A 144,179-nucleotide genomic window follows, 5' to 3' on the forward strand; every position below is an offset into this window, starting at 1 on the left:
CTCATCGCTATTGTCTCTGACCTGCTAGATTTGATTCCACTCCTCAGATTTTTTCCTTAGTATGGGGTCTTATCCTGAAAGGATGAAACGGCTGTCAGTTTCAAGATTTCATAGGGGCTAGACTGCCCCAGGATTTTCAATTCTTCCTGTGACCTCACCCCTCTTCCAGTGAGCAAAATCCTATCAGAATGTCTGTTTTAGCGGCTATTCTCAAGTTACCCCTCTCTGCTTCTCAGTGAATACCTGTTGGCTATTTGGGCTTCTCTTCTCAGGTCCTTCAGTCTTCTTGCTTCCTTTGCTCCTCCAGCACAGATGTTGAGACAATGCAGAACTTACGGTTACTGGCATTTCTTCATCACCCACCATAGTTTTGGGTTGGAAGTTATATACGTTGTCACCCAGTTATTTTTGCAAATGTAGCCCATGGGTTTCGGCTCTTGTGTCTAGCAGGTTTGTGGATATTTGAGACTGTCACTGCCTTCGTATTAGAATTCCTTGCCTATTTATTCTTAAATAGCTACTGAATAATTCCCCGAGAAACTTGTCTTTATTGAACATGTTTGATTGTACGACAATGTTCTCTTTTTCAAACTAGTTCATGCTCCTGAGGGAGATTCATTCACTCATTAAACTTTTCCTGAGCACCTATCACCTTGCATGAGGCACTGGGGATGCAAAACTGAACATGATATATTGAGATCAAAGTTTAGGGGTGTCAAATAATGAGCTGCATGAAGGAAGGGCCAAAGAAAGGAAGCTCTGGGTTATCATCGACCTACAGGACTGGCTTTTCTGTGTAGTATGGAACAGGCTCTTTTGTTCCTCTTTTATAATGTACATGTGCAGAGGAGTAATCAGCGCAGAAAGTTCTTTCTTAGTCTCATTTGATCTTCACACTAACCGTAGGACATAGTATTGTTTATTATAAGTGAGGAAATAATAGGTTCAAGGAGAAAAAGTGACTTCTCCAGAGCCATCCCTCTCAGTAAGTGACTGAGCCAGGGCATAAAGTTTGGTGAGTCTGATTCCAAAGTTCTTCTTGTTTGCTTTGCAACCTGATACTTCTGTTGTTTTCAGGGTTCGTTTAGGGAGATTTGGCATAGGCCTCAGCTTACAAACACTTTTATGAAGTTCATGATCACAGACATTGGGGATTGGCTAACCCAACACTCATCTCTCTTTCTCTCATCTGCCTCTACAACAGGGGCTGAAATAGGTAAAACCTCACTTTCCCAATCTTCTTTGCCAATAGAGGTGGCCCTGTGACACCATGAGGTGTAAGTCTTTTCAGTGCTTCTGAAAATGTTTGTTTTTCTGGACATATGTGCATGTAACTGCTCTACTTTCTCACTCAATCTCTTCAATTGAATGTGGACTTGATGTCTGGCATCAAGGCAGCCATCTTACAACCATGAGGAAAACAAAAGAATAATAGAGATACTGGCCCTGAACCAAAGTTTCTGTTTGAAAAATTATGAAAACAATGACAAAATATCCCTCTATGTGGTCAATCACCATTAGTTAAGTGTTCTGATATTAACAACCAGAAGTGTTCCTGATATTTTTGCCATTGATATAAATAAGGAAATCTCAGACTAAAGTTTTTCCTCATTCTAAGCAGTAGGAAGTGACTAAATGCATTAACTATAAAAAGTGACTCTGATATAACTGGGGCTTGAGTTCTACTTTTGATGGAGGCACTTTTTAAAACTCCTGCAATGTTTAACTTTGTATTAAGCCTTTCTCAAGGCAGACTAGCAGCTACTGTATTTGAAGAATCAACATGCATGCGGTTTCTGTTTACTAAAGCATTAGCAGAAACATATACTGAAATATATACCACCATATAATAGGTCCCAGATGTGTTATTATATTTTTCTAAGGGACAAAAAAAAAAAAGATAGTTGGAGAATGAGTAACCAAAGAGCATTTTCTGTCAAGTTGATTGGGCTTGGTGGTAACTCAGCAGAGTGAAAACAAACCAAACTTGGAGTTAAAAGGCACTGGGCTTAAGATCTGGGTTACTCTATTTAAATTCAACAATCAATCACTGAGTCTTCCTCAGGCCAGATTACCTGTGTCATCACCTCTCAAGAAACCTTAGGCCTTTCTGGTTGTCATTCCGATTTTAATGACAAATAAAGGAAGCCTAATGGCCTGAAGGGTCTCTGGCCACAGAGAAGCAAACCTGGGATTCAGTTCCGGCCTGTCTTCCTCTAAAGTCCATATAATGATTCTTTCAAACATTTCAAAAGCAATTATGATATCTATAAACAGAAGGGGGGAACCATTATTTTTAAAAAGCAAAGCTCATCTGTGGAAGGGAGAAAGCTTTTTCTCCATGGCTCCAGTAAACGGATCAATGACATTTGGTTAAGTGGACATCAACAAAAGGCAGGTTTTGACTCCATCATCATTTTCCAGAAAAGTCTCTATCTTGTGCCAGCTGTGTATTGTCTGTAGATAATTTAAATAAAAATAAGGTTCTTACGTATCCTGTAAGGAAACAAAAATCTCACTGGGGAGATAGAATACACATAGACCAAGTGATTATGCATCTATCTTTGTTTGGGACCATGTTCTGAATGGCTGAAGTTGCTAGATAGACCTTTTCTACATAATGGAATGAGCAGAGAGAAAGACGAGTGTCCAGCTAGAGTTATCCCATCAACCATTTCTCAAACTCTGCCACAATAGATGGTGTGGATTTATGAGCCATAAGAACATGCCTACGGGGCAGCCACAATAGAAAATGACCTCCAAGCCTGCTGCGGTCTTCCACATTCCAGACAGAGGCATATAGACGCAAGCTTTATTCTTCAGACAACTTTCTCTTTACAGAGATTCTTGCAGGACTCTTTGGATTGGGAATGTAGTGTTACTCATCCTATGAACTTTGCTCTTGGGCCCTGTAAAAGGACGTGTGTCCAATAGGCAGAATAATAGATACTCAATGACTGCCATATATTTTAAGGCAAGGGAGTAGCTTGCTGGCAAACTCTCTAAGTGCTGGACTATGGTTTGTGCTTAAAATTTAATGCAACTCGATACCCTCCCTGCACTCCACACCTGGGATAGCTAGATCCTACCGAGAAGAAGCTCCAGGAGCTAGAATGTTACTCCTTTACTCTCCATGAAATATTTAAAGCATCCCATATAGCTCTCATAAGGTTTGAAGAGCCTTAAAGAAGGAGTCAATGGAAGGAGGCTCTAAATTACTTTCATCTGGATGCGCTTGGACCCAAGGCATCCTTAAATTCTCAACAACACAGGATGGAGGAGATTAGGGGAAAGTCCATCCCATAAATCCAGTGTGGAGTGGAGCTGCTAACCCGACTACAAAAGGCCAGCCTCTGGGCACACTCAGGACTTGCAGATGACTACATGATGTTCTCATCCAAATTCTGGGGCTGTCACCCAACAGAAAGGTGAGGAAGTTGAAGTAAATCCCTCTTCTTCCCTCAGGAGTCAGAGAGATGGGGCCTGAGACACCCTACCTGAAATTATACTGAAAGGCACCTACCAGAAGCAGGGCCATCAAAGCAGGAGCCAGACCGCAGGAAGGGGAGGGTTAGACAGCAGAAACAGGGCTCCTATTGAGGCCACTGGGGTAGCAGGTAACAAAGTAGCACAAACGCTCAGGATTTGGGAAGGTGTTTTGATAGATGACAGCCCCGTGGCCTGGGTCCACCTGGGGACCGGGAGAGCTGAGACTGGACATTGGAGCTTCCCCCCCAGCAGAGAAGTCCTTGTTTTACTCAGCAGCCAGGAGAAGCACAGAGTCCCCATGCGGGCTGAGTGGCCCCGTCACTCCCTCAGATCCCAGGATTGAGAGCCTGACTCAATTCCAAGCCCACAAGCAGTGATGGGGCGGCTCTTGAGGAAACAAACCTGGAGGGTTTGTTTCCAACAAGTAGAAATGGCCCTCAGACAGCTGCACACATTTCAGCGGCAGACACTGCACACTCCGCTCTGATCAGATGGCCTTGAGCTGCGTGAATTCTGTGCCTCCCTCCTTCCTCCCTGCTGATTCACCTCACTGTCAATGCCTTGTCTCTTCCTGCTGCCACTCTTCTTGCTCTGCAGGTCAGTATAATTCAGACTCTGCCTGGCTGAACCTCTTTGCTTTGCCCCAGGTGACCCTGCCTGTCTTAACCTCAGCGCAGAGCTCCTGGAGGCAGCTTCTCTGTTGGACAAGGCCAGGCCCACCTACAAGACCCAGACAGGGACAAGGTTGGCTGCAGCCTGCAGGTGGGTGACATCAGTGAGCCGGCAACATGCTGTTGGAGGAGAGAAAGGACAAGGTGCCAAGAAAGGATTGGACCTCTGCTCTCTCTTACAGACTAACAATGCTTTTCAATAAACTGCTCATTTTTTACTTTTATGGAGGTCTCTGTGCTTAGGAGATGGTGTTGGTATTAGAACCAGGAAGGGTTAAATAAAGGGAATTTTAATACAGTCAGGTAAAGGAAATCACAAAGAACAATGAATTCTTCCAGGGACTAGCAATGGGAAGGCTCAGCCATTACTTCTAGGCAAGAAGAAAGTGTGGTTTCTTGAGCATGGAAACCGAAAAGTTTGGGAGGAGATGTAGAGGGATGTAGCCAGTCCAAGATGATTTGATGGGAAGATGCTGGGAGAAATGCCCTTGCCTCTTTCCTGCTGGTGCCTCCTGTTGGCTGAACTCAACAGGAAGCTGAAGAGCAGGAAAGAAGGGCAAAGAAGCCCATGGTGTCAGCCACCCAGATTAGGGTGGAGAAAAGAGAGAGTGGGTATTCTAAAAGAAGGGGCTGGTGACCCAAGGGGCTAGAGAGGGGACAATGTCACCAATAGCCTGTACCACAGTCCCCTACTTGGAGAACTCCTAATTTAGATCAACAAGGAGAGGTATATGATTTTGAAACAGTCCAGTCACAAAAGGTGGGTCAAAAAAGATTCATTCCTGTTTTTGTTGTTGTTGTTCAGTCACTAAGTTGTGTCTGACTCTTTGTGACCCCGTGCACTACAGCACACCAGGTTTCCCTCTCCTTCACTATCTCCTAGAGTTCACTCAAGTCCATGTCCATTGAGTCGGTGATGCCATCCAACCATCTCATCCTCTATCACCCCCTTCTCCTCCTGCCTCCAATCTTTCCCAGCATCAGGGTCTTTTCCAGTGGCTCAGCTCTTCACATCAGGTGGCCAAAGGAACTTTGGAACTTCAGCTTCAGCATCAGTCCTTCCAATGAAATATTCAGGACTGATTTCCTTTAGGATGGACTGGTTGAATCTCCTTGCTGTCCAAGGGACTCTCAAGAGTTTGCTCCAATACCACAGTTCAAAAGCATCAATTCTTCAGTGCTCAGCTTTCTTTATGGTCCAGCTCTCACATCCATACATGACTACTGAGAAAACCATAGCCTTGACTAGATGGACCTTTGTTGGCAAAGTAATGTCTCTGCTTTTTAATATGCTGCCTAGGTTGGACATTGCTTTTCTTCCAAGGAATGAGCGTCTTTTAATTTCATGGCTGCAGTCACCATCTGCAGTGATTTTGGAGCCCCCAAAAATAAAGTCTGTCACTGTTTCCACTGTTTCCCCATCTATTTGCCATGAAGTGATGGGACCAGATGCCATGATCTTAGTTGTCTGAATGTTGAGTTTTAAGCCAACTTTTTCACTCTCCTCTTTCACTTTGATCAAGAGGCTCTTGAGTTCTTCTTTACTTTCTGCCATAAGGATGGTATCATCTGCATATCTGAGGTTATTGATATTTCTCCTGGAAATCTTGATTCCAGCTTGTGCTTCATCCAGCCTGGCATTTCGCATGATATACTATGCATGTAAGTTAAATAAGCAGGGTGACAATATACAGCCTTGATGTACCCTTTCCCAATTTGAAACCAGTCCATTGTTTCTTGTCTGGTTCTAACTGTTGCTTCTTGACCTACTTACATATTTCTCAGGATGCAGGTAAATGGTCTGGTATGCTCATCTCTTTCAGAATTTTCCACACAGTTGGTTCTGATCCACACAGTCAAAGGCTTTAGCATAGTCAGTGAAGCAGAAGTAGATGTTTTTTTTCTGGAATTCTCTTGCTTTTTAGATGATCCAACAGATGTTGGGAATTTGATCTCTGGTTCCTCTGCCTTTCTAAATCCAGCTTGAACATCTGGAAGTTCTCAGTTCACAAACTGTTGAAACCGAGCTTGGAGAGTTTTGAGCATTAATTTGCAAACATGTGAGATGAGTGCAGTTGTGAGGTAGTTTGAACATTCTTTGGCATTGCCTTTCTTTGGGATTGGAATAAAAACTGACCTTTTCCATCCCTGTGGCTACTGCTGAGTTTTCCAAGTTTGCTGGCATATTGAGTGCAGCACTTTCACAGTGTCATCTTTTAGGATTTGAAATAGCTTAGCTGAAATTTCATCATCTCCACTAACTTTGTTCATAGTGATGTTTCCTAAGGCCCACTTGACCTCACATTCCAGGATGTCTGGCTCCAAGTGAGTGATCACACCATCGTGGTTATCTGGGTCATGAAGATCTCTTTTGTATAGTTCTTCTATATATTCTTGCCACCTTTTCTTAATATCTTCTGCTTCTGTTAGGTCCCCTACTCTACAGGCTTGATTTTCTATGGCCCACTAGGAGTCCATCCGCTCTGACTTGGTGTATTTATTGTCCTAACTCACTGCCTCACCACCATATCCCACCTCCTCCTGCTTCTTTGGGTTCATCTCTTCCTTCCACCAGGGTTCTGAACGTGGGCTTCAGCCCTGCCTTACTTGCAGATCCTTGGCATCTCACTGAAGCCCTGTGACCCACTCTGTCTCCTGATCCCAGGCCCAGAGCTAGAGCTCAGGTCCTCCCATGAACAGGCTAATCTGCTTAATGGCACAGTCCCTCCTGGGGGTAAGGCCACTTATGGAATCTAGGGCAAAGTGTTACATAAGCATCACATCATGAGACCCCACAGCCATGCTGTCAATAAGCAGGGATCCTTTTTCTCATTTTCAGATGTGGAAAAATGGCTAAAGTAACCTGCCCAAGGCCATGCAACTGTGAAGTGGCAGAGCCAGGATTTAAGTTCATATCTGTGTCAGAAGCTGGTAGGACCCATGGATAAATCTTTGGGAACCAACTGCTCTAAACAAAGACAATTGGCTTCTGTCTAATAAAGACTGGCTTTTCACTCTCTGCTAATTATTGCAGCACAGACATAAAAGAGAAGGATGGTCTGTCTTGCTTCTGGCTGTCAGAAAGTTTGTCATAGATCTAGGGTATTTGTTCTCTCTCCTCTATATCCTAGATCAAAGGGAATGAAGGAATTGCCACTGTCTGATGCTTCAGGGTCCAAGACCATCCATCTTGGTGCAGGAACAAAGACAGGCCAAAGTTAGATCGGAATGTCCTTGGATGATGTAAGCTCTCTCTCTCATTACACACACAGACACACCTCTTGACGTATTTGCTGCTTACAGCTGCATGTGGGACATGAAAACTTGTCACCTGAGGAACATGGGAACATCCCCTGGACTTCCTTCCTCAGCTGCACGTGTGAGCTTGCTCAGGAGTTGGGGGTGGGGAGAGAGCAGTAGCATTTCACTCTTCGCTCTTCGCTCAGCCACAGGCTGGTCCACACAGAGGTGAGCCAAAGAATGTTCTCACCCCAGATGGCACTAACTTACGAGTTGACTTCCTGCTTCCTGGTGCCATTGGCAACCAGCCACAAGCTCTTCCCGTGACCCACCAACATCCGCATAAGATACTGCAGGGAAATGAAGCCAACTGCTCCTAATGAATCTCTGTGGTTCCCTTGCATCACCTCAAGTCATTTCTGAAAATTCTGGGGCAGCCCCAGAGTAGAAGCAATCCTAACCATGAAAACAGCTTAGGCCTGCAGCATATGTCTTGTGGCCTGGGAGTTGTACCAGGGGGTTATTTTTATAACCTTCAATTTTGCTTCAGGGACCGAGGTTTGAAACTAGTGTATGGACTTAATGATGAAATGAAATGAATCTGCAAGTCTCAGCTGAAATCCTGAGACAGGTGGTCTCGCATCTGGAGCACCGAACCGCTATGACAAACTAAGTGCTTTCTCATCCTCTTTAAAACCTTGCTGTCAGTCTGAAAGAGGAAGAGGAAGCCAATGGAGTTTTGATGATGCTTACAAGTCGATTTCCTGCCTTCGTTCTCAAAGAGTTCTGCTGACCTCTTAGGCTGCTAGTGTCAGAAGCTACACTATAAATACAAACAGTAATATTATACTACTGGTTGGTATTTGCATCAGTTTCTCCTCAACAGCAATCACCATGTGCTCTCTGAATTGCCTGATTCATCCTCTTGCTTGGTGCACTGCTTTGAATTCAGTGGTTTGAATTCACCTTCACTGCATCTCAAGGGAACCACTTGCTCTGCGCTTTCAGCTCCTCCTTTGCTTATTCTCACTCATCCTCTGCTCCTCCTGTCTCCACTCACCCAGGCTCCCAAGTTGTGGACAGAAGCAGTAGAGCAGATATAGGGGAAGTTTTGTAAGGAGGACACTGCGATAAGGGTAGTAAAGAAGAGAGGGTAAAGAAAAGTGCCTTTTCTCCCCCACCTAGGTCCTGATAAAAATTAGTCTTCATAGTAACCAGGCCCCAGTTCTCTGTCTGTAAAATAAAGGACTTGAACTCGAGGGTCTCTGAGGTTCCCACTAGCTCCAGTGAGATCATTCCATCAACTCTCTGTGATGCATTTTTGGATCATCAAGATGGAAATCTATTGTTCCCTCTCTGTCCCAAAAGCTTCCCCTACCAAACCTGCTTCCTCTTCCAAAATGCCATGCTGTTTTTCTACTATGAAAAATGGACAAAAAGACTCTTCTGCTATAATTCTACCCTGTTTCAGTCTGAAAATCTCTGGAGACGTTTTTATTTTCACAGTGATTGAGGGAGCCTACTGGCATGAAAGGGCTTCCCAGGTGGTGCTAGTGGTAAAGAACCTGCCTGCCAATGCAGGAGATGTAAGAGACACGGGTTCGATCCCTGGACTGGGAAGATTCCCCGCAGGAGGGCATGGCAACCCAGTCCAGTGTTCTTGCCTAGAAAATCCCATGGACAGAAGAGCCTGGTGGGCTATAGTCCATAGGGTCGCAAAAAGTTGGACACAACTGAAGCAACTTAGCTGCACCCATGGACTGGCATTAAGGGGGTGGAAGGTCAGAAACCCTCCAAATCCTCGGGCTCAGCATAGTGCCTGTGCTTAGCATGTTAATAGACACCTAACAAGTCCATTTAAGGATTAAGCAGAACAGGCCTGCAATTTCCCCTTTTAAAGTTTCCCTTCTTAAGGGAGTAATTTTCAGTGAGTCATGCACACATACAAGTAGAGCAATTTCCTCACTTAGGAATGAGAATTTGGGTGTAAATCCTCATTCTCCATTTCTAAACTGCACCTTCCTTGAGGGCAGGGATGACGGCCCATATGCAGTCATTAGGGCTGTTCACAAATATTTCCAGGTCTTTTTATTCTGGACATGGGATAGTATTACACTTTCTCACGCCTTTGATGTTAGCCATAATCAAATGATTTGCTTTGGCCAATGCAATATGATTGGAGGAGATGTGTGTCATTTCTGGGGGATGCTTAAGGGCCAGGGTGCAAACCATCAGGCTTGTTTCCTCACATTGCAGTGACCATGGATACCTGTAATGAGAGGGGGCCTCTGGTGACTGAGTGACAGATGAGTTGTCTTCCTGCTGAGCTGTGCTGAGTGCGGAGACTCCAGTTTCAAGGAGGCAGACTGATAACCGAATGTGAGCACAAAATAATTGATTGTTTTGTTAATTGTGCCACTGTGATTTGGAGGTTATTTGTTACTACAGTATAAATTGACTCTTGCTGACCACTATTGTCTCACCTGGATTATTTGAGGAAGATGAATAAAAAGTATCCCTACTTCTTTACCTCTGAACAAACTGAGAAATACGATGAAAAGAAAGGCGAATGGAGGCCAGACTCTTAGCTTTGTTATTTGTTTAATCCAGAGAACAATGGATGAAGTCATCCTCCCACGAAAGGTGTGATGGTGGGTGGGGAACGCCTGCTCGGCCGAGACTCACAGCTTTATCAGGACACATGTTCTAACCCACTAGAGTAGGTGTACGAGTTTGCTAGGCCTTTTGTAACAAGGACTACATAGTGTGTGACTTGGAAAAAAAAAGCAAAACATTCTTTTCTCATAGATCTGGAGGTCAGAAGTCCAAAATCAAAGATGCCAGGGAGGTTAGTTTCCTCCCAAACCTCTCTCTTTTGTTTGTAGATGGCAGCCTTCTACCTGTATATTTTTACATGGTCTTCCCTCTATGCATGTCTGTGTCCTGATCTCCTGTTCTTATAAGGACACCAGTCATATTGAATTAGGGCTCACCACAACGACCTCATTTAACCTTAATTACCACTCTAAAAGCCCCATCTCCAAATATAGTCACATTCCAAGATACTGGGAGGTAGGATTTCAACATATGAATTTGAGGGCGGGAGGGGTATGTGATTCAGCCCATTACAGCAGGCTTCTGAGCTGGCATGGATGGCATGCATGCTCCTACTCTTTGTGACCCCATGGACTGTAGCCCACCAGGCTCCTCTGTCCATTGGGTTCTCCAGGCAAGAATACTGGAATGGGTTGCCATGCCCTCCTCCAGGGAATCTTCCTAAGCCAGGGATCGATACTGCATCTCTTGCATCCCCTGCATTGGCAGGAGGATTCCTTACCACTGGCACCGCCTGGGAAGCCCCTGAACTGGCAATGCAGCTCCAAAGAGCCAAAAAGGAGGAGCTGAGACAAGCATGCCCCGTAAGAATCTCCATAAGTGTACTAGTCACAGGGCACTCTTTCCAAATGGACTGATCGCCAGCCCCCACAACCAGTCCAAGGGTGATATGGTCTGGGTTCATGGGGACATTCAGTAAGACAAATGATCTCTTTTGTGACATTTCTTACATTGTGTTGGTTTTATTTATTTAGTTAGTTTGGTTACTCCTATTGTGTAATGTTACTCTTTAGTCCATGTGTCTATTTTCTGCCTATTCTACCCTCGCTGTCCACTCAGCTAGGAGAAAGGCTCTGTCAGGCTTCTGACAACACCCTGCTTTGTCCCAGGCTCATTGAAGCTGCCTGACCAGGCAGTGGCAAATTGGGCCCTGGGTTTATTTTTGACTTTTGAGTTTCTCATACTGCACACGGGCCTGAGAAATAAGAACAGTGAAGGAAATGGCAACCCATTCCAGTGTTCTTGCCTGGAGAATCACAGGGATGGGGGAGCCTGGTGGACTGCCATCTACGGGGTGGCACAGAGTCGGACACGACGGACGTTACTTAGCAGCAGCAGCAGTAGCAGCAGCAGAGTAGAACCTGGGGAAGGAGACTCCAACAGGCACAGGGCTGACAATTATCTCCCCAGGTAAAACCGAACCACTGTGAAAACAGCCATTGACCCCTGGGGTCCACATGGGTATCAGTCGGGTCTGCCAAGTCGCATGCTTCCCAGATGGTTCCAGTCATAAGGAACCTGCCTGCCAAGGCAGGGAGATGGAAGAGCCTTGGGTTCAATCCCTGGGGCAAGAAGATCCCCTGGAGGAAGAAATGGCAACCCACTCCAGTATTCTTGCCTGGAGAATCCCATGGACAGAGTAGCCTGGTGGGGGTAGAGTCTATAGGGTTGCAAAGAGTTGGACATGACTGAAGTGACTTAGCACAAACGCATGCATGCCAAGTCCTGCTGCCTTTGGGAAGGAAAACTGACTTGGGGGAACCAAGCCAAATGTGCACAGCTCTGCCACTGGAAGCCAAAATGGCCTTTTGAAAGATTAATGGGGCATTTGGCTCTCTGTGTCTTAACAAGGGAGATGGAAAAAAGCTTTCTGAAAAATAGCACTGGCTTCTGGCGGGGATTCCAGAGGAGGGGGTTGCAGCTGCAGGATGGCCCTTGCATACATTTTTTCCTCAATCCTTGCTTTCTTTTTTCCCACAGTCTCTCATCATCCTGCTTCTCTCGCTTCCTCCTTTCATTTCTTCTTAGGTGTTTGGCCCCCCCCAAATGATTTCTGCCTCTCCTTTCATGTGCCCTGTCATCTGACCTTCTGCTTGTTCACACTTATCAGGAGCGGGGGGTGGGAGGGCACTTTGTATGGTGGAGAGACATGGGTTTTGGAATATAGCCTGGCTTTCAGCTCAACTCTGCTACTTTTTGAATTTATTTATTAACTTTGGGCTATGCTGGGTTTTCATTTTTGCTGTGTGAGCTTTTCTCTAGTTGTGGCAGCAGGGGCTGCTCTATAGTTGTGATGCACTGGTTTCTCGTTATGGTGGCTTCTCCTGTTGTGGGCATGGGCTTTAGAACACATGGGCTTCAGTAGCTGTGGCAAGCGGGCTCTGTAGCTGTGGCTCCCGGGCTCTGAGCCAGGGTCAATAGTTGTGACTCACGGGCTTAGTTGCTCTGCTTCATGTGGGATCTTCCTGGATCAGGGCTCAAAGTCATGTCTCCTGCATGGGCAGGCAGATTCTTCACCACTGAGCTAACAGAGAAGCCCCTGCTACTTTCTAAAATGTGTACAATGGACATGGATTGTAGTGGACTTCCTTTGTGGATGGCACTCATAAATGTCATTCCCTACTGAAGGCGATTCTGGTGGAGGTGTCATCATCTGCCCCACTGCATCGGTGGGCACGTGATTGGAGCATGCAATCCCACTTGACTCAGTGGCTGGTCCAAGGCAATCAAGAAGGGCCAGTCAGAATGCTTCTAGGGATCAATCTGTGTTATAAGCTCAAAAGACCGTGGAAACCTGGGACTTCAGGGAGGCATCTTCCCTCCTGGTAGAAGAGAGGTGTTCTGAGGGTGAAGCAACACAGAACAAAGCAGGGTCAAGGACAGGGCATGGATGGGGCACCTGAATCCAGGGGGAAAGCAGATCAAGCCCTGAACCTTTCCTCTACTTTTCCACATAAGCCAGTGTGTTATTGTTGTTGTTGTTTTCTTGAACTAGTTTGAATTTGGTTTCTGTCTCTTGTAAGTAATGGAGCCATAATGATCACACTGTGACTTCAGGTAACTTATTTAACCTCTTGGGATCTCAGTTTTCTCACCCACAAATGGACTCTCTGACCCTTGTGCCCCACCCCCTGTTTAAGTGGGGTCTATCCAAAACAAAATATGCTTGCCTATGAAACTCAGCACAGCTTCTCGTAATCATTTCTATGTAGGCTTTTCTCCCACCAGACTGAGAGCTCAGGGATTGTGTCCTATTCAACCTAATATTTTCAGCACTTGCCCTGGGATGTAAAAGGAGATCAAACGATGCTGATTCACTCCCATTTTTTCCTTTTCCTTCTTTTCTTCTTTCTAGTTTCCTTTCTAGTCTCCTCCTCTCTAGCTACAAGCATAGCTCTTACTTCTTTTCTTTTCTTTCTTTCCCGGGCCAAGTTTCCAGCCAGTTTCCCTTTATCCTTCTGCAGGTAAGTTTCATGCCTGGGTTCTTGGTGTCTGAGCAAAAATTATGGTCATTAGTTATTGTGTGCCCAGGTGGTGCTATGAAGAAGGTCTGTTTCATCTGTCCTTGCCAGGGAAGGGGCAACTGGCCAACTGTGCCCACAAGTGGCTAGTTGCTACAAGCATTGCAAAGCTTTAACAACTAGAAATAATTGCTAGCGCAAGGATTAAGTCCAGACAGAGGTCATTTGAGCATGGTGTTAAAGTGACAACTCATGAAATTAGTCACACACGGATTCCCTTTCTTCCTTCTTCCACTCAAGTCTTTCCCTTTTCTTAACAAGGGACATTTCTGATATTGCATTCCTGGAAAGTTCCCACAGAGACACGTGGTTATCCCAGGGTGAGCATGGTGTCCAGCAAATTTCTTTCTCCTTTTCTCCATACCAGTCCCTTCTTCTGGCTTTCTGGGTTGGGTAAATGGTACCGATGTTTTTTCAGGAAGCAGGATCCCCACCTAGTGATCATGTTATCCTCCTTTTACTTTGCTCCCTAGTCAAGAATATTTATCACAGATCCATCTCCTCTTTGATTGCCATCACCCTAATGCAGGACCACTTACCTCTCACCTGTGTTATTTTAGGAGCCCTCCAGTTGCTCCCTTCCTCTCTAGTACTTCACCAATCAGTCCAACCCTTTACTTCCTCACTCTAACACTTTCAGGGGCTCCCCACTGACAAGTGGTTCAAGCAAAATGGTTTCACCGTGGAATTCAAGATGCTCTGCAAAGTAACTCAAGCCAACTTCCCAGCCCCATTTCCTTTGTTCCAACCAAACTATTTCACATCCTATTCCCTGCCTGATCTGTTCCTGTGTTTGCTCTGCTGCTATTTCTGCCTTGAATACCTTGTTTTCCTGTTAGAAACCCAACTATTTTCCCAGGACGAATTCCTATGCTGTAGAATGGTCTTCCTTTCTTGACACCGTAGAAGGAACTGACCAGTGAGGAGAACACTCTTGTAGGTTTACATTGCCTCACATTTGGTGAGTTTGATGTCTGGTCCTATTTCACTGGCTTTGACTCCAAATGGCATCTTATTGTCTCCAAGTGTTAATATTATCTTCAGAAGATAAGCATTCCCATCCCAGAGAAAGTGAAAGTTGCTCAGTCATGTCCAACTCTTTGTGACCCCACGGACTGTAGTCCATGGAATTCTCCAGGCTAGAATACTGGAGTGGGTAGCCTATCTCTTCTCCAGCAGATCTTCCCAAGCTAGGAATCAACCCAGGGTCTCCTGCATTGCAGACCAATTCTTTACCAACTGAGCTATCAGGAAGCCCAGAGAATCTTCCAGAATAACAGCCAGTGTTTAGTGAGCACTTCCTCTGTGCCTCTGTGCCTCTGTGCTTCCTCTGTGCCAAGCTAAGAGCTTTCCACAAATTTATGAGATAGATGGTTGTTACTTTCACTTGACAGCTGAGAAATCAGGCTTAGAGAGGTTAACTTACTTACTGGAACCATTGCTAATAACAGGTAGTTCTTCAGATTCTAAAGCTCATACTTCTCACTCAACACGTGCTATAGTTATCACACAGAGCAAGGACTGAGAGCAGTTACCATAGATGCTAACTGTCTGGAGGAATATCTTTGGTCCAAGATTTTTGCCTCTGAGGATGACCGCTTTCCTGAGGAAAACTCATGCCCTTTATATGTTTGTGGTCTAAGTCAGTCTTCATTATTTAAGTGATGATCGCATTTCATACAATCTTTTTTCCAAAATAATTGTTTTTATTGCTATTGAAAAGTGAGATTGATGATCACGCTTAGGGATTTTCAGTTTTCCCTATACCATCTCTGACTAGAGAAAATAAGCTGAAACATTTGCAATTTCCCTGGAAACAAGTACTGAGACTAGTAAGACAGACAATCACCTGCTTATTATTTCAATGTTGAGCCACTTTTCCCTAAATTAATGTATTTTAGAAAGAACTAGAAATTATTGAAGCCTCTGACTCATGGATGTTTTCAGGCCCTTCAGCCTTTGGGTCATGCTTGTTTTTAATGTAAAATCAAACAACATGAGGCCTCAACATTTGAAAATAGCAGAAACTGGCCAGCTGTCAGAAAACAGAAAGCAGTTGAAGAGAAATTTTGAGTCTTTATACATATTAATTATAGACCCTAAGGGTCAAAAATGGGAAAGGGGAACAACGACAGAATGAGAGGCAAGCTGTACATTAATCAGGGTGATGCTAGTTTCTGCTGCACCAACAAACTCCCAGATCTCAGTGACTTTCACATGAAAACGTATCTTGCTCACATTGAGAACTCCTTTCCAAGCAGTGCTCCAGGGAGCCAATATGCTTTTATGTTAAGATTCCAATATCTCAATACATAGCTTCTGTGGTCACTGAGTTGGAGAAAGGGAGAACCAGAGTCATGAAGGAGCTTGTTGATACTTCAACCTGGAAATGATGCATGAGACTTAAGTTTATGGTTCACTGAAAGTGAAAGTGGAAGTCACTCAGTCATGTCCAACTTTCTGCGACCCCATAGACTATACTGTCCATGGAATTCTCCAGGCCAGAATACTGCAGTGGGAAGCCTTTCCCTTCTCCAGGGGATCTTCCCAACCCAGAGGTTGAACCCAGTATGGTCCACTGCTGCTGCTAAGTCACTTCAGTTTTGTCCGACTCTGTGCGACCCCATAGATAGCAGCCCACCAGGCTCCCCCATCCCTGGGATTCTCCAGGCAAGAACACTGGAGTGGGTTGCCATTTCCTTCTCCAATGCAGGAAAGTGAAAAGCGAAGGTGAAGTCGCTCAGTCGTGCCTGACTCTTAGTGACCTCATGGACTACAGCCTACCAGGCTCCTCCACCCATGGGATTTTCCAGGCAAGAGTACTAGAGTGGGGTGCCACTGCCTTCTCCTAGCTGCATACAATTATATGGCTTTGCCCCCAGCTTGCAAGGCTGTTTCAAAGTATGGAAGAGCTTATGCATATTAAGTAAGCAATCAGTGCTCTATCAAGAGGCCAGGGCTCAGGTTGTTTAACATACTCCTTCTTTAAAAAAAAAAAAAAAACATTATTGAAGTATAGTTGATTTATAATGTATCAATTTCTGTTGCACAGCAAAGTCATTCAGTTATACATATATATATATACATATTCTTTTCCATATTATTTTTCTTTATGGTTTATCACAAGATATTGATTATAGTTCCCTATGCTGTGTCATAGGACCTTATTGTTTATCTATCCATTCATTCTATATATCTGGCATCCAGTCCCATCACTTCATGGCAAATAGATGGGAAAACAATGAAAACAGTGACAGACTATTTTGGGGGGCTCCAAAATCAATGCAGATGGTGACTGCAGCCATGAAATTAAAAGACGCTCATTCCTTGGAAGAAAAGCTATGACCAACCTAAACAGCATATTAAAAAGCAGAAACATTACTTTGCCAACAAAGGTCTATCTACTCAAAGCTATGGTTTTTCCAGTAATTATGTATGAATGTGAGAGTTGAACTATAAAGAAAGCTGAGCACTGAAGAATTGATGCTTTTGAACTGTGGTGTTAGAGAACACTCTTGAGAATCCCTTGGACTGCAAGGAGATCCAACCAGTCAATCCTAAAGGAAATCAGTCCTGAATATTCATTGAAAGGACTGATGCTGAAGCTGAAACTCCAATACTTTGACCACCTGATGCGAAGAACTAACTCATTGGAAAAGACCCTGATGCTGGGGAAGATTGAAGGCAGGAGGAGAAGAGGACAACAGATGATGAGATGGTTGGATGGCATCACCGACTCGATGGACATGAGTTTGAGCAAGTTTCAGGAGCTGGTGATGGACAGGGAAGCCTGGCGTGCTGTAGTCCATGGGCTTGCAAAGAGTCAGACACGACTGAGCAACTGAACTGAACTGATTCTGTATATAATAGAATTTAGCATACTTTTAATTCATTGACTAGGTAAGTGCCTAAAATTTTCACCTTTAGACTCCTGTACTTTCTATAGTAGAAACTGAAGCTGAAGAAACTCAGAAAAGAGGTAGAAAAGAAGAATAGCACTTTCTTCTACGATTTGAATTTAATCTCTCTAGCAGACAAATTGAAATTTACCTTTGTATCTCATTTTAGAGACTTTAATACCACACAGTAGGCTGGCAACCAATATTCTAGTCCCAACGATTTCATTAACTAACGTTTAACCTTGAGCGTCTAACTTTATTTCTTTGATTCTCAGTGCTCATCGGTACATTGAGAATCACGAGGCATTATGCTTCACCAAGTTACTGTGAAGTTCACATCAGATGTCTGAAATGCTTAGCAGAGTGCTCAGCTCATATTAGGTGCTGAAATGTTTGTTGAATGAATGTTATTGTTCAGTCACCAAGCTGTATCCAACTGTCTTGTGACCCCATGGACTGTAGCCCATCAGGCTCCTCTGTCCATGGGATTTCCCAGGCAAGAATACTGGACTGGGTTAACATTATCTTCTCCAGGGGATCTTCCCGACCCAGGGATCAAACTCACATCTCCTGGATTGGCAGGCAGATTCTTTACCACTGAGCCACCTGGGAAGCCCCATTGAATGAGTATCCATGAAGAAATTAACTGCTGTCTGTTGAATCTAAAAGAAGCTGCTAAGACATGTCTGACTGTTGAGATCCCATGGACTGTAGCCTGCCAGGCTGCTCTGTCCATGGGAATTTCCAGGCAACTATATTGGAGTGGTTTGCCATTTCCTTCTCCAGGGGATCTTTCTGACCCAGAGATCAAACCCAGGTCTCCTGCCCTGCAGGAAGATTCTTTACCAACTGAGCTACCAGGGAAGCCCATTCAGAAGCTTCTACCATCATGAAATGAGACATAAATGGTGTGAATGGCACAGGATCATTTTAGTCATTCAGAATGTCATGATTGGTGAATTCACTCCTGTGGGGGACTGTTTCAAAATAAAAGTAATTCATTCTACTTCATTGAGCTATTATGAAACTCAAATTAGATATTTGTGAAAAGGCTATGTAAACTGTTAAATACCATGTAAATGTAAAGTATTGGTATTAATAATATTGGGATCAGGGCTGGCTTCACAGGGTTATGACCCGTGTTGTAGTCATACACATCCCCATACTTAGAAGGGTCTCACTCTTGGCTTAACAATCTGTGTGTCATCACTTTGAAATTCTTAATAATTTTTGAACAAGAGGCACCCCATCCTCACTTTACCCTGGGCCCACAAAATTATGTAGCTGATCCTGGTCATGACTTAAAACGCTACTTCTTTTTGTCAAAATAAGGGAGTTAGAGATGCTTTTTTTCCAATCCCTTGCAGTCCTAAAATTATATGGTTCTAAAAAATACTCCAAATGTACCATTTTTGTGTTTTTTTTTTTAAAAAACTCTGCAGCATTCTACTATTTCTAATCAAACATTTCGTCAAGTATCAGTTATTTCTCACAAGCTCTCAGTCTTTTTGTTTCCACTCCTGTGAAGTCCTAGGAAAAGATTTCATTTTTCCCACAAGATTCAGTCTACTTAGCAAAAATCCTTAGAGACAATTTCAACTTTGTGTTTTTCTGAGGCCTCTTTCAAAGTATGCTGTGTGCATACTTCATGGTCTGTACTCTAGACTGAAGACTAGTATTGAGTAATATATTTCATGCTTTTGCAAAAGAACAAGGTTTTAAAACATCTACTTTGGAAAGAGAACTTTGGAGTCATAGTGTTTTACTTCTAAAACAGGGAAGCTGTGATGTAGTGGGAAATGTAGAAGATGGCATTTGTAGATTTCTGTTCACATTCTCATTCATCAATTACTGTGTACACGAGCTGAACCAAGTTGCTTAAATCTCTCTGAGTCTTTGCTTCCTCATCCGTGAAGCGGGATGACAGAGGGTGGGGGCGGGTAGAATCAATTCCATAGGATTCGGAGGGCATGATATGAAAATAATATTCTTGAAACACCTTTTAAGTTGTGATATAGCCACAGAAGGGACTAACACATTACAGAGTTGTTTTCATTATAAAGAACTTCATCCCATGAATGAATTCATCAACCATGAAACCTAAAGAACTAAAATGACACCCTGCACTATTTCTCCGTAATATCATAGTGCTTAGCTCCACAAATTTTCCTGAATTAGGTAGCAAACAGGCTATTTTGTTGATGGATATTCATTTAACAAGTATCTTTTGAACATCCACTGTGAGCTTGGCACTCTGCTAAGCACACACCAAGAATTCTGGTATTAGCTCACAATCGGACAGTCTAAAACTACATAGCATTGATCTACATAGCAAAACTACGTAGCAGCTATGCTTAATCATAACTATTTCATCAGCAAGCACTTAGTGGATATCCACTATATGCCAGGCCTATACTATGTAGATTTTTTAAGAATAGGTAAGAGGTGCTATCAGAGAAGGCAATGGCAACCCACTCCAGTACTCTTGCCTGGAAAATCCCATGGATGGAGGAGCCTGGTGGGCTGCAGTCCATGGGGTCGCTAAGAGTTGGACACGACTGAGTGACTTCACTTTCCCTTTTCACTTTCATGCATTGGAGAAGGAAATGGCAACCCACTCCAGTATTCTTGCTTGGAGAATCCCAGGGATGGCGGAGCCTGGTGGGCTGCTGTCTATGGGGTCGCACAGAGTCGGACACGACTGAAGCGACTTAGCAGCAGCAGCAGCAAGAGGTGCTATAGGGATTATAACAGAGATCAAATAAGTCTTTTGTATTTTTTAATGTAGAAGTGAGGGGAAAGAAAGTTAATGTAAAAACTGGAAGCAGAAATTCTCAGGGAATTACTAGCAAAATACTATGATGGGCCATCCCAGTTAGGAAGGATAACCCCTGGGCCAGGGATAAGATGAGTAAGTGAGAGAAGTAAAATATTAAATATTAAAATAAAGTAAGAAATTATGTGCTGATTGTGTACAATAAAGATATATAAATTTCTCCAAAGAATCTCAAAAAGGAGAGAGTAAAAGGACCTAGAATGAGAGAAATCTGAGGGAGATTAAAGGAGGATACAGGGTTTGGGGAAAGGGAAGAAAGAGAATGAGGCAGGAAGATGCAGAAAGATAAGGCCCTGAGAAGAGTCCATTGAGAGGCTCCCAGTGGCAGGAATTACTGCTGCTCCCAGTTGTGACACCTGCACACTGCGGGACTCTAGGAAGAGGTTATCAGCCTCCAGTCACATAGTTATAAAACAAGTCCTCAGAAGATGGTAATGAAAATCTCAAGGAAAACAAGCTTGTTTTTCTAATTCACACATCATCTGGGCTAGCAGGAGTATGTTGGCTAGGGGAATTTTGAAAAGAGCTGCAATTTTATATTGCTTCCAGCAATATAGTCCTTACTCTTGGGCATCACCTCCAAATATGCCCCCAAAATTATACTATACAGAATTTTCTAGTATGGATGGGACTTTGAAAAACTCAAGGGAAAAGGTGAGTTGGTGGTGGTGGTTAGAAAGGAAGAGCTAGGCAGGGAGATATTGGTAAGAGCTCAGGAACTCAGCAGAGGCCCCAGATTACCAGGTTTGTTTTGCCCCATGGCAGGCACAGTGAGCAAAAAACACTGAGATGCCAGGTTTGCAGCAGAGAGGACCTGAACATTGAATGGTACAGAAAGGTTGCAGCAGCCATTCAGAATGCAATCCAGTGTGACCATGTCATCCATGACTCAAATTAAAAAATTTAAAAAAAACTACTACCCAGATGTCACTGGATCGTTTTTTCAAGAGAGTAGATAGAACTAAATCCAGCAAGAAACTAGAACCTGTGCCATCCACCTCAGGCATGATGAAATTGCAGCTTGCTGACAATCCTTCAGCTCTACCATCTCTCACCTCCTCTCCCAGCTCTAATCAGTAACTCTTCTCACCTGTTCACTGGATGCCAGTCCCTGCATGCCAGCTGTCATACTGTACCACTGCACTTTTCAAGGCACTGTACTGTAAGGTTAGAAATGTTTTCCTAAAAAAAAAAAGGTAGAGAGAAAGCGGTCTTATTTGAAAGGCAGCCGGGCAAGGAAATGGGAGGACTAAATCTCAGATCCACCTCTGAGAAGGCAAGGGATTTGGGTATTTCTTGGATAATGAATAAAGAAGCAGGGTGGCCTGAAACATGGGGAGCATGGGGAAAGGTGATTGGAAAGAGGTGTCCTGATCATAGTTCTGAGTAGGTGTAATTCAGCTACAGGTCTCTGCACCTTCTGAGGGTGAACTTCATGGTCTTCCTGTTTCCAGAGGTCATCCAAGGGACACTCACGCATGCTCAAGGGTTGGTTGTCCTATCCAGTCTTAACTATCCACTTTTAACTCAAACTGGCTCAGCTGACTCCAAGTCCCTAGAAGACAACTTGGGCAAATATATTATTGTTGAGGTGAAGTGCCGCTTGGAGGATGTGCAAGTCTTAAAACAACCTCGATTAGTGAAGGCAGGCGAATGGATTTAACCCACTGTTTCACTAACCATGTTAGGTGTGTTTTTCACATGAGATCCCCCGCTGCCCAACAGATACTCAAGCTATTCTGTTGGCCCTTCATCTTTAAAAGCACACACGAAATGGGGCTTATTGTTGTTCAATAGCATTCCACTCTTTGCGACCCCGTGAACTGCAGCACGCCAGGCTTTCCATCTCCTGGAGCTTGCTCAAACTCCTGTCCATTGTTTGGTGATGCCATTCAACCATCTCATCCCTTATCGTCCGCTCCTCCTTCTGCCTTCAATCTTTTCCAGCATCAGTCTTTTCCAATGAGTCTGTTCTTCTCATCAGTTGGCCAAAATATTGGCACTTCAGCTTCAGCATCAGTCCTTCTAATGAAATGGGGCTGCTGCTGCTGCTGCTGCTAAGTCGCTTCAGTCGTGTCTCACTCTCTGCGACCCGATAGATGGCAGCCCACCAGGCTCCTCTGTCCCTGGGATTCTTCAGGCAAGAACACTGGAGTGGGTTGCCATTTCTTTCTCCAATGCATGAAAGTGAAAAGTGAAAGTGAAGCCACTCAGTCGTGTCCGACTCTTCGAGACCCCATGGACCGCAGCCTACCACGCTCCTCCGTCCATGGGATTTTCCAGGCAAGAGTACTGGAGTGGGGTGCCATTGCCTTCTCTGGAATGGGGCTACTGGTTCTTAAACTCTACCTATCCACTGGGTATGGTCAGATACCCATACCCAGTACGGAAAAACCATAGCTTTGACTATATAGGCCTTTGTCAACAAGGTAATGTCTCTGCTTTTTAATACACTATCTAGGTTCATCATAGCTTTTCTCCCAAGGAGCAGGCGTCTTTTAATTTTGTGGCTGCAGTCACCATCTGCAGTGATTTTGGAGCCCAAGAAAATAATATCTCACTGTTTCCATTGTTTCCCCATCTTTGGCCATGAAGAGATGGGACCAGATGCCGTGATCTTCATTTTCTGAATGTTGAATTTTAAACCAGCTTTAAAAAGTTGAGTTTTAAACATTGAGCTTCTAAAGCTGGTTTAAAAATCCCTTAACTTTAGGTAAAAACACCTAAACACTGATGCTTCTCGCATCAGTGGTGATAAAAAGAAAACAAACCAACCCAACAACAGCAGCAAGAGTCTCCTTGAATGCAAGCAAGAGCCATAAAATGGAGGAAATTGCTCATGCAAAGGTCCCTTTTCTTGTCCCTGAACTCTGGGGGACCTTCAGAACTGTAGGGGACCCCAGTGTAGGCCATCGTTTTCTGCAGAGGGAAAATGCAGGCCAGTCTAAATGGTTTCAGCTGCCGGGGCCCAGGAGCTGTCCCAGCATTCCACAGCACAGGCTCTCATTTCACTTGAAAGCACAGACTTCCCCACCCCTCACCACCCTCAGAATTTGTAATCTAGATTCGAAACCACATGTCGTCATGCTGATCATTTTTTCCTGAGATTGTCAAACTTTTGCAGCTAATTATCAGTTGGAGTCAGTGTAACAAAACCTGCGTTTCTATGCTGGATTTTATTAAAATGCCTCTGATATCAGCAGGGGCTGCGGTGAACTTGCTGCTAGTACATGCAACGGGGTTTTTCCTTTCTCTGCAAGGAAAGCCCCAGCAGGTTTTATAAATCAGTGCTCTTAACTGGAATGGCAGAGACTTACTGTAAGTAAGTGCTATCACTTCCGCTTTTAAGAAACAACTATTTCCTGGCTTTTCAATTAGGAAGGCTTTGGGGGGCTATGAAGGAAAATGTAATATGTAATAAATATACTAAGGAACAAGCCTGATTAATGGCAGCTCAGAAGATTCCTTTAAGCTGATGCCTCATAGCCCAGGAATCTGCATTTACTGGCATCCTCTGAAAAACTAGTTTTCATGAATGTTATAAAGAATACTCAGAATCCCAGAAAGCCCCCGGAAAACTCACTTTGAACTCTTTGCGTTTGGCTCAAGATTAAAATCGTTCTTGAAAGGTGGAATAGGCTAAAAGACACTGCAGTGTAAAGCAACTATACTCCAATAAAAAACAGTACTGGAAGAAATAATCAAATATAATATTATATATATGTATGTAGAACATTATTGATAACTGCAAAATATTTAAAATAACTTAAATGTTAAAGCATAGAAGAGTGGCTGGATTATCTATGGTTCATCCACACACAAAATATGCAGCTTAAAAAAAGAATGAAGAACTAAGGGCAACATGGGACCCCGGACTGGGTTATGGAGTAAAAGGACATGAAGTGGAAAAACTGGTAAAATTCAAATAAAGTCTATAGTTTAGTGAGGAAAAAAAAAAAAGACTGCATGCTGTTAGTGTCCTGGTATCCTCTGCATTGAAAACTGCTGTGAGGACAAGGGGACAGGCTTGCCCAGGGTTCAACTTCCACTGCAGGTGATATGCTAAGGATGGAGAGAAAGGGGAAAGAGAGGGAGAGAAGGAACACAGCTTAAGTCCTAGTACTTTCTTAGGACTTCTGAGCCTATCAACATAGAACATCTAGAAGAGGTCATCAGACCTGAACACAACCCCCAGATCACTCTCATTTATACCCATGCCTCTCTTCTTCCATCCCTGATCATAGAAAACTAGGTTTTCCTTCTGTCTGACCCTGTGTTCTCCTCAGCTTTTCCAGTATGTTGCTTCACCACATTTTCAGCTATATCTGCATCTTAATCACTCTGGCTTCTTGTCTCTAGATGCGTTCAAGTCCCCTTCATTCTAAAGGTGATCCCTCCTCTTTTTTTTTTCATCATAGCTGAATTCCAAAAACATGCTGCCTGCACATTCTTAACCCGTCACCCATTGCAATCTGGCTATCTTCCAGCACCTTTCTCACTGAAACTTCTAAGAATCACCACACATCTTCCTAAAAATCTCTCTTTAATAATTACTGTAATTTACCTTTCTGCTGTCTGTGATTATTTTCATACTGACCTTCTTTCTTTCTACCAGTTTTAGGATGATGGCTTCTCCTTCTCCTGATGCTTCCAAATGCTTGTTTCCCAATGTCAGTTCTTCTTGGGTGGTCCTTTAAAAGCAGAATCATCACAGAATACCACTCTCACTTTCCTGTAATATGAGTTTCTTTATCGGTAAAAAGAGGATGATGTTGCTAGTGGGAATGTGAAGTGATGCAGCCACCTTGGAGTTATTATTTGACCCAACAGTCCATTCCTAGTACCTACTCATAGCCTCAAAGGAAATAAAAACATATGCAAACACAAAATCTTGTATACAATTGTTCATAGCAACATGATTCATAATTGCCAAAAAAGTAGAAACAATACAGATGCCATCAACTGAAAAATGAAGTGTGGTATATCCACACAATGGAATATTGTGTGTGTGCTCAGTCATGTCCAATTCTTTGCAATCCCAAGAACTGTAGCCCACCAGGCTCCTCCATCCATGGGTTTTCCCGGACAAGAATACTGGAGTGGGTTGTCATTTCCTACTCCAGGGGATCTTCCTGACTCACAGATCCAAACTGTGTCTCTTCAATCTCCTGCAATGGCAGGCAGATTTTTTACCATCCACGCCACTTGGAAAGCCCAATGGAATATTACTTAATCATAAAAAGGAATGTAGTACTGGTGCATGCTATAGCTGAATGAACTTAAAAACATGCTACAGTATGAATGAGCTTTGAAAACATGTCACAACATGAATGAAGCAAATCACAAAAGAATACGTATTATAATATATAATTATAATCATATTATAATACAGTTACAATACAATTATATGAAATATCTAGCATTGAAAAATTTAGTGTCTTAAAACAACAGCAATTCTACTTCTCACAATTCTATAGATCTGCCATGTGGTTCTTCTGCCTCATGTAGCAATGGCTGGGGTACTGGGGGTACGGGGGCCTGGGAGGTCTAGATGTCTCATTCACATAGCTATCAGTGGGTGATGGTCACTAGCTGGTTGCTCAGCTGAGGCCATCATCCAGGAGCTCTGGTTCTTCTCTACATGGGCCTATCCATATGGCTGCTTGAGCTTCCTCATAATATGATACCTAGTTACCAAGAGCACTTCCAGTCAGCAAACCCAACGTGCAAGTACTTACCAAGCAGCCACTTTTACATTGTGCTGCCGATTCTCTACAGACCAAAGCTAGTCCACATGGCCAAGCCCCAGAGTCATTGTTGGAAAGGCTGAAACAGACTTGAACGCTGAGAGTCATGGTTTATTGAGGATCACCATAATAACAGGCTTTATGAAGACAAAAGTGACACATATCGTGCAAGTTTTAGAAAACAATGAAAAATTTTCTTCCTCTCTGACCAGCTAGTTATTATGGTACTTTCTCTGTAGAACACTTGCAAGCCATAGAAAGTAAGCATTTATCACACATAAGACTAAACGCCTATCCCATTTCTGGGTTCTAGAAATCCTTTACAGAGATACGACTAAACCTGGATCTAAGGAGCTTATGGTCATGTCAGGGAGACAGGTATGCAAATACACAACTATAAAACAGTGTAATGATATAATAAACGTGCATATCTTCAAGACAAATTTGGAGTCCAGAGAAAGGGCTCACAAGTCTGCTTGACAGAGGAGAAGGAGGCATTTTCCAGCTAAACAAGGGCAGGGGAGAAGCACTGTAGACAGAATGAAACAGCATATACCATCATGACAGTCTTTGCTAGAATTACAGCTCAGTGCTCTGTAGTATTAAGTGTGTGTGTGTGTGTGTGTGTGTGAACTGTTATTTAGAAGACATAGCTGGACAGGTATGTGGAGACCAGATCAGGCATGATCTTGTATTCCATGCTAAAGTGTGCCAGGCCCTCATGACCACCCCATGGGGAATGCAGATCCATGGAAAACTTCATCAGAGGAGCAGAGAGACTGGCTTGTCTATTATGGAGATTGGCTGACTCCACATCCTTCCTTGGTTTGGGGTTTGTTTGCTTCTTGCCATTTTTGTAGCATAACTCAGTGCTTCTACAAACTCCCCACAAAGAATAATCCCCTCAACAAACACTAAGAGGAAATAGGGATTTTCGCTACGTTTTTACCATGTAGAGATTTCTACATCTCTTAAAAAACCAAAGATCTTATGTGTGAGACTGCAGGAGGAGTCACATTCAAGGATACACAATTCCTCCTAGTCCCTCACTGGCTGCCAGCAATATCCCCACCTCTCTCTGAAAACTTTTTCTTCAAGACCTTTCATTTCCTCTGACTATTGGAGCTCATGCTCCCCTCCTCCTCTGCTTCACTCTCTTCCTCTTTCTCATGCAGAACAACTGAGAGTGATCTCAACACTTCCATTCCCGTCACACCACTCATCAAAAGAAACCTGTCAACATCAGTATCTTCATATACCTTGAAAGGCATCAGAGAGTTTTAATTATATAATTAAAATGTCAGTGTCTATTTCCACTGTATCTTTAAAATCTCACTTTTGGAAGCAGGATAAAGAATAGATTGAGTTGGGAACAGATTGAAACTAAACACAGAGAGACCAACAAGGAAGGGCATGCATTAGCAAAGAAAAAGTAGCAGCGAGTCTGAAAGAGGTCTGTGAGATGGGGGTAGAAGGGGCAGATACCATGATAATGAAGAGGTAGAATCAAGTGGATCTTGCCACTCATCGGCTTGCATAACATTCACTAAAAATAGCAGCATTACTCCTTCCAAAAAAGAATAGGATTTGTTAGGATTTGGGACTATTTGTTGAGCCAGAGCTGGAATAGGAAATAACACTGTGATAGGAAATTAGCTGAGATGTGGATACGTTGAGGCTCTCAACTCCCCACACCAGCCATATTGAAAATATCAAGGATGACAATACAGTATGAGACTAATTTTTTAAAATATCAGATCTCACTCATTCAAATAGGTGCTGGCCTCTAAGTCACCATGGGCACCTGTCACTTATTCCAACAATGCTACCATTGTTGAAATCTTTTCTGGGTTCCCCTTTTCTATCTGCATCTGGAGCCAGGATATGAGACACCCAATAGTCTGGCTTCATTACCTAATGGTGACTTTTTATTTTTCCTCTGGATAGCTTTAGCCACCTCAAACGAACAACCAAATTGCTTTCCAGACACCAAGACTAAGCCATTAATTTAGGAAAATAACTTGGGACTGGAGAACAGAAGAGCTTCAGCTGAGGCTCATGGTTGGGAACACGGCCACAGCCAACAGATTTGTCACAAAGAGACGCCGGGCCTGTCCTGCCCGCCTCCTCACCCCCAACTTCCCGAGCCCCACACGCCATTAGAATGTAATCCAGGCAACTTCCTGGATTACATACGAGTGTGACGTGACTCTTCGTTCCTGCAATTAGAGAAGCAAAAGGGATTCAAACAGAATAAGAAAGGACACAGGAAGCTGGAAATGAACGTTCCTCCAAAAGGGCCACTGCTGGTTTGCAACAGGATGAGGCTGAAAATGGACTTTCCTTTGGTGGACTCATTGGTCATCACCAGGATCTGCCTTTCCCAGAGAAGCGTGGGCATTTTAAAGCCATTCAGGCTCAGGGGGAAGTCTGGGTATGTTCAGTATGCACTCAACAGAAATTCCTCACTGTCAAAAAAAAAAAGAGAGAGAGAGAGAGAAAAGAAAATATCAGTAAGTGTAAGCTATTAGTAAGTCAATGAGTTTAATACATGAGAAGTGAGAAACACAATGCTAAACTATAAAATTTGCTCAGTGTTAAATAAATGATCTGGAAAATCATGGGGACTGGTTGGTTTTTTGGTCATTTTTCAATGGAAAAACACATAGCACATAAACTACTGTACACTGGCCACCAATCTGGCTGTTTCCACAGAGCTGCTAATTTCGGATGATTGCCTTTATTTAGTTAACATAGATATATACGGCACATACCACATTCCAGACACTGTTGGAAGCATCTTATAAATACTAATTCTTTTAATTCTGATATCAGTCTCATGAATGAGGTGCTCCTATTATTTTTAAGTTATTTATGTATTTTAATGATTCATTGCTAAGATGTACTTTTTTAACTAACTGAACCATTGTGGGTCCCAATTGTATTTAATTATAAATCTTCCTATGTACTTTCTTTTTTGATTTTGAATCTACATTTTTATTGGAATATAATTGCTTTATCAAAAAAACTAGCACAGCAATGTATGGTACTCTTATTTTTACCTCTAGCTTACAGATGAAAAACCTAGAACCTAGAGAGGCTAAATAGCCCATCCAAGGTCACTCAGCTAGTAAATTGTAAGTGCTGTGCTCCTAACTGCCATAATTTTCCACCTTCTTAAATTTAACTTTGGCAGCCTTTTTGTCTCTGGTACCACTGCCTACATCCTGCAATTTTTTTTTCTCCCAAGGGTTTTCTGGAGTGGATCAAAGATAGCTGGTCCTTGGGTCCCCTAGATAGAACAGGAAAAACAAAACTAAACTCAACTAAGGACATAATCTGAGTTGAAGATACCTCAGTGGTCATTAACCCAGGCATTGCCAAACATTTTTGTCTTTAATAAAATATTATTATTATTTTGGCCACATATGGCTTGTGGGATCTTAGTTCCCTGGGCCATGAAAGTGAACATGCTGAGTCCTAACCACTGGACTGACAGGAAATTCCCTAAACCTTATTTTTAGAACAGGTTTAGGTTTATATAAAAATTGTGTAAATGGTAGAGAGTCCCCATATACCCCACAGCCAGTTTGCCCTATTTTGAACATCTTATTTTAGTATGGTACACTGTTCATAAATTATTAACCATAGTTCACTCTTTATTCAAGTTCCCTTGTGTGTGCGTGCATGCTCAGTTATGCCAGGCTCCTCTGTCCATGGGACTCTTCTGGCAAGAATACTGGAGTGGGTTGCCATTTTCTCTTCCAGGGATCTTCCCATCCCAGGGATCAAACCCACATCTCCTGGGTTTCCTGCATTGCAGGTGGACTCTTTACCCACAGAGCCATCAGGAAAGCCCCAAATTCCCTCAGTTTTTACCTTTTTTTGTCCCAGGATCCCAACCAGGATCCACATCACATGTAATAGGCAAGTCTCCTTAGTTTCTTCCTGTGAGAGTTTCCCAGATCTTTCCTCTTTTGGATGACCTTGACAGTCTTGAAGAGGATTTTGTAAGGTATTTTGTAGAATGTTCTTCACTGTGATTATATACAATATTTTTCTCAGGTTAGATTGCAGCAACAAGTTTTGGTTGGGGAGAGCAGAGAGACCACAGAATAAAGCACTATTTTCATCACTTTGTGTCAAGGGGACATACTATCAATATGATTTTACTGTTGTTGATGTTGACCTTGATCTGCCTGATAATCCCCCAATCTATGTTTTATTTTGGTCTGGTTTCAATGCTCACTTTGACCCTTCAGACTAGGTTTTTCCTTGCCTTTTAGCATGGTTTGTAATTTTTTTCTAGAGAGCTGGGTATGATGTACCAGGTATTAGGAACTGAGGCACACGGGCCTAAATCCTCACTAAAGTGTGAGGATTCACGTTAATCTGGCTACAGGTTGGTCTGTGCGTGGTGTATCCTGGGGATTTTGGTGCCATAAGCTTCAAATTCCTCTGTTGTCCTTTCTTTGAGTCCCCGTTGTAGCCTGGTTTGGGTTTCTCTCTGAACCTCCAGATCTTAGGGTGGTGGTTACCCCTGAAAACTCACCCGTTTGATAAGTCTAAGAAAAGTAATTGGTTTTCAATTAATTCACCTTTTTCTTTTCTTTTGTTATAATGATCATAGTGCTGATTTCTAAGCCCCTTACTTGTTGAAACTAAGCCAGAAGTCTTCCAAACGTTTTTAAGAGTAGAAACTTTTCCAAATGAACTTTCATGTAACTGGGCTGGGTCTCATCACTGTGCAGCCCAACTCAATCCTAGTGCTGGAGTATTTTCCATCTGCACTTCCATGGTCCTGTTGGGTGTCTAGGGCACCCACTTGTCTCCCATGCTGTGTTGCAGGAGATTTGCAAGTGCCCTAGGTCATTCAGTCGTGGGGTGTCCATGTGAGGAAGTAAGGATGGGACTCAGAAAGATCTTCAGGCATGGGCAGGAATCTTTTCAGCTGGAAAATCCAACAGAAATGGCCAGATAGATGGTAGAAGGACCCCAGCAAACAGTAGTGTGAAGAGGAGCCCATGGGGTTTCTTCCATGTGATGGTGGATCACGTTGCCCATGAGAGGGAGGTATTTTGGTCCTCAGGCTCTGATTGGCCCCCATGAGGCTCCTTGGTGCTGGCTGTTCTTTGGCTATTGATCTTTAGTCCTATATGTTCTCCACCCTCTCTGTCAAGACTTGGTTCTCTAGTCTAACACTTTGAAGTCATCCTTGAAAATCATGCTCCATCCTCTTCCCTTAGCTCTACTGTAACCCAGCTGACCCTCAGCCAGTCCCCCACGGATGGTGGGATGAGGGCTCTGGGGCTTCCTCCAGCCTCTACCACTTATGTCCTGGAATGAAGTCTCCATTCTGCTCCCAATGTCCTAATTATTAAGAACCTTTTTTTCTTTTAGTAAAATGTGGCTACACAAAGCAAAGGCTTTGACTTCCTGAATTAATATTTTGGACATGGGTGTTGACATTCTAAAGTCAAACTGAAAATTGATAGTTGTTCTAATTTTTAAATTTATTCTATAACCTCAGTGGGCTTCCTAGGTGACTCAGCTGTGAAAGAATTGCCTGGAATGCAGGAGATGAGCAGGAGACCCTGGTTCAGTCCCTGGATTGGGAAGATTCCCTGGAGAAGGAAATGGCAACTCACTCCAGTATTCTTGCCTGGAGAATTCCATGGACATAGAAGGCTGGCCGGCTACGGTTCATGGTGTTGCAAAAGAGTTGGACACAACGGAGCAACTAAACAACAACAATAACCTTCTCAATATTCCCTAAAGCAGTTTGAATGCTTTTGACTAATTAGGGAAAAAGTCATGGATTCATACAAAGAAATATTGAATCAAAGATTCAATATTATTGAATTATAATAATTATAATAATTATATCAATTATCAAAGATAATTACTTTAAAATATTTTTCTCTGTATTCCTTCAGATGGTGACTGTGTGTGTGTGTGTGTGTGTGTACAAACTCTGGTTGGAGGGGGATCTAGGGTTCCAGAGCCCGGCACAACTAGCCTTCTCCACCACTTTCCTAGTCCTCTGAAGCCATTCTTATGAAGGTCATCCACATTGTCACATCCAGTGGTCAGTCCTCAGTCCATCTTTCTCGCCCTGTCAGCAGCACGGGCGTGACACGTCCTCAATCCTTCCATCTTGCTGGTTGCTCCTTTGAACCTCCCTTGCTGGCTTCTTCCCTTCTCTCTTGTCACTAAATGCCAACCTGCCCAGAGCCCCAGTCTTGTCCTCGGCACACCTCTGTTCCCTACCTGAGCTCATCCAATGTCACGACTATAATACCACCTCTATGCTGATGACTCAGTTACATATACCTCCAGCCCAGACCGCTCCTCCTGACTCTAGACTCCTAAACCCCATGAAGTAAGCTGCTGAATACTGTTCAGAACCAAACTCCTCTCCTTCTCTCCCAAACCTGCCCCTCTCCCCAGGATTCCACGTCTCCATAAATGGCACTTAAATTTGCTAGCTTCTTAAGCCATGAGCCTTGGCCTGCATTTGGTCTCATCCTACACTTAATCTATCAGCAAATCCTGTCAGTGTCACCCCACATCTGACTGCTTCTCTTTCATTGCTCCCATCCTGGTTCAGGTCACCAAGCTATGACCTGACTTTTGATCTCCCTACTGCCTCCTTAATGTTCTATATTATGTTCCCCTTACTTTTACATGTAAGTAAGATCCTGTCCTCCCTTCTGTCCAGCCCTCTGGTGCCACCTAGGTTTGCAAGCCTCCTATGATCGTTGTGGTTGTTGTTCAGTCGCTAAGTCATGTCCCACTCTTGCGACTCCATGGACTACTACCAGCATGCCAGGCTTTCCTGTCCTTCACCATCTCCCAAAGTTTGCTCAAATTCATGTCCACTGAGTCAGTGATGCTATCTAACCATCTCATCCTCTGCTGCCCCCTTCTCCTCCTGCCCTCAGTCTTTCCCAGCATCAGGACTGTGTGCCCAGCTAACTCTCCAACTCCATTTCCTATCTCTCGACAACTGACTTCCCTACCCAGCCCTCACAGCCTCCATTCTTGCTACTTAAATATGCCAAACTCATTCCCACACCAGGGTCTTCACACTGCTCTTCCTTCTTCCTGAGAACTCTACCCCAAGTACCCAGCTGGCTCTCTTCCTCAGTTCCTTTGGGCTTCTTTTTATTTTTTACCCTATTGTGAGTCTTTCCCTGGCCACCTTATTCAATACAGAGCCACTGTCTCCCTGTGTCCTCATTCTATTTATTTTTTTTCTCAGCATTTACTGTAATCTGAAATACCACCTACTATTTATTTACTGGTATCTCCCTTATTAAAAAGAAACCTCAACATGGGAAGATGGATGCATGCGTATATATGTACAGCTGAGTCCCTTCAGTGTTCACCTGAAAATATCACAACATTGTTTGTTAATCTACTACACCCCAATTCAAAATTTAAAAAAAATTTTTAATTAAATTTTAAGAATAAATATTGATAAAAAGAAAGCTTAGTCAGAGCAAGATCTTTGTCTTTTTTTGAACGGGGGCACTTTCTCCCCAGTGCTTAGAATAAGAAGAATGCCTGGTACATAGCAGAAGCTCAATAAAGGATGAAGGAATAAATCCTGTGTGCATGAGTACTAAGTCACTTTAGTCGTGTCTGACTCTTTGCAGCCCCATGGACTGTAGCCTGCCAGGCTCCTCTTTCCTTGGGATTCTCCAGGCAAGAATACTGGAGTGGGTTGCTGTGCCCTCCTCCAGGGGATCTTCACAATCCACTGAAAGAATCCGTGTCTCCTGCATTGACAGGTAGATTCTTTACCACTGAGCCACCAGGGAGCCCATAAGGGGTCAAATAAAAACCTGGGCTAAGTCTCAGTTTTCATACTTAGTAGCCCAGTGATACTATTCGCTACAAACCTCAATTTCCTCAGGAGTACACTAGAACCAATATACAAAGGAGAGGGAGAGAGAGAAAGGAGGAGAGACGAAGTACAATTGTGTGTGTAATTGCTTACTTAGCTCAACACTTAGCCCACGTGATGCCCTCAATAAATGCTCACCTTTAATTACTGTCTCATTGGTTTCTATCTGCTTTTGGAATCTTGCCCTTTCCCTTCTGGATCTGTAAGTTTAAGTTCTTGGTAACTTTCTTCTCTTCTAAATGGAATCTAGAAAAGAGAGAAAGAGCTCATGTTATTGAACTTGAGATTGGTTCCTCACCTTTGTATATGAGATTGATTTAGTGCTGTCTGTCTGTTTAGCTGGCATTGTTCTTATAACATCCTGGGCACCCTTTTGAGTGCATGAATCACACCAGCTCTGAAGAATAGAGTCATGAGAATAACTTAGGAGCCCAGATGTGAATGACAGGTCTGCTATGAATGCTTGTGTGTGGTGACAACTTGCCCTCCATGTATACCTGCAACACTGTGTTAATATCTCACCTTTGACAATGGCATTGGTTCCAGAGAAATAATAGTTTAACTCTCATCTCTGGGTTCAGGAGAGGTGGGAGCTTGCGAACAAGAGGAAAACTGTGTTTCTATCCTGAGCTCACTTACAGGGGCGCCCCATGTTTGCCGTTCACAAAATCCTGTGCTGTTCTCATCTGAGGCCTGCCAGCTTCAGAGGTTAAGTTTCCAAGACCAAAGGAAAGTGGGGGCTGGAGGAATTTTGGAAAGAATCCAGGGCTGCCTGGGCAAGCCAACCCAAATAATCCCGGCAAGCAGAAGTTTGCTTGGACCTGAGCTGGCTGTCTAGACAGTCATGATTGCACACAGGTATGACCTTGTACTTCATTTGGCCTGTGTTTAACTCGTGTAAAGGAGTCTGTCAATGAATGTCTCAGTTTGGGTGCCCCCAGAAATGGCTCCAGCTTCCCAGATGGTGGAGTGGTAAAGAATCCCTTTGCCAATGCAGGAGACACAAGAGATGTGGGTTCGATCCCTGAGTCAGGACGATCCCCCTGGAGCAGGAAAGAGCAACCTGCTCCAGTATTCCTGCCTGGAAAATTCCACAGACAGAGGAGCCTGGTGGGGCCACCCTGCATAGAGTTGCAAAGAGTCAGGCATGACTGAGCACACATATGCACACCTGCACAGAAATGGCTTCAAAAGGAAGGATTTCAGAGCAATTAATCCACTGAGGGAGCACTCCTAGGATGTCCTGGCAGGGGAGGAGGAGGAGAAGGGAAAGAGGCTGAGAGAGGGTGTGTGTCCAGCTAGTTAACACCATGGGCTGCTAGGCCTCAACCCTGGGAGCAGATTGAGTTCATTGTAAAAATGCCCCAGAATCACAGCCCAACATGAGCACGTCCAGCCTGCTAGGAAGGTAAAATTCTCTCCATCCTCTTGGGCAGAGACTCACAGGTGAGCTTGGCTGCAGTGTGTGGAGAGCATCTTGGGTGTGTGGGCAGGGCTTCGCCAATGTTTTCAGCCAATGAGTCAAAACACAGAACTCCCTAAATCTAAAACATTAACATCCAGCCCTCACCCCACTCCTCTGAGAGACAGCTGAATCATGGTCGTCAAGATACAAAGTTAGGAAACTTGGCAGCTGAGTTCTCCTTCTGCCAGAAACCCTTTCTAAAGAACTACGTCTATTAAGTGCTTACGATGTGCCAGGCACTTAAATCATCTCATCTCATTTTTATAACAACACGAGGAGGTGAGAGCTATTAATATTTTCACTCACGTTGCATGATGAAGTCACTGAAGCTCACAGAATCCAGGAACCTGCCTGAGATCAGAGACTCGGTACAGAGTGAAGCAAAGATCTGGCCCCAGGCCATCTGAGCCTAGTGGGCTACAGTCTATGGGGTCGCAAGAGTCAGACACGACTTAGCGACTAAACCCCCCCCATCACCACAGCTGAATCTAGAGCTCAGCCCTCCCTCCTACCCATGGCCCCTGCGGCAAACCTCCCTCAGGCCCAGGGAAGCAACTTCTGCTCTTGGAACTGCTTGCTAACCAGCCTGTTGGTCCTTATGTTGAGGAGGGGTTTGTCTGTTTGCATCTCGATCCTTTCAAGCTGGAGGAAAGATGGGAGGAAGCTGGCATTTTGTAGATCTGCTCTCTCCTGGGGGCTCTCCTGCAACGTCCACAACAGCCTGAGAGATGGAGGGCAGGATCCCCGCACATCACAGATGGAGAACCCCAGTGAGGTTCAGAGAAATGAAGCTACCTGTCCACACCCAGCACTAGGGAGACCGAGGAGCGAGGCAGATGGAAAGGGTTGTGGAGTCAGCCCCCTGTCCAAATTCCAGTCAGGCCTCCCTCTTCCTGGGAGGGAAGGCACCTCGATTCTGATCCACACACACACATTCTACCAAAGCACTTACGGTATCTTATTGCACAATGGGCATGTCTGCTCAGTTACTCAGTCGTGTCCAACTATTTGTGACCCCATGGATTGTAGCCCACCAGGCTCTTCTGTCCATGGGATTCTTCTGGCAAGAATACTGGAGTGGGTTGCCACTGACTCCTCCAGGGGATTCTCCCAACCCAGGGATAGAACCCATGTCTCCCGCAGCTCCTGCATTGGCAAGTGGATTCATTACCACTGCACCACCTGTGAAGCCCTTATTGCATAACATTGATTTTCAAATGTTCTCCCATTGGGAGTCCTCTGAAGACATTTGAAATGCCAATTTAAATCAATGAATGCTGAAAAAGTGTGTCAAAGCAATAACCTAGGTTCAAATCTTGGTTCTGCCATTTCTCTCTTTAGGGCTTTGGGCTCAGAGGAGCCAGGATTCACCTGCCCAGGACTGTGTCACCCAGAGCCCCAGGCTTGTCCCTGCCTGCCCAAAGGCCCCGTGGGACTGTACCATGGTCACCCTCTCCTGCTGCCCCATCAATTGGCTCTCCCTCCCCACCCCATCCCCACCACCTTTAAAGCACTGTGCCTTTTGCCTCATTCCTTCAAGGTCTAGAAAAGTGATTAAAGTTTCTCTGACAAATCCCTTCTGAAGTGTGGATGGCACCTAATAGCCCAAGAGCACCACCTTTGCATGGGAATTTATATTTTAACATATAAATATATTTTAATGTATAACTTAAATATATAATAATTGAACAATATTTAACTGCTAAACACTTGGCGGCTCAGATGGTAAAGGATCCGCCTGCAATTTGAGAGACCTGGGTTTGATGCCTGGGTTGGGAAGATCCCCTGGAGGAGGGCATGGCAACCCTCTACAGTATTCTTACCTGGAGAATCCCCATGGATAGAGGAGCCAGGCAGGCTACAGTCCATACAGTCGCAAAGAGTCAGACACAACTGAATGACTAAGCACAGCACAAACACCCAATGACTCAGTTCAGCAGAATAACAAATATAATAACTACTAGTTACTTCACTGCTACTCTCTGACAATCACTATTTTAACTGGTTCACAAGTGTAAACCTCACGCTAATTTTATGAAGTTGTTAGAATAGATTGTCAACCTTCTATCAAACATCTCCCCACCAGCCTGTCACCGGTGTCTGGAATCTTATAATCTGGTGGTTATACAATCCATGAAGCCCTGCCACAGCGCCTGGAATATAATAGGTGTAAAGTGGACTCTGAGACAAGGATTCTAGTGGGGGTGGTTCATCTGGGAGGGAGGTGCAGAAAACGGTGAGAAAGGGTTGGGGAGGCACGCAGGGAAAGGAAGGCAGCCTACGAAAGGGTGTGTCATCAGATAAACTAAAGTCGTGGGCCGCTGGAATTCAATGTCATGGGAACACTGGGAAATGGTGTAGAAAAGGTGCCTGAGTATTATCCACCCCATGAGGGACAGTGCCAAGGTATTTATAGGTAAATTCAGTCATGGGGAGACTTCTCCTAAGGAGCCTTCGCACTTTATCTCTCCATCTGTCTGCAAGCGAAGGCAGAGTGACTTTGGAGAAATCCCACAGGTAGAAGCGATAGAGGCACCAGCAGATGAAGCTAGTTGAAGGGCACGCAAGTGGTGAGGCTCAAAAGATGTAGACAGACACCAGCAGCATCCGTGACAGTGTTGGCAGATATAAGTTGAATGAATAGATGAGTGAATGAATGGGATGATGGAGGTGACAGGATGCAAAGACGCCCCGGTTTTCATTGATCTGATGTAACTCTTAGGCCTTCCACCATCTCAGTGAGATGCCATCATTCAGGACAGTCTGGCACAGAGCATCCAGGGTGTCTGATCTTGTCAGTAGCAAGAGAAAAGGGAGGAAGGTGCTTTACAAGAGTCCTGGGAACAAGGACAGAGTTCTGGTTTCAAACTGTTCACCCCCACATGCCATCTCCCATCATACATCTGAAGCTTTCGTCACAGAATGCCAAGGCCTCTGCAGTAGCTACCAGGAAAACAAAAAGACCTCAGAGGGCAGATGTCATCAATTTTTCACTTTCTCACTGTGAACCCAACCATAATTCTAACCTTGGTAACACAAGGCCAGTGGAAACTATGTGCAGCACATGTTTGGATTAAATTCTCTGTTGATTTCTCTTGATTTATAGGTTAAAACCCGGCCAATGCAAGTCTTTCCCCCACGCTACCAATTTCTGTCTTGAACTAAGGGTTCAATATTTTGTCAAACTATACTTTTTGTTATTTTTAGCCTCATAAAAATGATTAAAACTTAAAAAGCCCGGCACAGGATTGGAAAGTAGTTTTTCTTTTTTGTTTCCAGAATTATTACATGTTTCTGAATTAGCACAGCTCCAGGTCCCAAGAATCACATGATCTCACTGCTCTTAAAGACAGATTTTTCACACTAATTTTTTAATGATATGTCAAACCAGAAAATAGACCTTCAGATCCATATGCAACACATATGGTCATGGCTTTAGGGTCAACGATGAGAAAAAACTTTGATAAAATCATCTCCAGAAAAATCTAGCTTCCTTGAAAAAGAGAAGATCTTTTTTTCCCCCTCTTTCTTCTTCCTCTCCTCTTCCTTCTTTTTCTTTCTGTACTTTCCAAGAGGAATCTTTTTTTTTTTTTTTTTGTCTTTTTAAAATGTTTTTATTTAATTGGAGGATATTTACCTTACAATATTGTGATGGCTTTTGCCAAAATCAACATGAATTGGTCATAGGCATATGTGTCCCCTCCATCCCAAACCCCCTGCCCACTTCCCCCCCAACTCCATCCCTCCATGTTGTCACAGAGCTTTATATATCCACACATACATATATATAAGCTCAGTTCAGTTCAGCCTCTCAGTCATGTCCAACTCTTTGCGACCCCATGGACTAAAGCACGTCAAGCTTCCCTGACCATCACCAACTCCCGGAGCTTGCCCAAACTCATGTCCATCAAGTTGGTAATTACATCCAACCATCTCATCCTCTGTTTTCCCCTTCTCCTCCTGCCTTCAATCTTTCCCAACATCAGGGTCTCTCTCTCTCTCTCTCTCTCTCTCTCTCTCTATATATATATATATATATATATATATATACATTTTATATATTCTTTGTCTCTCTCTCTCTCTATATATATATATATATACATTTTATATATTCTTTGTCTTTTTTCCTCCCTTATCCTATTCATTCACTCTGTAATAAAAGCTGTGGTGAAAGAGGTAAGCCTTTATATCTTGACATTTAAGTTACAGGATATTTAAGAGGGGAATGATTCAGCTAGTAGTGAAAATGAGTGTAACCCAGAGATGAATAAATGTACACTGATTTGGAGAAAGTTAGCCTGTTTTCATTTGTATGAAGGACTGTTGTATTGTTAATAGCATGATTTTGTATTGTCTTTATTTGAAAGTTAAATATAGAAAAAAAGAAAGATGTACTAAGTTGAGAAGGGTTACCCTGTTTGCAATCATTCCACTGTCAACTTACTTAACCTGGAAACTCTTTGAAAAATTTCCTTCTCTTTCTCTCCCTATTCTGCATAGTTCCAGGTTAGAGTAGGCTGAAAGAGGAGCCTGTTCAGTATTTGGAAGATGGAAGTAAATCAGTGGCCATTGCTCTTAGCAGACACACAGAGCATCCTCAGACATAGTACTGGAGGGATGAAGCATCCTTAGTGGGTCCCAGCTTTTCTTTGCTCTCATGCTCCCCCATGTCTAACCCCCATGGCCTTGCACCACTAACCTGGGAGTCTCACTATTCTCCTGTGTTGGGAGATGACTGTTTTCATGGAAATGATATTTGTAACTCCATCTAGATTTCAGGTTGTGTCAGGGTTCAATTAGGGATGCACAGTAACAATTAATATTAGAGGAATAAGGAGTTCATTATGGGAGTCAGACCTTTCACAAGTGTCAGAGAAGCTGGGAAACAGAAGGGATGAAAAGAAAAATAAAAGGATCAAAGAAGGAGCTATGGCCCAGACCTCCTGAAGCCCAGGTGAAGGAGAACAAGCTGGCATTTGCAGGGAGCCACGAGGAACCAGGTAGATCCAGCCTTGGGAGTAGCCAGCAAAGGGACTCTCATAGGAGTCTATGGCAAGTCGATGACCTTGAGCTACAAAATCTCTGTGCCCAGAGCTGAGCACTGGTCACCAGGTCAGCAATCAGAAGTATGAGCTGGATGCAAAGCAAAGAAGATAAGCTGGTTGACAAGGATAGCTAGAAATAGACTGATGCCTCCAGTCTAGCATTAAAAAAGTATCAGTTCTTGCAAACATTATTATTTTCACTAGAATTTTCTATTACTGTTCATCTCCCACTGGCATTTGCCTTCTCACTGCCATTTTTGGGAATATTAAAACATTCCATTCATGCCCCGCATATGCTGACAGAGCCGTGATATGGTAGGGAAGCTGAGCAATTCAAAGCCAGGGTGCTGGAACTGAACCCAAAGGGGACACAGAAATGAAAGGTGAACTCAGGGCCACCTGAATCTGAAGGCTTTCTCTGTAATACCCATTGCAGCCCTGCCCACACTTGTCCGTAGCACTCCGATTCCATCTTGCTCCAGACTGCATTGGAATTACAGTGGGTCTTCATACAATTCGAGAGCTTGTAAAACTCTCCTGCATCCCTGGCCACCTTTTAGTTCTGTGGTAAAGTATTATCAACCATTTTGTGGAATGTTTTACCAATCGCTGTCAGAGAACTTGGGTTCCCCACGATAGAAATAAAAAGCTAACATTCTTAGCAAAGACTTTATAGGTACTAAAGTCTATTTACCATTAAATATGGATATTTCCAGGCATTCCATTACAGTATTGATCATTTGTTATGTTTCCAGGATGTAAATGCTGTAATAGTGACATTGGGGATATATTTTACTGCTCTGGCTTTTAACATGAGGAAATAGAAATTCTTTGCATAGCTGGAAATGATCTTGAATGTATAAATTTACTGCTGAGACTTAACCTTGCAATTAGTGTCATACTTACAGAATGACCTGGAGATCTTAGTCATTTTTCTGAAACAGAAACCTGCATCATACTGTTACCCAACTTATTGCTTCAACCCCTTGGTGTCACACAGGCCACAGGACTCTGGCTCACATGAAGGAGTCCTATCCCCCAAGAAGTCTTCTTAGGCAGGTGGGCTGGAGGACAGGCAGAAGCAGACACATCCTGAGTACCTTAAAGAAAGCATATGACCTCACTTGGGGCAAATTCATTCCTTGGGTTCATTGAAGGTGGCAAACATCATCCAAAGTAAAAGAGGAATTCGGTGGGAGGCTAAGAAGCTGTTCAGAGAACAGAAGGGAAAGATGGAGAAGAGGCAGTGGGGGATCTGACAGACATGAATGGGTGGTCTCTGCAGAGAACCACTGTCTTCTTGACTGCCTGGCAGCTGCTCACGTCTCATGTGTCACTCTGCTCAAGACTTCGATCCAGGGAAACAAGAATTGGTCCTGCTGAAAGTTTCAGGCTTTTATACCTTGGGAGAAGGATTATTCCCCCAAAAGAAATCAGATATTCTCACCAGATAATGAGGTCACAGTGTCATGAAAAGATGGGGCCTGTGGTTTCCACCCACTGACACTTTCTGTGCAGGTAATTTGAGCATGGCCAGGCCAAGAGACAGGGCTGGCCCAAGGATGAACCCTTCATCTCAGGGTCAGACATCCATCTCCTCTTCTCCTACTCAGGATCTTTAAGTTTAGGGGATGGTCTAGACCAAGATGATATTTGTATTGCCAAGAGCGCCAACCATCCAAAGTCTGGCATATGCCACACCAAGAAAGGAAGCAATAATTAGAACTGGACATGGAACAACAGACTGGTTCTAAATAGGGAAAGGAGTACATCAAGGCTGTATATTGTCACCCTGCTTATTTAACTTCTATGCAGAGTACATCATGAGAAACGCTGGGCTGGAAGAAGCACAAGTTAGAATCAAGATTGCCAGGAGAAATATCAATAACCTCAGATATGCAGATGACACCACCCTTATGGCAGAAAGTGAAGAACTAAAGAGCCTCTTGATGAAAGTGAAAGAGGAGAGTGAAAAAGTTGGCTTAAAGCTCAACATTCAGAAAACTAAGATCATGGCATCTGGTCTCATCACTTCATGGCAAGTAGATGGAGAAACAGTGGGAACAGTGGCTGACTTTATTTTTTGGGGCTCCAAAATCACTGCAGATGGTGATGGCAGCCATGAAATTAAAAGACATTTACTCCTTGGAAGGAAAGTTATGACCAACCTAGATAGCATATTCAAAAGCAGAGACATTACTTTGCCAACAAAGGTCCATCTAATCAAGGCTATGGTTTTTCCAGTGGTCATGTATGGATGTGAGAGTTGGACTATAAAGAAAGCTTAGTACAGAAGAATTAATCCTTTTGAACTGTGGTGTGGGAGAAGACCCTTGAGAGTCCCTTGGACTGCAAAGAGATCCAACCAGTCTATCCTAAAGGAGATCAGTCCTGGGTGTTCATTGGAAGGACTGATGTTGAAGCTGAAACTCCAATACTTTGTCCACCTGATACAAAGAGCTGACTCATTGGAAAAGACCCTGATCCTGCAAAAGATTGAGGGCAGGACGAGAAGGGGACAACAGAGGATGAGATGGTTGGATGGCATCACCGATTCAGTGGACATGGGTTTGGATGGACTCTGGAAGTTGGTGATGGACAACGAGGCCTGGTGTGCTGCTCAGGAGACCTGAGGGGTTGCAAAGAGTCAGACACGACTGAGCAACTGAACTGAACTGAACTGAACACCAAGAAGTCTATGAAAGGGAAGGCAAATGACAATGGGTAAATTTTTCCAGGCATCTCTCTCTCTTTCTCTCCAGTTATGAGTTTGAAAAGTCCTACTATCTAGGCAGAGAAGTCACCACATTTGCTGAGGCTGTTTAATTTCTTTGCTGCCTGAGAACTGTTCAGATCTTAACCCCAAATCCCTTCCCTCCTGTCAAATGCATCTTTTGGCCCTAATTCTGAGCCCCCACTTACATAGCTGCCAATATCTGGAATAGTCTCACAGCCAAGCCAATGAGTCAGTGTTCTGAGTTTCTTCAGATCCCCAGAGATTCACTTCCAGAAGCTTCCAACGACACCCTTAGGATGCATGAATATGTCTGAACATCTAGTTAGACGTTCACTTGTGGGAGCATGTGTACATGGATTCATTTATCTGCCTTCATCCTGTCTTCTGCTTCAGATCAGGAGAGTCCCAAGGAGAAGAGTCACATCTGGTTTGTTTTTCGGCCTCTCCCCACAGCGTCTAGCAAAGTGCAGACACAGTCAGCATTGCTAACTAGCTCCCATAAATAACGCGGTGAAAAGGGAACACATTAGGAGTCAGAGAACCATGCTCTGCTCCCAGTTTCGTGATTCCCTTGCTCACGATTCTGTGGGCAAGCCATTCAGACCCCCAACCATCTGTCCTCTCATCTCAGCAAAGGTGGCCATGATTCATTTCATATGTAAACCTTAAGGTTGTTGTCAAGCTCAAATGAATCGGCCAACATGAAAGTGGCTGACAGTCCCAGTTATAGACATGCCACGTGGTTACTAGGTCATCCTGGCCTGCCAAAGACAATCTCATGAAAACTGGGCAAGTTCAGCCAGCCTGGGCAATGCTGGTGCCCCAGTTCTTCCAGGACTATGTTCCATGCTTATGCCTTTTAGGGAACACTTAAGCTGTGAGGCCAAAGGGCAAAGGCCCTGGCATTTTATTTTGAGCAGAGCAGTAAGCACGATAAAAACAGGGCACTCTGAGTGCTGGAGACAGTGAAGTACTTGGTCAAAGGACATCAAGGAGTCGGGCTCTTCCCCTCTCAGCAGTGTGTCTCTAACGCCTCCTTTTCCATCTGCCCCACCACGAAGACACTTGTTCACACTCAGCCTGTTTCCTGCCTGGATCTCTGCCACCTCCTACTGCTTGACTTTCTATCTCTTGCCTCCCACCCCCACTTTGGTGCCAGACAACTCAGGATGCCACTTCTCAGTTCAACCTGGAAGGGCCTTTCAGTTTCTGCAGCACCTGCCTTCTCTGTTTAGAGGACTAAAGATCTTCTTTCACTGCCTTGCATGTCACTCAACGTTTCCTATCTTCCATTCTTTCCAAACCTTGGATTTTGCTTGTTTTCTTCCTAAAATCTCATGTTAAATGTCAAAGCATAAAGGGACTGCTTTACCTCTGGTTTTGTTTTTCCTTTTTGTTGTGTTTAACATAAATCAATTTCTCTTTTCTTAGAATCTAAAATCAACAGAGAACCAAACTCCAAGCACTGCAGGATGATTTTGAATTGTTGGCAGAAAGTCCTAGGAGATTAACATGAAAGAGAACTCATGTCTCACAGACATTTGCAGCGACTCACCCCCAGTGCTGAGTATTCTGATCTCTTGGTCAAAAACTATGCAGGAGTTATGCTCTCAGCTTCTCTCCTCCTCAACCTTTACCAAAATTCCTTTCTTTCTGACCATCTGGTCTCCTCATTTAACTTGGCCAAGCACAGCTTGACAACTCTCCCCCACTGTGATGGCACAAAGGGGAGCAAAGGAGACCTGGAATCAGCCTGATACAGTCTCAGACTTCAATTCCATGCTACTTAAGGTGAAATAAACCATCAAAGTGATATATTAGGCAACTATGTGCAGCAAAGCCATATTCATTCAAAACTAAAGGCAGGGAAGAAATGGATTTAGAATAAATAGGTCTGGTGCTTTGGGAAGAAATGACTGGAAATCCTATCCCACTGTGCCTTACTTCAAAATAATAATTGCCAACAGCGTTTGCGTTAATCTTCACAGTCAACAGAGTGCTTTTACGAATGGGAGGACATCAAAGAGAAGCACAGTACTAATTTATATTTGCCTCTTTCTGTTTTCAAAGTCCTTTTAGATTGGATACCTCAATTCATCCTCTCCTAAATTTTGGAAGATGAATAAAGCAGGATTTATTCAATCAATCATTCATCTATTCAACTCAGGTTTATTGGATGTCTACAGTGGATGCCTGGCACTGTTCCAGGTCTGGAAGATACAAAGCATTGACTACCACAAATCAAGTTCCAGATCCCATTGAGCTTCTGAGAAAAGAGAAGAGAAATGTGAACAAATATAGAATATATCAGATGATGGGCTAGATGGGGGTAAAAGCGGAAAACAAAAGTAAGGCAAGGTAAGGGAGAAGTCACTCAGGAGGGGTATACTGTTTTCTAAAGGGTGGTCCCTGCTGAAGGGATATTTGAGCATGACCTCAGGAACTGAGGGCTGAGATGAGCACATGCCTGGGGGAAGAGGGGCCAAAGGCTCAGAAGGAATTTTTAGACAGGAATGTGCTTGGTTTGTTAGAAAATCAGCAAGGGGGCCAGTGTGGCTGTAGCAACGCAAGCAAGGCAGAGAGCCGTAGGAAATGAGGTCAGAGACATAACAGGGACAAGACATGTAAGGCCCTGTTGGACACTGCAAAAGCTTGAGCTTCTAGCCTGAGTGAGTGGGAAGTCTTTCCACCATTTTAAGCAGAATAACATGACTTAACTTACAATTCAAAAGGCTTACTCTGTCTGAGACTATGCACTGCCCCCAGTATCCATTCCCTCTTTTTTGCCTTATAGCGGAAAGCACAAATTTCTAGCAGGCTGTATGGCATCCCAGAATAAAGGCTGTATTTCTCAGCTTTCCTTGCAGGTAAGTATAGCCACATGATTAAGTCTATGCTGCTGCTGCTAAGTCACTTCAGTCGTGTCCAACTCTATGCGACCCCATAGACGGAGCCCACCAGGCTCCCCCGTCCCTGGGATTCTCCAGGCAAGAACACTGGAGTGGGTTGCCATTTCCTTCTCCAATGCATGAAAGTGAAAAGTGAAAGGGAAGTCGCTCAGTCGTGTCCGACTCTTGGCGACCCCATGGACTGCAGCGTACCAGGCTCCTCCATCCATGGGATTTTCCAGGCAAGAGTACTGGAGCGGGGTGCCATTGCTTTCTCCGGACTAAGTCTATAGGCGGTATGCAAATGTATCACATGGTATTTCAAAAACTCATGCCAAAAAGACAGGCAATTTATACCTTATGACTCTTTTCTTTTTTCTCTCTGCCTGGAGTGTGGATGTGATGGTTGGAGCTCTAGTTGCTGCATTGCACTGTGAGGACAAGGGCCACCCCTCTGGATGGGATAGTGGTGAGTGGGAAGAAGTTTAAGTCTTTAAGGACATAATGAAGCTGACTCATATTTGCCCAACTGACAACCTCCAGATACTTATTTTATATTTCTGTTTCTGGCAGATGAGCCTAGTCTTAAATGGTATAATGTTTTTCCAGTCACTGTGTAGAGAATAAACGATAAGGGGGACAAAGGCGAAAGCAAGGATAAGCTCTTCTCCTGAGAACCCAGAGGCTTGAAGAAGTTAAGTGAAGGACATTAGGACTGGTTACAGCGTTGGCTTTTTAAGGAAATTGTTGTTTATCTAGTTGGCTGTACCAGGTCTTAGTTGTGACACATGGAAATCTTCAGTTTTCCTGTGGCACGTGGCCTCTCTCAGCCTTGATTTCCTCGTCCGTAGTATGGGGATGATAAGGATACCTACCTCAGACGATGATTGCAAGGAACGTGCTGTCCCTTCAGTCGTGTCCAACTCTTTGTGACCCCATGGACTGTAGCTCACCAGGCTCCTTTGTCCACGGGATTCTCCAGGCAAGATTACTGGAGTGGGTTGCCACTGACTCCTCCAGGGGATCTTCCTGACCCAGGAATCGAACCTGTGTCTCCTACGCCTCCTGCATGGCAGGCAGGTTCTTTACCACTTGTGCCACCTGGGAAGACTGATTGTGAGGACATGAAATAAACTGTGTCAAAAGACTTAACAGGTCCAGGCACAGAGCTGACTCCTCACCTGCTGGTTTTTTGTCCCTCCTCCTCCCTTCTTCCACCTTCCCGTACCTCCCGTGCATGCCCAGAAAATTGCAGTCTTTCCCAGATGAGTGTACAAACCACACAATTAAAAGGAAATGCCTTAGCTGTGACATGAGGGATCTTTAGCTGGCGGCATGTGGGATTTAGTTCTCTGACCAAGGATTGAACCCTGGCCCCCTGCATTGGGTGTGCAGAGACTTAGCCACTGGACCACCATGCTGCCATGAAAGACCTTGCATACTGCAAAAAACATCTTGCAGACACCAACGAAGATCCCACGTGCTGCAACTAAGACCCAGTGCAGCCAAATAAATAAACAAATAAAATAAATATTTTTAAAAAGCTTATAACAAGGAAATGCGTTAGTAAGAGAGGAAGAGGAAGGCAGGGGGACGGGAAAGAAGCCTTAGCACGTGGAGATGATGGACTTCCAGGCCTTCAGAAGCTCTCAGTTCACGGGAAGAAATGTCAGTCATGACCCTGGAGGTGCTGAAAGATCTAAGGAGAGGAGGCCAGCAGTTCAGCCTCCAGCCTAGTGTCTGGTGACATTGTCAGGACTCCTTTCTGATCCCCTTCTTTTCTGTGGCCTTTTCTCTAGCCTCTTCTCCTTTCTCTTCCAATATACAGAGGAATAGTGAAAAGCTTGGTAGGTCATCTGGTTCTCTGGCTGTGTTTCCTTGGAGTGGCTGGAGTTTTCACTGGCCTGGCAGGGGCAGGATGTTTTGAAACCGTGCATAGAGCCATCTCTGGGTGTTTTTTCATCTGAGTACTGGGCTTTGGAATGCAAAACACCAATTACATGTTTCCTTTTTGGTAGCAGATTCTCTTCCTAATTATGTTTTGCTCAGGCTAATATTAAAATGAATTGGCTTCCTCTGACAACAGTACATGTAATAATAACAGGAAATGGCCCCGAATCACACAATAATAAAAATAGAGCTGGAGGGGAATGTTCTTGAGAACGTTTTGCAATTAGACTTTTCCATCCCATCCCATTTATCCATCTGTCCATCTATACATGCATTCAGAAAACTATAACTAGTGAACTTAATGGAGAGCTTGAAAAAAATTCCACTTTTATTCTTATATTAGAAATTTCTGAAACATCCAATACTAAAAATTAGAAAAAAGATAAGCATGTCAGTTTCTGTATAAAAACTTACCTGCACTGTGCCTTGCTGTTCTTCAGTCACTAAATCATGTCCTACGCTACACTCCCATGGACTGCATCACACCAGGCTTCCATGCCTTCACTATCTCCCTGAGTTTGCTCAAACTCATGTCCATTGAGTCAGTGATGCCATCCAACTATCTCATCCTCTGTCACCTCCTTTTCCTCTTGCCCTTGATCTTTCCCAGCATCAGGGTCTTTTCCAATAAGTCATCTCTTAGCATCAGGTGGCCAAAGTATTGGAGCTTCAGCTTCAGTAAGAGTCCTTCCAATGAATAGCCAAGGTTGATCTCCTTTAGGATTGATTGGTTTGATCTCCTTACAGTCCAAGGGTCTCAAGAGTCTTTTCCAGCACCACAATTAGGTTAATACAACTCTTTGTAAGAAAGGTTGAGTGAAAATAATACACTTCCATTAATTATAGTCTATATAGAAGGCTCTGATAAGTCCTATAAAAAAAAAAGGAACCTGTCTAAATTTGTCTAATCTAGTGAGGCTCAAATTTAGTTGACCATGGAGGACTTCCCTGGTGGTCCAGTGGTTAAGAATCCACCTGCCAACACAGGGGACATGGATTCAATCCCGGATGCAGGAAGATCCCAGATGCCTCGAGGCAACTGAGTCCGTAGGCCACAACCACTAAAGCCCACATGCTCTATCTAGAGCCTATGCCGCGCAACAAGAGAAGCCACTGCAATGAGAGGCCCACTCACCACAATTAGAGAAAGCCCGCTCACAGCAACAAAGACCCAGAGCAGCCCAAAATTAATTAATTAAAAAATTTATTTAACCATGTAAATTTCTTTCCTTTTTTATGACTACTTGTGAATCTTGGAGTTAGCACCACAGGATTCAAATTTTTCAGGATTTTAGTTTGTGTGTGTGCGTGTGATTTGGCTAGATTTTAATTGTATTCTTTGAAATATGGGAACATCTTCTAAAATAGTGGGAAAATCTTTTTTAAACCTATGTTTTGGAGGAAAACTTGGCAGTATCTTTTTTTTTTTTTCATTAATTTATTTTTTTAATTGAGGGAGAATTACTTTACAGAATTTTGTTGTTTTCTGTCAAACCTCAACATGAATCAGCCATAAGTATACATATATCCCCTCCTTTTTGAACCTCCGTCCCATCTTCCTCCCCATCCCACCCCTCTAGCTTGATACAGAGCCCCTGTTTGAGTTTCCTGAGCCATAAAGTAAATTCCCACTGGCTATTTATTTAACATATGGTAATGTAAGTTTCCATGTTACTCATTCCATACATTTCACTGTCTCTTCCCCTCTCCCCAAGTCCATAAGTCTATTCTCTATGTCTGTTTCTCCATTCAGTTCAGTTCAGTTCAGTTCAGTTGCTCAGTCATGTCCGACTCTTTGCAACCCCATGAATCGCAGCACACCAGACCTCCCTGTCCATCACCAACTCCCGGAGTTTACTCAAACTCATGTCCATCAAGTCGGTGATGCCATCCAGCCATCTCATCCTCTGTCGTCCCCTTCTCCTCCTGCCCCCAATCCCTCCCAGCATCAGAGTCTTTTCCAATGAGTGAACTCTTCACATGAGGTGGCCAAAGTATTGGAGTTTCAGCTTCAGCATCAGTCCTTCCAATGAACACCCAAGACTGATCTCCTTTAGAATGGACTGGTTGGATCTCCTTGCAGTCCAAGGGACTCTCAAGAATCTTCTCTTCAGTACCATTTTTCTAGATTCTGTATATATGCATCAGAATATGATATTTATCTTTCTGACTTACTTCACTCTGTATAATAGGTTCTAGGTTCATCCACTTCATTAGCACTGACCCAAAAGCATTCCTTTTTATGGCTAAGTAATTTGTGTATATGTTTTACCACAACTTCTATATCCATTCATCTGTCGATAGACATCTAGGTTGCTTCCATGTTCTGGCTATTGTAAATAGTGCTGTAATGAACAATGGGATACATGTGTCTTTTTAAACTTTGGTTTCCTCAGGGTATAAGCCTAGGAGTGGGATTGCTGGGTCATATGGTGGTTTTATTCCTAGTTTTTAAAGGACTCTCCATACCATATTCCATAGTGGCTATATCCATTTACATTCCCACCAACAGTGCAAGAATGTTCCGTTTTCTCTACACCCTCTCCAGCATTTATTGCTTGTAGACTTTTTGATGATGGCCATTCTGACTGGTGTGAGGTGATATCTGATTGTAGTTTTGATTTGCATTTCTCTAATAATGAGCAATGTTGAGCATCACATATTTATTAGCCATCTGTATGTCTTCTTTGGGGAAATGTCTGTTTAGGTCTTTTTCCCACTTTTGATTGGGTTGCTTTTTTTCTAGTATTGAGTTGTATGAGTTGCTTGTATATTTTGGAAATTAATCCTTTGTCAGTTGTTTCATTTGCTATTATTTTCTCCCATTCTGAGGGTTGTCTTTTCACCTTGCTTATAGGGTTGTCTTTTCACCTCTTTTACATGTAGCTGTCCAGTTTTCCCAGCACCATTTATTGAAGAGGCTGTCTTTGCCCCATTGTATATTCTTGCCTCCTTTGTCAAGAATAAGGTACCCATAGTTGCATGGATTTATTTCTGGGCTTTCTATCTTGTTCCATTGGTCTATATTTCTGCTTTTTTGCCAATACCATACTGTCTTGATGACTGTAGCTTCATAGGATAATCTGAAGTCAGGAAGGTTGATTCCTCCAGCTCCATTCTTCTTTCTCAAGACTGCCTTGGAATATTCAGGGTCATTTGTGTTTCCATATCAATTGTGAAATATTTTGTTCTAGTTCTGTGAAAAATGCCATTGGTAATTTGATAGGGATCACATTGAATCTATAGATTGCATTTGATAGTATAGTCATTTTCACAATATTGTTTCTTCCTACCCAGGAACATGGAATATCTCTCCATCTGTTTATGTTGTCTTTGATTTCTTTCATCAGCGTCTTGTAATTTCCTGTGTACAGTTCTTTTGTCTCCTTAGGTAAGTTTATTCCTATTTAATTCTTTTTGTTGCAATGGTGAATGGGATTGATTCCTTAATTTCTATTTCTGATTTTTCATTTTTAGTGTATAAGATGTTTCATTTTTAGTGTATAAGATTTTTCATTTTTAGTGTATAGGGTTTTCTATGTACAGTATCATGTCATCTGCAAACAGTGAGAGCTTTTCTTCTTTACTTCTTCTGGATTTATTTTTTTTTTCTTCTTTTATTGCAGTAGCTAGGACTTCCAAAACTATGTTGAATAAGAGTGGTGAAAGTGGACACCCTTGTCTTGTTCCTGATATTAGGGGGGATGCTTTCAGTTTTTCACCATTGAGAATAATGTTTGCTGTAGGCTTATCACATGGCCTTTACTCAGTTGAGGTAGGTTCCTTCTATGCCCATTATTTGAAGAGTTTTAATCATAAATGGGTGCTGAATTTTGTCAAAGTCTTTTTCTGCATCTATTGAGATTATCATATGGTTTTTATCTTTCAATTTGTTAATATGGTGTATCACATTGATTGATTTGCATATATTGAAGAATCCTTGCATCCCTGGAATAAACCCAACTTGATCATGGTGTATGAGGTTTTTGATGTGTTGCTGAATTCTGTTTGCTAAAATTCTGTTGAGGATTTTTACATCTATGTTCATCAGTGATATTGGCCTGTAGTTTTCTTTTTTGTGTGTTTTCTCTGTCTGGTTTTGCTATCAGGGTGATGGTGGTCTCATAGTATGAGTTTGGAAGTGTTCCTTTCTCTGCAATTTTTTGAAAGAGTTTTAGAAGGATTGGCATTCACTCTTCTCTAAATGTTTGATAGAATTCTCCTGTGAAGCCATCTGGTCCTGGGCTTTTGTCTTTGGGAGATTTTTGATCACAGCTTCAATTTCAGTGCTTGTAATTGGGTTGTTCATAATTTCTATTTCTTCCTGGGTCAGTCTTTTAAGATTGAACTTTTCTAAGGGTCTGTCCATTTCTTCCAGGTTATCCACTTTATTGCCATATCATTGTTCATAATAGTCTCTTATAATCCTTTGCATTTCTGCATTGTCTGTTGTAACCTCTCCTTTTTCATTTCTAATTTTGTTGATTTGATTCTTCTCTCTTTTGTTCTTGATGAGTCTGGCTAAGGGTTTGTCAATTTTGTTTATCTTCTCAAAGAACCAGCTTTGTTTTATTTATCTTTACTATTGTTTCTTTCTTTTCTTTTTCACTTACTTCTACTCTGATCTTTATAATTCCTTTCCTTCTACTAATTTGTGTGTGTGTGTGGGGGGGGTTGTTCTTTTTCCAGTTGCTTTAGGTGTAAAGTTAGGTTGTCTATTCTATGTTTTTCTTGTTTCTTGAGATAGGATTATATTGCTATAAACTTCCCTCTTAGAACTGCTTTTGCTGCATCCCATAGGGTTTCAGTTGTCGTGTTTTCATTGTCATTTGTTTCTAGAAAATTTTTTTATTTCCTTTTGATTTCTTCACCTGTTAGTTATTTAGAAATGTATTCTTTAATCTTCATGTGTTTGTGTTTTTTACAGTTTTTTTCTTGTAATTGATATCAAGTCTCATAGCATTGTGGTCAGAGAAGATATCTGATACAATTTCAATTTTCTTAAATTTACTGAGGTTTGATTTGTGACCCCAAGATGTGGTCTATCCTGGAGAATGTTCCATGTGCACTTGAGAAGAAGGTGTATTCTTCATTTGAATGGAATGTCCTGAAGATATCAATGAGATCCATCTCATCTAATGTATCATTTAAAACCTGTGTTTCCTTATTAATTTTATGTTTTGATGATCTGTCCACTGGTGTGAGTGGGATATTAAAGTCTCCTACTATTGTGTTACTGTCAATTTCTCCTTTTATGTCTGTTAGTGTTTGTCTTATGTGTTGAGGTGCTCCTACGTTGGGTGCATGGATATTTGCAATTGTTATGTCTTCCTCTTGGATTGATCCCTTGATCATCATGTAGTGTCCTTCCTTAACTCTTGTACTATTTTAATATTCTCTGTCTTATAATGAAGATTGCTACCCCAGCTTTCTTTTGCTTCCCATTTGCATGGAATATATTTTTCCATCCTCTCACTTTCAGTCTATATCTGTCTTTAGGTCTGAGGTGGGTTTCTTGTAGACAGTGTATATATGGGTCTTGTTTTTTTTAATCCATTCAGCCAGTCAGTGTCTTTTGGCTGGAGCATTTAAACCATTTACATTTAAAGTAATGATTGATATATATGTTCCTATTGTCATTTTCTTAGTTGTTTGGGGTTGATTTTGTAGATCTTGTTCTTCTCTTGTATTTCCTGACTATATAAGTCCCTTTAACATTTGTTGTAAAGCTGGTTTTGTGGTACTGAATTCTGTTAACTTTTACTTGTCTGAAATGCTTTTGATTTCTCCATCAATTTTGAATGAGATCCTTGCTGGGTACAGTAATCTTGGTTGCAGATTTTCCCCTTTCATTCCTGCCATTCCCTTCTGGCCTGCAGAGTTTCTGCTGAAAGATCAGCTGTTAAGCATATGGGGTTTCACTTGTATGTTACCTGTTGCTTTTCCCTTGCTGCTTTTAATATTCTTTCTTTGTGTGCAGTTTATGTTAGTTTGATTAGCATGTGTCTTGGCATGTTTCTCCTTGGATTTATCCCATATGGACTCTTTGCACCTCTTGAACTTGATTGACTATTTCCTTTTCCATGTTGGAGAAATTTTCAACTATAATCTCTTCAAAAATGTTCTCATCCCCCCCCCCCCTTTTTCTTTCTCTTCTTCTTCTTCTGGGACCCCTATAATTCAAATGCTGGTGCATTTGATAGTGTCCCAGAGGTCTCTGAGACTATCCTCAGTTCTTGTCATTCTTTACTTTATTCTGCTCTTCAGAAGTTATTTCCAACATTTTACCTTCCAGCTCACTGATTTGTTCTTCTGCTTCAGATATTCTGCTATTGAGTCCTTCTAGAGTATTTTTACTTTCAATAATTGTGTTGTTTGTCTTTGTATGTTTATTCTTTAATTCTACTAGGTCTTTGTTAATTGATTCTTGCATTTTCTCCATTCTGTTTTCAAGGTTTTTATCATTTTTACTATCATTATTCTGAATTCTTTTTCAGGTAGTTTGCCTATTTCCTCTTCATTTATTTGGATGTCTGTGTTTCTAGCTTGTTCCTTCATTTGTGTAGTATTTTCTCTGCCTTTTCATTATTTTTTTTTAACTTATTGTGTTTGAGGTCTCCTTTGCCCAGGCTTCAGGGTTGAATTCATTCTTCCTTTTGGTTTCTGCTCTCCTAAGAAAGATATTAGCATCTGAATGCAGAGTTCCAAAGAAGAGATAAGAAAGCCTTCCTTAGCGATCAATGCAAAGAAATAGAGGAAAACAACAGAATGGGAAAGACTAGAGATCTCTTCAAGAAAATTAGAGATACCAAGGGAACATTTCATGCAAAGATGGGCTCGATAAAGGACAGAAATTGTATGGACCTAACAGAAGCAGAAGATATTAAGACGAGGTGGCAGGAATACACAGAAGAACTGTAAAAAAAGATCTTCATGACCCAGATAATCACGATGGCATGATCACTCACCTAGAGCCAGACATCCTGGAATGTGAGGTCAAGTGGGCCTTAGAAAGCATCTCTATGAACAAAGCTAGTGGAGATGATGGAATTCCAGTTGCGCTATTCCAAATCCTAAAAGATGATGCTGTGAAAGTGCTGCACTCAATATGCCAGCAAATTTGGAAAACTCAGCAGTGGCCACAGGACTGGAAAAGGTCAGTTTTCATTCCAATCCCAAAGAAAGGTAATGTCAAAGAATGCTCAAACTACCGCACAATTGCACTCATCTCACAGGCTAGGAAAGTAATGCTCAAAATTCTCCAAGCCAGGCTTCAGCAGTACATGAACCGTGAAGTTCCAGATGTTCAAGTTGGTTTTAGAAAAGGCAGAGGAACCAGAGATCAAATTGCCAACATCCGCTGTATCATGGAAAAAGCAAGAGAGTTCCAGAAAAACATCTATTTCTGCTTTATTGACTATGCCAAAGCCTTTGACTGTGTGGATCACAATAAACTGTGGAAAATTCTGAAAGAGACGGGAATACCAGGCCACCTGACCTGCCTCTTGAGAAACCTATATGTAGGTCAGGAAGCAACAGTTAGAACTGGACATGGACAAACAGATTGGTTCCAAATAGGAAAAGGAGTACGTCAAGGCTGTATATTGTCACCCTGCTTATTTAACTTCTATGCAGAGTACATCATGAGAAATGCTGGGCTGGAAGAAGCACAAGCTGGAATCAAGATTGCCGGGAGAAATATCAATAACCTCAGATATGCAGATGACACCACCCTTATGGCAGAAAGTGAAGAGGAACTAAAGAGCCTCTTGATGAAAGTGAAAGTGGAGAGTGAAAAAGTTGGCTTAAAGCTCAACATTCAGAAAACAAAGATCATGGCATCTGGTCCCATCACTTCATGGCAAATAGATGGGGAAACAGTGGAAACGGTATCAGACTTTATTTTTTGGGGCTCCAAAATTACTGCAGATGGTGACTGCAGCCATGAAATTAAAAGACGCTTACTCCTTGGAAGGAAAGTTATGACCAACCTAGATAGCATATTATAAAAGCAGAGACATTACTTTGCCAACAAAGGTCCGTCTAGTCAAGGCTATGGTTTTTCCAGTAGTCATGAATGGATGTTAGAGTTGGACTGTGAAGAAAGCTGAGTGCCGAAGAATTGATGGTTTTGAACTGTGGTGTTGGAGAAGACTCTTGAGAGTCCCATGGACTGCGAGGAGATCCAACCAGTCCATTCTAAAGGAGATCAGTCCTGGGTGTTCTTTGGAAGGAATGATGCTAAAGCTGAAACTCCAGTACTTTGGCCACCTCATGCGAAGAGTTGACTCATTGGAAAAGACTCTGATGCTGGGAGGGATTGGGGGCAGGAGGAGAAGGGGACGACAGAGGATGAGATGGTTGGATGGCATGACCGACTCGATGGATGTGAGTTTGAGTGAACTCCGGGAGTTGGTGATGGACAGGGAGGCCTGGTGTGCTGCAATTCATGGGGTCGCAAAGAGTTGGACATGACTGAGTGACTGAACTGAACTGAACTCCTAAGATTGGCCCAGTGGTTTTTATAAACTTTGTATAGGGTGAGATTTGTGCTGAGTTTTTTTGTTTGTTTGTTTTTCCTATAATGGGCAAGGCTGAGTGAGGTAGTAATCCTGTTTGCTGATGATTGGGTTTGTATTTTTGTTTTGTTTTGTTTTTTGTTTAGATGAGGCCTCCTGCACAGGGTGCTACTGGTTGTTGGGTGATACTGGGTCTTGTATTCAAGTGGTTTCCTTTGTGTGAGTTCTCACTATTTGATACTCCCTAGTGTTAGTTCTCTGGTAGTCTAGGGTCTTGGTGTCAGTGCTCCCACTCCAAAGATTCAGGGCTTGATATCTCAAGGATGACAAGTAATGACTGGAATAGGTTGGCCTCTCTATGAATATGTTGAAAGGCACGTGGAGAAATTCACCATTGAGGAACTCACACATAGGCAAGTCTTCAGTCTTCATCAGGACTATCTCCCTGGAATGTTAAGAGCCTCACTTCTCTGGCTTCTCAACCCCTAACAATAATACAACACTCAAGGAAGGATGAGAGGCACCAGGAGGGTGATGGGGCTCTTAGAAGAATGTTCTACTACTGACTGCAAAATGGAAGTCAAGGTTTTAGTTTTCAAGGGAATGTTCTATTTATCTCCTGAATGTTGCCCCCTGTGCTCCTTAATTCTGTTAACCAGTTGTTTAGGCCTCCATAAAGAGGCTATTCTCTTAACAATAGTATATTTTGTTCATTTTTATGCTTAATTTCACCAGAAATTTGGCAGGTAAAATTTCTTTGCCTTTGCAAGCTGATAGCCATCATCTTGACCATACCTGTAAGGTAGACATTAAGAAGGGCATGTCTACACCCCAAAACATTTGCTTTCCTTCCCTCTGTGCACAGGAAGTCCATGGTCTCGATTCCACCACTGGATGGAAACTCAGGCCTGTTCACTTCACACCACACATAGCCCCTCTTTGTCAGAGAGAGATAAGAACCATCTTTTCACTGACCTACATCTGGAGAGTGGAAAATCCATTGTCAACCCACCAAGGACTCATGGGGTGAATGGATGGGTGACAAGTCTAACCTGTGTGTGCATTAAACGAGGCAACAGAAGACAAGGCCTAGATCAGAGTTCAGGGAAAACCAGGCTGAGCATGCTCAGGGGGCCCAGGTTTATCCAGGAGACTTGGTATTCACTAAGCAACCATCACTGAACGTGTTTGATTAATGACTATTGCCAAGAGAGATCATGCCTAGTACCAAAGCCCAGCTAAGCCCAAAAGGGGTCAGCCCATGGACACAAAGGCTTTTTATTAGGTGAGATATCTGTTCTGATCTCTGTTGTCAATTAGGTCGTCATTACACTCAGCCTACACTTACTGATAGTAGAAATGCCATTGAGAGGAGACATTAACACCTTTACCACTAGCAGTAAATCAACGGCCACTCCAGTTGTTTGAGAGCATCTGCAAAATCACCTCTGTCTGGCTTTTCCAACTCAGGGTTCTCTCTACCCCTCTGCTCCTGGAGTAACACACATCGAGAGTGGCTGTCTAAATGCCTAGGTGCCATGGGATCAGTGAGAGCCTCCAGGACAAAGGTAATAAGCTCCAGGAAAGTCTGATACCAAAATGTTTTTTTTTTTTCTTTCTAAAATATACACACATTGAGTGACAAATCAAGATAACTACAGATTATCAAAGGGAAGAGAATAAAGATTACCCAGAGCATCATAATCCTAATATATCTCCTGCTAATCTTTTTTCACTTCTACAGGGTTGAAATCATGCTGTTCTTGTTAAAAAAAAAAAAAAAAGGTGTAAAAGCTGTTGTTTTATTCCACTCAGGCCACACTGCCATTCCTTGAGATTCTCCAAATACTCCAGGCACATTTGTACCTCATGGCCTTTACACTTACTGTTCTTTCTCCATGGAATGTTCTTCCTCTGAAACTCCAATGACTCACTCCCTCACTTTTTTCAGTTCACTGCTCAAATGTCATCTCCTCCAAGAAGGCTTCTTGATCACACAGGCTGAAATAATTGCTTCACTGTGGCATTTTTCTATTCCTGTGTTCTGCTTTATTCTCCTTCAATGTACTGCAAGACCTGAGGTCCTATTACAGAGTAGTTAGTTTACTATGGGTGCCTTCCATTGCAACTGAAACTCCAAGAAGACAGTTTGTGGGATCAGGAAGTCTTCTTGGAGGAGGTGACACTTGAGCAGTAAACTGAAGAAGGCAAGGGAGCTAGTCATCAGAGTATCCAAAGGAAGAACATTGTTTTATTCACTACTGAATTTCTACAACCTGGAAGAATGCCTGCCCATAAGAGGTGCTCAACACATGTTTGTTAAATAAGTGAATGTTTTCTGGTATCTTGCATTTTTTCCCCTTTAATAATATTGTACAGAGCCCTCCAGGTCACTAAATATTCTTCAGCATACCACTTTTTAAGACTATATCATATTCATATTTTTATGAATGTATCATATTTGTATTTTTTTAAATATTCACATCTTTAAGAATATATCATATTTCACAGTATGGTTCTGTTATAATGGGTTTATCCAACCCTCTATGGTTGAGCATTTAGGTTAAGTGGTCCCCCTAAACCCTCCCCTCATTTTAAACCTATGTAGGGCATTGAATATATTTAAATGATTTATCTATACTGGGTAAAATTTGACCTTGAAAACTTAGTTGGAGGCTTGAACTGGGAGAAACAGTCATTAGTAGGCCCTTGACCAAACAAGGAATTTAAATGTCTCTGATGGAAAAGGTGGAGAAGGCGTGGACACCTGTCTTACCAGCTGGATGGGTCACATCAGACTTGGAGGTCAGTGATTTGACAGTCACCTCACAAGTACTTAGGGCTTACAGAAAGGAAGTACATAGAGTGTGGAGGTGTAATGAGTTGAACTATGTCCCCCCCAAATGCATTCATTGAAGTCCTAACCCTCGGCACCTCAGAATGTGACTATATTTAGAGATAGGGTCTTTAAAGAAGTAATTAAGATAGAAAGAGGTCATTAGGGTGGTCCCTAATCAATCCAATCTGACTGGTGTCCTTGTAGGAAGAGGAAATTTGAACACAGAAAGAAACACCAGGGATTTACACAGAGGGAAGACCACATGAGGACACGGGGCAGGAGATGGCTGTCTACAAGCCAAGGAAAGAGGCTGCAGAAGAACCAAAGCTGCTGAAAGCTTGACCTTGAACTTCTAGGCTCTAGAACTGTGAGAAAATAAGTTTCTGTTGGTTAAGCACCCAGTCTCTAGTATTTTGTTATAGCAGCCCTAGAAATTAAACACTAGATAAGTTCAGTGATGTTACAATGCCCTTGAAAAGGTGTTTGGGCCTCCTACATATACATTCTATTGCCTATCACAGGTTAAATTTTTCCATGTAAACTTTTCTGAAATTAAAATAGTGGAGGGGGGTTCAGGATTAGAAACACATGCATACCCGTGGTGGACTCATGTTGATGTATGGCAAAACCAATACAATATTGTAAAGTAATTAGCCTCCAATTAAAATAAATAAATAAATAAATAAAAATAAATTAGAAGTCATTAGGTGCATATGAATCAATAGTCAAACATCTCCTGTACATGAAACTTTTTCTTGGGTGTTTCATCTTTAAAAATTAAACAACCAAAATTAATGTATAGTTCTCAAAGAAATGATGTGAATTTCAAAGGACTGGTCATTTCTGTGCCCCTCAAGGGTATATTTCATTTCCCATATTCTGTATCCACCTATTTCGTTCTTAAGTAATTTGACTAATATTTAGCAAGTGCTTTTGTGTGTGTTGTTTCAGTTGTGTCCGACTCTTTGCAACCCCATGAACTGTAGCCTGTCCATGGGGTTCCTACCTCCATGGGATTCCCCAGGAAAAAATACTGGAATGGGTTGCCATGCCCTTCTCCAAGGCATCTTCCTGATCCAGGGATCAAATTCACATCTCTTATATCTCCTGCATTGGCAGGTGGGTTCTTTACCACTAGCACCACCTGGGAAGTCCTTGCTGCAAAGCTGCTAAGTCTCTTCAGTCATGTCCGACTCTGTGCAACCCCATAGACGGCAGCCCACCAGGCTCCCCCGTCCCTGGGATTCTCCAGGCAAGAACACTGGAGTGGGTTGCCATTTCCTTCTCCAATGCATGAAAGTGAAAAGTGAAAGTGAAGTCGCTCAGTCATATCCGACTCTTCATGACCCCACGGACTGCAGCCCACCAGGCTCCTCTGTCCATGGGATTTTCCAGGCAAGAGTACTGGAGTGGGGTGCCATTAGTATGGGCCAATTCCTGGGGATCTGACAGTGAGTAAGAGAGATGCCTCCCTGTTATCATGGAAATTAATCTATTGAGGGGAAAAGTTAACAAGCAATTAAACAGGACACCTTCTACTGACAGAGCAGGCTTTATCTTCTAAATCAGAGGTAGGCAAACTTTTTCTGTGTAATGCCAGAATGTAAATAGTTCCAGCTTTGTACAAATACAGCTTTGTACTGGCTGCTGGCTTGATCACTTGCAAGCCAACATAGAATATCTGGGTTGGGAAGACCCTCTGGAGTAGAAAATGACAACCCGCTCCAGTATTCTTACAGTGTTCTTGCCTGGAAAATTCCATGGACAGAGGAGTCTGCAGGCTACAGTCCATGTGGTCACAGAAAGTCAGATACAACTGAGCTACTAAACATATTGGGGCTAGTGCCCTGGGATGACCCAGAGGGATGGAGTGGGGAGAGAGGTGGGAGGGGCGTTCAGGATGGAGAACACATGTACACCCATGGCTGATTCATGTCAATGTATGGCAAAACCAATACAATAAAGTAAATAAATAAACATACACACATAGAACATCTAGGTATAAATGTCCTGTCAAGTGAAGAGTGTCCAGTAAAGTGTGGGTAGATCCCTAGGCATTGTATAAAGAGAATAAACAACGCTGTGTGAACTCTCTGAGACCCTTAAATACACAAAACATGAAATGACTTACCCCAGAGGACTCTGCTGAAAATACAGCATCTTTTCACCCAAGCTTAGGGTACAGCTCCTCCATCCCCCCATGTCTTGAGAACATGGGGCACCACCCTTTCATACAATTCAAGCAGCAATGCCTGGCAGTTGCATCTAATGTCTGGAGCTGGGCTGGCAGTCTCTGAGTATAACTGTCCTCCATTAGAGCTTATGCATGCTTCCTATCCAAGTTTCCAGAGCCTTCACTCTCCAAACAGTCCTTCTTAGAAACCATGATTTGTGGCCTAAACTGCATGTACCACACCCTGAGGTAAAGCTTCCAGGCTACAGTAAAACATGGGTGTGCCCAATTTCCAGAAATTTTTTAGAGAGTTGACCCACCTGTGTACAGATGTGGCACAAGGCCTTCAATCTGGTAATTACAGGCTCTCTGAAACCCTCACATTCTGGTATAAAAACGAACACAGTTCAGGATCACAGGGAACTGGGTTATAATCATGAGTGAATTTATGAATATCATTCCACATAAAAAAACTACCAAACTAGAAGCAAGAACAAGGTATAAAATATAGAGGACAAATGGCTCTTCATGACTGAGGAAGACATTCAACATAGTTTTTCCACTGCTTGCTATGAGGCAGGCACTGCTCTAAGTGCCGAATGAGAAAAAATCAGCAAAGGGATCAGCCATACATATACATGTATTCATTTTCCCCAAAACTTCCCTCCCATACAGCCTGCCACATAATATTGAGCAGAATTCCACGTGCTATACAGTAGGTCCTTGTTGGTTATCCATTTAAAATATAGCAGTATGTACAAGTCCATCCCAAACTCCCTAACTATCCCTTCCTCCTGGCAACCATAAGTTCCTTCTCATGGAGATGACAGTCTATATCCAGAAAAACTTCTCATAGAGACATTTGAGCTGGAAGGAGGCTCTGTACTGAACATTCACACCACAGTCTATGTCAACGGCACCCCCAGAGGCATGAAGTGGACAACCTGTGGAATCTTACATGGTGACCTTGACTTGAATCTTGAAGGACTAGGATTTGAGGAGGTACAGAAGAGGAAGGAGAGTGGTTCGAGTAGAGGGAAAGGGTATGTGTAAAGATATCAAGAGTCATTTATTTAGTGTCTACTCTGTACAGGATTCTAAGCCCTTGGCATAACTAAGAGGTAAATCCCTGTGACCTGCATAATAAAACCACATCATTCCTTCAATCACAGAATTTTAAAAAATATTTAGCACTTGAGCACTTCCCACGATCCAGGCCCTGCCTCTAAAACATGGGGATGTTGCTGTGAACAAATCAGAAATGGTGCCCAACCTCATGAAATTCACAGTCCAAACACATGTTGAATGATTACAAGAATGACGAGCAGTGCAAAAGCAAGATGATGGATCTTAGGAGTGCTTATAACTGGGAGAACAAAGTGAGTCTGGGTAGTTAAAAGAGACTTTAGTGATGGGAGAGATATGACTGTTCTCTAGCTAATCCTGGATATTAGGACCCCATGGGAATGGGCCAGGGGTGGGGTAAGGAGGGGTAGAGTTGACCTCAGTGTGTATTCTGTGGACAGACTACCTATTTCCCGAAATGATAGTGTGGGCATTGGTGTAAGAATTATTGTACACTAAGGAAACAGATCTGGGAAACAGTTGTCCATGACTTCACTCCCTGACGAACATAAACCGTTCCAGAGAGTCTGGCCTCATCTCTTGGAAACATCCCACCGACAACCCCTGTAAGGAGGAGAGGAGTGGTCCATTGATAAACTGGGGCACTGGAGAGAGGACGTGAAAGGCTAATGCAGAAATTATGGACTGGGGCTGATTTTTGAGGTCAGACTTTTCTGAAGATGTCTGATATATGATCCAAAAACCAACAGAAGGCACCACATTTTATTTATCTGGGCAAACTAGCCTCAAAGTACAGCATCCCTCAGAAGGATTGGGGAAAACAGTTTACAGTCAACACAAACACAGCAACAGTGGCTTGGGTTCAGAGCAGAAGTCCAAATATCTCACAGCAGTTCCCAAACCCCAGCGCCCTCCAGAATGGCCAGGAAGGCTTGTGAAAATCCAGGTTGCTGGACCCACCCACCCCACCTCCGCCTTCTTCTCCTCCCCTCCACCTGAGCTCCTAAATCAGGAAGTCTGGGATGGAGGCTAAGAATTTACCTTTCTTCAAGTTCCCAGTTGCTGCTGATACTGCTGGACCACATAACCAGTTATGGTTATTTTCATAACCAGTCTTCCTCCATATATTGTGAGATTTTTCCGGATCTGGCCCCAAGTCTCTTGTTGACATTTCTTTGCCACAGTTGGGTTCCCCATCACACACTTGACCCCGTCCAGAAAACTGAGATTGTTTTCCACGTGTACAGAACATAAATGAGATCTCTTCTATATATTTATTTCTTCTGTCCATTCAACCCTTAACTCCTCATCTCTGCCTCCTTGAAATCCTTTAAAGATTAGTATAAATACTGTTTTCTCCGTCAAGTCTTCTCTGACGTCTAAACAACAAAATTAAATTTTAAAATTCATCTAGTGTTCTGTGCGCTAACCTCTGTGGTTGACGATGATCTTCCTAAATAATACCTTGGCATTTAGGTGTTCATTCAGTAAATGTGTAAGAGTATCACCTGGGTGCATGTGCCTGGGCCCACCTGGGGGCTAAGCTTTGTAACAGGGAAAGATGTCAATTCTGCACCTTCCAGGAGCTTGTTTCAGAAGGAAAAAGACAAGTAAGCTGATAATTACAATACAGAGTGATCCGTACTTAGTTAGTTATGGGACCACTTGGGAAAGACATTCAATCCAGAGTTGATAGGTTAACAGAAAAGATTTTTCAGAAGAAATGATGCCTTTCTGACATGTGAGGGATGGGTGGGATTTAATGACAAAAGGTATGGGAAAAGTAGGGAAAGAGGAAGGGTGATCCAGGCCAGAGACGAGAGAGGAGGGATGACTGAAGAATCAAACCTGAGGAGAGAAAGGATGAGAGAGGACGCTGAGGGAAAGTCTGGGGCTGGTTTATGAATCTTTAAATACCTTGGGTAGCAGTTTTGACCCAATCAGGAGATAGAAACCATGTAGGTAGGTTAAACAGGGGAGATTAGAGGCCACACATTCATAACTGACATATCATGTCAGAAAATTTTAAATTTACCATACACTTTCTCTTCTCAACACATGCCCAAGAAGTTCAGTAGCTCATTCCACAAATAATCACTTTTTAGAAAATTTGGCTGTGCCGGGTCTTAGTTGCCACAGGCAGGGTCTTCTACTCGCAGCAGGTGAGATCTTTACTTGCAGCACTTGAACTCTTCATTGCATCATGTGGGATCTAGTGACCTGTTGCTATTGTCACTGTTCAGCTGCTAGGTCGTGTCTGACTCTTTGTGACTCTCAGCACACTGACTCTCAGCACACTAGGCTTCCCTGTCCTTCGCTATTTCTCTGTTTGCTCAAACACATGTCCATTGAGTCAGTGATGCCATCCAACTATCTTATCCTCTGTCACCCCCTTCTCTTCTTGCCCTCAACCTTTCCCAGCACCAGGGTCTTTTTCAATGAGTTGACTCTTCGCATCAGGTGGCCAAAGTATTGGAGCTTCAGCTTCAGCACCAGTCCTTCCTGACCAGGGATCAAACCCAGGGCCCCTGTATTGGGAACACAGAGTTTCAGCCACCAGACTGCCACGGAAGTCCTAATAATTACTTTTTGATCTTCATTTTCTATTGAGTCTACTATTCATGACAAAAAGATACCACCACCAAAACTAGCACTGAGTTTAAAGCATATTTTCCACCTAAAGCCATATTCCAGATTCAGGATTAGGCAAAGAATGACTAGATGTTCCTCAAGCCAAGCCTCAGGGAAATTTGTCCAACATTCCCAATTGCAATGAAACCCCAAATCTAAAAAAGGCAATTTGTGCCGTGCCCATTATGGTTTTATTATGGAAGCTTCTGCACAGCTGTGGTCAGGTCCTCCCAGTGTTCATGAAGTGATGAGTCATAGAAAATGAGGGAGCATCCATTGTTCCAGGAGACCAACCATACGATGTATTTATACGTGATACTTCAGACTCTTCATAGTAAACATATATTAAATTTAGATGTATATGTATATATTTGTATAAGGAAGATTTTGTGGAGTGATAAAGAATCTCTCATTGTGTATGCACTAAATACTTTAAAGAAAACAGAAATTAATTCTATTTTTGCCCCTTTATAATACTTTCTTGGTTATAATAGGAATCTAGTGATTTTTACTTCTTTTTAATTTTTTGTATTTACTTAATTTTGCCCTCATTACTATATAAATAATTTTTATCAGAGTATAGGTGCTTTACAATATCGTGTTAGTTTCTACTGTACAGCAAAGTGAATTAGTTATATGTATACATACGTCTCCTCTTTTTTGGATTTCCTTCCCATTTAGGTCACCACAGAACACTGAGTGGAGTTCCCTGTGTTATACAATAGGTTCTCATTAGTTATCTATTTTACAGTGGAATCTAGTGATTTTTAAAAATGAGATCAGAGACTTCAGCACGTAGCTTGGTTGTATTATGTAGAACCAAAAGGGAGTGGAAAGTAAAAAGTTGAGAGTAGAGAGAATTAATCACAAAATGCTATGGTTAGAACCATTAAAGTATCTATAGGGCCTTTTGCTGATTGAGAGATGACCTCTGACAACACTTTCTCTTGCCCTTTGGATCCTCCTCCAGCCTCCTGAGAGCTCTTCTCATTCCTCTTGTCCTGCACTCACTCTCTGGAGAGGGCATAGCCTAAAGTTTCAGCGTGGTCTTATCCTTCAATATCCTTGCATATGCTAAGGGTATTGGAAACACCTGGGGGCTTTAGCTACCAAATATGAATTTGCAGCTTTTGAATACCAATCCCATTTTGTCAGCTGTCCTGTTATTGTAACTGAGTTATCCTTTGCCATCTTTTACCTCCTCTCAGTTAAAGAATACACCTGCACCCTTTGCCATGTAACTATGCAGGACATCCCACTAGAGTGAGCAGAGTGCAATTCCCCAGCACTTTGATGTTTGGCTTTGCCACGTGACGGGATTTGGCCATTGCAATGTTATTAATAGTAGTCATGGAACTAGGAGAGGTTTTCAATGAACTTGCATGATTTGGCTTGGCCTCTTTTGCTTCTGCCGTCACTAGGAGAGAAGTACATGTTACATGGCTGCTGATTCCAGAATGAGACATCTGGAGTGGACTTGAACTTTATCTACAGCCGGAGTCCAAGTGTGGCTGGATGGCATAGATGCAAGAGAACTTTCGGTGGTGATAGATATGCTCATTATCTTGATTGTAATGGTGGTTTCACAGATACCTTCATATGTCCATACATCAAACTTTATAGTTTAAATACTTGTAGTTTATTGTATGTCAATTATATTGCAAAGAATTTTTAGACATATGTTCTGATTTTTAAATGATCAGTCATTCTATAAAATTTCAAAATTAGTAACAAGATTTTCTCCTATTAAAGCAGGATTCATTTGTAATTTTTCTTCATCTGTGGTAAGTTTCACATTCCATTGGTTTCTTTTCACTATTTAACTTACAAAATTAGAATATGCTAAATAAATTTTTGTCCCTATCAATTTGGAGAGCTATCCATGATAAATTCTTGAGTAATAAAAAGCAAGCTGCAGAGTAAAACATGGTAAAATGTCATAATTTTGCTAATAAAAAGAATGAGAAGGAAAAGAATGTACATCTATTAATTCATATATTAATTTACATGTTTGAACATAGAGGAAGGTGATCAGGGCTGGCAGCAAGCATTGAGTCATTTCAGATAATCTAGTTAATAAGGTTATCTTATCCAAACGTTGGGGCTTACCTGGTGGCTCAGTGGTAAAGAACTTGCCTACTAATGCAGGAGACACAGGTTCAATCCCTGATCTGGGAAGATTCCCTGGAAAAGGAAAGGGCAACCCACTCCAGTATTCTTGCCTGGAGAACCCCATGGACAGAGGAGCCTGATGGGCTACAGTTCATGGGATTGCAAAAAGTTGGACGCAATTTAGCAAATGGAAACAACAAAACATTCAAATGTTGGAAATTACCTCTTTTAACTTGGGAGATCTTTATTGGTCAGTGAATTCCTAATGCATCCATTTTGTTGCCTTCTGCTCTCAAAAGTCAGAGAAGGCAATGGCACCCCACTCCAGTACTCTTGCCTGGAAAATCCATGGACAGAGGAGCCTGGTAGGCTACAGTCCATGGGGTCGTGAAGAGTCTGACACAACTGAGCGACTTCACTTTCACTTTTCACTTTCATGCATTGGAGAAGGAAATGGCAACCCACTCCAGTGTTCTTGCCTGGAGAATCCCAGGGATGGGGAAGCCTGGTGGGCTGCCATCCATTGGGTCGCACAGAGTTGGACACGACTGAAGTGACTTAGCAGCAGCAGCAGCAGCTCTCAAAAGTATTTCTTCTTGTATATTGGAATATTTGAATGTGGTTTTAAAATATGACCAGTAATATATCATCAATGATTATCTTCAGTAAGTGAAGAAAAACATCAAGCACTGAGAATGAATCAAATTCCCAGCAATGGAAATGTTTATACCAGTTTGCTTTTCTTAAGTAATCCTAATATCTTATCTAATCCTTGACTTTAAAAAACATGGCATTTTGGAACCAACATGGAGTTTGTGTTGAGATGGTCCACTTGAGTAAGCCACTTGAAACGATATTTTTAAAAGGATATTTTAGTGTCATGGAAAAAATGTGGTTTTTTCCTCATCCTTCATTTGAAAAAAAAATTTGAGAGCACATTCCCCCTCAAGAGCCAACATACACTAGAGCCAAAAAACAGAGGTTCACTGCTGAGTTAATTAACAAAGACCCAGAAAAGATTTATCCTCATTAGACGTACTTTGCTAGGACTTGGAATTTTCTCCATTTCTTTCAACTCTGACTCAAGAATGGGTGGTATAGCACCCGGGCTACCTCGTTGCACAACTTTGGCGGGTAACACTGCCATTGTCTGCCTCGAGCACAATGTCAATACTGTTTCTTAGAGTTGTTTTCACCAGTTCCCTTTGAATGAAGCAGTATGTGAACCAGCATTGGGTGAGAGCTCCTTTGTTTGCAGAGCAGTGCCATCATTACTGATTCTAGCCACCTTCTGCAGCCTGCACGTGAATCACAAAATAACTGTTAACTACATGGAAAACGTCTCCTCCTGTGGCAGGGAATTAAGCAATTAAATAGAACAAGATGTTGTCTCACACTTTCCCCTCGTATGTGCCTTGCAAAAGGCCTAAGAGCTCATTCACACTCTGAATATCAATAGAGTCAACCAACAAAAAGGCAATAGCAACCTCTCTCTTTTGGGAACTATCATGAGTAAGAAATCCCAAAAGTGTTTCTGGATGAGGAAATCTTGCCCACGGCCTCTTCTGATTTCTTCCACGGCATACTTTTTAACTTGAAGCTAGTCTTATAATGGTCTTAGCCACAATGTAGCTAAGATGTTTTGCTTCAAGGGGTATGAATCTGGATGATATTTCAAGAGTTTAGTCTCTTCACTGCCTCAATTAAATTACCAATTTTGTATTGTAAAGCATTATTTTGTCCTTATTCTGGAGAAACTCAAGTGCTCGATATACCACTGCTGCTGCTGCTGCTGCTAAGTCGCTTCAGTCCAACTCTGTGCAACCCCAGAGACGGCAGCCCACCAGGCTCCCCCGTCCCTGGGATTCTCCAGGCAAGAACACTGGAGTGGGTTGCCATTTCCTTCTCCAATGCATGAAAGTGAAAAGTGAAAGTGAAGACGCTCAGTCGTATCCGACTCTTAGCAACCCCATGGACTGTAGCCCACCAGGCTCCTCCGTCCATGGGATTTTCCAGGCAAGAGTACTGGAGTGGGGTGCCATTTAAATGAGAATGCTGTTGATTTTATGTTCCTACTCTACAAAATTCCAAAATAGATAATATACTATGTATTGCAGAGTAATACAATCTAACTTTCATATATTCACTCATGCATTCATTCATTCATTTTGAAAATTAGGATTCTTTAGGTATAATTTGTTTATAGTAAAATGGACCCTCAGATATTCATTTTGATTCTTCCTGTGTATACGTTTAGGTGAGAGGCTATCAAAAATCTGGCACATTGGCATGCATGGCCACTTGTCGCAACACATACATATTTACATATACATTTGAGTCCCATTCCTTTGTAACATTATTTTGAGCTAAAGTAACTACATACCTATTTTCATCACTAACTTTATGCTCAACAAATCAATTTTGAACCTCTGATCTCTTTATGAAAATTTTAGATACAGAGCCCATAATAATGATGGAAAAGAAGAACTTCAGCAAGCGGAAGTAGTAATACACAAATGAGATAAAAACATACTAGTCAAGTGAACATTCACAAAAACAATCTTTAAAAATATAATGGAATGTCTGTGAAAATCACAATTATTTTTACACTTCAAATTTGTGAAAAAATATGAACAAATTTAGATTGTTATTTTTTCCTTGGAAACTATTAAGACACTTCTGACTGCCAGCCAGATAACACTTTTGGAAACATAACCGTGAAATGTCCACCATCCTGTTGAAAGAATGAATGAATTGTATTGAATGACTTGGAGAAATAAGTTGCCAGATAAATTCATGTCATAGTCCCAGTGAATAAACACAATCTCTTTCAACCAAAGGAAAAGAATTTTCTACCCTAACAGAGGAGGCCATACCAAACTGATAAGAGGGCCGACGTGGACCAGTTGAGAGCTACCAGCAAGGATACAAATATGAGACATCAGAAACTCCTTATTCTGAGCTTAATTAGTCAGATTTTAAGAAACTCTTCTGGATCATTCTTTAAGATAGACTGAAACAGCAAAAAGAAAGACTACTCAGACAGGAATATATACATACTTCTTAAGTGACTGATGACAATCGCTGTGATTTGTCTATATCAGACCACAAAATTTGGATGCACTTCCTGAGCAATGATGCAGATCCTTTAAAATGTATGAACATCTCTTTGTGGACTATCAGGTTGCTTCCACTTCTCTGAGTTTTTCCTTTTAACTTGATTACAGTCTGTAGAGCAATGACTTAGACTTTTTACATAGCAACACTCAATGTCTGTGACTGTTTGGGAGAGACAATAACAAAGATGGATATGTGTACCTAAGTTCACAATCCATTGCATTCCAACTTGGGACTTGAATACTGCCACCACTCTGCAAGACTGGACCCTCAGCACAAGTGAGGAGGGAACTGGCATTTCATTGCCAAAAGTCAAGTTTCTTCAGGTTGCCCCTGAAGCAGCTTCCTAGGTCCTTAGTCTTAACTTCAGAAGATTCAGACTGGCGTCATTTCAGGATGTGTCACCTGCAAATAATGGGAAACTGGATTCACTGCAGCCAAAAAAAAAAATGGAGGCTAGTTTTCTTGACATGGCAAAAAGTCCACAGGTAGGTGGTGACAGCACTTGGTTCAGTGGATCCACAATGGGATTGAATGCCCTGTTTCTCTTGGCCTCAAGGTTACAACGTGGTTGCTGGCCCTCCAAACAAACATCAGGTTTAATGATGAATATAAGCAGATGCAGAATGGAAGAATGTTACTTGCACTTGTCCCTCCTTCAAAGAAATCAAGAGCTTTCCCAAGCCCCTACTTGTAGCCTCTCTGTTGACTTCCTCTTCTAATTCCTTGCTTCAAAATGAGTCACATGCCCATGCCTGGATGCAATGGATGCTGGGAAATGTGCTCAGCTTCCCAGTCTCCTAGGAAAGGAATGTCAGTGAGAAGGTGCCTGGGGAAGGGTGTCTGAAGAGTCAAACCACAATGTCTACCATGATGTGGACATACTCCTGTTATGCTATTCTAAGGACAGAGGGAAGGGAAGGGAAGAAAAAAACGTGGGCTACAGATGAGCTGAAGTTTAGTCCCATCTGCCACTTCCTAGCTATGGAAAGCTAGGACTTGGGAAAGTTATTTAATGTATCTATGCCTCAGTTTTCTCATCTAAGAAGTGAAGATAATGATAATAACTATCTCACAGAGAAGTGGAGGAAATAAAATACGATTTATGCCAAGAGCTAAGCCCAACACTTGGCACATAGTAATCACTCAAGGTCACTACCACCACTCCACTGCTATCATTGCTACCAGTACTACTGCTACTACTAATGATAATATTATTACTATAGATTAAAATGTTTCCACTTAGATAAGGCACTCTATAAATAATTCAGTTTATAGAATTTTATAAATTCCCTTCCTCCTATCTCTTCCTTTTTAATCACTTGGCAACAGGATATTGTTGCAAACATTTAAAGAATTGTCTCTAGCCTTGAGATATGATTCATTCACTTGATCAACAAAGATTTACTGAACACCTGCCCTATGCCAGGCATTCTGCTGAATACTGAAAATATGATGGTGACTGTAATATGTGCAATCTCATTGGTGAGACAGACACTAAATAAAAATTCATAAACATGAAAGCATAATTAAAACTGTGGTCAAATATAAACACTGGGGTTTTCCCCCTTTTAAGAACATTAAAGCTTTGAAAAAGTCCAGAAGTTGAGTAGATTTTAGACATCTATAAAAGTCACTCCAAAACTCTGAAACAAGTTGAAACTCTCTGCCTGCTTTTGCATTAAGGGCATTTTAACGATTCATTCCTGTACCTTGTTAGGAATGTATTTCTTTGTGTGAGAACTATATTTCCTGCAACTGAAAATGGGTGTAAGATGTTGGCTGCCCTGGGATGGAACAACCGAGCGTATGAAATCATTCTGTGGTTTGAATCTTCATTATTAGCTGGAGGAATCTCCAGCTCCCCCCTCCCCCCGCCCCTCAGCCCCCAACCTTATGCCACTGCAAATAGCAATTAGCTCAAGGAGAAAAGATTACAGCCAGGTGCACTGTTTGAAGTTTGGGGCATTTTTTTTCTCCTTTAGTTGTGGTAGGGGTGGAAGTACAGGGGTGTCAGGGAGGAGAACCCTCTTTTGTTAAGTATTTGCAGTCTGTGGGCATCCTGGTAATTCAACAGGCATCTGTGGAATCTTGGGGCATTGGGACATTTTGTGTTTAACCGTCAAGCTCTAACCTCAAGGGCGTTTGCTGTGGGTTGAAATGGGAGTTGTGAGGCTTATTCACTGATGTGCAAAATGACATGATCCTCTTAAGAGTTAGAATGAGTTTCATTAGATGAAAGGCAAGGACACAGTTGAGCTTAGTGTCTTACAAAGGAATCCAAGAGATATTTATCAGAAATGGAATTATCTTTTTATAAACACACAAGATGTGCCAGATAAAGTCCAGATTACAGTATGTTTGCATGATGGCTCTTTTACACCCCTAAAAAGCAGATGAATACCTGGGTTTTGTTTTGAGAGTTCTTCAGAATTCTTGGTATAAAACTGAATACAACTTTGCAAATTGAAACTGAATTGAAAGAGATAAATTGAGAGGGTGATATTAGAGAGGTTTCTCTGTATTTCTAAAATTTCTCCAGGGTATTATTTATTATATTGGTTTCCCCCAAATTCCCCAGGCAGGACAGAATGGCCCCAGATATTGAATCTTGAGTACAAATGAAAAGCAGTCAGTAGCCTTCAACTAGCTCTGCTCAGAGCTAACCCTGGGAGCTGCAGTCTTCTTACTAAATAATGGAAACACTGGCAGTCCTGCCTTGATCTTAGAGCATCACGAGGGTGAAACAGGACAAAGGAAGTACCGGCATTTCACTAAAGCTAAACTGCTGCTGCCCAGGCATGAAGAGCAGCAAAACATTCCCTCTGGTTGAAGAGATATCTTTAGGTTTCCATCTCTGGCTAAAATCTTTGCGGACAAGGTCTTTCTGGCTTCTTGTCTGAACATAAATCCACCACATGAAACATGCTTAAAACAAGGTATAGGAAGAATAACCCAAAGAAATGCTTAGAAAAGTATAAAAATTCATAATTCACAAATGGGTGGAAAAGCCTGAATTCATTTAAAACAAAAGATCATCTTCATATTATAGCAACATCTGGAACCAGACAGAACATGGGTTTCAAATCAACTTTGCCACCTCGGTTTCCTGTAAAGTGGGCACTGTAATACCTAAACCCATAGATATATTGTGAAGGTTAATTGAAATAGTCTCTGTAAACACCTAAACTCATTAGGAAGAAGTTTAGCTATCTATAACAGAAAATCCAAAATAGGAACATCTCTAATACACAAGGATTCATTTCCATATATAAAAGATATCAGAAGACAGATGACCACAACTAACATATTGGTCCTATGAAATCACAGGGAGCTAGAAGCCTGCTATCTCCTGGCTCTGGCATTTAAGATATAGAGTGAATCTTCAGGGTAAGCTCATGGCCCAAACTGGCCCCACTCCAAGTGTCAGGAATGAGGAAAAGGGCTTTCTACAAATGTCTGTCCACCTTTTAAGAAGCCCTTCTGGCAGTCACTTCCAACATCTTTGTTTCAGGTCATTGGCTAGAACTGGGTCATGTAGCCACACCCAAACCAAGAGAGACTGGAAAACATAGACTTACATCTCATCGCCTCAGTAAAATAGGAGTTCTGGTAATGAGAAAGGAGAACTTGGCTGTTAGTAGGCACTGGCCATCTCTGCTGTAGGACCTGGTTCAAGCAAATGATCAGTTAAGGCAGTTGCTAATGCTGCTGTTATTGTTAGAGATGTGGCAACAAAATGGGTTTTTAAAATCCACTTCTGCTTTCCACTGGCTTCCCTGGTGGCTCAGTGCAAAAGAATCCAGCTGCCAATGCAGGAAACTCGAGTTCAGTCCCTGGGTTCAATCCCCTGGAGAAGGAAACAGCAATGCACTCCAGTATTCTTGCCGGGGAAGTCCCATGGACACAGGAGCCTGGCAGGCTATAGTCTGTGGGGTCGCAAAAGAGTCAGACATGGCTTAGTGACTAAACAGTAGTAACAGCATTCTTCCATATGACCAATAGGATAATATACGTGATTTCAGACACCCACAGCACTCATATGTACCTGCCAAAGTTGTTACTGGCAGAGAATATAGAGCAACTGTTTTAATGCTGCTTTAAAAAAATTTAAAAAACGTCGTTTCAGTCCTTAGAACTGGCTACTATTCAATTATTAAACAAATATGTGTTCACACCTAAGCCTAATGCTAAGTGATGGAGATATAAAAACACATGTCTCAGGCTCCAATATTTTGGTCACCTGATGTGAAGAGCCAACTCATTGGAAAAGAACCTGATGCTGGGAAAGATTGAGGGCAGGAGGAGAAGGGGGCGGCATAAGATGAGATGGTTGGATAGCATTACCGACTCAATGGGCATGAGTTTAATCAAGCTCTGGGAGATAGTGAAGAACAGGGAAGCCTGGTGTGCTGCAGTCCATGGGGTCACAAAGAGTTGAACACAACTCAGTGACTGAACAACAGTTCTCTTAAGAGCTCACAGACAAGAGGTAGAAGCAGCTATTAATAATAGAGCATCAGAGCCAGTGAAGACAGAGATAGCAAATACCAGGGGTCCAAGAGCACACTGTGGGGGGTAGGGGGCGGCAGGGACCACCTGTCCTTGCAGGGCAAAGGACGCATTCCAGGGGAAGAGAGCATTGAGCTGGTTCCCAAAGACAAGTTGTGAGAACCTAGGTGGGAGGGCGGAAGAAGCCCAGGAGAGAAGATGCCATCTCTCCAGAGACATAGACACCAGAGGGAGCCATGCCGTCTCAGGAGAAACATTAAGATGGTGGTTCCACTTGGCTTTCAAAGCCTGCAGCCCATTATCTTACTCATCCTCAATGGGAAAAAACTCCATCCTTTGCAGATTTGACTTTCTGAAGCAGTCAAAATCATTGGGAGCTAAGTCACATGAACAAATTGGGCAATTGAGATGGCATTTCTATCTTAAGGCAAAAATGAGGTGGGAGGGGGGGCCAAAATAGTGGAACTTACATTCTTGTGCAATTCACAGCCTGACTTAAAAAATAACTTTCTTCTAAAAGAACAGAAGGTTTGCACCAACAGTGGGCAGAATCAAGACAATAAGTCTCTAAATGAACTCCCAAGGTGATCCCTTGCGAGGGAAACCTGTTGAAATGGATTGTCTGTTAAAATCTCACATTATTTGCTGATTGTTCTTATTCATGGTATACAGAGTCAATAAAAAGATCACTACAGTTCCAATCCTGGTATATACTGATATTTCAATTCTGGGTCCAATGTAAAAAGAAAGATCTCCTCGCTCTCTTTTAAACTGTTTATTTTTCTGTAGAAAAGTTTCTTAATGGTTCACTAATCTACATAGGGTGGCTCAGTGGTAGAGAACATGCCTGCCAATGCAGGAGACATGGGTTCAATCCCCAGATTGGGAAGATTCCCTGGAAAAGGAAATGTCAACCCATTCCACTATTCTGACCTGGGAAATCCCATGGACAGAGAACACTGGTGGACCACAGTTCATGGGGTCGCAAAAGAGCCAGACATGACTTAGCAACTCAACAATCTACATATACTGGTCCTCTAAGGAAATTTGGATTTGCTGAGATTTTTGTACCTCTTAGACTTCAGAGTATTCAGAAAAGGGTAACCATTTTAATATTCTGCTTCACCTCTAAAATCTAATAAGTTGCTATTTTTAACACTCCACCTCTAAATATTTCTCAAAGTAATCTCTCCTCTTTATCCTCCCTGCCATCATTTTGATCCAAACCTTCGTAATCCCTTTCCTACTCAGCAATGAACTTGCTGTTTTCCCTGATCCTCTCTCCCCTTTTCCATAATGTATCCAAGCACTGCCACAGGTAGAGGTCTTTCCAAAAGGAAATCTGAATGAGTTTTCTCCATTGCTTAAGAACAAAACAATGCCATTTGCAGGAACACGGATGGACCTGGAGAGTGTCATACTGAATGAAGTTGGACACTGAAAGACAACTATCATATGATAGTGCCTATACGTGGCATCTTTTTTTTTTTAAAGGAGGGGGTACATAGGAACTCATTTACAAACCAGAAGTCGAGTCACAGATGTAGAAAACACATTTATGGTTACCTGGGAATAAGGGAGGAAGAATAAATTGGGAGATGAAAGAAAGTGAAAGTGAAGTCGCTCAGTCGTGTCTGACTCTTTGAGATCCCTTGGACTGTAGCCCACCAGGCTCCTCCATCCATGGGATTCTCCAGGCAAGAATACTGGAGTGGGTTGCCATTTCCTTCTCCAGGGGATCTTCCCAACCCAGGGATCGAACCCAGGTCTCCCTCATTGCAGGCAGACGCTTTAACCTCTGAGCCACCAGGGAAGCCCTCTGAGCCACCAGGGAAGCCCAAAGAGACCAACATATACACTCTACTATGTATAAAATCAGTAACTAATAAGAACTTGTTGTATAGCACAGGGAACTCTACTCAATACTCTGTAATGGCCTATATGGGGAAAGAATCTTTTAAAAAGAGTGGATATAAATATATGTATAACTGATTCACTTTGCTGTACACCTAAAACTAATAAAACATTGTAAATCAGTGGCTCAGAGGGTAAAGAATCTGCCCGTGACGCAGGAGACCAGGATTTGATCCCTGGGTAGGGAAGATTCCCTGGAGAAAGAAATGTCAACCCACGCCAGTGTTCTTGTCTGGAGAATTCCACGGACAGAGACGCCTGGCATCACATAGTTGGACACAACCGAGTGACTAACACACACGAATCGAATATATTCCAATTTAAAAAAATTTTTTTAAACTTCCCAAAGTACCCCATAGAAGATCCTTTAGGACCTGAAGTTCCACTAAACATGTTAAATCCTTCCACTGGCAGAAAAGTGAAGTCCTGCCCACTTCCCCAGCCTCATCTCTCCTCACCACCAGTTTTATATGCATGGTTCCACTAACATTAGCCTCTCTTGCTTCCCAGGCCAGCATCTAACCCATCAGCCAAACTTGCCCCTTGACCATCAGACCATTGCCTCCCTCCATTCACTTTTAGCCACTCGGCTGCTGCTGTCTTCCTCTAAGCCTCCATCACCTTTACCCTGGATTACTGTGGGAGCATCTTCTCTGGTCTCTGAGCTTCTTTTTTGCCCCCTATCATCCAGGTTCCACACAGTTATAAATAAGATCACATCAGTTCTCGGATTTCCCATCTTATTAGGAAGCCAAAGTCTTTATGGGGCAACAGCGCCCCACACATTTTGTTCCCTGATTCTCTCTCCAAGCTTCTCTCCCACTTCTCTATGGTCAAATTGGTTTCGCTGATGGTCCTTTAACACGGCCTTTGTATGTCCTATTCCCCTTACCAAGAATCCTCTTCCTGCCTTTCCCACTAGAATGTAAGCATCAAAAAGGCACAGTTTATGTTCATCTCTTTACTTCTCATATATGGAACACTATCTTTATTGAGCACACAGTAGGTGCTCAATAAAGATCTGAAAAAGTAATGAGTGAGTTGAATGTTTTGCTGTTCTGTCTGATGCCTATATTCTACATGCCGTGGGAAAAGCTGAACCTGGTGAATCTGAATCCCCTACTGAATCCCCTACTGTCTTTAATGATGTGACCCTGGGTAACTCATTTCTGAGCCCTGTTTCTTTATTTGTAAAATGGTGAATCTATAAAATACTCGGAATTTTTGCAAGATTAAATAATATGGTGTTAGTTTCTCCCTCTAGGAAACCTGAGCTGATGCAGACTGTCTGGTGATCCCTGTGGCAACATCCTGCAGTATCCTACACACTGAAATGTGACTTTTCGGTTGGGTCAGATGGAAACCTCCGGTTATTAAAGCCATAGAGCTGGCTTCAAAAATGAGACAGTTGAGGTTTCTCATTCTTTAAGATGCAAAGAGGAATTGCATCTTAAAGGATGCAATTCTTCAGGAATACAAATATTTACTTTTAAATGAATTTTTTCTTCCAATTTATCCATACTTTGAAACAAAAATATATGATGAATGACATATTGATAGGAAAACCGTATATTTTAATGTTTTTCCCCATGTCTTTACCTGACCTTAGTCCCCATTTCTGATGCCCCTCAATGGAAAGGAAGGCCGCACTCAGAGACACTGTTTCTCTATCAAATGTATTTTACTCATTTACTCCCTTCTGACTGACACAAGCCCGGAAGTTTCTGCAAGGGTTGGACCCTGGCCGCAGTGAACATGTTGTTCAGTCGGTAAGTCATTGTCCGACTCTTTGCAACCCCATGGACTACAGCATGCCAGGCTTCCCTGTCCTTCACCATCTCCCAGAGTTTCTCAAATTAATGTCCATTGAGTCAGTGATTCTATTTTAACCATCTCATCCTCTGCTGCCCACTTCTTTTCCCTTTAATATTTCCCAGCATCAAGGTCTTTTCCAACGAGTCAGTTCTTTGTATCAGGTGGCCAAAGTATTGGAGCTTTAGGTTCAGCATCAGCCTTCAGTGAATATTGAGGGTTGATTTCCTTTAGGATTGACTGGTTTGATCTCCTTACAGTCCAAGGGACTCTCAAGAGTCTTCTCCAGCATGACAGTTAGAAATGAACATATGTCCCAGCTTACACCTGTTGTCCCATTGCAGTTATTTATAGTGGGCTTTTCATTCTCAAGCACATCCTGGTTTGGACAATAAATTATGTTGTCATCCTAATAGTTCATGTCTAAAAGCTCATTTTGACAAAAATAAACTTCTGAGATTCATTACATTTTTCATTTTTTTCTCTCTTGTCATCTTACTTGGATCTTACTGTAGTCTTGAAAACATTCTGTATAATTGTTACTTTGCTTATATTGCAAACTTAAGTGTCTATTTATTTTTACAATACGTTATGCTCCCTATTCTGTGTCCTTCCAAATCCTTTCCCCAGTATAATTTTTCTGATTATCTTATCATGTACCTATAACAACGTCAGATATAAATAGGCCTTATTCAGACAAATGTGCCTGAAATTTTACCACTCTGGGTAACCAAATCTGGATGCTTCAAATTCAGTGTGGTCCACTGGGACATGAACGATGCACAGAGAAATTCTTAGACTTTGAAGAGCTGACAAAGAGTGTGATAAATGTAGAAAGCATACCATCATGTGTCAGTTTACTATTAATACCTTCATTCCAATAAGAATATATAAAGTCAGCTTTAGAATGACACAGCACGCAGACTTCCCAAGCTGAAAGAAGTGTTGTCTATCAGCAGGTCCCATCTTAAAATCAGAGGGACAGAATGGCTACTTAAATACCAAGAGTTAGACTTTAAAAGGAGAGAGATTACAGAGTAGGATGGCATATGGTGTTCTGCTGCTGCTAAGTCATTTCAGTCATGTCCAACTCTGTGTGACCCCATAGACGGCAGCCCACCAGGTTCCCCAGTCCCTGGGATTCTCCAGGCAAGAACACTGGAGTGGGTGGCCATTTCCTTCTCCATATGGTGTTCTACTTGAGCACAATTCCATTCCGTTGGCTGCTTAGGTGATATATTGAAAGGAGTTGTGAGGCTGAGCTTGGGCTCAGTCAGGAAGAGGAGTGTGACTTATTAGTAACGCCTGCCTTGAGCACAGGAAGGATAAATGTCACATCAAAGTCCAAATTAGCGAACCATATTCTATGGCAAGGGGCTCAGCAGAGAGAGTAATGATATATTAATTGATACTAGAGCAACAGGAACAACTCTGCATTTTATCAGTGGCACAGATATGATCTCAAAAGAAGTAACTTTTGTAAGGTTATCCAGCTCAGGCAGTTATTGCTCTGCCATTAGTAGCCAAGGATCTGGTCTATTACATGTTGGTTCATTAAGAGAGTAAAGTGATGAAAGTGGACATGATAGGTTTTCAGTCGTGTCCAACTCTTTGTGACCCGTGGACTGCAGCCTGCCAGGCTCCTCTGTCCATGGAATTCTCCAGGCAAGAATACTGGAGTGGGTAGCCATTCCCTTCTCCAGGGAGGGATCAAACCTGGATCTCCTGCATTGGCAGCCAGATTCTTTATGACCTGAGCCACTAGGGAAGTCCTTAAAGAGTAAAACTAGGTACAAAGAGAAAGAGTGGTGAAAGCACACTTCCTCTCCTTCCCAGTTTTACTCAGGTTATCCTTATACACTAAAAAATCAAAACAAAACAAGGCAAAGCAACAGTCAGATTTTTAATGGGCCCTATAGATTTAAAAGTTCAGAAGCCATGGGCAGCAAATAGTCCCTTAACAAGGGCAGTTTAACTGAAACAGCTTGTGTGACAGCTTTGTCACTGAACGAAATCAAGTTTTTTCCCCAGGGATGAACACCTAAACCATACAAGTCAAGGCAGTATCTATCAGGGAATATGTTCTCTGTTTGGAATTTTCTGGGAGGGGCTGGAATGAATCGTAACAGCTGTGAGTGGCTTTCAGAGAAGTCCCTGCGCTTAGGCTGCTGAATTCAGTTGTGTGACCTGAGTCACTGAACTTATGTTAAAATCAGCTTGGTTCGAGCTTTGCCACTGAACGCAATTAGCTTCATTCATACATTTATTTTTGCCCTATCTCCTATTTCCTGGAAATAAACCAGCTTGGGTTACATGCGAACAATGGGGGTGGGAAGCAGGCAGGAACGAACACCTTCATCGTCACTTCTGCAACTATCACTGCATTGTCACTTCAGGTCTCACGTTTCCCAATGCCAATCATGACAAACACAGGCAGCCTAAGAAGAAAAGGGATCCTGAAAGCATTACGTACACAGCCTGACTCACAAGGGAACACCCCATGCCCCCTAAAGCCCATTTGAGACCCACACTTAACTGAAATTCAAGACTCATCTCTACCAAACTCAAACACAGATGTAACTTTTTAATCTAGCTCAGAAATCCACAGGGACTTAATCTCTAGACATCAACAAGCTGCTTATATCTGAAGCTGATCTTACTAGCTTCTGCATCTCTGAAAATCCCAATCCCATGGTACTTCATCCAAGGAAATTATACTTCAATGGTGAGATTTCAGAACCAATGAGATTTCCTTAGCTTTTTCTCATCACATCAGCTAATTGCTTATTCTGCCCTCATACAGCACAAATTACTCTTATTTATGGGTTTCCCAGGTGACTCATCAGTAAAGAATCTGCCTGTCAATGCAGGAGATGAGGGTTCGATCCCTGGGTTGGGAAGATCCCCTGGAGGAGGAAATGTCAACCCACTCCAGTATTCTTGCCTGGAGAATCCCATGGATAGAGGAGCCTGGAGGGCTACAGTCCATAGGGTCGCAGAGTCAGACACGACTTAGCTACTGAACAACAACAACTCCTGCTTACAGAGATGAGAAAAATGGTCCTCCCTCTCGTCATTAGGCATGATCTGAAGTAGTGTCTTAGACTGGAATGTACCCGTGCGTATAGACTCCCAAACACACAGGGGCTGGGAGATTAACAAAAATGTGTAACCAGGATGAGTATTAAGGCTAAAGGGATTAGTGGAGCCTGAGAAACTGGATGCTCCTCTAAAGGCATTTAAATCTGTTTTTGAAGATACTGATTAACAAGCAAAATACCTCAGTTTGCAATCTACAAACTTCAAGATCCAGTAATAAAGCTAAAGTTTATTAGGCATTTCCTAAATGCCAGGCATTCCCCTGAGGGGCTCACATATGTCAAGTTACTTAAGTGTTGCAAAAATCCCTAAAATAGTTATCATTATTATCTCAGAAAATGAAACTGAGACGCAGAAAATAAAACTAATCATGCAGTCCACAGGTGGCAGAGACAAGAGCTGAACCTGGTCTCTCTGGCTCCAGAGTTCATGTGTTTTAATTGAACAAGAACCAAAGCTCGTATTGTCACCTCTTGTCAAGAGATTTTGAATCTAAATGCAAATGTAATGATTCTTTATAGGTCTTCTGTGCCCCACCTGGTAATATTAAATCTTAAAAGGGTTCCATTCTACTCACTTGCCAAGCCAGCATCCATCTGTGGATAGCGAATTCCAAACTAAAGTTCTATTTAAGTACTAGAGGTGCCTTTTCAATTATTCAGACAACATATGATGACTTTCCCCTCAATTAAGCTATTGTTTGAGTGGTGCATTGCTCTAGTGATGATATACCTGGTTCCAAGCATGGCAACAGATGCTACCTCTTGTCTTTTTAAAGACACACAGGACTGATGTATTTTTTTATAGGTCACCCCACAGTCGGAGAAACAGGTAGTCACAGGTAGTTATAGGAACCCACTTGCATTCAGTCCTTTGATTGGTCAGCCTTCTCTTGACCGTTTTCATCTAGATGCACCACAGACACCAAAAACTTAGCCTGGTTCAGACTCGTCATCTCTCCCTTATACCCACACCTGTTCTCCCTGGAATATTTTGTCTGAAGATTAGCAATTCAGCCATCTCACTAAGTTTACTGCACTTAAACAATCTTAAGCTTCTCCTTTTCAAGTGCCACATCCAATCATCAAGTCTTGTTGTTTCCCCATTCAGAAACAGTCCTCAGAATTAATGCCCCCTTCCTCTGGTATCACTTCCTTGTGTTGATCTGTTGTTTTCTCATTTGAGCTACTGAAGTTGTTTCTTCATTGTTTTCCCTAACTCCTCTCTCTGACCCTCCCATGATTTCTCACTCCAGGCTGACTGAACTTCAAACAACCTTAAATTCATTTTACCTATACTTCCATTGACTCTCTTCTTTCTGGTCTAATGCTCTTAGCAAGACCTTTAACCTCAACCTGCCACCCACTCATCATTACGTTCATTCTCCCTACCCACCGCTCCAGAACTCTCTCTGTCTGTCACCCAGCTATTGCACACCATCAGGTATTTGCATATATTTTCTTTTTGTTTGGGATGTTTCCACATTTGGAAAGCTCCAATTTGTCTTTCAAGACACAGTTTAAACATTTCATTCTCTGTGAAGTCTCTATAAATTCCTCTGGGCAGATTTATTTGCCCTCTCCTTCGGATCCCAAGATCTACGGTCATCTTCGTGTTACACTCTTGACATTAGCTTTCAAGTGTGTTTTCTCCACTAGATGGTGGGATTCTAACTATAAAGGACAATATCTAACGTACAGTCACATGCCCAGTAAATGACACATTCGGTGTTGTTGAATAAATCTATCCAACATTTATCATTCAACAAATATTTATCGAATGCTTGTCGTTTGGCAAGTGCTGGACTAAATTCTTGGGACACGATGGTGAGCAAAACCAGATATTTCCTCTGTCCTCATGAAGAAACTGATATTCATCAAGATGCAGGGGTATCTGGGGAATGAGGCTTGACCTAGCTAGGGAAATCAGGCAAGCCTTTGACCTGAGTTATGTGCTGCAAATAGCCATTACTTGAATGAAGAAGTGAGGGAAAATCAAGCAGATGAAGTAGTGTGTGCAAAGAGCCTGTGGCAGAAGAGAGTCTGGGAAATACAACCCACTGAAAGAAGGCTAGGGCAGCTGGAGCAGAAAGAAGTGGGTGGGCTTGTTGGAGGATGAGACTGGAGAAGTGGGCAGGGTCATCCCACACAGGGACCCTGTGGTTCACGCTGAGAAGCTTCATCTATTTTAAAAGCAACAGGAAATTATACAGCATATACTTTAAGCTCAGGAGAGATAAGATCACTTCGCATTTTGAGATCATTCTAGTCACAGGATGGAGAACAGATGGGATGTGGGAACACCAAGCAGGAAATTAGGACAAAAGCCTAAGTGAGAAAAGATGGTAATTTGGACAAACTAGATAAGTGGTAGTGGAGATGGAGAAAGGTGGATGGTTTTGTGAGATTTAAGGAGTTAAAAGTAACAGGATTTGTGATGGATTACATATATATATATATACTTATATATATATGAAAAGACAAGAATCTCAGGCAGGATATGTTTGACTTGCTAACTGGGCAGTACAAATTCAAGATTTTCAACACCATGCTGTGAACTTGGAAACCATTTACATTTTTTACTGCAAATCTCAGGACTGTGGGAAGAAAAGGCGGGGAGGGAATTTGAATTCTAACTCCAAGCAGCATCTCTGAGGTAGAGGTGGGGGGTAGGGGTGGGGAGAGAGTAGCCAAAAGGCAGTAAAGATTTGCTTGGCCTGTGTGAGGACTGGTTTGAAAGAGCTGCTAGATGCAAAGAAGATGAGATGTGGAAGATGGAAAGAGGAGGTGGGAATGGCTAGGGCGGGCTTCCACTGAGCCTGAGCTGAGCCCTGGAGGATGAACAGGTTTCAGACAAGAACAGAGGTGGAGAAAGGATTCCTGGCAGGAGAACATGTTCCCTGGGTGATGACAAGTGAAGGAAAAAGCTGTTGAAGTACCTCCTCTAATTCTCCTCCATTTCCTTTAAGCTGGGAGCAAGATAAGTGAGCTTGTTACAGATACTACTTAAGTGATCATTTAAAAATCTCTGGCTGAGGACATGAATTAGTGCAAAAACTGGCCTCTTTGGAGATCAGATGATGTTGACATTTTGTCTTCAGAGTTCGAGGTTGTGTGCTGAAGTCCCAAGATTTTAAATCACAGCCCAATCTTTGATTCCTTGAGATACGTGAATACAATGTGACAATCTCCTGCGTGGCAAGCAGTGCACTAAGTTCTGAAATTAGAAAGATGTTAAGGTGTGCCCTCCACCTGGTGTGTCTTACAGTCTATACAAGGTTATCAAATGAGTTCAACTATAATAGTAATAATACACCTAAGCCTTTGAGTATATAAAATAGTCAAAAACTGAACCATTCTAACTGGGAAAAAATGAATATATATGATATCAGTGTCATGAAGCACAATCTCCCTGGCCTAAAGGCATATGAATCACTATGTTGCGCCTGCTAAAATACAGATTTTTGGATCCAACTCAGCTTACAGAATCAAACACTCTGAGGGGTGGTCTGAGAATCAACATTTTTAAACAAGTTCCCAGTGATTTTTAATGCCCAGTTAAAGCATCATTTTATTAAACCAGGAGTGAATCTGGATGTTTTTTGGAAAAATGCATAAATATTAAATGTAACCCAGACCAAAAAAAAAAACAACTTTGTGTATCCAGCTTCACAATTAGTATCCTAAATAGTCAATAAACCGGGAATCCAAAGGTTAAAATTCTTTCCACCCTTCCTTGCCTGCACGTACATAGTCTGTGTTCTTCTTAGCCAATGCTAATGATGGGCCTTCAGATGCGATTATTTACATTGCCAAGTATAGCACATAAAATATGAGGCATAAATTACTCTATGTGTGGCTTCAGTCTGGAAGTATGTACATATCAGTCTGGAGTATGTACATTTCAATGTGATTCAATGTGAAATCAGCCTTGAAGTTGCTTTTATATGGCATCTGTTACATATATAATTTGTAAAGAAACCTGCCACTTTTGGCTAAGAGAAGACAACCACGTAATTTTGCTTTGTATTCATGTATGTCCTTTTTGCTTTTCACCTTAGCCACATTACACTGTTTAAAAAGGCAAATCCACTGCATAAGGAAAAGTGCACTCAAATTTTAAACGAAGAGAACCCAAATTAAACCTTGCGCAGAGAACCTTGTCCTGTGGGACCTGTAATAGGGATGTGAAGAAGGAAGCCAGAGCTGGACTTTAATATGGAGAATTAAAAAGGTCCAAAGAAAAAGTAGTCAAAACCTTTCATACTTATCTGTTCCATATACTTCCTGCCTATATGATACATTATGGGTTAATTCCTGAGAGGTAGGAAAAAGACTCACCTTGCATTAAGTTAAACCTTGTAGAGAATAAGTAAAATTCCAAACAAATCCCCCAAAAATGTCCATAGAAAGAGCAGAGGTCCCCTAAAAATGACACCAACAGATGTGGGACTCTCAGAACCTTGGAGGTCAAAAGATCCAGAAAGGAAACTGCCTAGTACAGGGAAAAAGAAAAAGCCCCAGAGCAGCCCTCCCAAACCACCCCTACCCCAGGTAAGTCAGTGGCAGGACTGGTCCCCAAACTGCACCCTGGACTTCCGGCCCCCCAGTTGCTGATCCAAGCTTTAGAGGATTCTACCCACTGTGTGGTCCCAACCAAACTCTTCATGTACAATGAGTGAGCCCAAAAAGAATTGTCTCATGTCGCTCCCCAACTAACCTGATGGCCTTAGCCTCACGAAGCAACAACGTCATATCCTGTATCTCCTAAGTATAGAAACCAGCCAGTCTCCAAGAGGACAGCAGATCACCTGGTCTGTTTCTTTCAGCTGGCCTTTCCAAGCTCAAGGCCTGGCCCTGGGGCAGGAAGGTGCCTGTGCCAGCATATGCATGTGTGCACGTGTGTGTCCCAGGGAGTGGGGATGAGGGCCAAGTCATTCCATGCACCCGGAACATGGCTTTGATCTGCATCTTCTACTGCCCAGTAAAACTACTTGTAATCAAGAGCACCTCTGGAACCCTGTCCCCTGATCCAGCAGGCACAGGCCCCTCTTTTCAGATAACCAAAGATCTTCCCAATGAGACCAGTGCACTGCCCTGAGAGGGGGAGGTCCCCTTATCACTCACATGCTGTCATTCCCTTAGAGGGTGGCCAGGACACTCCAAGGAGCCTGAGCTGTAGGCTCTGATTGGGCCCTCAGCCTCTTGGCCAGGCTTTCCCAGTTCAAAAGGGGACAAATATTGTTTTTCCTTTATGTTTCTTATCATAGGCCTATGGGGAGGGAATAACAAGGACCCAGGAGCTTATGAAAAGCTTACACTGAAGGCAGGAAGGGGAGAAAAAACTGGAAAAGTGGGGAGTAAAATAATATCCAGTTTTTTATTCAGCTATTTCATAACAGGTTAAAACCAGACTTCTTCCAGATCTAAATGGGTCCTGCAGTCTCTGTATTAAATGGGGAAAACGAAGCCGTTTCATGCCTTTTGCTTCCTTTGATCGTTGTTATTTTTGTGACTAACGTGTAACTGGAGCCGCACTTTCTGGGGCGTGAGCCTCGCGGGGGCGGCTGTTGAGAGAGCCTGGCGTGGGTAGGAGCCTGCCCCACCCCCGAAAAAGCTGACCCCCAGAGATGAATCTGCACTGGCGAGCCTCCTCGTCTGCCTTTTCTTCTGGTGCGTTTTCCCATGCGCTCCTCCTCCTCGGGGACTCTCTGGGGGGACTGGTATTTTTTTCCCTTGAAGGGCAGGGATGGGGGCATATTAATGACAGTGCAGAAAACTGTCTCTCAAATCACAAAGATGGTGACCTCTGAAGGCTCATTATTTTCATTTTCTCTCCTTATGGTTCCTTATCAATTTCTATTCCTCTTTACTCCCCACACCTCCGTGCGTGCAACACACACGCGCTGAGCATGAATGTGCATGCACACACCAGTGAAAATGCTGTGGATCTTTCTAGGCTAAGGAGGCTCAATCCCATTAAAAGGCAAAATCTACTCATTAGCACAACCTCTACCTCTTCCTTTGCTCTGAAATCGGCTCCTGGTGATTCTCTAGAGCGCCCTCAAGTGGCACTCTGTTGTAATACCATTCAAGACCGGAAGGCTCTAAGCGTTTGTCCGAGCAGTGTCACCACAATTCAAACTATCACTTTTCTCTTTCCACCTTTACTTCTTGGGTGCTCCTATGAAGCTGAGAACTACTGTGTGAGATCCTGACACAGCATAAGTCATTCCCAAATGCAAGTCTGGACAGAACCGGTCGATCTCAAGGCTTAGGGCTGAATTCAAGTTCTGGTTTAGGGCCTTGAATGTTCCCTCCCCACCATGAGCTGAGAGCAAAACTCTAAATGGCACAGGAACCAGGGGGGATCAGCTGGGTACCTCTCCTCTATCTCCTTAGAGACCTGGCCAGCATTGCCTAAGTTCATCTTCCGGCCAAGAGTCTGATGAACTAATTAAAACCAGAGAGGTCATCTTAACATCGGGACTTCCCAGGTGGCGCTATTGGTAAAGAACCCACCTACCAGTGCAGGAGAATTAAGAGAGGTAAGTTTGATCCCTGGGTCGGAAAGATGCCCTGGAGAAGGGCATAGCAACCCACTCCAGTATCCTTGCCAGGAGAATCCCATGGACAGAGGAGCTTGGTGGGCTACAGTACATGGGGTTGCAAAGAGTCAGACACGACTGAATCGACTTAGCACATGTCTCTTAACACAGTGCTTCTCAAAGTGACGTTCAGAGAACTCCATCACAGAATCACCAGAAGTGTCTGTTAACATTCCAGATTTCCAGGCCCAATCTGCACCTGCTGAATCAGAACCTTTGCTACTGGGACCCAAGAGTCTGCATTTTCAATAAGTTTTCAAGTTGAGTTTTAGGCACAGTAAGGTTGGAGGAACCTCACTTATTATAACCTCACTTATTTCTTTCACACCCTCTCAGGTTAGAGACTTAAATTTGGACAAAGCCTTTAATTCCACAAACCAATGTGATAACTTTGGCTACTGTGGCAGGGCAGCAGCAGAAGTCCTTTTAAAGTGAATGGAATAAGAGGAGTTTTCAGTGCTTCTTGATTTTTCCCATCAGGCAGCTGCACATGCAGCTAAAACAAAGGCCAGCCTTCTCTATTTTACCCCTGTGAGTGCAACTCACAGACAGAGCACTTAGAGACTGGTAGGGACTGGATTCTGGGGTAAAGAACACTGCCTATAAACATGGGTGTTCAGTTGGATGGGAGAGTCAACGCACCTCCAGAGGGTGCCGAGCCAGACGAGCAGAGCGTGGACTTCCTGTCCTGCCGCATTGCTTACTAGCTGGGGCATCTTGTTCAAGTTGTGCCTCTGGGCCTTAGTTTTCTCAATGGAGAATGGGAACTAATATTTGCATCTGCCTTGATAAATTTATTTTTATTATTAATTTCTAAGGATGCTGAGATTGATGAGAAGAGCTTGTCCTCAGAGAAGGTATTGTGAGTAGTGGATATGAAGTTACACAAAAGTATTTCACACGATGGGTCTGCATAAGGGAAAAAACAATATCTCTGTTATTAAATATTTTAAAGTAAATATGTCAAATGAGCTCTGACCTCTCCTCTTCTCCATCTTAGCCTCCACCATCTTTTCCCTCTATTCCATCATATGAGGCTTCTTTCTGGATATTTCCCAGTCAGGAAGATGGTATGAACTTCCCTGGTAGTCAGACGGTAAAGCCTCTCCCTACAATGTGGAAGACATGCATTGTACAGGTCTCCATACAACCCACTCCAGTATTCTTGCCTGGAAAATCCCATGGAGGGAGGAGCCTGGAAGGCTACAGTTCATGGGGTCACAAAGAGTCGGACGCGACTGAGGGACTTCACTTCTTCACTTCACTTCCTTCCTCTGCTGTGGCACAGAGCATTGTATGGTCATTCTCTGCCATCCTTGACAAAGGCATGAGAAGGGGACCAGAGGGGTATGAATTGGCAGTGGGGGAAAAGGAGGTTTCCTTTTCAGCCGACGCACAAGAAGACCCAAAGGAAGCTGTGAGTGGTACAAAGACTCATTCGACTCTGGTCAGGCCTACTGGGCTTATACCCAACCCTGCGTGCATGTGTACATGCTAAGTCACTTTAGTCGTGGCTGACTCTTTGCAACCCTGTGGATCGTTGCCCACCAGGCTCCTCTCTCCATGGGATTCTCCAGGCAAGTATACTAGAGTGCATTGCCATGCCCTCCTCCAGATATCCAACTCTGCTACTTACTAATTTTAAGACCTTATTTAATATTCTTAAACTCTAAGCCTCATTTTTTCATCTATAAAATGACTCAAGTAATAATACCTACTTCATAATTGTTATAAAGATGGACAGATATGAGGCATTAAAACAACTTCCCTGTGTCTGATGCACGTAAGTGCTCTTTCCATGTTAACTGTTGTGATTTGGTCTTTGGATATTCCTTAGCCCATGGCTTTAAGCCCCGTGTAAGGCTCTCTCTTGTTTTATTTTATATTTTACCATTTATTCCATAACCTTGCTCTCACTCCCCTCCTTTCTCCTCTTTCCTGGAATTTCTTATATGTCTTTATATTTATATGTATCTTTGAAAAACATGTAGCTTTGATTAATGTGAATATTAAATTTTAATATCCTTAAGTAGTATTGTGTTATAAATCGCTTTCCACCTTTTGCACTCAACACTGAGATTTTTAGTGCTATCCATATTACAGTTTGCCAATGGCTCTCAACTTCACTGCATAACAGAATCACTTGGGGAGCTCTTGAAAAATACCAATATCTGGACCTTAATTCCAGTGATTTTGATTTAATTTGTCTAGAATGGGGGCCAAGCCTCAGGTCATTCTAAAGTGCAGCCAGGAGGGAGGACCACTGCTGAACATAAAGCTAGCTCTCCGGACCAGACTTATCACATGGTGAGAGGTACAGAGTCCCTCCTTTTTCTAGCCTAAGCAAGTCCCTGCAGCAAAATCAGGTTATAATGGTAAAAAGGGAAAAAGAGAATGGGCAACTTGCAGCCCAAAAGGCATGTAAGGAAGGGCAGAAATCAGTCCAGACTTTCCACCCTCTTTGTAAGAGTCATGGAGCAGTTTGCTATTGATTTGCCTATCTGCCCATTTAATCATCGGCACTTATCAAACACCTATGTGTGCCCTGCCAGGCGTTCTACCAGGTGTAGAGGACACAGCAGTGAATGGGAGACGTGTTATGAGCACTCAGTAGCTTTCAAACCTGTTAAGTGCAGCTTTCCAGGCCCCTCCCCCCCATTCCCAGTGCTTCCGATCCGTCAGTACAGGGCTTGGCTCAGGAATCTGCATTTTGAACAATTGCAATCAGTGACACTGGTACCTAAGGGCTTGGTCATCCTTTGAAGAAAATTGGTTCAACCAGTTTATAAGGATCAGTTCATTTTAAGCACATTTGGTAAATTTAACCTATCCCCTGCCCTCTAAAAGTTTCTGAGAAAGCAGAACTTGCATCTGCCATATGTCTCAGCTATAGTTACAGCCTTGGTTGATGTATCAGAATCTTCTTCCTCCTGCCAGACGTCCCTGCAGGTAACGCTACCAACAATGCATTCATGGTACATCTGCATTATACAGTTGCTACAGAGATGTCAGTGCATTTAACCCTTACAAAAACTCTTAAGGAGTCTGAGTCTCACCTTTCATGTGAAAACAAATGGACTCATGCTGATGAAGTGACCTTTCCAAGGTCATGCATGTCTGGAATTTAATGCCATATTCCTCTGGTTGGAATAACCATCCACTGTTGGGTCTTCAAAGGGAAAATAGGTTGAGAGAAAACTGTCCTGGCATTCTAGGTGGGAACCTTGTGCTACAGGACAGTGAGGAGTCCAGCTGTTGAGGTTCTGTGTTGCACATGGCCCCCTAAAACACCAGGACAGCCTTCACTTTTCCTGTTTTCTCACGGAAGGCCCAACAGCACCAACAGATGCTTATTCCAATCATGATCATTGAACCAGCTCTTTGCTGGGTGCTATGTTGTGTCCATAACAAAGTACACAGAAGATGCCCTCCTATTTGGCATTAATTGGCCCTCGTTATTAGTTGGCTCACTGGAAACATATGGCCAAAGCTGGGAATCATTGAAAGGTGATGGATACACACGTCAAACATTTTATTTTAACCTATAACATATGAATGTACGTTCATGAACTAGACTTCTGATGTAGAGCCAAGGTATTTTCTTTGACTTTAAATCCTCTGATTAGAAGGCTTCCCAGGTGGCGCTAGTGGTGAAGAATCCACCTGCCAATGCATGAGATGTAAGAGATGCGAGTTTGATCCCTGGAATTGGAGTTTTAATACTACCTCTAAATAAATTATACCCATAATATATATTTTAGGATTTGTAATTTCCATTTGCTTAAAGTAGGGCAGGACTTTATTGCCCTTCTAAAGAAGTCTAGGGGCAAAGCTCCTTTGAAAAAATGTATTACAGAACTTATTGAAATTTTAAATATATAGACAAGTTGAAAGAGTAGTATTATAAACACCAAAATATCTGCTGACTAAATTAAACAATGTGTACCTATTGCCATGTATGACTTATTCCTCGTACTATATAGAGACTTACATCTACATTCATCCACTTATCATCTATCTATACTTATGTTTGGAAAATATTTGAAAATAAGTTGCAGACCCCTTGCTGCTGCTGCTGCTGCTGCTGCTGCTAAGTCGCTTCAGTCGTGTCCGACTCTGTGCGACCCTGTAGATGGCAGCCCACCAGGCTGCCCCGTCCCTGGGATTCTCCAGGCAAGAACACTGGAGTGGGTTGCCATTTCCTTCTCCATACAGACCCCTTATGTTCCCCGAAATACACAGATGTACCTTTTGAGGATAAGAACATGCTTCTATATTTTTTCACACAATTACAAATAATAACTTCATAATAATATCTGGTATCTAACCTTCAGATTTTCACAGCTGTCACAAGATTGTCTTGTATAGATTTTTTTTTTCTTAATAAACATCCAGTACTGGTTCATGTATTGTATTAGGTGCTTTATTTGGGAACTCACCTTTGTTTTGTTTTATTTTTTCCTCCTTGACAGTGACTTTTTAAAGTGTTCAGGTCATTTTGTACAGCATCAAAAATTCTGGGTTTCCCTGAGTGTTTTATTGTAGTCATCATGGTTGCTCTTTACCCTGAATTCACTATAAACTGGATTTTAGGTTAAAAAGCTTAAATAGATTTGGGTTAAACATTGTGGACAAAATTTTTCACTGGCAAAGCTGTGTACTTCATATGGCATCACAACTTCTGCAGACATTTTTATGAACAGATGTAAGCATTTATCTTGGGTACATACCTCGAAGTGGAATTGCCAAGTAAGAACACAAAAGTTACTTTTCCAAGTGGTTGTGTCAGTCTACACTCCTGCTCACAATATATGAATTCCAACGGGGCCCACTTCACCAACATCTGAAACTGTCTTTCTAGTATGTTTGTAATAGACTGTCTAGTAATCTGTGTTAGTTTCAGATTGTGATTGTAAGTTGCCTTCTCCAGATGACCTTAAGTACATTTTTAAGTACTTAGTGATCCTTAAGAGATGTGAAATGTTTCATTCTTTTGCCTATTTTTAAGTTTGCTTATCTGTCTCTTTAAAAAATTGATTTGGAACAGTGGATATGGGTCTTTTGTTGGTTATGTATGTTTAAAATAACTCCCACAGTGTGATTTGCATTTTAAGTCACTGAATGTTGTCCTTTGAGGAATGTGAATTCTTAATTTTAATATATTTCAGCTTATCAACCAATTCTATTATGTTTAGTAATTTTAGATCCTATTTCAAAGATTTTTGTTAACCCAAGATCATGAAGATATTCTCTGTATTATCTTCCAGAAATGTTACTGTTTTTTTTTTTCTCTCCTGTTGAGATAAGCATTCCATTTTTTAGCATGGTGTGAGACAGGAGTCAACAGCAATTTTACACATGACCAGAACATTTTATTGAAAAGACCATCCTCATACTATGCTCCCTCTGTCATAAGTGTTAATATATGCTTGGTTCTCTACTCGGACTTTATTTTGCTCCATTGGTTATTTGTTTATACTTATGCCAATAATACCATGCTGTTTCAATTACTATAGCTATACAACTCTTAATAGTCTGTAGTATATGAGGTCCAAACTTGTTCTTCCTCCTCAAGATTGCCTTTGTTACTGGGAAACTTTTTCATTTCTGTATAAATTTTAAAATCAACTTGAGAATTTCCAATAAAACTACATTAAAAATATTAAATTTATAGATCAACATGGGGGGCAAACCATGGTATATTTCTCTTCTTCTTTAGATCTTTCTTAATTTATCTTAATAATATTTTATAGTTTTGCTAAAATTATTTACTAATTCTATTGTATTATTTGTAGATTATTTTTGGACTTTCTAGGTACACAATCATGTGGTACATAAATAATGGTAATGTCTACATTTCAATTATTATTCATTTTATTTCTTTGTCTTGCTATGCTATGCTAAATCACTTCAGTCGTGTCCGACTCTGTGTGACCCCATAGACGGCAGCCCACCAGGCTCCCCCATCCCTGGGATTCTCCAGGCAAGAACACTGGAGTGGGTTGCCATTTCCTTCTCCAATGCATGAAAGTGAAAAGTGAAAGTGAAGACACTCGGTCGTGTCCAACTCTTAGCGACCCCATGGACTGCAGCCCACCAGGCTCCTCCGTCCATGGGATTTTCCAGGCAAGAGTACTGGAGTGGGGTGCCATCACCTTCTCTGTCCTTTGTTCTTTGTCTTACCTTATTGCAAATTCTAGGCCCTCCAACATACTGTTGAATAGCAACAATAAAAAAATGATGATATACAAAGACGAGTTCTACCATTTCTTCCTAAATTCCAATCTCAGAAGTTTTTAGTAGTTCATCATTAAATATAAAGTTTGCTATAACACTTTATAAATATTCATCAAATTAAGGAAGTTCTATTCATAGTTTGCCATGATTAGTGGCGCAGTGGTAAAGAATCCACCTGCCAATGCAGGAGGCGCAAGAGACATGGGTTCAATCTTTGGGTCAGGAAGATCTCCTGGAGAAGGAAAAGGCAACCCACTTCAGTATTCTTGCCTGGGAAATCCCATGGACAGAGGAGCCCAGTGGGCTGCAGTCCATGGGGTTGCAAAAAGTCAGACACAACTGAGCAACCAAACACACACACACACACACACACACAAGATTATTTTAAGTCATGTATCAATGTTCAGTTCAGTTCAGTCGCTCAGTCGTGTCCGACTCTTTGTGACCCCATGAATCCCGAAACTCAGTCCATTGAGTCGGTGATGCCATCCGATGTTAAATTTTATCAAATATTTTTCTAAATCTATTAACATGACTACCTGGTTTCTCTTCTCTTTTCTTTTAATGTACCAAATAATAACAATGATTTTCTAATGTTAAATCAACTGTGTTTTTTGGGGGGAAAAAAAACCTGACTGGATAATGATGTGTACTTTTTTGTGTATCTTGTTTATATATATATATTTTGTTTAAAATATCATCATGTATATTCATGAGGAAGATTGAATTCTTTCTTATAATATCCTTGTCAGGTATCTTGCTGATCCAATAAAAGCTGAGAAGTAGCCTTTCTATTACTATTCTCTGAGAAAGCTTATCTAAGATTAGTGTTATTTCTTCCTTAAATGTTTGGAAGAATTCATTAGTGAAACCATCTGGACCTGGATTTTTCTTCATAGGGAGATTTAAATTATGAATTTACTGTTTTTAATAGATACAGAATTATTTAAATGTTTATATCTTCTTGTGTTTTTCTGGGAATTTATCCATTTTATCTCAGTTGACAAGTTTATTCATAAAAAATATTTATAATAACCTATAATTATCTCTTTAATGTCTGTCCTTTTGTTTATACTGGTTATTTGTGCTTTCTCTCTCTTTTTCTTTTAATTATTTTTCCTAAGGTTATCAATTTTATTAGTCTTTTCAAGGAAACAAATTTTGGTTTTGCTGATTATTTTCTTTCCAATGTTTATTTTTTATTTCACTAATTTCTGCCCTTATCTTTATTATTTCCTTCTTCTACTTTCTTTGGATTCAATTTTCTGTTCTTCTGCCAATATTTATGATAGATAGTTAACCATTGATTTTTGACCTTTCTTCTTTTATAATATATTATGTATTTAAGGCTCTGACTTTTCTTTCTTCTCTGCTTTAGTCGAATCCCACATTTGTTTTTCCTTAGCGAGAAGAATGAGGAGGAATGCTTTTTATGGTGGAAATGTTCTCAGAGCTCTGCTTCATGAGGCTTCATAGCCCCAAGTCCCTCCTTCAGAGTTCCCCCAGGCCTCTCTGTTCCTTTCCCGAAATTCCGAGGAAAGGGAGGTTCATGCAAAACTGTTTTCCAGATCCAGCTGGTTCAAGTCCTTTCCTGGGTTTAAGATTTCGCAAGTCAGTCAGGGAAACAACCACTCAACAAGGAGGGACAGGTAGACAGCCAATACATTGTTATTCAATTTAAAGCACTTTTAATTTTCAACCTGATTTTTAAAAAAATTTAACCCATGAATTATTTTGAAGTACACATAGGATTGATTTTCTGGGTACCTTTAAGTTTCTCTCTTAATTGTACTGTGGTCAGAAAATGGTCTCTGGATGATTGGAATTCTTTCAAATTTGTTAAGCCGCGCTTTATAGCTCAACAAATAAATAATATTTCATGCACATTTGAAAAGAAAATAGGTTCTTTGGTTTTGAAGTACAATATCCAATATGATGTTTGTTTTGTTGTTCAGTTGCTCAGTCGTATATGACTTTTTGCAACCGCAGGGACTGCAGCACGCCAGGCTTCCTTGTCCTTCACCATCTCCTGGAGCTTGCTCAAACTCATGTCCATCATGTCAGTGATGCCATCCGACCATCTCATCCTCTGTCATCCCCTTCTCCTCCTGCCCTCAATCTTTCCCAGCATCAGGGTCTTTTTTTTTTTTTAATTATTTTTTAAATTAAATTTATTTATTTTAATTAGAGGCTAATTACTTTACAGTATTGTATTGGTTTTGCCATACATCAACATGAATCCACCATGGGTGTACACGTGTTCCCAATCTTGAACCCCCCTCGCACCTCCCTCCCCATACCATCCCTCTGGGTCATCCCAGTGCACCAGCCCCAAGTTTCCTGTATCCTGCATCAAACCTGGACTGGCGATTTGTTTCTTATATATTATACATGTTTCAATGCCATTCTCCCAAATCATCCCCCAGCCTCCCTCTCCCACAGAGTCCAAAAGACTGTTCTATATATCTGTGTCTCTTTTGCTGTCTCCCATACAGGATTATCGTTACCATCTTTCTAAATTCCATATATATGTGTTAGTATACTGTATTGGTGTTTTTCTTTTCTAATGAGTCAGCTCCTAGCATCAGGTGGCCAAAGTATTGGAGCTTCAGCTTTAGGATCAGTCCTTCCAATGAATATTCAGGGTTGATATCTTTTAGGATTGACTGGTTTGATCTCCTTGCAGTCCAAGGGACTCTAAAGAGTCTTCTCCAAAAGTTAGTCATGTTCAAATTTTCTGTTTCTTACTAATTCTTTTGTTTTCTTCTTTGGCCCTTACCATGAGAGATTTTAAAATTTCTAACTCTAATTGTAAATTGATCTATTTCTCCTTCTAGCTCTGACAAGTTTTATTTTTGATGCTCTGTTATTAAATATTATAAAGAAATATTGTATATTTCTGTGAAAATGAAACTTTCATTATTACAAAATATTCCTTTTTATACCCAGTAATGCTTTTTGCCTTAAGTTTGACTTTAGGTTTAGTATTCAGATGGTACATATTTTTCTGTCCTTTTACTTTCACACTGTCTGTAGTTTTACAGCATTCTGACAATTTCTTTGTATTTTAATTGGAGTAGTTTACTTACATCTTATGTGATGACTGATGTCATTTGACTTCTATTTCTCACACAATATATTTTTTTATCTTCTTTCTTGACTTCTTTTGTATTAACCAATTATGTGTTAATTATTGCAGTTTTCCTCTATTAACTTCTTCTTTTTAAGATTTTTCTATTTGAATTTACTTATCACTAATTATAATCTCAGCAAGAAACTACTGAGGATCAGCAGGGGTTTCTGGGGAGCAGTTCCTCGTCATTTTTTTTTTAACATATCCATCAGCTCACAAAGTTACCCTGTGTGTGTTAACATCTACTGTATTAGCAAATTTCAGGTATGCATTATTATTAACTATAGTAACTATGCTGTACTTTAGATGTCCAGAATTTAATAATCTTGTAACTAAAAGTTTGTACCTTTTGATCAATATATCCCTTTTCCCCCCAACTCCCAGCCTCCAATAACCATTATTCAACTCTGTGTTATTGTGAATTCAATTTTTTCCATTTTTTTCTCACACACATATAGGTGAGATCATGAAGTATTTGATTTTCTGTGTCTGGCTTATTTCAAGGCAATGGCACCCCACTCCAGTACTCTTGCTTGAAAAATCCCATGGACGGAGGAGCCTGCTAGGCTGCAGTCCATGGGGTCGCTAAGAGTCGGGCACGACTGAGCAACTTCACTTTCACTTTTCAGTTTCCTGCATTGGAGAAGGAAATGGCAACCCACTCCAGTGTTCTTGCCTGGAGAATCCCAGGGACGGGGGAGCCTGTTGGGCTGCCGTCTGTGGGGTCGCACAGAGTCGGACACGACTGAAGCGACTTAGCAGCAGCAGCAGCAGCAATGTTCTCCAAGTTCATCCATGTTTTTGCAAATGGCAGGGTTTCCTTCTTTTATGGTTGCATAATATTCCCTTGGATTCAATAATAAACCATATTATCTTTATCCATTCATCTGTCAACATTTTAGGTTATTTCCATGTCTTGGCTACTGGGAATAATGCTGCAATGAACACTGGAGTTTTTAGCTCTTCAAGATAATGATTTTATTTCTTTTGAATATAGACCCAGAAGTAGAGTTGCTAGATTATATGGTAATTCTATTTTTAACTTTTTGAAGAACTTCCAGATTCATACTATTTTCCATTATGATTGTACCAACTGACGTGCCTACCAACTGTGTCCAAGGGTTCTCTTTTCTCTGCATCTTTGCCATTCAGTTCAGTTCAGTTCAGTCAGTCACTCAGTCGTGTTCGACTCTTTGCGACCCCATGAACCGCAGCACACCAGGCCTCCCTATTTTTTGATAATAGTCATCCTAAAAGTGTGAGGTGATATTTCATTGTGGTTTTGAATTGTAGTTCTTCAATGATTAGTGATGTTAAGCATCTTTTCTTATATCTATTGGAATAGATACATCTTCTCTGGAAAAATATCCATTCAGATCCTTTGGTCATTTTTAATTGGATTATTCACTGTCATTGCTACTGAGTTGTACCAGTTCCCTATATATTCTGGACATTAACCTGTTACCAATCATATGATTTGCAAATATAGTCAGACCCCTGTATCCACAGGTTCTACATGCACAGAACCAACAGCCCATTGACAGTATATGGCTGCATCCTTTAAAGATCTTCAGCATTATTCTTCAGTAGTTCTGTGATAGACAACGTTTAATGAAATTTTGAATAGAAGTCAGTATTAAGGTTCTCAAGCTTTGGAATAATCAAGAATCATGTGGGAATCATGCAGAGTCATGTTTCCTTTCTTCAGAATTTCTGCTTAAAATTTGGGGAGGAATCCAGAAATCTCCATTTTAAAAATTATCCCACAAATTAATTCTAATTCAGTTGTTTCCCAGATTAGACTTTGAAAAATCTTCATGTAAGAGTTTGTAAATTCTGACAGGTAAAGCTTCAGTGAAAAAAGAGTTTTCACTGGTATTTAGCCCACACCGGTGGCTCAGATGGTAGAGTCTCCCTGCAATGTGGGAGACCTGGATTTGATCCCTGGGTTGGGAAGATCCCCTGAAAAAGAAAATGGCAACCCACTCCAGTATTCTTACCTGGAGGATCCCATGAACAGAGGAGTCTGGTGGGCTACAGTCCATGGGGTCGCAAAGAGTCAGACACGACTGAGTGACTAATACTTTAACTTAATTTTAGTCTTCCTAAGGCTATGTAATTGCTAATGTTCATTTTTATCATAGATAATTGACTTGAACCTGTGCTTTTCACTGGAACGTGCATCTTTATTGTTTAGAGTTAGTTCAATTACAAGAAAGGGGAAATCTGTTTTAGACACTGCCTAAGCCCAAAAGGCCTTACTTCTTTTGTAAATGTTCTGGATCAACTCTCCAGAGCTGGTATTGCAGTTTTGTGAATATATCAAAGACCCAAGTTTTTTCCACTTACTTTGAGATTCCTACTATGTGGTTCCTTATTCTAGATGGCTGCTGGAGCACCAGTCATTATGTCCAAATTTCATTCAAAAGGAAAAAAGACAAAAGAAAGAAGAAAGTGATGCTCTTTTCTTTTGAGGAATACTCATAGGAAGGTGCACACTTCTCTTCTACTTACATCCTATTGCCCATGCTTAGTTAACAGACGTTGGGAAATTTATTGTTTATTCTGAGTAGCTCAGCTTTAATATGAGACACATACTTCTTAGAAAAGCAGAGAGAATATATATTAGATGACAACTAGCAGTGTCTACTGATAATTTTCTTGTTAGAATAAAATCTTCTATCGGATCCCACAATAACAACTAATCCTGCCCTTGCTCCAGTGTTTTAGCATTTACACTTCATTACATCCTCAGATTTCTACAATAAATCTGGGAAGTATGAGAGATATTGGGATATCCACAGAAGAAAAAAGAGACTCAACTTCAGCACATTCAAGGAACTAATTGACTAATCCAGGATACAAGTGATATCTTCTATTAGTAGCACTTGCTCCATTACCCAACAACCCTTTATAAGCAGTAAGTATCCCAGGTGTGCAAAGAAGAGACTGAGGATTAGAGTCTTATACATGATCTAAAGCACAGAAGAAGTCTTCAGGAGATCTAAAACAGTTTGCCATGAGACAAGAAGGAAAGGCAGCTCACTGTAGAGTCAGTACATACTGACCCCGAGAAACAATGCCAACAACTCTCTCTAGTGTTCCTGCCTTAAAGAAAATAGTGGGCTATGTATAGCACCAGAAGACTTCCACCCAGTCTGTACCAAGATGTCTTAACATCTCCATCAGTGTAGTTTTAGTAAAGGCCAAATAGGAGGCCAAGATTTGTACCATTGCCAGCCAGTCCTTCTCCCTTCTCCCCTTCAACACAAGTGGGGTGTGGGGGTGGGGGGCGGAAATGAGCTTCTACTCATAGGGTTGGTATCAGAGGGGACCTAGTGGAGAGTCAGGATTTTAACCATTGTTCAAGATTAATGAGCCAATAATTATATTAAATGTAAGTGGTCTAAATATACCAATTAAAAAATGGAGATTGAGAGAATGGATGAAAAAACATGACCTAATCATGTTTAGTCTACAAGAAACTTACTTCAAATATAATGATGAAGGTAGACTGAAAGTAAAAGAAGAAAAGATACACCATGAAAACACTAACCAAAAGAAAGTAGGAATGGCTATATGAATATCAGATAAAATAGACTTTGGAACAAAGAAAATGACCAGGGAAAGAGAGGCACAATACAAAATGATAAAAAGGGTTACTACACCAAGGCTAGCCTAAATGCGTATCCAGCCAACTGATTTTTGATAAAGGTACAAATCTGTTCAATGGAGGAAGCATAGTCTTTTCAACATATGGTGCTAGAGCAATTGGATATCCACAGGCCAAAATGAAGCTTAACCTAAGCCTCACAGGTTAGAGAAAAATGAACTCAAAAAATGGATCATAGATTTAAATGTAAAACACAAAACTATAGAAATTTTAGAAAAATACATGGGAAAAAATCTTCAGGACTTATAGCTGGTGAAAAGATCTTAGACATGACACCAAAAGCATACTCTTTTAAAAAGTTGATAATACAGACTTCATCAAAATTTAAAACATTTGCTCCACGAAAGACTTCACAGAGCATGCTGAATAATACAGCACAGGCCCACAAAAATGAATCAACATGAAGTATAGATTAGTAATGGATGCTAATGGATCTCAGAAGACAATTACAGATAAAGAATGATGACTAATAAAGAGGATTCAGCCAGAGCCCAGGTTAGGTACCTCTTTAGCTGCCATGACCAGAAATTCATTCAGTCCTTAGTACATACTGATGTTAAGAAACAAAAGAATTAAAGAAAGTGAGAAAGGGAACTATACCATTGAATATCATTTCATTTCAAGAGTCCAAAGTGACTATAAGGTTTCAGGGTAGGAAAAAAGAAGCAGAAAATTCCATTTGGCTTTTGAAACTATAAGCACACACACACACACAAACATTCCTGTCCCCAAACTTCTGCCTATAATGTAGGGTCCTAGAAGGAACTGGGTCCTTACAGGATGTCTTAGATGAATCATATAAATAGAAACCTTTCAGAAGTCAACTCTGTTAAAACCAATTCAGAAGTTTGTTGAGAGAAAGTAAACATAGTTATAGTTAGCTATTCTGTAGAAACTCACTCTCCATTTTCTCTGTAAATATGGGTTGCCATATTTATACATTTGTAATTAAGTTACACTTTAATCTTAAACTCACTCACTGTACATGAACTATTTTACTAGACCACTTCTTCACACAAAACAAGTGTCCAGCAGAATGTATAAGTGGATTTGAGCAAGGGGTGTGGACAGCAGAGAAACAAAGGGATAGATGGTTTGGAACAAGAAATATAAGATTGTGGAAGGGACTATGGTAACTCTAATTTTGAATCCCTCCCTCCTCCTCTATCTTTGATCCCTCCCTTTCTCTCTCCCTCCTTCCTTCCTGCCTTTCCTTCTTCAACTAAAATATCAGTTATTCAGGATATGAAAGTAATATTATATATTTCTTATCAAAAGAAAGTGAAACCCTTTCCATTCATTATTACCTATTCTAGAAAAAAATTGACTCCTATGGCCAAGAATAATAATCATCATTTGCTTAATATTTGTTGCAGGCCAGGTAAAGTCCTGGGCCCTTTCGTTTGATCATCCCATAGCATGCACAAGGTACAAATCATTCTCCCTGTTTTACAGAAGAAGCAACTCAGGAAGGCAAAGCAGACTACCCCGATTTTGAAACCTGGATCTTTCTGAATACAAAGCCTATACAGTAAAGAGATCTGCCTTGAGCATTCTGCACCCCACTGCACCAAGCACAAGAGTGTCCCCCTCAACAATAAAGGCCTCATAAAGCCCTACTCTAGTGAAATCTTTCTAATTTGATGAGTACATAGGTTTTCTGAGTGGTGGCCACTTCTCAAGGCCTTCATGGGCAAGTGCAACGAATCTCAGCGAGCAAAGGAGAGTCAGAGTGAGAGAAGCTGCCTAGTGGTCACCTCTCTAATCTCTAGGAACCATAATAGCTCATCTGTTGAGGCTGTCCATGTACCAGCTTGCTCAATTCTCCCAGGGAACAAGGGAACCAAGACCCAGAGGCCTTCACTAGCTTGCTGAGGGCACATAGCCTCAATATCAGAGCTTGGACTTAAACCCAAGGAGTTTGGGCCAGGCTTAATCTCTTAATCTCTTAACCCGGTTTTAACATTTACTTCTCCTGTAATCATATGCACCAAGTATGGGGTGCAGCCCTTCACAGGTGTGATCTCATTTAATCCTGACAACAGGAAGGTGAAGCAATAAGCTGGAGGTGAAACAAAGAGCTGGATATCCCATGCCAGCAAGTGGCAGAACAAGGATATGAGCCAGGTCTGTCTCCTGAGACTGGCATTCAAACTACTTGAACATCTTACTTCTCCCATGCATAGAGATTATTCTGGAGCTGGGTGTCACTCGAGTGCCTGAGACCTGGTTAATCTGCAAGGAACCAGAGATCATGGCATCTTCCTCGACATGCTTGTTAGTTGCTTGGTTGGTTGGTAGGATTCTGGTGTAGGCTGTAGAGTCTGGCTGTGTCCCAACAGTCAGGAAAGTGGGCCAGTTGTTTGGCTCAACATAGCACATAATGCATGACCATTTCTTTTTCATTATGTTTAAAACATATGCACTGACCCTTTAATTAACCTGAAAGACAGTCTGGATTGGTGGAAAGTACACAGGATTTGGAGTCAGTCACTTGAAACTAAGAACAAGGCCATTTTTCTTTTACTTGCTGCTGTAGATCACAGTAGATGAACCCTTAGACTCTAGAGTTAGACTGCCTAGGTTCAAAGCCTACTTACACCTACCCCTCTGGCACTTTGCCTCTTTATGCCTCAGTCTCTTCATCTGTAAAAAGGGAATGATGTCGATTGTGTGCTTATCTCCTGGCTGTGAAAATATAAGGAAATAATGTTTGCAAAACTCTGAGAACAGGGGAACGTTTGCACTGATTTGCACTCCAGCCTATGTACAGCACCTGAAAACAAGTACTGGCCCAGTAGGTATTTCTGAAACACGGGAATTAGGTAGAGCCTGTTTCTTCAACAAAAAAGAGCATCTGTGTCTAGCTACCTCCTGCCATCGACTTTTGAGGGTTGCCTCAACTCACAAAAAGCACCTGTTATCTTACCCAGCACATGGTGGTACCCAACAGGCATTATTGTTACCCACTTCATGATTTGAGCCTCAGCTTACTTTTCAGCAAAACTGATAGCCTCTGGAAGCCCTGCTGGTATAACAATGCAGGTCACACTGCTCTGTGTGTGCATGCTAAGTCACTTCTGTCGTTTCTGAGTCTGTGCGACCCTGTGGACTGTAGCCCGCCAGACTCCTCCGTCCATGGGATTCTCCAGGCAAGAATACTGGAGTGGATTGCCATGCCCTCCTCCAGGGGATCTTCCTGACCCAGGGATTGAACCCACATCTCTTACATCTCCCTACACTGGCAGGTGGGTTCTTTACCATAGTGCCACCTGGGCAGCTTCCTTCGCAGCAAAATGGGTAGCCTCAGGAAGCCCTGCTGGTATAACAATATAGATCACACTGCTCTGTAAGCAGTGAAATACTGTACAATAGTGAGTTGCTACTGTCGCTCATGCCTGCCTCCTTTATCAGCATCACTCCCCTCCCTGTGGGCTTCCTTGGCCTCCAGCCTCTCCCTCCCTCTCTTTCCTGTTGGGAAGCTGCCTCCTATTCCCCTCTGCTTCCTGGCTTCTCCCATCCCCTGCTATTTCCCAGCTGCCCCAGACCCTCTCCTTCCCCAGGCAGATCCTCTCCCTGAATACATCTGCCTCACCCTCCTGGCCCAACCAGCCTTCCTGCTCCCCCACCCCTGCCCACAGCCTGCTGGCAGGAAGCCCTTCCCTCCTCACTCCACCCTGTTCCCTTTGGTAACACCCTGTACACATGGGGATTATTTCTCTTGGCAAAAGATGTCCAGCTGTCAAAGAGACAGATCAGATGTAGCCAAAGGAGGTGAGAAGGGAGATGGAGAAAGGGGATCTGAAAGGAAAAGGGCCCCGCCAGAAACTCTAAGAAATGAGGCAGATGTGCATAGAAGCCTGGAAGCATGCAGGAAGCAAATCACAGACCTTCATCTGAGGATCCAGACTCTCCAGACCTGTTTCTTACCCAGAAAGGTGCCATCAAGCCCCTCTGAAGTTCGAGCAGGATGTGAGAAGGTGCTGAAGGAAGGGGCAAGGAGGATGCCAAAGTGAAAGGTCGCTTGCTCAGAAGATTCATTTCTAATCACTTTCATGTTTGAATTCACCACCTCCACAATCTAGCATAGGACTGTTGTGAAGATTAAATATATATATATAATATATATTAGCTGATTGTATTGTATATATATTGCTAATATTTATTAGCTATTAATTAGTTAATTGCTAACATATATACATGTATATATATATATTAGCTAATTGTATTATCACAGGCTTCCCTGTGGCTCAGGGGTGAAGAATCCACCTGCCAATGCAGGAGACACGGGTTCGATCTCTGGGTCAGAAAGATCCCCTGGAGAAGGAAATGACAACCCACTCCAGTATTCTTGCCTAGGAAATCCCATGGACAGCGGAGCCTAGCAGGCTAAAGTCCATGGGGGTCTCTAAAAGAGTTGGACACTACTGAGCAATTAAACAACAATCTTATTATCATCAACAATGATAAGAATGCATCAAAATTCCAGGAATGGTGAGCATGGATTCTGGAGTCAGAGACCTGTTCTCAAATTCCACCTCGGTTCCTTCCTGACTATGAGACAACTTCTTTGAGCCTCAGCTCCCTAATGTGTGAAATGACAGCAGTATTGCCTCCCTTGCTGCTGTGGACTGAACTGTATTTCCCCCAGATTCATATGTTGACGTCCTAACCCCCAATATAACTATATTTGGAGATGATAGTGCTTTAGGAGATAAGTAAAGTCATAAGACGTCATAAGGGTGAGGCCCTGATCCGATCGGACTGTGGCCTCTTAAGAAGATGAAGAGATAGATGATATCGAGAAAAGTCCAAATGAGAACATAGCAAGATGGCAGCAAGAAGGCTTCCTGCAAGCCAGGAAGACCTATGCCAGAACCCAACTTCCTGCCTCTAGAACTGGCAGAAAACAAATGTCTATTGCATAAACCGCCCAGCCTATGATATTTGATTATGGCAGCCTGAGCAAACTAATTCACTTGCCTTGCCTTGCATGGCAACTGAAAGGTATGTCCCCTCTCTATATTTCTAAGTGGAGACACAAAAACATGTGATGGAACCTTCTATAATGAGATTCTTTCCCATAATTCAGAGTTTATAAGAGCCTACAGTGGCTTCTGTGGCCCTAGTCATCTTTTTCCAGCAGAAGGAAGTGAGCAGAGAAAGAGGGTGGGCAGTCAGAGACGCAGGTAAAATAGTGGAAATGTTGCCACAGTTGCTGGGAAAACCACTAGTTTGGGAGTCAGTGTCTGGTTCAAATACAGACCTGCCATTTACCTGTTGTGAGACTTTGGGGCAAATTATTTTATCTCCTTGAGAATCTGCATTTGTGGAGGAATCAAAGGAGGAAGAATATAAAAGACTGGAGAAGCAGTCAAGACTATTGTGTTTCAAAAGGAGAGAACCAAACTCAGGGCAGAGCAAACCAAAGAAGGGAGCACACTGGAACCAGCAAGAGTCTGAGTTCCCAGTGCAGGCTCTGTCTCTCCACCTCTCAACTGCCTCTTTCCTCTCGGCTCTAACTTCTTTCCTTCTCTGACTACATTGAGTTCATTCTCCTCCAACCCCTTTTCCATTTCAGCCTTCGGCTGTTGCCTTTACAGAGTTTATTGGATTTCCTTTCACCTAAGCTCTGTTTACTTTTGAAAATGCATGTTTTCATTCCATCCCCCCCCCACCCCATACACTTGTTTCCACGGAAAAGACAAACCGCAGAAATAAAAGCCTCATAAACCCCTTGACCAGAACTTTGACAGGCTTGCATAGAGGTTTTGAATCCTAACTTCCAGACATTTCTGAAGTTTATTCTTCCAGAATGTCAAGCTACATATAGTGGATGCATATTTTGAGTCCAAATTCCTGAGGGCACCAGTGACTAACATTTAAACATCATCTATCTTCTTGAGAAGTTTCTGGAAAGAGAATCAGATCCAGGCTAAAAGCGCTGACGTTCCACTTCCGACCCCAAATTACACTCTGGAAACTCAATCTCCATCGCCCTGTTCACTTTTACTTCCCATTCCATGACTGACTCCACTCTCAACCCCAAACACACATTCATGCAAATAAACTGTGTTTACAGCTACACAGAGCTATTCTGGGTTCCCAACCCCAATACCCCATGTACCTCTATCCTCTTCCCCAGGGGAAAACCCAGATTTATCCTTCATATCCTGGTTCAACCAGAGGGTGTCCAGGAAAGCTGTCCCTTTTCTCTCACATCTTGACACTTTGCCTTAACACGTTGTACTGTGGCCATTTGTTTAACCATCTGTTATTCTTTCTGATCCTGAATACTTCAAGGTCAGAAACTGTCTTAGTCACCTAGTTCCCCCAGCACATGGCACATAAATAGGTGTTCAACGAACGTGTGAAAAATGAAACAGTGGAAGATCTGGGAGGTTGTACATATGAATGAGCCTCATACATCATTTAAAACCTCCTGCTGGGGCCACCTGATTCCATTTATCTACTGCTACATAACAAAAATCTTCAATACACAGTGGCTTAAAACAACAATAATTACTGTAACACTCCTCACAATGTCTGTGTGTTAGGAATTCAGGAAATATTTGGCTGGTAAACTGGCTCAGGGTCTGTCACCTGCTTACAGTTGGATTGTCATTAAAGCTGGAAGAATGTGGGACTGGAGCAGCTGGGAACCAAGAAACTGGAGCATGGCTGGGTATCTTTCTCCATGCAGTCTCAGGGCCTCCCTTTGCAGTCTCTCTGTTGGGGTGGGGGGGCAGTTAGGCTTCCTCCCAACATGGCAACTCAGGGAAGTTGGACTGCTTATGTGGAGGCTGGATGCATTAAGATGAATCACTATCTATGACCTAGACTTGGAAAGCTATGTATTGTCACTGCCACTGTATTCTGTTGGCTAAAATATTTACCAAAACCTGTTTAGTTTTAAGACAAAGAGACATAGACCCCACTTTCCACAAGAAGACTGTCAAAAAATTTGCAAATGCATTTCAAAAACAGCATATTTTGCAATGTGGCTAGAAAAAGGACAGCAGTGGGAAAACTAGAGAAATTGAATAAAATTCAGTTTAGTTAATAGTAATATACCAATGCTAATTTCTTGGTTTTGACAGATGTAGCATTGCACCGTGAGATATTGGGAGAAACTGGGTGATAAGTGTATAAAGATTCTCTGTACTATCTTTACAACTTTTCTATAAACCTAAAGTTATTCAAAAATTAAAAGTTGAATTAAACAGGAGTGCCACACAGCCCCTTCTCCCCGCTCTGAAAGATGATAGAGAGAAACTCTTAAACAAAGAAGGTCATGTGCATGCCATCACTATGTACTGATTCTGCTCAAGCAGGATTTGCCATGCCCTCTCCACCTGCACTATTCACAGTGTTCTATCATCATCCTCTACAGGCCCATCTCCCATATGGATACTATGCACCCTGAAGGACCTTTTCTTACTGTTCTTTTTATCCTCAGTGCCTGGCACAGTGTTAAAGTAATACAGCAGCTGGAACCATATGAAAATTCCAGTTTGTAGCTCAAAATCAGTTGAATAGTGGCAATTAATTTGCAAACAAAAACTGAATGACATGGACTCTCCTTATTATATTCCACTCTGTCGCTCAAAGGGAAGAACCGAGTCCAACATTCTTGAAGGAAGAACTCTTTCAGAAAAAGGAGTATTGACCCACAATTTTACACTGGGAGTTCCTCTAAGACCTTGGGATTCCTCACCCATCAGTTTCTTGAGCCCTCTCTAACTTCTTGTCTCCAGAGCCAACGCCTTTGCTGGGCTGAGAAAGTCTGTCTTGCTCTAGTAGGCCAGCAGCCAGAGGCCGGGAGACCTCCAGATGCAGACAGGAACGTGCAGGGTGGGGTCCAGATAGCGGAGTAGCCACGGCCAGCTGGAAGGCAGCCATGGGCGCTGCTGGAGCAGGAGGCTGCAGGAAGTGGAGGAAGGAGGAAGCTCTCTCATTGGCAAGCCCCACCCCTCTTCCATTTCCCAGGAGGTCAAGCAGATGTCATCAGATGAATTTTTCCAGACTTGAATGGAAGTGCCTAATAGCATTCTAACAGGAGACAGTGGGGGGGGCCGGGGTGGGGGGAGTCACAGTTTTGCCACCATCTTTAGTCCTTTTTCTCTTTTTTAACCCAAATTTAGGAGCACCAGCTGCTGCCCTGGTTTCATGCTACCTTTTGCATCAATCTGCAAGGCCCATATCAGCAAGAAATGGTCACCAAAAGGACCAAGGCAAATTTGCCAAGCAGTTTTGAGCAATGTAGCATTGCAATGTGAGATATTGGGAGAAACTGGGTGATGAGTGTATAAAGATTATCTTGCCACTTGACTTAGGCCTGGATGGGACAAAGACATGGCTGCAGCCAATCTGAGGGAAGAAGGTAGGGAGTCCTGCTTAGTGGCCAACAGAGTTCTGCCCACATCATAGCTTCCAAGTAGTTGCTGAGCCAGATCCAAAAATGTGTTGCTGTTTCTGTGTTTATGAATTATCCTTCCCCGTACAGAACAGCTGGGGCATTTTGTTCTCCATTCTTTGACTCCAGGCTGGACTTTCCAATTTCTTGTTCTCCATAGTTTAACACACACAGCAATAAAACAGGGTCATTTTCTGTAGTATTCAGCTAACAGAGTAGGATGTGGCAGCCTCTCCTCCTTCACCAAAGCCATCCTTGGGAAAAGTTCTCATTCAAACACTCTAGGAGTTGTTTTTAACCAGCAAGTTCCAAGGCTTAGACATTTGTTGGGGGGGTGGGGGAGGCAATCTGGTTCTTATTTTAGCTGAAAGTAGTTTATTTTCCTCAGAACAAAAGAATGCCAATAATCCAGCAGTTCTTTACACTCTACATCACCCGCCAGAGTCCTCCTGAGCTCTGAGGAATAGCCCAGTGTGGCTTCAGGAGATGAGAAATAGAAAGAGGACCTGCTGTTTGGGCAAAGTGTCTGGTTTTAATGGGTCTTTATTCTATGGGACCATGCAGCCAGGAGTGTGCTGAGACCCAGTGAACCTCTTGACCAAGAGGCTTTGGGGCCAGACATGACCACAAAGTTGCAAGTCACATTCCAGTGAGAATTGGCTGCAGGGGCAAGGGCTCATTTTTTGTTAAAGACCAAGAATGCTATACTGGATGGAGGCCTGCATCAAACTGAGTCTTCCTGCCGGACATCCTGACAGTCTATTTTTCTCCGATTAGAGGCACCAAAGGGGATTGGTAATACCACCGCTGCTGCTGCTAAGTCGCTTCAGTCATGTCCGACTCTGTGCGACCCCCATAGACGGCAGCCCACCAGGCTCCTCCGTCCCTGGGATTCTCCAGGCAAGAATACTGGAGTGGGTTGCCATTTCACGTTGACCACCTATAAAAAAGCAGGAGCACCCCCACAGCTCCCAGATCCCATCACAAACCCAAGTATGCCTGCCCTTTATGATTATAACTCAGTTTTTGGAGGCTTTGGAAAGTCCGTATTTTTCTAGATGGAAGAATTTTAATTGTTTTATGATGACTCTACAGAAGACAACCCATGTGAGTCATTTTAGTTAGCTTCATTATAACACTCTTCAGCATTTTTCCTCCCCTCTTCTTCCCACCTTTCCTTTCTTCTTTCCCTCATTCAACTGGTCAACATGTAATCATTGAGAGTGTTTAGTCATGTGCCTGGTTGTCCTGGGGCACCAGAGGATATAGCATTATATCTGTCAGAACCGGCTCTGTTACGTTGCAGTAACAAATGATTCCAAAAACATAATGTTATAAAACAACAAAGGCTTATTATTCTCCTCTTGCTTTTCATTCATTGTGGATTGCAAAATGATATGTAAAAGCAGGAAAATAAAAAGGATGTATTGATTATCTGGGAGGGATTGGGGGCAGGAGGAAAAGGGAACGACAGAGGATGAGATGGCTGGATGACATTACGGACTCGATGGATGTGAGTCTGAGTGAACTCTGAGAGTTGGTGATGGACAGGGAGGCCTGGTGTGCTGCGATTCATGGGGTCGACAAGAGTCAGACACAACTGAGCAACTGAACTGAACTGAACTGAACTGATTGATTATCTCCTATATACCAATAAAGTAGCAGCTCATTTGCCCACAGTATTTTGTTTAATTTTTACAACAGCCATACAAGATGGGAAACAGCTTAGAGAAAAATTAGTAACTAACTCTTTAGTTGAGACCTGCCCCATATTAGGTGCTCTATAGACATTCAAATCAGTTCAGTTCAGTTCAGTCACTCAGTCGTGTCCGACTCTTTGCGACCCCATGAATCGCAGCACGCCAGGCCTCCCTGTCCATCACCAACTCCCAGAGTTCACTCAAACTCATGTCCATTGAGTCGGTGATGCCATCCAGCCATCTCATCCTCTGTAGTCCCCTTCTCCTCCCACCCTCAATCCCTCCCAGCATCAGGGTCTTTTCCAATGAGTCAACTCTTCACATGAGGTGGCCAAAGTATTGGAGTTTCAGCTTTAGCATCAGTCCTTCCAATGAACACCAGGACTGATCTCCTTTAGAATGGAACTGGTTGGATCTGCTTCCAGTCCAAGGGACTCTCAAGAGTCTTCTCCAACACCACAGTTGATACTAGCTGCTATTATTATCATTGCTATTATTACTAGAGAAAAGGAGAGAAGGGATTGAGGGCAGTATATTCTACACAGAATTCCAGGTGGAAAGGTATGTTCAAAGTAGGGAGGGAAGCCCAAGCTAGGAGTTCTCTAAAACTAGGAACGAGATCCACTTGAGCAGAGAGACTTTGACTCTTGGCAGGTCTGATACCCCTTTGAGACACAAATGAAAATTATGGACCCGCTTCCCAGAAACATATATGTTCACACAAAGTTTGCATAAAAGCCCACCCATGGATTCCAGAATAATATAATAAATATTAACAGTAACCATATAATGCTGGCATAGTTGTGAGCCAGGCTCTAGTCTAAGCCTTTCACACAAATTATCTCATTTAATCCTTACAGCAACCCTAAGAGGTAGCTACATTTCCTCCTTTATAAACAAGAAAACTGAGAGTGGGGAGTTAAATAACTTGCCAGAGGTCACACTAAAGTGCGAGAGCGAGTGACATTGCTGAAATTCGAAGCAAGCTGGCTCTAGAGAAAGTACAACCACCTACCACACCCTTCTTGTTGTTGTTTAGTTGCTCAGTTGTGTCTCACTCTTTTGTGACCCCATGGACTACAGCCCACCAGGCTCCTCTGTCCATGGGATTCCCCAGGCAAGAATACTGGAATGGGTTGCCATTTCCTTCTCGAGGGGGATCTTCCCGACCCAGGGGTCGAACCCATGTCTCCTGTATTGGCAGGAAGATTCTTTACCACTGAGCCACCAGGGAAGCCCACCACACTCTGCCTCTAAAGACCCTACTCCCTAGAGAGGTACTGAACTCCCCATCTGCATCCAAAGGAGGAAAGTTCTCTTTCAAGAGCAGACCCTTTGGGGGCTTTCCTGGTGCTCCAGTGGTTAACAATCCACCTTCCAAGACAGGGGACATGGGTGGGATACCTAGTTAGGCAACTAAGCCTGCACACCACAACTAGAGAGAAGTTTGTGTAGTGCAACGAAAGACCTCACGTGCCGCAGTGAAGATCTCGTGCCATGACTAGGACCCAGTGCAGCCAAATATATGTGTATTTAAAGAGCAGCCCCTTTGACCAGTCAGTCAGGAGCAGGGGCCACTTGTTCCTCTATCTGACACTTGCAGACCAAGCCTTTTTCTCAGCACCAGCACCAGGGTAAAAACCATTGTTTCCACAGCCATCCTGGTTTAGCGATAACCAGTTCCAGAGGTGATACCGAGACCCAGGCAAACCCTATAAAACAATAAGCTGCCTCACTCAGGCAGAAACTCCCTCCCCACCTGTCTCCTCATCCCCTTTCCTGGGGAATATGCAAAAATTCCTTTTCCACCTCTGAGTATCAGCCATATTGATGGATTAAGCACGTCCCCACACTACCCCTTCAGGAGTGCCACCAATCCTTCTCCATTAAGCCCAGCAGTGTCACAGGATAACAGAGACAAGAGGCCAAAAGCTGAGGGAAGGTCTCAACTAGCAGAGACAGGTAGCACACCCACAATTAATTACACACATGTATTGGAGAGCTGGTAAGCAAATCAATGTCACTGGTGATTTATTCTCTAATTTGCCTTGAGTATGCACCTCATAAATCAATAATAGAAAATGGCATTAAAGCATTGGTGTTAACTGTCAGCAAAAGGCAGTGTACCGATCCTTTTAATTAAAAGAGTGTGTGTGGTGAATACGTCCATGTGTTATATTAGATATGGTACATATTTAAATTGCTTTTTCACATCAAAAGAAATGCTAGGAGTTTGGAAGAGGACGCAGAACTGTAAATTCACAGTGAGTGTCCAAGAGTCCTGGCATTCCTGGGTAATGTGTGGTAGTTTGACATGGAGCCTCATCCACGAGCGTTCTGGAAATGGAGACAGGGTTCTCTGGTTCCAGGCCAGGCTAAATGAAGGCAGGAAAAGGGCCATTGCTGACACTCCATCAGGAAGACATGGAACACAGTGAGATGTGGAATTCTGTCCTTTAGGTACCAGGTCAAACTGATTCTATCTTTCCTAAGGAGGTATATACAGATTATGAAAATTGTGTATCCAAAATTAGGACAGTCAAGGTTAGTAATATTCTCCCCCTCCTCCAAAATTATGAGGCTCGCATAACATTTTTAGATAAGAAATCAATAAAACTTAATATTAAAAATCACACTGTTTGCCTGGGTAAAGAAAAGAAGCCACAACACTATAGCATGAATTTCCATTTGTCTTGACTGAAAACACCGATTGTTACAGTGAATGGCACATGGAGGAAACATGCTTTTGCACTTGGTCTTAATCAAGTGGCCAAAAAGCAATAGGAAATGTACTTAAAGGAGAGGAAACTGTTCCTTGTGTACAGGAACACCTATGTCACAAGCAGAATACAGACTGTTAGTCAATCAGTGATCCTAGCCTAAAAGCAATGAGGCTTCCACAAGGGAGAAGCTGTGTGAAAGGCATTGTGGGTAACTAGACAAGAGTATGCTATGCTGTGAGCCAGGAAGAAAGAGTTGAAATCCCGCCTCTACTAAACGCCTGCTGTGTGAGCTGGAGAAGAGGACTTCAGTCTCCTAGTGTGTCTATTTTTGCATCTATAAAAGGGGGAGAATAATTCCTATAACTTAGAGGTGGGTAATAGGATTACAAAAGATGATGCATATAATCAAATGAGCAGAGTCCCTTGGCCCATGGTAATGCTCCATAAGTGGTCAAGAACAGGGGAGTTCCCTGGTGGTCCAGGGGATAAGACTCTGAGCTCTCAATGTAGGGGGAGTGGCTTCAATCCCTGGTCAGGGAACTGGATGCCACAAGCCTCAACTAAAGATCCCATGTGCTGCAACTAAGACCTGGTGCAGCCAAATACATCAAGTGATTATATTTTTTAAATTCTTAAGAACAAAATAAAACACTGCAAAATAAACATACATAAACCAGAGATGGAGGCAGGGTAGGGAGAACAGATGCACAATACAAAGCCCACATGAATGGGTGCAGGTGCCTCAGGGTAGAGAAATTTATTAAAGCTATTGGGGTGGAATGGTCTTGATCACTGCCTCCTGTGCAATGTCACGAACCTCTGTCCACAGTTCTTCAGGCATTCTGTCTATCAGATCTAATCCCTTGAATCTATTTGTCATTTCCACTGTATAGTAGTAAGGGATTTGATTTAGGTCATACCTGAATGATCTAGTGGCTTTCCCTACTTTCTTCAATTTAAGTCTGAATTTGGCAATAAGGAGTTCATGATCTGATCCACAGTCAGCTCCCAGTCTTGTTTTGCTTACTATGTAGAGCTTCTCCATCTTTGGCTGCAAAGAATATAATCAATCCGATTTCAGTATTGACCATCTGGTGATGTCCATGTGTAGAGTCTTCTCTTGTTATTGGAAAAGGGTGTTTGCTATGACCAGTGCATTCTGTTGGCAAAACTCCTATAGCCTTTGCCCTGCTTCATTCTGCACTCCAAGCCCAAATTTGCCTGTTACTCCAGGTATTTCTTGACTTCTTACTTTTGCATTCCAGTCCCCTATAATGAAAAGGACATCTTTGGGGGGTGTTAGTTCTATTAGGTCATGTAGGTCTTCATAGAACCATTCAACTTCAGCTTCTTCAGCATTACTGGTCGGGGCATAGACTTGGATTACTGTGAAACTGAATGGTTTGCCTTGGAAAGGAACAGAGATCATTCTGTCGTTTTTGAGATTGCATCCAAGTACTGCATTTCGGATTCTTTTTTTGACTATGATGGCTACTCCATTTCTTCTAAAGGATTCTTGCCCACAGTAGTAGATATTATGGTCATCTGAGTTAAATTCACCCATTCCAGTCCATTTTAGTTCACTGATTCCTAAAATCAGCAGTGATCAAGACCATCCCCAAGAAAAAGAAATGGAAAAAGGCAAAATGATTGCCTGAGGAGGCCTTACAAATAGCTATGAAAAGAAGAGAAGTGAAAGGCAAAGGAGAAAAGGAAAGATATACCCATTTGAATGCAGAGCTCCAAAAAATAGCAAGGAGAGATAAGAAAGCCTTCCCCAGTGATCAGTGCAAAGAAATAGAGGGAAACAATAGAATGGAAAAGACAGAGATCTCTTCGGGAAGGAAATGGCAACCCACTCCAGTATTCTTGCCTAGAGAATCCTGTGGACAGAGGAGCTTGGAGGGCTGCTGTCCATAGGGTTGCACAGACTAGGATATGACTGAAGCAACTTAGCAGCAGCAGCGATCTCTTAAAGAAAATTAGAGATACCAAGAGAACTTTTCATGTAAAGATGGGCACAATAAAGGATAGAAATGGTAAGGACCTAACAAAAGCAGAAAATATTAAGAAGAGGTGGCAAGAATCCACAGAAGAACTATACAGAAAAGATCTTCACAACCCAGATAATCACAATGGTGTGATCACTCACCTGGAGCCAGACATCCTGGAATGTGAAGTCAAGTGGGCCTTAGAAAGCATCACTATGAACAAAGCCTAGTGGAGCTGGTGGAATTCCAGTTGAGCTATTTCAAATTCTACAAGATGATGCTATGAAAGTGCTGCACTCAATATGCCAGCAAATTTGGAAAACTCAGCAGTGGCCACAGGACTGGAAAAGGTCAGTTTTCATTTCAATCCAAATGAAAGACAATGCCAAAGAATGCTGAGACTACCACACAATTGCACTCATCTCACATGCTAGCAAAGTAATGCTTAAAATTCTCTAAGCCAGGCTTCAGCAATACGTGAACCATAAATTTCCAGATGTTTAAGCTGGATTTAGAAAAGGCAGAGGAACCAGAGATCAAATTGCCAACATCTGCTGGATCATTGAAAAAGCAAGAGAGTTCCAGAAAAACATCTATTTCTGCTTTATTGACTATGCCAAAGCCTTTGACTGTGTGGATCACAATAAACTGGAAAATTCTGAAAGAGATGGGAATACCAGACCACCTGACCTGCCTCCTGAGAAATCTGTATGCAGATAAAGAAGCAACAGTTAGAACTAGACATGGAACAACAGACTGGTTCCAAATAAGGAAAGGAGTACGTCAAGGCTGTATATTGTCACCCTGCTTATTTAACTTATATGCAGAGTATATCATGAGAAATGCTGGACTGGATGAAGCACAAGCTGGAATATAACCTCAGATATGCAGATGACACCACCCTTATGGCAGAAAGTGAAGAACTCAAGAGCCTCTTGATGAAAGTGAAAGAGGAGAGTGAAAAAGTTGGCTTAAAACTCAACATTCAGAAAACTAAGATCATGGCATCTGGTCCCATCACTTCATGGCAAATAGATGGAGAAACAGTGGAAACAGTGGCTGACTTTATTTTTCTGGGCTCCAAAATCACTGCAGATGGTGATGGCAGCCATGAAATTAAAAGACACTTACTCCTTAGAAGGAAAGGTATGACCAACCTAGACAGCATATTAAAAAGCAGAGACATTACTTTGCAAACAAAGGTCCATCTAGTCAAGGCTATGGTTTTTCCAGTAGTCACATATGGATGTGAGAGTTGGACCATAAAGAAAGCTAAGCACTGAAGAATTGATGTTTTTGAACTGTGGTATTGGAGAAGACTCTTGAGAGTCCCTTGGACTGCAAGGAGATCCAACCAGTCCATCCTAAAGGAAATCAGTCCTGAATATTCATTGGAAGGACTGATGCTGAAGCTGAAACTCCAATACTTTGGCCACCTGATGCGAAGAACTGACTCATTGGAAAAGACCCTGATGCTGGGAAAGATTGAAGGCCGGAAGAGAAGGGGATGACAGAGGATGAGATGGTTGGAAGGTATCACCGACTCAACAGACATGAGTTTGAGTAAATTCCAGGAGTTAGTGATGGACGGGGAGCCTGGCATGCTGCAGTCCATGGGGTGCAAAGAGTCAGACACGACTGAGCGACTGAACTGAACTGAACTGATTGGGGTGGAAGAAGGGTCAAAGAGGCTGGGGAGGAAATAGAATTCCTGAGTAAAGGGCTTCATGGTTTGGTGATGGTCTTTTCCCGTCCTGCTTCAATTCCTGGGCGGTAAATGGGAGCTTCGGGCTGGATGATCTCTGGTTCCCGAGTCAAAATAGATGCCGCCTTTGGTTTCTTTGCTGCTCAGTGGTGGTAATGTGGAGACCCTGAGGACTATTAAACAACTAGCTGCTGTTCTGTGTGTGCCCACATGCTATTGAGAATCTCCGGAAGAACCAGGCAAGGCAGGAGAAAGGGCTGATGATGAGATCTTTAATACCCACCCTGACTCTGAAAGTGAAAGTCACTCAATCGTGTCAGACTCTTGGCAACCCCATGGACTATATAGTCCGTGGAATTCTCCAGGCCAGAATACCGGAGTGGGTTCCCTTCTCCAGGGATCTTCCAACCCAGGGATCGAACCCAGGTCTCCCACCTTGCAGTTGGATTCTTTACCAGCTGAGCCACAAAGAATACTGGAGTGGGTAGCCTATCCCTTCTCCATTGGATCTTCCCAACCCAGGAATCGAACCAGGGTCTCCTGCATGGCAGGCAGATTCTTTACCAGCTGAGCTATCAGGGAAGCCCCACCCTGCCTCTGCTGATCCCTTATTCTACACACTCTTATCTCTGCCTGCAGCACCCTTTTTACCTTTGATCTCTCTCTCCCTTCAGTAATTCTTCCATGCTTATTTCAGGGTCCAAAGGAAAGGGCACCCTCCCTGGGAAATCATTTCTGTTTCTTTCAGATAGATCTCTCTCTCCCTAAAGACCCCTGCAGGCTGCTGTGCTCCTGTGCTGCCCTCACAATATTTTTCATTACTTACAACCCCTGCCCAGATGCCTCCTTGAGGGTCCAGTCTTATTCCAACTGCCTGCTCCACAGCAAACCTGGAGCTCATGGCCTTTCCCTACAGAGTAGAGTGGTTAAGAGCTCTGGTTAGAACAGCCTGGCTCCATCACACCTACCTGGGTGATCATGAGCAAGTTACTTAATTCCTCAGGTGGTTCTTCATTTGTAAAATGGAGATAAAAGTCCTCCTAATTTGGATCAGTTTGTCAATGCTCTCATGGCATCCTCTCCTTCTTTCCCTTGTTGCACATATCAACAGTGTACTTAGGCCATTGATTAGGTAATATATGCTTAAACATACACCTTCTCTGTTAGGATACAATCTTCACTGAGGCAGAGGTCACATCTGCACTAACCATTTCTTTATTTCAAGTTTCTAGAAGTTGGTTGAATGAGTGAAGGAATGAATAAACAAATGAACATATGTATGAACAAATTATATACTTGTCATATTCTTTGACTAGATGGTTCACCTCTTGAGGAAAATTTGCATTCTTCTCAGCTTTATATCCCTCCCAGTGCCAAACACGACATAGGTATTGAACGCAAAGCAGAATTGAATTGAAGGGCCTGCTCCTTGGAGGGGCGTGTACACTCTGGGGAGCACTGAGAACTCTCCCCATAACGTCTCAGTGTCCTTCTGAAGCAGACCAGTTGTCTTCCTACTGCTTTTGTCTCGGCTTCTCCACCTGTGAAAGCAGAGTAATTGGCTTATGACATGCAAACACACATCCCCAGACCTCAGGCTGTCAGCTTGGAACCCAGGGCAACCTTGTCCAGTTCCCATGACCTCATCAAATAGTCATGGGTCAGGGTGGACCCCGCCCTCACTCTAACTCACTGGCATGAACACACAGTCAATAACAGGGAAGGTTCATCTTTGCTTATTCAGTGGAATTGCAAGTCTCAGCCATGCTCATGGGGTTCAATAAAAGATATTTGTATTGACTTATACTATATGCTGTCGCTGGAAGTGACTCCATTTTAGACACACTGAATCTGAACTTAGGGTATATGGATATTTTTTAAAAATTTTAAAATTGTGAATCTGTGATACCCAAACATTTGCAAGTACATTGGTATTTATTATCCTCTCATATAGCTATGTAAAGCATGGAACCCAAGACCTGCAAAAATCTAAAAGATCATATAAATACAAAGCTATATATACATGCTTGTAGATACATTTCCATTAAGATATGCATACATATCCACTCTATATCAAATATAGTGTGCTATGTGCATCAAGGAATACAAATACAAACATAAATATGAAACAGACCCAACTCCAGTAATGTTATTGGTAAGCAGTGGAAGTGGTAACAAATAATAACTTATATAAATTAAAGTGTCTTTGGATGCAAATAATAGGATATGCCAATTCACACTGACTTCAATAATTTGGAAAGGGAGCAACAAGTCCAAAGGTGGGTAGGTTTGAGAATTAGGTAGTAATCCTGAATTTGTGGCTGACAGCTGTATCAAGTGCCCAATTCCTTTCCATTTTTCCACTTTGCATTTTCAATATTGCCTTCTTCCTCAGTTTAGGAAGTTATTCAATTCCTCTGTGCCAGGTCCAGATGTGACACCTGGACATGACAGCTTCCAGAGGCAGAAATTAGGCTGTCTCTTCTCTTGTCTTCATAGAAGCAAGGATACTTTTCCCACAAAACCTCTATCCCTTCTCACTGTCCAGCCCCAGGTCACATGACCATTCCTACCCCAACCTCTAACAAATAGATCTGGGACCACCATAGTGAGGATTTATTCCTGAGGCTATGGCTATGGTCAGTGATGCCAGAAATATAAAATATGTGGGAGGGATAGACACCAAGACATAACTGGGTCTCTGGAACTCAGGAGAAACAGAATAGATGCCAGGAAGGCAACCGACAACATCTACTAGATAATGTTAACTTGCTAGTTAATGTCAACTTGGCATTGATGGTATTCAAATCCTTTTCATACTCAGTATCATTTTAATATAAACTCCATGAGCTCGGCAATCTTTTGTATGTTTTGTTCAAGGCCATATCGCAAACTCATGGACATGAATCTGAGCAAACTCCAAGAGATAGTGGAGGACAGAGGAGCCTGGCATGTTACAGTCCGTAGGATTGCAAAGAGTCAGATGCAACTTAGCAACTGAACAGCAACAACCTTAATATGTCAACATTTACTTTTAAGTTATAAAGTGCAATTGGAAAATGAAACAGTGGAAAGGGATAGAAACCCAGCATGGTAGGGGAAGAAGAGGATGCTTTTTTATGCACAACAGAGACAGCCTCTTAGCTAATGTGATACTTGAGCAGACTTGAGTGAAACAAGGGTGTGAACCCAGCAGTCATCAGGGTGAAGAACATTCCAGAACAAGAGACGAGGAAGTACAGAGTCCTTGAAATAGGGGGATTCTTAATGTGTTTTGAGGAACCATGAGGAGGTCAATTAGAGCAGAGTAAGAGGAGTGAGGGGTCAGAAAGGTAGCAGGACATGAGGTTAGAGGCCCCCAGAACCTGCTGATGAGGTTCACAGGCTCAGCAGGCATGGCCATGGCGGGGGAGGTGCCAGGACTGTGGCGCCTCCTCCAACTAGCCTCACTGAACTCCATCTGGGGAGAGACTATGCCAGCAAAGGGTCTTCCATGCTGGCTCAGAGAGTAGATAATCTGCCTGCAATGCGGGAGACACAGGTTTCATCCCTGGGTCAGGAAGATCCCCAGGAGTAGGAAATGACAAGTCACTCCAGTATCCTTACCTGGAAAAATCCCATGGACAGAGGAACTTGGTGGGCTACAGTCCATGGGGTCACAAAGAGTTTGACACAACTGAGCGACTAACACTCTCTTTCACTTTTTCTTTTTTATGTCGGCAAAGGCCATCACATAACATTCACATGCACAGATGCTTGGCGTCGGAGAGAAGTCGTGTAACGTAGCAGCTACAAGGCTGAACTGGGGAGTCAAAAGAACTGTGATAGAACCAAGCTCTGTCAGGTACTTGCCATCACATAACTTTGTTCCTGGGCAAGTGATGTAAGCTCCCAGAGACTCAAATTTTTCATCTTGAGATGAGATGTCATTGTTGTTTATAGAGTTGGACATAGTCGTGTCCAGCTCTTTGCAACCCCATGGACTGCAGCACGCCAGGCTTCTCTGTCCCTCACCATCTCCCAAAGTCTGCCCAAGTTCATGTTTATTGCATCAGTGATGCCATCTAGTTATTGCATACTCTGATGCCCTCTTCTCCTGCCCTCAATCTTTCCCAGCATCAGGGACCTTTCCAATGAGTCAGCTGTTCGCATCAGATGACCAAAATACTGGATTTACAGCTTCAGAATCAGTCCTTCCAATGAGTATTCAGGGTTGATTTGTTGTAACTACTACATATTGCTGTAAGGACTAAGAGAAATAATGCATGCAACGCAATTAAAACAGTGTCTGGCACATATCATGGGTTCAATTAAAGCTCACCTCTGCTATTACCATTGTTATTCCTGGTGCTGTTTACTGGTTTTCATTCGGCATGGCAGACATACTCACTAGGTCAGGCTCTTCCCTAGTCGTGCTAACTATTTAAAACTAAAAGGAAGCTTCCAGAAACAGCAGTGCTGTCCCTTAGTGAGGGTCTGGCAGCTTCACAAGGTGGCTGAGAAGCTGGCATCCCTCTGTGTGAATGAGCAGAGTACAGCCCCCCAAGGCTGGGGAGCCAGGTAGAAAGAACAAATCACCCTCTCTGATAGACCTACCATACTCCCTGGGATTCCACACTTAATAAGCTCTTCAGGGCGCTCTCTAAACTTCCCTGGCACAGATCTGACTCATTCAGACCACACACCTGGGCCTGTGGTTTGGGCCATGGCAGAGGGTGAGGGAGAGGGGAGCTACTGTAAGGCTGGGGATGCATGTGGGAGACCCCAAGGCTGCTTGCCTGCACAGCCTCACTTCCCTGCACCATCTCCAGTAAGATGAAGGGGCCCACTTGTCTTCCTTGAACTGGGTCCAAAGAGCTTCACCTGGAGTGGGGGAAGATGGCTATGTGCTGGAGTCACCAGAGTGTCAGGCGGGAGGGAAGGGAGGACAGGGCAGGCATGTAAGATACACAGGCATATTGAAGAGTGGCTGTTGTATGCTGGGGCAACACAGAGACAGAGGATGCGTCTCCTTCTACTTCCTGGTCCCACACACTTCCTTTTTGACAAAAACAAGAGGAAGCAACATATCTTATTGCTGTTGCATGTTACAGTCTAAAAGCACATCTCTTGGGCAGTTTTTAGTTAAAGCTTCATTGTCCTGAGCCAGGACTCCTTCTCTTGCTACAAAAAGGCTCAGCCCCGCCCTGGTCCCAAGCCAACCATGACTTCTGGTGCTTTCCTTTCAGTGCATTTAAACAAATACCTGAAGCCTCCTGGCACACAACTGGGCAGCAGAGTGCAATGTGCCGAAGACTGGACCTCTGCTTCCATATCTCACAGGCTACTCCCACCCTCATGTACAAATACCCACCCAGCCCCCTGACACACACTTGCCTCCAGGCCAGTGGGCTTCTTCTTAAGCTCTGGGTTCAGCCTCAGTGCTACGACTCACTGGCTGAGTAACTTTAGTCAGGAAGTGTATTCTCTTAGAAACCGCTTTCTCATTTGCAAAATAGGAATAAACACCCCAGGCCTGCCCAACTCAATACAGAAGCTATGAATCTTTGAGACAACAGTCACAACATATTTGGGAGAAATTAAGATGCAAACATCAAAAAGGACTTGAAATCCCTCAATTGGCATAAACAACAAATATGGGGGGAGTACTTTAGGCACAATACTATGCCCCCCAGAAGACATCAATGATAGGGTTCTATCAGCCTGCAGGGTTCTTATCAGCTTTCTTCTGATGGTGATTAAATTCCTTGGCCACATGAAAGGATCTAAAAGGCTATCCAGAACCAAAGCAAGTAGCCCCAAACACCTACGCAGCTTCCTTCCTTGTTCTCTTCAAGTGATTTGTTTTTACTGGAACATAGTTTCCTCTTCCTGTCTGGGAAACTCTGTTTACAAAATCTATCTCCATAAGGAAAGCAAAAAAGCAAGCTCTTTCCACCAACCAGCTTTGGAATTTCACCAGGTTACCCTTTTAACCTGAACCAAAATAGGCCATGACTCACCATTTGTGTCTGGGGGACCCCATTCCCCATTTATCTTACCAGGAGATCATATCCTGCATGATTATCAGTAAAAACCAAGCTGCAGGGATGCTCCCATAGGGAAAAAAAATTTAGGAAAAAATTCACTTTTGGAAACTGCATCCTCACAGCCCTTACTTACAATATCCAAGCTCCCCTGCAGGCAATTCTCTACCATATTAGCCTTGTCTAGCCCTGTAGCACTCTCCTGTCAACTGAAAAAGAATGCAAAATGTGAGAGTAGTGAGTTAAGTTTTATTTGGAGCAAAATGAGGACTATAGCCCGGGAGAAAGCATTTCAGATAGCACTGAGATACTGCTCCAAAGAGGAATGGGGGGAAGGTCAGTATATACACATGATGTTGGTGAAGGGGAATACATGCAACCAAGCACATATTTTCTGCAGTTTTCTGCTAGTTTCACAAATGTTACTGCAGTCTCAAGGAGTAGACATTACCATGAAGGATTTTAGTGCTTTTCTAGATATGAAGAGATGTAAGAATTGGGCTCATAATATCTTTTCCTGAAAATATCTATCTGAAGACCTGTTTTGCCAGTTTGCCCAGAGCACAGAGGGCCGCATTCCTGATCTCCACTCTGGACTCCTTTCAGGGGGTGTCGATAGCAGCTGCAGCAGCTCATAATTTGATCCTTGTAAAGATAGATGGCAAGTATCAATCTGTAGGTGACACTCCCCATTGCATCTGCTCATCCAAGTCAAAAGCTTACCCCTTCATCTGAAGTTGACAGATTCTTGGCTGTGTGACCTTAGACACAGCTCTTCAAATTTTAGTTTCCTGACCTGTAGCAATGGCAGTAATAGACTGTGTTGACAGAACCCTTTATATTTGTCACATATTAGTTCATTTCATCCTCCAAAGAAGCCCATAAGGGGAAAGCTATTACTATCACCATTTTGCAAATGGTGTTGGTTTAGGTGCTAAGTCATGTCCAACTCTTACAAACCTCATGGACTCTAAGCTGCCAGGCTCCTTTGTCCATGAGATTCTCCAAGCAAGAATACTGGAGTGGGTTGCCATTTCCTTCCCCAGGGGATCTTCCCAACCTAGGACTCACCAAAGCACCATAGCTGCTGCTGCTAAGTCGCTTCAGTCGTGTCCGACTCTGTGCGACCGCATGGACTGCAGCCCACCAGGCTCCCCCGTCCCTGGGATTCTCCAGGCAAGAACACTGGAGCGGGGAGCCATTTCCTTCTCCAATGCATGAGAGTGAAAAGGGAAAGTGAAGTCTCTCAGTCGTGTCCGACTCTTAGCGACCCCATGGACTGCAGCCCACCAGGCTCCTCCATCCATGGGATTTTCCAGGCAAGAGTACTGGAGTGGGGTGCCATTGCCTTCTCCGAGCACCATAGCTACCTACCCAAATTCATCAGCATGTTTTGAGGGTTAGAAGAAATAACCGAAAAATGGTAGGCATCTAACAAAATATTGTTACATTATTGGATGAAAACATATGTCAAAGTACCTGTCTTAGTGCCTGATTCATAGCCAACCTTCCAATTATGCTAGTGCCCTTCCATTCCTCCATCTTCCAACACAACCTTCCTGACCATGATCTTCCCTGCAGGTAGCCCAGAATATGCCCTTTGAAGGTTACTCCTGAGAGAGTTATAGTGCTCAATACATTATTCCTGGAAATAGAGTCTTCTGAGTAATGGAGAAGGAAATGGCAACCCACTCCAGTATTCTTGCCTGGAGAATCCCAGGGATGGAGGAGCCTGTTGGGTGCCATCTATGGGGCCGCACGGAGTTGGACACAACTGACATGACTTAGCAGCAGCAGCAGAGTAATGTGAATCATTGAGGTGGGATCTGCCACTTTCTGGATGGTGTGTGTTCATGTATGCTCAGTCACTCAGTCATGTCCAACTCTTGTGACCCCATGGAAGAGCCCACCAGTCTCCTCTGTCCATGGGATTTCCCAGGCAAGAATTCCCAGGGCTGCCATTTCCTTCTCCAGGGTATCTTCCTGACCCAGGGATCGAACCCACATCTCCTGTGTCTCTTGCATTTGCAGGTGGATTCTTTACCCACTGAGCCATCTTAGGAAGATCTTTCTGGATGATAATTTAGTTCAAAGTCATTCAACCATGGGCACCAGTGCCATGAGTACAACACAGAGATTCTATAACCTTTTTCAAGAAACTATGGCTCTCGGTGAGAAAGCAGAGTTGTTATTTTCCATGAGGGGACTCCACACAGAGTAACATCCCTGCCTTTCCCCAGCATGCTGTCCTGTCTCACTTCTCACCAAGGACAAGGACAGGTCTACCTAACAACGAGACTGAGAGAAGAAATGAGCATGCACCTGTCAGCCTCTTAGGATTCTCTTTTCTTTTTTTCTTATTTATTTACTTGGCTGTGCTGGGTCTCAGTTGCAGCATGCGTGATCTTCCATCTTCATTGTGGCATTCAGGGTCTTTAGCTGTGCATGTGAGTTTTACCTCCAGGAATTCTGTCAGGTCCTCCCAGTGAATATTGGGGGGGAAAAATTCATGCTTACATCAGGAGGAGAAAAAAAGAATCATTGCCACTGTGCCAGAACATTTGTTGTTTTTCATAAGGGCTGCCCTCAGGAAAAATTATTTACCAGCACCTCACCTACTACGGTTATAGCAGAGTCTAGCCTACCTACGGGCAAGAGAATATTCAACTCCAACCCCCTCGAGCCACCTAGTCCCACTTAAAAAGGAAAAAAAACTAGGAAGCACTGGTAAGGCTCAGAGTCCAGGGGAATAAGCTCACCAAAGGACTGAGACTTCATCAGCGGACTATAGAAGGATTGCCCTCTCTCCTCTCCCCATGCCCCACCACTACAGCACTAAAGGCCTGTTTGTCATGGCTCCTTCCACCTAGTATATCATGCCTGCATTTCAACAGAAAATTGCAAGACATTCTAAAAGGCAAAACACACAGTTTAAAGACTAAACAAACATCAGAACCAGCGTCAAATATGTCATGGGTGTCAGAATTTTCAGGCCAGGAATTTAAAACAATTATGATTAATATGTTAAAAGGTCTAAGGGATAAAGTACCTGTTAATCCATCATGACCAGAAGTAGAAGTTCTATCATTGCTATTTCCAAGCCCCAGTGTTACTTTCTTTGTCACACAATTAGCAGTTGGCCTTCCCTCTCCACAAACAGGCTACTTTTGGAGAGTCATAGCTATGAACCTCACAGGGACCCTGATTTCTCATGTTTCATCAACAATTCACATTTCACGTGTACTTGGACACCTGTGTCATGGGGAAAGCTGCAGGCCTAATGCACTGATAGTAAGATAACCTATAACAGCTAGAGGTTACAAAATAGTTTTAGCTTCTGACACTGTTTGCTCACCGCATGTATAGTTAGTCTTTGCTTCTCTTAAAGCAGTGGCTCCATTTGTCTGGGTGTGTGTACTCATGCATGTTAGGGCTTTGAGGTGAATGGCAGGAAATCAATGCAACAATTTCCACACTACCTACCATTTTGTAACCTGCTTTGTGACATGTGCCAAATAACTTAAAGTACATCATGACTTCTAATCCTCACAACTACCATGAAAAATAAGCAATTAAATGAAACACAGTTCTCATGCTTCTTTTACAGAAACTGAGCTCCATGGCAAGTTCCTCAAGATCATGCAGTGGATCTGTGATGAAGCCAAGTTTGAGCACATATCTATCCATCTTCAAAGCTGCATGTACTTAACCACCTTGCTTTTCTGGCTTTTAATATTTTACTTCCTGTTCTGCTTGGAAAGATGGGCAACACATGACTGGGTCTTAATGAGCACTTTTGCATTCACTGAATCTTGAAATAGATTACTTTAAGGGCAATTTGTATCCTCAGCACTTACCTCAATCCCAGTGCCAAGCATTTAGTAAATGTTTCATAAATAATTTCTGCTTTAATAAGCATTTATTACATCTAAATAGGACATAGTGCTATAGCATGTGATGACTCACGTTTAATAAAGGTAGCATTTTATGTCTCTATTTGCAAGCCCTATTTGTCTATTTTCATAGAGTGTGATGTTTTTATAAGGAAAGATAAAGCATAGCTGAAGAGCAAAGAATACTTCCCTTGACCAATTATTTCTTTTTAACCATAGAAGCTTAATTATTCATTCCAGGAGGCACTGACTTTAGTAATACATGATACCTTCTTGCAAATAGAACATACAAACAGCCTGCTGAGTGTTGATGAGCCCAGGGCAAGGAAGAAGGAGAATCTTATTTTTGCTACTCCACTATCCATTCCCTTTATCTCATTAAGAACATTTGGATTGTTTTATAGTGAACTAACCCTGCCCCATTCTGAGTCTACATATTCCTAAAGGTTTGCCCCATCCTCAGGCATCACCACCCTCCAGATGCAGGAGTGGGCATAAGACTTCCATATGACCTTCCGATCTACTACCCAGCTTGATGGCACAGTAATTTTTTCTGTACCTAATTTCTCCCATTTTATGTTTTATCAGAGCTAGAGCAGTGTGGCTTACAGCAGAAACATTGAGGAAAAAATTTTCTTTTCTGGACTAGAACCTTGTGGAGGAGAAGCCTGGAGGTTTAACAGTGATCTTGTCACATCAAGAGGGACTGAGAATGTCTCTGATGCAGAAGAAAGCTGTCACTTCTTTTTTTAAAAAAAACATTTATTTATTTATTTAATTTTGGGCTTCATCAGGTCTTTGTTGCAGCATGCAGACTCTTAGTTGTGGCTTTCAGGCTCCAAGGCAAGCAGTCACAGTTCACCCGTGGCACATGGGATCTTAGTTCCACAACTAGGAATCAAACCCATGTCCCCTGCATTGGAAGGATTCTTAACCACTGGACCACCAGCGAAGTCCCAAAGCTGTCAATTCTAGTCATAACATTTAGGCCTGTAGAACTAGCTTCTCTCAAACTAAACTACTAGCCTCTCTTGAACTAAAATCTATTCAAAATCATACAGGTAACCTAACAAATTCCCATCTGTGCTCAAGCCAGTTTGAGTTTCTATCATTTGCAACCAGGAGTCCTGGTTGCAAGAGGGAGGGAACCAAACAGTTATTGTGTCCCACTTGCCTGGGTAATATCACTTCATTTAATTGCAGGAAGTATCCATTAGTTTTCCGCATGTGATAAATAGGCAAACTAAGACCCAGATAAGTTAAGAAACTAGGCACACATGACTAGGAGTAGTTAACTTGGATCCACTCCTATCTCTCCCTGACTCTAAAAACCTAGGTCCTTTCCACTACTGAATACAGCAAAAGCAAATTTCTATGAAAAATTACCCTTTCTGGATGGTTGTGCAGAAAACATACTAAGCAAGAGAGACAGATTCCTTTTTTTTTTTTTTGCCTGGCTCACCATACTTTTATTGTGACTTTGAGCAATTTTCCTCTTTAAATCTCAGGGAGTTTTTGTTTGTTTGTTTGTTTTTGTTTTCTGGTCTATGAAATCATGAGGTTTGAACTGGATACGCATGACCCAAGTTCTTTCCATCCCTTAAACTGTAAAATGTCAATTCTTGACTTTTCTTGAAATTTCCAAGTTAGGTGCTAGAAGAACCAGACATTGAAGCAAGCCAATAAATGAGGGTTCCCTCTGCAAACCCTCTCTCCTAATTTGGGCAAATGGATGAGGTATGTGTAATTAAAATTGCAGAAATAACAAGCTTCCGGCCAAGTCCTGCCCTCACTTAACCATACTCCTGGGGGTTGACTGGAGGGAGGGGAGCAGCGGATGTTGAACCCGGGGTGGAATTTGGCTTGATATGTGGATTCTTATAATTTCCAAGTGATGTCAGTGCACTTATTTGAGAGACTGAGAAAGTGCTGAGTTTAGTGTATTTACCTCCATAAAGAAAAACTGAAAACCGCTGGGCTAGGGCCAGTGTCGACCAGTGTTATAAAGCTAAGAACACTCTTGGCAGGGCAAAGTCATTCGGGGACGATCGTACCCAATTCATGTCGATTTATGGTTGTGGCCTTTCTTTCTGATTATAGTTTTTTCTGAGATAGGAAATAACAGCCCTGTTCTTGTCAACTGGCTCAGAGAAAATGGATCTGCTAAAAAGTTTCGTCATTCCTTGATCCCAGAACCACTGAGGTTATAGAAATTTGAACAGCGGCTAAGAGGGGCCAGAATTCAGTGCTCATTCAAAAGAAAGTCAGCAAGCAATTGAAAAAACATATCCGTCTAGTTAATGCAACTCAAAATAGAATTTTGGCTCTTACTAGCCAGATAATGTCTTTGCATTTATGTGTCCTTTTGCCTTTGAGTTGGCCTCAATTAGGAATTTAGGTGAATTTTTTATAATATTAAGATGGTATATGTCCAGGGGACACAAGATTTATAACATTCTATCTTGATCACGCTTTCCGTCCCCCAGAGAGTTACTAACATAACAAAGCATGGTCGGAGTAGAGTGGGATGGATGAGGCAGGTGGCCTAGGCTTAAATCTTGCTCACTTGTCAGTGAGAAAGCCTTAGGCACTTTTGTCATCTAGAAAAAAAGGGAATAATAATAGTACTTTCTCACAGGATTGTTATGAAAATAAAATTAGTTATTTTACTCAAATCATTTGTTCTTTGGCACCTAGTAAAGCTGAAACTCCAGTACTTTGGCCACCTCATGCGAAGAGTTGACTCCTTGGAAAAGACTCTGTTGCTGGGAGGGAGTAGGGGCAGGGGGAGAAGGGGACGACAGAGGATGAGATGGCTGGATGGCATCACTGACTCGATGGACAAGAGTTTGGGTGAACTCTGGGAGTTGATGATGGACAGAGAGGCCTGGCGTGCTGTGATTCATGGGGTTGCAAAGAGTCGGACAAGACTGAGCGACTGAACTAGAACTAGAACTATGTACTCAGTAGGGGATTCCCAGGTGGCGCTAGTGGTAAAGAACATGCCTGCCAAAGCAAAAGATGTAAGAGACCCTGGTTTAATAGCTAGGTTGGAAAGATTCCCTGGAGGAGGGCATGATAACCCACTCCATGGGTTTTTTTTTTTTTTTTTGCCTGGAGAATCCCCATAATAAAGGAGCCTGACAGCTTACAGTACATAGGGTTGCGAAGAATTGGACACAACTGAAGCAACTTAGCACACATGCACATATGCATTCAGTAAATGCTAGCAATTAGTCCTAAAGATACTATACACATAGGAAACAAGACCAAAAGTATACAAGTTAAAACTTCACTTTTATAGGGGTCGATGCCCTTTATTCCAATATGTGGCACTCTGGTAAGCAAACTAGTCTAATTGCCTCTAAAGGGCCCTACATCCCAGCTGCAATTCCTGGGTATTAATGACTTTCTGATTGGACCAGACCATCCAGAGAACCAGAGTTTTCATGACAACATTTAGGAAGGCATGCAAACAAAACAAAAGACAGGATAAATTCATCAGACACCGAGGGATCTTGACTTAGCATAGTGACGTCACATCAAAACAGCAGCAAGGAGCAGAAAAGAGGGGGAGAAAATACAACTGCTTGATGGCTGAACACTGAAGAATTGATGCTTTTGAACTGTGGTGTTGGAGAAAACTCTTGAGAGTCCCTTGGACTGCAAGGAGATCCAACCAGTTAGTCATAAAGGAAATCAATCCTGAATATTCATTAGAAGGGTTGATGATGACTGAAGCTCCAATACTTTAGCCACCTGATGCGAAGAGCTGGCTCATTAGAAAAGTCCCTGATGCTGGGAAAGATTGAAGGCAGGAGGAGAAGGGGACAACAGAGGAATAGATGGTTGGATGGCATCACTGACTCAATGGACAAGAGTTTTGAGCAAGCTCTGGAAGATGGTGATGGACAAGGAAGCCTGGAGTGCTGCAGCCCATGGGTGGCAAAAAGTTGGACATGACTGAGCGACTGAACAACAACAAATCAGATCCATCAGTAAATAGAGCCTGCGAAGGTCCCAAAATGTGGCCCATCAGATAAGCAGCTGCTCATCAGGGCAGGGGCGGGAGGCGACCAGGAGAGGAAACAGAGAGGGACTTGGATATCCTTTCCCCACACCCAAACACTCTAACTTCAGTGATTCTCAAAATGCAGTGGCTGAACCATCCCATCAGACTCACCTGAAAAGTGAACTTAAAAGGTTAGTCACTTAGTCGTGTCCAACTCTTTGCCATCCCATCATCTGTAGCTCACCAGGCTCCTCTGACCATGGAATTCTACAGGCAAGAATACTGGAGTGGGTTGCCATTTCCTTCTCCAGGGGATCTTTCTGACCCAGGGATTGAACCCAGGTCTTTTACACTGCAGGCAGATTCTTTACCATCTGAGTTACCAGGGAAGCCCCTAGGAAGTTTGCTAAAATGCAGATTCCTGAACTCTAGGCAAACATACTGTGATGGTTAATTTTATATACCAACTTGACTGGGCCATGGGATGCCCAGATGAAACATTATTTCTGGGTGTGTCTGTGAGGATGTTTCTAGAAGAGGTTAGCATTTGAATCAACAGACTGAGTGAAGCTGATGACCCACCCCAATGAGGGGGACAGGCACGCTCAGCCAGTCCACTGAGTTCCTGAATTAAACAAAAAAGTAGAGGAAGTAAGAATTCTCTTGCTCTAGTGAGCTAAAACATCTCTCTGAGCTGGGGCACGAGGCTGGATGGACCCTCAGACTGGAACTTATATGCTTGGCACTCCTGGTTCACAGACCTTGGGAGTCAGACTGGAAGTACACCATCAACTTCCCATGGCTCCAGCTGGCTGATGGTAAAATGTGGGACCTCTCAGCCTCCATAATCACGTGAGCCATGTTCCTCATAATGTATCTCTTTATAGAGTGATAGATAAATAGATATATGAATCTTGCACATCATCTATCTACCTATCTCTACATCTATATCTTATCAGTTTTGTTTCTTTGGAGAACCTGACTAATAGACATACTAAAATCTTTGATCTTTGAGGGGTAATGATCAAATATCTGTATCTTACAAGCTTCCCAAGTGAATTGAAACATCTAATTCACTATGAAGTCATCAAAACATGGAGGTGATATTGCAGAATGCTTTTAAGTAGTCTTTGGGGGTTTGTTTTTTTTTTTTTTTGGTAGGATGAATACTTCATTATGAGGTCTCCTGAGTTGCTGTCACTCCCTACACTCAGGATGGAAACAGCACCAAGGCCAGCTGGTTTGGGTTCTGGTCTCATCACGGGCTCAGTCACTTGAGAATCTGGACACATCAGAGGGCTTGCCTGTATCTCTCTTTCCTCCTTTGTCAACATAGGAAAGGAGCTATGCCTCGCTTTCTTCATAGGGTTCTTGTAAACATTGAAGGAGCTGATGTGTGAGAGGCTTTTAAAGCTTATATAACCCAAAGAATTATGTATTCCTGTGAACTCAGAAACAACCACGCTTCCCACTTCCCTGGCAGTTATGGGGAATCAGAGGTTTGTGTTTTTCCTCCACAAAGATCATGTTCACCAGATAATTACACACTTCATTTTATTCAACTTGTGGATTCAGTCACAGGATAGATGCCCATAACTAATGGGAAAGAACCCCACCATTTCAAGCAAAACCTTTCTTAAAAATCTATCTTTCATTAGTATCACTAAATAGATACAGCATTTAAACTCTGCTTCCCTGGTAGCTCAGACAGTAAAGAATCGGCCTGCAATGCAGGAGGCCCAGGTTCAATCCCTGGGTTAGGAAGATCCCCTGGAGCAGGAAATGGCACCTCACTCCAGTATTCTTGCCTGGAGAATTCAGTGGACAGAGGAGCCTGGTGTGCTACAGCCCATGGGGTCGCAAAGAGTCGCACACGACTGAGACACTAACACTTCCACACTTTGAACTCTATTGACTTCTCTCTTGAGCTACAGGCCTGGATGTCCAGCTGAGCCCTGGTTCTCTCCCTCTGAATATGCCTCTGCTAAACCCACAGTGTCCCGTGTCTCAAACCGAAATTCTCACTTTCCATCCTGAATCAATTCCTCCTCTGGACTTCCTCCTTCCTGTTCATGGCTTCACTGTCCTAACACCTCCAACTGAAGAATCCAGGGCCCCTCCACTTCCCATCACTCTCCATCTGGAAAGAGTGTCTTGCTCACAGATTTCTTTCTTCTTGAAATCTGCCACCACTGCCCTCATTCTGGCCCCCATCTATCACCACTTTGTCTCAGACGCATGGCTGTGCAGTAGTAAAACTGTTGTAAAATAAAGCCTAGAGAGTCAGCCCAGAGCGGAGTCATTCTTAAATAAGTGATCACAACAATAAGGCAAAAGTCATCACTTATGTTGACACATATGTGCTCGCTGGTTGACAAGACCCAGGAGAAGATTTTGGAGGTTTTTCTCCCTATGGAACATCTGCTTTGGAACACACTTGGGGAAGCTTATAGCTGAAACTGAGAGCAGCATCTCTCTTGGGAACCCTAAGTTACACAGAGTGATTCTGCTTGTTTATCTCACCATCATTGGATCCTTTCCTGAAAATAAACTACATTCCATGGAGATGGGGGGTTGTATTTTTGTCCCATGACAACAATCCCCTAAGGATGTAGGGCAGGAAGCTAGAAAGAACTGCTCCACAATGGAATCCCTGAGCCACTATGATGGCCCTGGCCTGCCACCCTCTGGACCCCTACTTGTGTGAGATGAATAACTCCCTTCAAGCCATCACTGGTCAACTTATTTGTTGCTTGCGATCAAATGAACTCTTGACCAAGAGTGAAAAGACAGAGCTGAAACTCAAGCCCAAATCTGTCTGAGGTCAACACCTGTTCTCTTAAGTGCTACTCTACTGTGCTGTGGCTTATCTGAGGCAAGAGCTGTACAAATGGAGAAGAAATGAGATGTCCTAACATGGCCAGAGAAGGTTCAGCTGGCAGCTGGTACGCTGCTTTGAAATTCCAACCTGAATGACCATTCTGAGAGGTATCCTCCACAGCCAGCCAACTCCAACTTTAGAGCCACGTCGCGTGTGCTAGGAACAAGTTTGGTTGTGTCTTAGGGATGAGGCTGGACAGACACTGATTTGGTTTTCAAAACGTTGCCAGAGGCCTGTCCTTTCCTTTCACTGTTCCCCGGGCCTTTAAACCAGCACCTATGCCTCAGGAAATTTTATAAAATCAGAATCTCAAAAACTGAAGGCATGGTCTCCATCAACATTTGGATCAGATGCTCCTTCCACTCTGGGTGATAGAAAGGAATTCTCTTTGCCTCATGTCCTAGGAAACAAGAAACCCTCGTCTAATTTGGTCTATATCTGAATCCTGCAGCCTGGCACCAAACAAGAGACATGGATGAAAATAAATCAAGGCGGGCAGTTTTGTACTAATCAGAACCTGGCTTCCAGAGCATGCCTAAGGAGTTAGAATAAAAGCGAATATCATGGCAGGAAAAAAAAGAGGCTGGGGGAGCTGGAGAGAGAGAGAGAGAGGAGGCAGCTGACTGATGGCAAAGGAATGCAATGTCAGTTTTTCTCAGGTTTGACATGGCATCTGTCCTCCACTGCACATCCCGTCCTCCAGCGTTTACATTTGTCACATCTCTTTTCCTTCCAAACAAAAGATTCCTGATGGTCTGAACGGGTAATTTGTAAGGTGCCAGGGTTCCTCAGCCATCCGTGCACATGTATTTTTGGATGAGGAGAAGGCAAGTGGAGGGCAGCAGCTACATTTTGGAGACAATGAGGCCGCAATAGACCTAAACCTGCCTAGCACAAAAATAACCTATTGTGAGCCATTCTCTCTATCGCATAAAACTTAATTAACAACTCGCTCACCCACTACACAGGTCACTGTACACCGAGTCCGAGACTTCAAAAATAAGGTGTAAAACAGATTTGCAGAAAAATTTAGTGATTTTGACTTTTTTGCCCAGACGAATGAACTTATTCATGTTTGCAAAACTCTCATTTCTGGTTTGGTTGTCCTGGCCTCACCTATAGCATGAAAAATGGGTTCACAATTCTCCCATCAGATGTTTAGAGTAATTAGGGATTTGCCACCATTTTCACAACAGGATTGAGAGGGGATGTGTGTGTGCAGTGTGAGCACGAGGTTCAAGCCTCCACTGAATCTTGCAGTCTTTTTTGTTTTTTAATTTTATTTATTTACTTTTTGGTTGTGCTGTGTCTTTATGCTGCTCAGGCTTTTCTCTGGTTGTGGAGAGCGAGGCTGCTCTCTAGTTTCAGGCTTCTCACTGCAGTGGCTTCTCTTGTTGAGGAGTATGGGTGGTAGGGTATGTGGTTTTCAGTAGTTGCAAGTCCTGGGCTCCGAGCACAGCTCACTAGTTGCAGCTCAGGCGCTTAGTTACTTCATGGCATGTGGGATCTTCCAGGATCAGGGATCGAATCCGTGTGTCCTGCATTGGCAGGCAGATTCTTTACCACTGAGCCACCACAGAAACCCAGAACCTGTAGTCTTGATTGGAGCTTTGGCCACAGTAGCTGGGCCTGATCCAATTTATTTCAGTTTTGCAAATAACCTCAAACGGTTGATCAGCTACTTGTTGATTTTAATCACATCCATCATCAGAATACCAAACACCCTCAGCTCAGCCAATCAGCACGTTTACTGGAGTTATTGTTCTAAGCAAACACAAGACAGGACTGAGACAGGACCCAGGTCTTTAAGGGATGACAGTAGAGACAGGGGGGAAAACAGGAGTGCAGTTTTCTGTTTAAGTGCATGTATGAATTTTTCTTGGAAATGACTCTAACCCGCACCACATTCAAGGGATCTGGGATACAGTAAAACATAGGAGAGAGCACGACCTAGTAGGCTCTGGAGATAACTGAGTGGTTGGGCCAGGGACCCAAGGAACCTTGGTTTCCTCATTTGTGAAATGGAGATGACACCATGCACTTGGTAGGAGGTTTAACTACAGTATCATAGTTACAAGAAATATTGTAGAAATACAAGAGCATTTCGCAAGGTACCTGGCACATAGGAGGGCATTAAAGCATGTTAGCGATCATGAGAACAAGGAGGAGGAGGAAGAGGAGGAGGGGAAGAGGAAGAAAAAGAAAGAGAAGAAGGAGAAAAAGAAGGGAAAAAGAAAACATTGGTATAGGGAATTTTCTAAAATGGTACCATGCTTTGTGAGCCCCAGGTGCTCTGGGGCTGGAGAAATCAAGGAAGCCTGTTTTTAAAAAGGAGGGTGGTATTTGACCCTTGAAGAGCAAAAATTATTCAAACTGAGAGAATTAGTGAGTGTTAGCGTTAGAGCTGGAGTACCGAAGAATTGATGCTTTTGAACTGTCGTTTGGGAGAGACTCTTAAGAGTTGCTTGGACTTCAAGGAGATCAAACCAGTCAATCCTAAAGGAAATCAGTCCTTGAATATTCATTGGAAGGATTGATGCTGAAGCTGAAGCTCCAATACTTTGGTCACCTGAGGCAAAGAACTGACTCATTGGAAAAGACCCTGTTCTGTTGCTGGGAAAGATTGAAGGCAGGAGGAGAAGGGGACGACAGAGGATGAGATGGTTAGATGGCATCACTGACTCGATGGACATGAATTTGAGCAAGCTCCAGGAGTTAGTGATGGACAGGGAAGCCTGGCATGCTGCAGTCCATGGGGTGGCAAAGAATCGGACACAACTGAGCGACTGAACTGAACTGAAAAAATAGAAATTGAGTTAAGGGTAAGCAGATGTACTATTTAGGCCTCATGAGGCTTAGAGTGGCCATTGAGACAGGTCAGCCTGGGTGATGACTGAAGTGCTCTAGGCTGGGCTTTATGTGTGTGTCCATGGACGGACTGTAAGCCATCAGACTCCTCTGTCCATGGAATCTCCCAGGAAAGAATACTAGAGAGGGTTACCATTTCCTCCCTCAGGGGATCTTGCCAACCCAGGGATCAAACCCCCGTTTCCTGTGTGTCCTGAATTACAAGTGGATTCTTTACTGCTGTGCCACCTGGGAAGTCCAAGTTAAGGTTTAGTCCTTTTTTTTCATTGGAATAGATTTGCTTTACAATGTTGTGATAGTTTCTGCTGTACAATGAAGTGAATCAACTCTGTGTAGACATATATCCCCTCCTTCTTGGACCTCTCTCCCACCCTACCCCCTATCCCACTATCTACGTCATCACTGAGCACCATAGGAAGCTCAGCAAGGTTTAGTCTTAACACTGGGAGTCCCTTGAACTGCAAGGAGATCAAACCAGTCAATTCAAAAGGAAATCAGTCCTGAATGTTCATTGGAAGGACTGATGCTGAAGCTGAAATTCCAATACTTCGGCCACTTGAAGCAAAGAGCTGACTCATTGGAAAAGACCCTGATGCTGGGAAAGATTGAAGGCAGGAGGAGAAGGGGATGACAGAGAATGAGATGGTTGGATGGCATTACCGACTCAATGGACATGAGTTTGAGCAAGCTTTGGGAGTTGGTAATGGACAGGGAAGCCTGGTGTGCTGCAGTCCGTGGTGTCACAAAGAGTCAGACACGACTGACTAAACTAAATATCTAGGTTGAGAAAACAGAAATATTGTAGCACAGAGAATTAGCCAAGTCCAGCCCAGGAGATGGTGGCAAGGAGAACTGGCCAGGCCAAGTGGCCCTTGTAGCCTGAAAGTGGTGACAAGTTAGACAGAGAGTCTTGTAGCAAAGCAAGCAGTTTCTTCAGAATGTTGTTACAACCACTTCATCAGCCCACCTGCCTTGTTATGTAGGTCTGCACGAGCCCATCCAGGGGGATGCCATGAGCTCATCAACAAGGGTCACTTTGCATTCATCTCAGGCTCCCCAGCTCTCAGCCCAGTTCTGCACACACAGCAGTCACCAATAAATACTTGCCCAAAGTCCAAGCTAAAAGAAAGTCTCTTAGAAACAGAAGAGGGGAGAAAAATGCCACTCCACAGGCATAGCCCTGCCAGCTCTCCTGCTTCTCTCATTTTCTGTTCTTCCTAACACCAGGTTCTCCATTGCCCTTTGTGATGTTGCTTTGCGATATTTTCACTCAGGGAAGAGAAAATGGGACATGGGTGTGCCTTCTCTTCTAAATCTTCCGCTTCTAGAAACCACTTTCGAGACACAGGTTGATGTAGTCAAAGGAAGAAACAAATGAGGATTCTTCAAACACAACTGCTGCTATCTCTGCATACATGACTTATGGTTGTCTTTAAAACTCTCTTTGCCAGGGTTTCCTCATGGGTAAATGTAGTGTTAATGACGACTTTATCAGGCTGCAGTCAGTTTCAGACAGTTACTGTTTCTGGTGCTTTTCATGCGTTTCTAAAGACCCGCATCCTTTTCTTTCTGGGAATCCTTTTCCTTCAGACTGAAGAATTTCATTTTGTATTTCTCACAGTGCAGGTCTGGTGGCACAGTGACTTTCCTTCTGGGGGTGCATGCATTTGTGTTCAGTTGCTCAGTTGTGTCCAACTCTTTGAGACCCCATGGACTTTAGCCTGCCATGCTCCTCTGTCCATGGGGTGTGCCCTCTGTCCTCTTGCCTCTTGGCAAGAATACTGGGGTGGGTTGCCATTTCCTTTTCCAGGGGATCTTCCCAACCCAGGGACTGAACCAGCGTCTCCTGCAACTCTTGCCTTGATAGGCAGATTCTTTTACCTCTGAGCCATCTATAATGCCCCTTTGCTTAGTGTATCTTTTTCTGAAGATGTCTGTATTCTGCCTACATTATTGAAGGATGTATTTGCTGCAGATAGAATTCTAAATTGACAGATCTCTTTTCTTTTAGCACTTCAAAAATGTTCTTGGACTGTCTTCTGGCTTCCATGGTTTCTCATGAGAAGGTGTCAGTCAGATGAAAGCTTTTCTCACCTATGGGAACATCTGCTTTTTTTCCTCTGATTTTAAGATTTCTTCTTTATCTTTGCTTTTCTATTGTTTGATGATGATTAAGCTAGATGCAGTTTTCATTGGTTGTAATCCTGTTTCAGTTTGCTGAGCTTCTTCCCAAAATGTAAGGTGCATCAGGGCAGGGCTCTTGTCTCTTATCTCATTGTTGCATCTCTAGAGCCTAGAAAAGAGCTGACTCTGTGTCGTGAAACTCAGAGAGTGTATCCGTCCCATATCCTGCAGCCATCAGGTGTAGGCATCAGAATTTGAAGTCATTTCCCTTTGACTCCCTGCTTGTGTTTCTGCTGTACATGAAGACAAGTCACTGTCACACTATGTTTTTCATATTAGTAGATGTGCCCTCTCTACAGGGGCTTCCCTGGTGGCTCTGTGGTAAAGAATCCACCTGCCAATGTATGAGATGCAGGTTTGATCCTTGAGTTGGGAAGATCCCCTGGAGGAGGGAGAAGCCAGGGATCCCCTGGCTACCCACTCCAGTATTCTTGCCTGGGAAATCCCACGGACAGATGACCCCGGCAGGCTACAATCCGTGGGGCTGCAGAGTCAGACACGACTGAGGGACTAAGCACCAGCTTCTCTACAGCTATTTTCCACTTAGGAAGTATGCACCATTCTCTCCTTTAGCCTACTACACTTGGCAATAGGACCTGACTTCAAAGTATTTAATTTGCATTGAATTAGTAGCCTTAGGATGAGATGTGCTATCTTCTCTCTATAAGAAAATATTAGAGTCTGTAAAAGGGAACTAACATGAAAGAAATTTTATTCTAATGGAAATTTACTATGAAAATCAGCAGAGCAAAAAGTTTTACAACCATGTTAAAATTTCAATTACTACAAGGTAAAACAAACCTGTATAGTTATTTTATTTGCATCAGAATGCACTTAATAAACACCAATTTATACACAATTTTCCAGATAAATCAAATGAGCCTACCTCTATGATCTTTCATGTGAAAATACCAAAGAACAAAAAATGAAAGATGTAATTGAAACAAACTCATGGAATAATACATTTCTAAAACTCTGCACAAGTTTTCTAAATGCACTAACATGCATTGTTTCATTTGATCTTCTGACATTTTTGTGAGAAGTATATGATATTTATTATTATTATTAAATCCACTTTTTACATCTAAAACTTGGGGAAGTTGTTACTAATACATGAAAGAGCTAAGATTTAGATTCAGAGCAAATCCTATTTTCTTAGTGTTTACCAGGTTACTTGAATCAACTGTACACAGATAAGGTAAAATATTTACACTAGCTAAGACTAATGACTGCAGCCATGAAATTAAAAGATGCTTACTTCTTGGAAGGAAAGTTATGACCAACCTAGATAGCATATTCAAAAGCAGAGACATTACTTTGCCAACAAAGGTCCATCTAGTCAAGGCTATGGTTTTTCCAGTGGTCATGTATGGATGTGAGAGTTGGACTGTGAGGAAGGCTGAGTGCCGAAGAATTGATGCTTTTGACCTGTGGTGTTGGAGAAGACTCTTGAGAGTCCCTTGGACTGCGAGGAGATCCAACCAGTCCATTCTGAAGGAGATCAGCCCTGGGATTTCTTTGGAAGGACTGATGCTAAAGCTGAAACTCCAGTACTTTGGCCACCTCATGCGAAGAGTTGACTCATTGGAAAAGACTCTGATGCTGGGAGGGATTGGGGGCAGGAGGAGAAGGGGACAACAGAGGATGAGATGGCTGGATGGCATCACTGACTTGATGGACGTGAGTCTGGGTGGACTCTGGGAGTTGGTGATGGACAGGGAGGCCTGGCGTGCTGTGATTCATGGGGTTGCAAAGAGTCGGACATGACTGAGCAACTGAACTGAAGACTAAAGTGAATAATTTGAGTTTCATATAAGGGCAGTGCTATTTACATGAGATGAAATTGAATTGATTGTGTGTGTGTGTGCATGTAGTGTTTATATGACATGTATACACATACTGATGCATATATTTTCATATATGTACACATAGACATACATTCACATGTATGTATAATATATTGGAAGATATACATATATACACAAACATATATGCAGTTAGAAAAATCCTAAAATGAGCATGAAAATATCATAAACCAACTGAGTGGAAAAGAACTAAGTGGAAAAATTTGAGGAGAAGAATCAGAGAGCAAATGGAAAGAATAGAAGAACAAAAAAAAAATGGTCCCTGCTGCCAGTCAGTCCATTCAACAAGGATATAAAGCATCCAGCACTCAAGTCACCATTATCTCCACACCCATGGCTGACCACACTCACTGATTATGGCATTCTTTCCACTGAGCTTGGATACAACCATGGTTCTCCCTGAAACTGTGCTCCAAGTAGCCATTGCCAATAAATCAGAGTTAGCACCAACGCTGTCTCAGGAAATATTTCCTGACTTCATACTCAGCAGTATTTTTAATTCAACAAAGTAAACTACAAAGACCTCTCACTTAGATTCATCCATTCCATTAATCGCTGAGCAGTCAATACGCTCTCCTACAGCTAGTTCCTCCTTGTTGTGATCTTACCTTAGATGACCATCCTCAGAGAAACTACCTCATGGAAGGAAGTTTTATAACTTCCTGTTTATATATAAATAATTCCTATATATAAATAACTTCCTAAATAGAAATAATCCCTATTTATAATATAGTAAAATATATAATGTAATACATTCCCATTTCTTTATCTCCCTGTTTGCTTCTTTCCTAGCGGTTGTCATTTGGTCACTGAGCTTCACTGTGCTGTTTGTCTCCATCGTTAAACTGAAAAGGAGGGCATGTCTGCTGCATTCTGTCTTGTATTCCTATCTCTAGCACAGCGTACGTGTGAGACATACTGATTCACTTACTGCAAATGAACAAATGGATGACTACTTCCTGCCTGACTTCAGTGGGCTCACAGTCTAGGGCAGGAGACTCTAATACAGAGAAACTGTCACACTGTAAACAAACTCAAACACCACATTGAACAAAGTGCCAGAAGAGCACAAAGGAAGTGTAACCAGGACACTCCTTGAGGGGAGGCTAGGGACTGCTAAAACACAGAAGCGAGAAGGGATATTCAAGTTCAAAGGATAGCATTGAGAACGAACGTGAGTTTGATTAAGGCTGACACCGAGGAAGGTTTTGGTGTGGGAGTGACCAGAGGGTGCCACATCCACCAGAGTCCCCAGGGGCTGGCTTCTCCTCTCTTCTTCTTCTCTCCTCACTTCTCTGGTGGCTCAGCTGGTAAAGAATTCACCTGTAACCCAAGTCTGGGAAACCTGGGTTTGATCCCTGGGTTGGGAGATTCCCTGGAGAAGGGAATGGCTACCCATGCCAGTATTCTGGCCTGGAGAATTCCATGAACTGTATAGTCCCTGAGGTCGCAAAGACTTGGACACGACTGAGCGACTTTCACTTTCCCTGCTCCCCACCCTCCTCCGGCTGCCTGGCCAGGAATCCTGTTCATTTTTACAATGAACGGACTTCTCTCTGGTAAACAGTCTCAGCCCAGAAATGGCAAAAGATTATCTTTGTGTTTATTTTAGTCTCACTTTAAGGATCTTATCTCTAGCAAATCCACTGTCATGGTTCACCACAGCAGGACGCAATAGGAAGAACCACTCTCCCCTCAAAAAGGGCAGTCGTTTTCTCCAACCCCATCAAACTGTCAAGAGGTTATTCCTTATTTACAAATGCAGATACATTGCTTACAATACACAGGCCCCAAGCAAGGAGGGCAGAGATCAAGTCTGGAGGGCCACGGCAGTGTTGATGTCTGGACTTTGGGGAAAATCGTTCAAGGTTTTATGAAGAATTAGCTTTCACACTGAACTTTATTAAATTCTGTCCCGGAATTCTTTCCCCTTTGGAAGGACCTTTCAGTCTTTTAGCCTGGAGAAGAGCCCACATCAGATGAATTCCAAACAAAATGTAGCAGAAGGTATGGAATCATCTGAGCACATACAACAGAAGTCCCATTAAATGTGTTAAGAGACGCTCACAACAAAGATGCTTACATCCTATGAACAGAGAGACCGACTGGGGTGAGGCCTGGTCAGGGGTCTCATAGACAAGCACAAAGACGGCCCAAGAAGAAAGTAAACACCGTTCTCCCTCATGAAATTTTCTTTGGCCGATTGCTAAAGGAAAATCACCTGGAAACACCATTAGCCTCACTTCTTTCTGTCCATTCTAATTCCTTTTCCCTTATCTGTGACAGCTTAATCTCAACTCAAATACAAGGTCAAATTTTTAGAGGCTAAAAATGGCTTAAAAAAAGAAAAAGACTGAGTGAAACCATAGTCTGGACTCCAAGTATTTAATTTACCTTGATGTAATAACTGCATTGGTAATATCTTGAAAAAAAGA

This window comes from Bos indicus x Bos taurus, chromosome 5, assembly GCF_003369695.1.
Source record: "Bos indicus x Bos taurus breed Angus x Brahman F1 hybrid chromosome 5, Bos_hybrid_MaternalHap_v2.0, whole genome shotgun sequence".
Classification (NCBI taxonomy): Eukaryota; Metazoa; Chordata; class Mammalia; order Artiodactyla; family Bovidae; genus Bos; species Bos indicus x Bos taurus.